The 144,179-nt window shown below is 40.6% G+C and overlaps 4 protein-coding genes, 1 long non-coding RNA gene and 1 pseudogene across 9 annotated transcripts; 4 read left to right on the top strand and 2 right to left on the bottom strand.

Moving 5' to 3' along the window:
- Nucleotides 1-26,103: 26,103 nt before the first annotated feature.
- LOC147313984 (uncharacterized) lies at nucleotides 26,104-27,293 on the top strand (annotated as a pseudogene).
- Nucleotides 27,294-55,557: 28,264 nt separating this feature from the next.
- On the top strand, nucleotides 55,558-111,384 carry ecel1 (endothelin converting enzyme-like 1). 3 transcript variants are annotated; one of them, XM_086260716.1, is made up of 19 exons: nucleotides 55,558-55,719; nucleotides 63,540-63,750; nucleotides 63,873-64,745; nucleotides 65,690-65,758; nucleotides 66,246-66,356; nucleotides 66,486-66,578; nucleotides 70,417-70,541; nucleotides 87,276-87,498; nucleotides 91,043-91,141; nucleotides 91,717-91,791; nucleotides 94,880-94,983; nucleotides 95,960-96,018; nucleotides 100,746-100,797; nucleotides 103,888-103,955; nucleotides 104,471-104,595; nucleotides 105,738-105,803; nucleotides 106,391-106,486; nucleotides 109,543-109,619; nucleotides 109,846-111,384. In XM_086260716.1, exons 3-19 carry the CDS (start codon nucleotides 63,888-63,890, stop codon nucleotides 109,943-109,945), a joined length of 2,400 nt encoding a protein of 799 aa, XP_086116842.1. In that variant the 5' UTR covers nucleotides 55,558-55,719; nucleotides 63,540-63,750; nucleotides 63,873-63,887; the 3' UTR covers nucleotides 109,946-111,384. The 3 variants fall into 3 exon arrangements, with proteins under 3 accessions (XP_086116842.1, XP_086116841.1, XP_086116843.1); XM_086260715.1 differs by having other exon boundaries at nucleotides 63,540-63,774; XM_086260717.1 differs by lacking the exon at nucleotides 63,540-63,750.
- An 11,395-nt stretch (nucleotides 111,385-122,779) lies between these two features.
- xaf1 (XIAP associated factor 1) lies at nucleotides 122,780-128,173 on the top strand. 2 transcript variants are annotated; one of them, XM_086262749.1, is made up of 7 exons: nucleotides 122,780-122,882; nucleotides 123,691-123,826; nucleotides 124,651-124,707; nucleotides 125,229-125,454; nucleotides 125,550-125,614; nucleotides 126,660-126,941; nucleotides 127,032-128,173. In XM_086262749.1, exons 1-7 carry the CDS (start codon nucleotides 122,845-122,847, stop codon nucleotides 127,062-127,064), a joined length of 837 nt encoding a protein of 278 aa, XP_086118875.1. In that variant the 5' UTR covers nucleotides 122,780-122,844; the 3' UTR covers nucleotides 127,065-128,173. The 2 variants fall into 2 exon arrangements, with proteins under 2 accessions (XP_086118875.1, XP_086118874.1); XM_086262748.1 differs by having other exon boundaries at nucleotides 125,547-125,614.
- A 126-nt stretch (nucleotides 128,174-128,299) lies between these two features.
- On the bottom strand, nucleotides 128,300-132,442 carry tekt1 (tektin 1). 2 transcript variants are annotated; one of them, XM_086260714.1, is made up of 8 exons: nucleotides 132,325-132,442; nucleotides 131,422-131,596; nucleotides 131,163-131,328; nucleotides 130,867-130,995; nucleotides 130,613-130,759; nucleotides 130,217-130,442; nucleotides 128,754-128,950; nucleotides 128,300-128,617 (listed from the first exon to the last, which is right to left on the bottom strand). In XM_086260714.1, exons 2-8 carry the CDS (start codon nucleotides 131,585-131,587, stop codon nucleotides 128,458-128,460), a joined length of 1,191 nt encoding a protein of 396 aa, XP_086116840.1. In that variant the 5' UTR covers nucleotides 131,588-131,596; nucleotides 132,325-132,442; the 3' UTR covers nucleotides 128,300-128,457. The 2 variants fall into 2 exon arrangements, with proteins under 2 accessions (XP_086116840.1, XP_086116839.1); XM_086260713.1 differs by having other exon boundaries at nucleotides 132,272-132,427.
- A 2,843-nt stretch (nucleotides 132,443-135,285) lies between these two features.
- LOC147313980 (uncharacterized) lies at nucleotides 135,286-138,841 on the bottom strand. The gene is made up of 3 exons (XR_015124828.1): nucleotides 138,736-138,841; nucleotides 136,806-136,900; nucleotides 135,286-135,446 (listed from the first exon to the last, which is right to left on the bottom strand). It is a non-coding gene; the product is annotated as an uncharacterized LOC147313980 (long non-coding RNA).
- Nucleotides 138,381-140,900, top strand: LOC147313979 (uncharacterized). The gene is made up of 3 exons (XM_086262747.1): nucleotides 138,381-139,170; nucleotides 139,786-139,950; nucleotides 140,450-140,900. The coding sequence occupies exons 1-3, from the start codon at nucleotides 138,597-138,599 to the stop codon at nucleotides 140,632-140,634; spliced, it is 924 nt and encodes a 307-aa protein (XP_086118873.1). The 5' UTR covers nucleotides 138,381-138,596; the 3' UTR covers nucleotides 140,635-140,900.
- Nucleotides 140,901-144,179: the final 3,279 nt, after the last annotated feature.

Below are 144,179 nucleotides of genomic sequence, written 5' to 3'. Positions count from 1 at the left end.
GTTGAATTCAAAATCCTGCTCCTCATATACAAGCTTTTAAATAATCTGGCCCGATCTCATCTTAATGACCTTGTAGTACCATATCTCCCCATTAGAGCACTTCGCTCTCACACAGCAGGCTTACTTGTTGCTCCTAGAGTATTTAAAAGTAGAATGGGAGGGAGAGCCTTCAGTTATCAGGCCCCTCTTCTGTGGAACCAGCTTCCAGTTTGGATTCAGGAGACAGACACTATCTCTACTTTTAAGATTAGGCTTAAAACATTCCTTTTGTTAAAGCATATAGTTAGGGCTGGACCAGGTGACCCTTAGTTATGCATGCTATAGGCATAGGCTACTGGGGGGATTCCCATGATGCATTGAGTTTTTCCTTTTCAGTCACCTTTCTTACTCACTATGTGTTAATAGACCTCTCTGCATTAAATCGTACTTGTTATTAATCTCTGTCTCTCTTCCACAGCATGTCTTTTATCCAGTCTTCCTTCTCTCACCCCAACCGGTCGCAGCAGATGGCCGCCCCTCCCTGAGCCTGGTTCTGCGGGAGGTTTCTTCCTGTTAAAAGGGAGTTTTTCCTTCCCACTGTCGCCAAAGTGCTTGCTCATAGGGGGTCATCTGATTGTTGGGTTTTTCTCTGTATCTATTATTGTAGGATCTACCTTACAATATAAAGCGCCTTGAGGCGACTGTTGTTGTGATTTGGAGCTATATAAATAAAATTGAATTGAATTGAACTTTGTTCTTTGCTTGATCAGCGCTTTTCACTCTTCAGTCTGCCACTGTGTCCCAATAAAGTAGAGTGGCTGGCTTGCCTGCACCGATGTGACAACACATGGGCAGAATCAATCAACACTTCCAATCAGATCTAATGGAAAACAGTGCTTGATCTATATACAACATGAGGGTGTGGCTGCATTGCTTTCTGAGAGTGTGTGCATATTCGTAACAGCCGCAGACACACAATGACCTCCCACAGCGCTAATTAACATGCACAGTAATTATTCTACTGGCAAGTTCTTGTTAACTGATCAATATTTATCTCACATTAATAACCCTAGCCTTAGTTCTTTCTCAAACCTTGGAACTTTTTCAGTTCAGCTGAAAACCTTCAGCATCAAAGCTAATGACGGCCATGGCGTTCATTAACTGGCAACAACACAATGTGAGGGTAATGAACCTAGTTTGTAAACTGACACATAAACAGAGGAAGCCTTTTCCAGTTGCCTCACTAGAGAGAAGATAAAGGGTTTATTCCTCCACGAGAGCAAATGCAGCAGATACAGGTATAGCAAGTAAAAGCACACTGTTGGAAGCACATAAAGCACTTTTTATTATGTTGATATATATTTCACAAATGTTGCTCCACTGACAATGTTCATGTTTTGACAAATTTGTCTCGCAAATGTGTGATTTCGAAATGTTCTATGCAACAGGCAAACCACAGTAAAAGTTAAACCAATGGTTTTTATAATATTTGTGTGCTTTGTGTACCAGTAAGCTCTAAAATCAATAACTACAGTGCTGGGTGGTATAGTACATACTTTTCTGCTTTTGTTAAAGTAATGCGTTGCTTTACTTATTTATTCTCTCTAAAAAGTAATTAATTACACTACTGATTACATCCTTGTAGTGTAGCATTTTGTTTCTCTGCAACGATCGGTTTGCATTGGAATCGTAGATATGGAATGATATTTATGTCATAACTTATGCACAAGAAAAACATAAACCAAGCAAATAATTTCATTTTGTGGGTGCAATTAAATTCCTCGTGCGTAAATTCAACAACCCCGCATGTAGAACTCAGCAGACATGCGCACAAAGACACCATCGCGCAAGCAAGAGCGTCTGCTTTGCACACAAAGGTACAGTTTTACGCTCTCTTGGGTAAACTGTCTGGAAGCGGAGCCCAAAGAAGGATGGGTCCCTGATGTGATTGTTTACTTTGATGGGACACTTCAGGTTACTGTATTAAAATGAGTTACACTGTCACAGCAACCAAAAATTTGAAAAATAAAGTTTGTCTAATTAATTATCACTGATTATTGTTTGCAGTTATTACTTTAATGTTGAAGAAATATTTTAAGGCAAGTACTGAAGCCTCTGCACTGCTGAGTCATAATGACAAGCATGCCTCATTCCTAAGAAAAATGGTAAAATTGTTTCTTAGTCAACTGATTTATAAAATGCGAACAAATATAAAATGCATTTATGTTGCTGCCAGTGAGTGCCACTCAGTGAAACAGCTGTACACACCTGGCTGCAGAGCTCCAGTCACTGTGGGTTCAGACTCCACTGTAATAGTTCATCCAGATAATATTTCAGAATCTCTGAATAGACAGTCTATGGAGTGGACAGTGTTCTCTTAGACAAATAATCTTTCATAGACAAATATTGTATTTATGCAAGTATTTAATATGACAATATGACATGGCATATAGGAAAACATGCATAATAAATGTACACTTTTTTCCTCATTTGTAGAAATCTTTTCATATGGATATTGAGAATGCTACCCCTGCCTTCAATATATTTCCTCATGAATGAAGCACTCTCTTTATGAACCATGTTCCCACAGCTATGATTACATGGACCACATGAAACACAAACAGGTCATTATTTTTTAATTACCATCACGGCATAGCATCTGCCAACACAGCTGCTTTGTGTCAACAACTGTTTGTACTGATGATAACACTTCCGCTGTCAAAGCTGAGGCCTATTTGCCTGTGAGAGAGCTGACATTTAACTATCTCCTGCATTCATTCATTTGGACTTTCATTTTGGATGAAATGTTCATTGAACATCCAGCTCTACAATGCTAACCTGAGCTAGCAAAAATGTAATTTATGGTGTTGTAACCTTTCAGGTTCTCTTCCTCTCCCTCTGTTGGGAGGGCATTTCCTGTGTGTTTGGATATAATTATTGAAGCATACAAAAAAATTTCACACATTTACACCCACAAACACATTGCACCAGGTCTGCAGCTCTCTGCCAGGGCTGGTGTTCGACCTCACAATCGATATGTGTCAGAGATAAACCTCAGCACTGGCCAGAAGGACCTCATTCGTTTTCACTCACTCATATTTACACGTCTTCACTGACTTTGTTTGCATCTTGAAAATTCAAAGGAAGTCATGCTATGCCTATATATATATATGTGTGTGTGTGTGTAGATAGATAGATAGATAGATAGATAGATAGATAGATAGATAGATAGATAGATAGATAGATAGATAGATAGATAGATAGATAGATAGATAGATAGATAGATAGATAGATAGATATTAACCTTCTGAAAATGTTTGGGGTGGGTTTTTCACCATCTTTGACCAGAGGATTAATTTTTTTTTAAGTATGTCCTCAAATGACAACAATGTTTTTGTTGTATTTTTTTGCAATATAACACAAGAAGGTAGTTTTTTCAAGCAGAATGATATATAAGGTGTTAGAAAAGCCTAATGGAATGCCCCCATATGAGGATGTAAGACCAACCAGACACTGTATTGCTGTATAGCTGTCCATAATCACCTCATGAGGTCAACAAAAAAATTATGTTTCAATGATTAAAAAGGGATATACCCTCTAGTTTATTCCATTTCACCTACCAAACACTCTCTGACAAACTTCCCATTAGAGAATATCATACTGTTTTTGTGATTTTGTGGGAAACCACAATGTTTGTTTGTTTTTATCATTTACAGACATACATTTGTCCAAATGAATGTAGCTTCACTGTAAATACATTGGAACAGATGTTTATGAGAGATCTGAGTTTGCTAGAACCAAAAGATGTCGAAAAAGAGACTGATGTAGAATGTAGAGTTTTTAACAACACATGGACTTCTGAGTATATAGTGAAGTAAAAGGTAAAGCCATCTGTTTAGTTCATGGAGAGCAGATCGCTGTGTTTAAGGATTATAGTTTAAATTGCCATTACAACACTAAACACTCAGAGAAATACAAGAACTTGCCTTGCTTTACACATTCAGAGAGGGAGCATCCAATACCAACTTTGTGATTTCCTCAATAATTGCAAAGTAAGCCATTCTCTGAGGGGGAGTTTATCAAAGAGCGTTTGGTGGACACCAACGGTGCTAATATGTAAGGGGCTAGCCCAGCTATATAGGGCTAAAGAGGCGCACAGGCTGCCCTGAACGACTAAAGGGTGGTGGGATCTGAGTCCGTGACCCCCCCCCCCCCTAGCACAGTTGACCCGGAAACTTACTTCTGTAAGAATAGTTTTAGCTATCTGGCTGCTACAGGCACAGAAGAAGGGCTCCGGGGCCCAGACCTGCGAAAGTAACAGTGCCCGGCGCGCTGAATATTAACACAGCCTCGCTTAACTCCGTTTTTTTTCTGTACCTAACCAGACAACTCGGGTGCCCCTACTCCAAGGCAACCTGGGTTGGACAGAAGCATACAACAACGACTTTTTAAACAACGTGGCCCCTTTTATTTGTTCGGATGGCCCTCATGAACCAAGACTGATTACCAATGTTAACAGGGCCCTGGAGAGCAAAGGGCGACAGCAAGGAAACTCCCCAAGACCAAAGAAATAAAATAAATAAAATAAAATAAAATAAATCAAACAGGCCGGTGTGACCCAATGTTGTGAGTTCTCGACCCCGCCCAAACCACACGAGTCACAGGAAAAGGGCACAAAGATCACAATACAGAAGAACAATTAAGGTTAACACAGAAATTCTCTTATCTAGAATGGTTAACACAGTTTCATCACATTACTTGCAATGTCCAAACACACCCAAAAAAAATAGTTCCAGTCTTTACAGTTCGATCCAGTGAATTGTCCCTGGTATGTGGAACCGATAAACAGTTCTAGGGGTAGCTGTCGTGAACCAGAGTTCCAGTCTGTTAGGCTGTCCAGAAATTCCACAGCCGGAGCAGAACATCCAGTCTCAGGTTTGCAAAAACACAAAGAAACAAAGAACACAGAAACTGTACCTTCGCCTCCCGAGAAACGGGGCGCGAAGAATCAACGGGTTAGAGAAGAGCGATGCTCTCACATACGGCCAGCTGGAGCAGGGTGAACGACCAGAACGTCGTCTGAGTGGCAGGGTAATCCAAACACCGCCAACTCCTGAGGTCCTAAACGTCGGGTCCGCGGAATGTATCGGAGCTCCAGCAGTCCCCGGGCAGTGTGAAGTGAAGCCGTCCAACTCCTCTCCCGGAAACACGCTAGCCCTTTGCCAGGCAGCCGGCCATGCTGCCTCACTTTCTATATATGCTCTACAATCAAATTCTACCTGTAGCGATGGGAAACTGAGGTGAGTTGGAGGGGAACGGCTGCTAGCCTTAGCTCTCGATTAGCTCCCCTGCTCACGCTATCTCCGTCAACACTACACCCCAGCGCTGCTAAAGACCCTACATGGCAGTTTTGTACAAGTTATAAGTATATGCCCTCACAAATAGGCCCTGTGAAAAGAGAAGCATTTGATAACGTGCCCCTCTCCAGGTGAAAAAACAACAAGATGGATCAAGAACATTACAGGAAATTTGGTGTTTAGCTGCACTTTTGGAGGAGGATAAGACTGAACATGATGACATAGACTACCAGGTAGTTCAGCCAAGGTAACATGCTAAAAGAATATGGTAAATGGCGTGCATTTGTATAGCGCTTTTCTAGTCCCTAAGGACCCCACAGCGCTTTACACTACATTCAGTCATTCACACACACATTCACACACTGGCGATGGCAAGCTACATTGTAGCCACAGCTGCCCTGGGGCGCACTGTCAGAGGCGAGGCTGCCGGACACTGGCGCCACCGGGCCCTCTGACCACCACCAGTAGGCAAACATGGGGTTAGTATCTTGCCCAAGGATATTTGGCATGCAGCCAGGAGGCAGCCTGGGATCGAACCACCGACCTTCTGATTAGTGGCTGACCTGCTCTGCCACCTGAGCTACAGCCACCCCAATGGTAAATGGCCTGTATTTGTATAGCGCTTTTCTAGTCCCTAAGGACCCCAAAGCGCTTTACACAACCTGTCATCCACCCATTCACACACACATTCACACACTGGTGATGGCAAGCTACAATGTAGCCACAGCCACCCTGGGGCGCACTGACAGAGGCGAGGCTGCCGGACACTGGCGCCACCGGGCCCTCTGACCACCACCAGTAGGCAACGGGTGAAGTGTCTTGCCCAAGGACACAACAACCGAGACTCTCCAAGCCGGGGCTCGAACCGGCAACCTTCCGATTACAAGGCGAACTCCCAACTCTTGAGCCACGATCGCCCCGAATATGGGATAAGGGAGCAGACATTTGAGAGTTTTATGAAATGAAATGCAAGGACTTCTGGAGATGTTAGCAGCAGAATGGAAAGCAAATCTTTTTATTTATTTATTTTTAGAAGGTCCATCTTGCTTTCGATGTGAGTGTCCTTTGCATTTTGTATTAAACTCAACTTTAATGCAGTTGTTCAAGCCCAAGCAGATTCGATTTCTCTTACTGAACAATAGGAAACTGATAAACTGCAGATGAAGTCATTAAATTGCAAACAAAGTGGCAACAAAGTTAAATGTCTTTGAAATTTTCCAAAAACATCCACATTTTGTTAACAGTTGTTTATACAATGCCTATTTAACATTTCCATTGCCTACAAAGATCTATTGTTACTAGTAACCGTTTACATGGAGATAATATAACACTAAGCAGGCTAAACTTTTAGGAACAGTTTCAAAATAAGATCGAAGCAGATAAAATCACTAAGCTGTCAACAGTAAAGCATCATAATTACTGCAGTGAGTGAAAGAGATTACATTTCCAGCTGAGATAGTGTATTTCCACTTAAAAAGGAAAAAAGATCTACACAACAGACAAGTATCGGAATAGTAGAATAACTGCATTACAACCCTGTTAATTGACCACTTGTTTTTTTTCTCTATTAAAGGGTTTGCTGTGGTTTTAAACTACCACACAAATATGTTATGGTTCTTGGTTCAAAGCTTCTGCTGGCTGGGGCCTTTCTGTGTGGAGTACTGTGGGCATGTTCTTGTTGTGCCTGCAGGGGATTCCTCTGGGTGCTCCACCTTCCACACATGCTTTTTACACTAAATAGTTATTCTAAACTCAATGAGGTTTAGATGTCAGAGTGTGTGAATGTCTATCTCCTGTCTGTGTTAGGCTTATGACAACCTGTCCAGGGTTTACCCTGCTTTCTGTCCCGTACCAGCTAGGATAGGCTCCAGTTTCCCTGCGTTGGCCCAGTAGTTAAGAAAATAGATGAAGATATAAAAGACTATTCTAATGGTCAAAAATGGTCTCTACTAGGCTGAAATAGTACAGCATTAAATAAAAGGCAGCTGCAATACTTACATGATACCCCCTACCTGGAGGTTTGAATACTTCCCCATCCGTTAATCAAAGATTGCAGCTCACTAAATTGTTCCTTGTTAAATAAAAGGTTAAATTAAGGGGACAAGGAGGGTTCCTGACCAGGTTTTAAGTAAGAATATCCAGGTCTATATCTCATCAAGCTCTTCCCTGTCGTCTCTGCTGTTCTGAACTAACAAAAGATGAATAAAATCGAACTGAATCAATCACTTGTCCACTACTTCATTAAAGCACTGTTATTAAAAGACGAGTAAGTACCTCATCAATTTGAGTCTTTCATAATTATTGGAAGCATTCTAATGATTTTCACTGGGCATGTTGAGATGTATGCAGTGATTTTATTTCAATGTAAGCTAAATTTGCACTATAGAGCCACAAAATTAAACCTAAACCAAAAAACACACTGCACTGAAATACACCATGCATTGAGTAATGATTTTATTTTGATTATATTTCTGCAGTATGCAAATTATACCAAAACATGTGCACATTCCCACTGATCTGCTGGCAGAAGGAAACTGAAAAACACTTCTTTAGAAAGAAACTGTTAGTGTAAAAACTTTGTCAGCATAATGAAAAATAAAAAAGACACATTTGCAATTTATTACTTTGTCCAAACTTGGACAAAGTAATAAAGTAGTGCTGACAAAACTTTGTCAGCACTACTCCTGGATGATATTTAAATGAATCTTTTCGATTCCCAAACTCGCTTGTTCATGTTTTTTTGCAGCATGTTTCTCCTTGATTTTGTATAAAAACTGCACCAGAATGAAGTTTAAAGGGAACCCGTGGTACTTGTTTCCATATTTTAAATCTGGACATCAATAGAGCAGCTTTGCATGAGTCATAACTTCAAAATAATGTTTATGTATCTTCTACTGGACCTTGGTACAACTCTTCAGTTCATCCTCATGATGTTTTAGTTGTTCTCACTTTAAAAATAATTCCCAATACTCTACCTTTGTTTTCACTGGCTTCCTTACAACCAGAAAATTTGAACTACAGAGGGACATTGTATTGCTGTATTGCTAAAACTTTTAAACATGCAATGAATTCAAAGGTTTGTGTGTTACTTTGGCACAGACAATGGCAATCACTGTTTCGCTATGTACATTTGTGGCAATATCGTCAGAAGTAAACAAGCCAGTTTACAGATTTAAGGCTGTATATTAGGTATATGTTAGCTCATACCTTACATTGGTTTGAATTACGATAATAATTCTCAAAAAATTATTTTTTTAAACAAATGTCACAATAGTTTATGATAATTCTGTGCGATAATGGTCATTTAGGCATGTTAGAGCTGTTTTCTTGGTTAAAGGGAAAATCACAGTGATTGAAAGTTTCTGAATTGAGCAGGTGGAAGTCCACAAATAACTTCAACTCTCTGAACTTTGTTGTATTTAAAAGATGCATTGTAGTGTGAAAGATGCAATTTGTGTTTTACATTAGTGATGAGGAGAGCGGCAGATCAGAACGCAATTCAAGGTTTCTGTCAGTATGCTGGGTTCAATAATACATAATTTGTTTAGGTATCATTTTGAACTCAAAGCATTTAATTTACTTGGCTCTATAGAACACTTTGCTTTTCTTATTGGATGAGGCCTTGTCTGTTTGTGTTGAAAGCTTCATTTATTTCATAAGGTTATTTTAGCAAGAGTTTATCGTGAAAGGGAGACACTGTCTTTGAACACATAGTCAACAAGTGTATAGCCTAGAAGTTATGTTTCTTTCTAAGAGAATCTGACATCATTTATGTGAGTATACACACTGAGGCCTTGAAGGACTATTAAGAACATTACTTTTTCTGTGATTTAAAACCATTTAGTTTCAATCAGGGTTAGGTTCTGCTTCTTTAATTCTGGAAGATTCTGTTAGTTAATTTTAAATCACTCAACGAGAGGTGAATTAGTAGAGAGTTCCTGACTAATGAAAAGAATGCAGTATGTGATGCTTGTCTAGTGCCAACCAATTTTTCTGTATACAGTGCTGTGAAAAAGCATTTTGCCCTTTCCTAATTATAGTTTTGTGCGTATTTGTCACACTTATATGGTTCATATCAAACTTATTTCAATATTATACAAAGATATCAAAAATAAATGTGATTTTTAAAAAACTGCTTTTATTTATTAAGGGGAAACAAATGATCCATAGCCATCACCTCTATGTGAAAAGTAAATGGCCCCTAATCTAATAAGAGGTGTTAGCACCCTCGGCAGCAAGAACTACAATCAAGTGTTTGTGATAAGCAGTGTTGAAAATAGTAGTTAGTTACTTTATTACTTAGTTACTTTTTGAAAACATGATACACAACCTGAATACGTCATAAAGCAATAGACCTTTCAGCCCGATTCTATTTTTTCTGTATAATCCATCATATAAAATTGAATCAAATGAAAAAGTCTCTTTTTAAAACTTTTTTTATTAGTTTTAATCTTTTAACTTTATGCACATTACATATAGCAAAAATTACATTATATGCAACTGTCTTTGACTGGAAGAAATTTGTTTAACATTTAAACCTATTTTCTGCATATTCCAGCATATAAAATAAAATAGTGTTTTCTGTTTACACACACCCTTTCAAATAGATGAAAGTAAAACAGCAAAAAATAAGTACAATCAAAGATTCAGCAGCACTAAGTCCTGTCGCTCTTAAATCTATTTTCAACTGTTTAGCAGGAGTGGATGTTTGCCCGATGGCGCAGCGGTCATGTCAATGGATGGATCCGTGGGTTTCTCTGTGAATTTCACATTCCCGTGGCAGCATGCTAGGTGCTTGTTCAGATTTGAAGTTTAATTTTTTAAACTTCAAATCTGAAGTTTTCTTCCCATGCAGTGTCATTTTCACATATGTGGTGATAAGTGACAATGAGTCTTTCACATCACTGTGCGGATTGTTTGTTTGTTTGTTTGTTTTTTTCAGACATTTAAAAGTGGATTTGTTGGTGTGTTTGGCATCATTGTCCTTCTGAATAACCCAAGTGTGCTTGAACTTCAGGGTATGAACTGTAAACCTCCTGATGGAACCGCAAACTGAGAATTCAAGATTCCCTCATTTACAACAAGTCGTTCAGGTCATGAAGCAGCAATGCCGCACCAGACCATCACACTAACACCACCATGTCTGTGGTATAATAATAAACCATAAATTCATAAATCTTTTTATGAATTGCTATGTTAGTTTTACACCAAATGTAAGCCACAAACCTTCCCAAAAGTTCAGCTTTGATCTCATCAGTCCACAGAATCTTTTCCCAAAAGTATTGCACATCACCAGGATTTATTTTAGTAAACATGAGACAAGACAATGACAGACTTTACCTAATCTGTGGCAAGTTTGTTTGAAAAAGTTTAAAGAAAGGTCTGAATTAACAGATGGATTTTACTTATTTATTGATTTTAACCAAAAGAGTCGTAACACATAACATATAGAAGTAGAATTCATTGGCAAAGGTGACACTAAGCTGAAATATCTAAACAAGTTCAATAGGTTTTTTTTCTTATTGTTAGTTATTGTAGCTGCTCAATTTAACTGCTATAGAGCAGCTTTATCTCACTGGGGCTGATGCTGCAGGCAGGGTTTTACAATGCTAGAGGGTCTCTGTCTTTGATTCCCAATTGTTGTTCTTCACTTTTCATTGTGTGAGCACTTTTATGAGCCAGAATCAAACAGTAAAACATTTTGTAAACTATGTTTGTTTGTTTTGGGGTTTTTTTTCAGATGAAAAAAAAACACTACTTTTCAACAGAGGGACTGTATTTCAATGAAAGAATTTAGGGGATAAAAACAGATGGCACAAAATTCTAAAACGTCTGAATGCTACTATATCAGAGATTATCCTAAAAAATTTAGCCTACCTCTCCAGTGCCTCTAATGTGTCATTCTTCTCCAAAATGTCCATATTAATGTTAATGTCCAGTTAATTTTTTTAGGACTATACTTGGATGCTTAAAGTTAGGGATGTTGTTGTTGTGACTGACTGAAATGTTGGAATAAGATTTGTAGCAGATAGCTGTGCCTGGGCCTCACCTCCTCTAATCTGAGTCACTGAATTGGACGTCTCAACCATATTTGTGCTGTTGATACCTTTTGGAGCAGTTTTAATCTGACAAACAATGTGTTGTGCTGGGTGGTGAAGCCCATTCAAGTGGTTTCTGCTTCAGTTTTGGTGAAAGAACTTGTACTATTTAATAACAGACTAATTAGTCTATTAATCAGTTTTAACTGGTAGACATATGTGTTTGTGCATTGGAGTCTGTGGGATCTATGATTAGCTCATATGTAAATGATCAGAGGTGTGGACTCGAGTCACATGACTTGGACTCGAGTCAGACTCGAGTCATTAATTTTATGACTTTAGACTTGACCTGAAAAAATGTTGTAAGACTTGTGACTTGACTTAGACTTTTACACCAATGACCTGGGACTTGAATTGGACTTGAACCGGTTTACTTGAAAAGACTTGATATTTCACCCCAAATATAAAATGTAACATGCATATAGAGATTGAAAATGTGATGTCATTCTGGGGTAGAACCACAAAGGATTCTGGGAACTCGTGGCAAGAGGTACTAGCGCACGCAGGCTTTTAATTGAAATCAGTTATACAGCGATAAAAAGAAACACAAAAATGTCAAGAAGCTGTTGTATTATTAACTGCAATAGCCGGTCACATGATAGCCACGGGAAGCCGACGGGTAAAGAAATCGGTTGTTATCGGATTACGTCGTTGAAGAGAAATTGTTCGAGCCATGTTTCCGAAGTAACAAAGAGGCGACGGATGGCCTGGATCGCAGCCATTCAAAGACCAAATATAACGTCCCAGAACACTCCAGCTCACAGGTTAGTCTGCTCCAAGCATTTCCACAAAGGTCAGTCTGCTGTTGTAGTTAATGCGTCATTTTTCTTAACATAATTGGTGATATAGGTTACAAGCAAGTCTGGCGCTGAACAGAAATTGTCGCGCTATGCTCCTTTGTTTATTGTGCATAAATAGTGAATTGTCCTGACACAATATTGTGTTTCGCTTCTGTTATTATGGTACATTGACAAAAACATACTTTTATTCACAGGATAAAACAGGTTTTTTGTATCACTAATTGCCCAGTACGATTACAGCATACAATATTATTGTCACTGCTACATTTCTGTAACGCGTACCAGAAATTATTTCCACTACTAATTAATTACCGTTGAGCTCAAAGGTTATATTAATAAACGGTTAATGAATGTGTATTTATGACGATGATTTGTGAGACTGGTAAACTTATGATACGTACGATGGTCTTTCGTTCTACACGGTGCATTTCAAGGTCCTGCACCCATCCGTCGGTAAACTGTACCTGGGCTTGTTGCAGTGACCTGAAGTTACTAAACTTCATGAGTGTATGCACTCACTCCAAGAACCGTATGATTATAAATATGCATATAAATATGCTACGATGAGATAGCTGACTTCATCTAACTAGCAAATGTTGTCCAGGCTACGTTGGTGATACAGTTTTTTTTAATGTGTATGATATTTTTGTCATGCGATTTTAAAGCCGGTCCTACAACCGCATCCAAGAATAACATGCAGCTTATCTCAGAACTGTCGGTGAAAATTATTCTTGGAGCTAGGTTTAATTGAGCTGCATTTTAAAGAGGTGCAATTTCACAATTTGTGTATATTTTCTAAGTTCACTATTTTGTCATGTGTTGAGAAAAACACAGATTTAAAAATTACATGGTCTAATATTTACATTTAGCATAACTGCAACATTATTTTTTCGTTTTTTTTTAAAGACTCGAAAGGACTTGAAATTCAAAATTTCAGACTTGTGACTTTACTTGGACTTTTACACCAGTGACTTGAGACTCGACTCTGACTTGCCTGACATTACTTGAGACTTGACTTGAGACTTGAGGATAAAGACTTGAGACTTACTTGAGACTTGCAAAACAATGACTTGGTCCCACCTCTGTAAATGATACACATTATGCTGGTTACATCCATCTTTTACATACAGTCTGTGGTGTTAGCACCTCTGTCCGGCTCTGTACTAGATTTGAGAAAGTTTACACAAATTTCAAGCTAAGTTGATTAAGTAGGCTAGTGTTACAGATATGGGTAATCCATATCTTCAAACATTGTCTGATGGATAAAAAACAGTGAAGCATGAATCAAACCTACATATTGGGAGTAATTTAAGATTACGTTTATAATTGCTTAAACCTTCACATTATTTTTATTCCTATTTATTCTATTTATCCCCTTCGTATATTTTATTTATATTGTCTCTGTATTTATATATATGTGTGTGTGTATAACTCTGTAACTTCTGTCGGTGCTGTGCTTTTTTGGAAATCGAATTTCCCAGAGGAACCCACCCGAGGGATTAATAAAGTTCTATCTTATCTTATCTTATCTTATCTTATGAAGCACTTCTGAGATATAAAATGCAAGATCTGAAATTCATAACATTTTTCTGTGGTCTCTGTGCTAATTTAGGCAATCATTGGGTCATAAATCATTACGTCATTTACTTTTCCGCAGATTGTGTAATGTTGGAAGGAGGGGCCTGAAGGCCTGAGCAGTAAATATGCAGCACCTTTGTAAGACACTGAAGATGAGGCAAACTCACACTTACTCATAATCCACCTCACCTGCAGTGAAGAGTAGCCTGATGACCTTGTGACCATATATGCTCAGGTTTTGATGATGATGTCACACTCTGGCTGTGGCCACAGTAAGGTAACGCTGCCAAAGCTTTTAAGATGTCTGGAAGGGACACATCTGCCAGAGAGACTTTGGGAAGTTTTTTTTTTTTTTTTACCTCCCTGCTTATAGAATTGTGCTGCCAGCATTAATTTCAAGTTCACAGGAAAGGACAAGTGACTCTAGACGTTTCTCGTGGATTGTATCTAAATCAGCTCAAACATTCTACATAAATGCTGTTATATATGTAAAGTCAGGAATACCTACAGAAAAAGATCTATTTTGATTTAACTGACATGATATCAAATCTTCTTCTGTTTTATTACCTGCATGTATAACCCATAATTGTGGAATGTATCGAGTCCACTGCACCATGGGTTTTATACTTCTTTCTCTCCTTAAACGCAATTTCTTGTCAGAGACAGTAAAGTCTTGAACGTAGGGCACCTAGGCAGAAACTCAAAATTGGAACAATACAGTGCTGTCATGTCCCCTTGACAAATATCTGTCATTTGTTTCCTATTTGAAATTGTGATTTCATATGTCTAAACCATTTACAGACAATTGTATTTAAAAATAATAATTTAAAAAGCTAATTAAAAAAGCATCCTAGATAACACATAATGTGCTGCAGGCATCCACTAAATGATTATAAAATCATTTGTATGGATGTTGTGGTGAGGGTGAAAAAACTAAAAGGTATATTGATGAATTAAAATATGTGTTTAGTTTTTTTCAAATATGTGTTACTTTTTTTTTAATCCAGACAGTGAAAACAATAGACACAAATGTGTTTCCTACATGTCTCAGAACACCTAGAGGTGGGAAAAGAACTGTCACCTTGATGCTGCTGCTAAATTCTCTCATTATCAAAACCCTACACTGAGCAGCACAGGCCACCTCTAAGCTACTGATGGGGGATCTGGAGATAGACTCATGAATATAGCTGGAAAATACTAAAAAGATATCAAAGTGCTGGCTTGCACTTTCCACTGTCTAAAATTTGATCATGGAATGGGAGTCACGAAGAACGAAGACAAGTAGTCTGGAAGACTTGAAGATAAAACCTCATGTCTGCCGGGCAGAGAGACAGAGGAAAACTTCCATGTGACTGTGGAGGAGACGGTTTAGCTGACAGGAGTGGTAGTGCACCATTTAACTGTGCAGTGCTGATGCACAAATAGGGACTACATGCAATAGTCATAAAGAGGAAACCGCAACTAGGTCACAAAAGTCAACAATGAAGTTTACAAAGAAACATCTGGATAAGCTAGAATGCCTCCGGGCTGATTTGAGCTTTTGGGATCACAATTATACAAAATCTGAGCAGCATATCACAAAAAGAACAGCTTGGTAAGTGTTAACCAAGGGTATATACATATTCTGCTTTGCCGTTATGTAGCAGAGTCTGGCAGAAGTAAGCTTGAATAAATATAAATAAGTGCATTCTAGAAAGTATCAGCAAATTGAAAGTTATGGATACAAAGTATATGCAGCTATTTAAGGCGGTGAATGAGAAATAACAATGGGAGACCTCGAAATCCACCTTTAACCTTTATTAATTTTTTAAAATTGTTTATTTTAAATCCTCCCCCCCAAATAAAAGCAAAATGTACTGCGTAGACCAGACTAAAAGATATATCAGGCATGTCAGATATATCTGTTTTATATGTAATGTGTTTTTGATATGAGCTTATAGCTCTGATTCCAAATGTGGAAATTTGGTGCTATATAAATAAAACTGAATTTAACTTGTGTTTCTCTTTTATCTTTATATTCCATCTAAAGGGTGAATTTGAAATTGCAATTTCTGTAAAGTTAAGAGATTAGTTAAAGCAAAGTGGCAACCAGTTGAAAATAGCAAAACACCAGGGTTGCTTAAAGCTAAAGGCACATTAGATCGTTTTAAGACTTTTTGCTAATGGCTCGTGGAATAAACTTCCTGCTTTTGCATGCCAACTCTCCACCAATTGCCTTACGTTGTTATTTCACTTGAGCTCACACACAAATTTAAAGACACTAAGCCCAACCACCAACCCCCCAAATACCACACCTCACATACAAATGCATCAGTCATTTTATCTTCACATTATATTTTCCTCAAATGGAGCAAACACACAGACTCCACAGCAGCTGAATCACCTAAACACTCATTTGCGTCATTCCACTCTCAAATGTAAGCACTCACACTGCTCTGGCAAAAGTTAAAAAAAAAACTCAAAAAAACAAATTCAAACACACACACACTCATACATACATCTATATAGCCTGGACAGCTGTTGAGTCAGTCAGTGGGTCTGGTGGTCCGTGATAATAACAGAGGGGCTGATGGAAGGCAGCTGAATGTTTAGCGGCTGCTGCAGAGTGCAGTCCCAGCATGGTACGTACTGCCAGCAGCCAGACACACACGCACACACACGTGCTATGTGCCATCTTTACGCCAACTCGTCCATTGCTCCCACCCTTCCCAGTCCACAGTGACTGGAACGTGACTGTCCATTCTCATCAGGGGAGGTGGGAGGAGAAGAGACAGCAGCTTGATATACCCCAGAGGGAGAATTCAATAGCGAGATGGAGAAACATGCGGAAATTGAAGATGTGGATAGTAGAAAACAGGAAATGTGATACAGTATGAGACTTCATTCATTCAGGATTAATAGTCTGTTATGGGGATTTTTTCTCCATGAGGTCAGTGTAGGCAACAAGAGCTGCTCTGCAGCTCCACAATGCAAGCAGTAAATCAGTTGGATTACGTCTAATACAAAAGTACCAGCAAACAATAATGTTTATTCCAAACTAAATACGCTACAGTTACTACTCTACAGTAACTCAAAGACCTTGACAGATGTCATCTGTGTGCCTATGTTGGAAGTGCAAAAGGGCAACAAACTGGTTGAATTAATAAGAAAAGGAAGCAGGAAAAAACAGACTTATTTACTGATTGATTCACCTTTCACCGTTTTCGTTTTCTTTTTTGTTTACTGTAAGCCACATTGAGCCATTTAGGGGTAAAATAGGATTCTGCTTCTTACCTAGGGTAATGCTCAATTCTGATTTCTTGATCAGATCCGATTTTTTAGTCTGCTTGTTCACACTACAAATAAAATGTGACAGCAAATGCGCTCTAGTGTGAACCCTCAAAGCAGCCCACATGCGCAAAAGAAGACGTCACACACAACGCGCTCTGTTTAGACCCATACCAATTCAATTCAATTCAATTTTATTTATATAGCGCCAAATCACAACATAAGTTGCCTCAAGGCGCTTCATAGATACAGAGAAAAACCCAACAATCATATGACCCCCTATGAGCAAGCACTTTGGCAACAGTGGGAAGGAAAAACTCCCTTTTAACAGGAAGAAACCTCCGGCAGAACCAGGCTCAGGGAGGGGCGGCCATCTGCTGCGACCGGTTGGGGTGAGAGAAGGAAGACAGGATAAAAGACATGCTGTGGAAGAGAGACAGAGGTTAATAACAGATATGATTCAATGCAGAGAGGTCTGTTAATACATAGTGAGTGAGAAAGGTGACTGGAAAGGAAAAACTCAATGCATCATGGGAATCCCCCGGCAGCCTATGTCTATTGCAGCATAACTAAGGGAGGATTCAGGGTCACCTGGTCCAGCCCTAACTATATGCTTTAGCAAAAAGGAAAGTTTGAAGCCTAATCTTGAAAGTAGAGATAGTGTCTGTCTCCCGAATCCAAACTGGAAGCTGGTTCCACAGAAGAGGGGCCTGAAAACTGAAGGCTCTCCCTCCCATTCTACTTTTAAATACTCTAGAAACAACAAGTAGGCCTGCAGAGCGAGAGCGAAGTGCTCTAATAGGGTGATATGGTACTACAAGGTCATTAAGATAAGATGGGGCCTGATTATTTAAGACCTTGTATGTGAGGAGCAGGATTTTGAATTCAATTCTGGATTTAACAGGAAGCCAATGAAGGGAAGCCAAAACAGGAGAAATATGCTCTCTCTTTCTAGTCCCTGTCAGTACTCTTGCTGCAGCATTTTGGATTAGCTGAAGGCTTTTCAGTGAGTGTTTTGGACATCCTGATAATAATGAATTACAGTCGTCCAGCCTGGAAGTAATAAATGCATGAACTAGTTTTTCAGCTTCACTCTGAGACAGGATATTTCTAAAACAGTATTGTTTGACTGATGGCCGTTAATATAAAGACTTGTTTCAGACTTTACATTTCCCAATTTTGCTTTAAGTTATAAAGTTATTTTGCTATTTACAAATGGCCTAACAATTATCCTTATTGCTGTTTCAGAGAGGAGCGGTGCTTCAAAGGATAGTTGCAGATTTCTGTCAGAATCTGCAGATTATACCGTACAAATAAAATGTTCACGTTTCTCCAACGTCCAACAGTTTCACTGACATCTACACTGGATGGCCAGGAAGCGTTCACGATGTCTTTTCTGGTGCTGATAATCGGCGTCTGTCTTGTGTCAGTGACGTCAAAGACGGATTTAATGCAACATGACCATTCAAACAGCAGTCGCTTTCTAAAACATCAGATATGTATCGGATTCAGTACCACATACAAAAGTGACCCAGGTCGGATTTGAAAATATCAGATTTGTGCCGTTCACACTGTCATACCATGATCGGATATGGGTTGCATAAAGTCAAAAAAGTCAGATTTGATGTGTTTTCACCTCCAGTGTGAACGTAGGCCCTAAGGACAGCTTGACATGCATAGCCAGGATCAAACTTCTAACCTAGACCTGTCATGATCTGTGTGCAGGCAGAAAAAGGACCCAAATGCAGACTCATATGGGGAGGTGACGCTTAAACTCAAAAAGCAAAAATATTGCTAAGAAAAACTTAACTAAACTTGAAGATAAAAAAAATTAACTAGGCAGGCTTGGATAGCAGAACACACAGACAGATATGAGGGAGACGCTGACATAAGTACACATAAGGCTAACAAGGAAATGAGAACACAAGGAACACAGCTGACATGAATAACATTAACGAGACAGGGGAAGTAAAACTAAACATAACACATGAGATGGATACCTTCAAAGTAAGAGGAGCAAAACAACACATGGCACACACAGACAGGGGACTGCCAAAATAAAACAAGAAGTACAGGGAACACACGCACAGAGATGCAGACAGACACCCAGAGAACATGACTGGGGAAACATGGATAACATGACAAGCGAGAGGGGAACTGAAGCAAGACAGAAGAACTCACAACAAAGATAATCACAGCCACACAGAGGGAGACACAGAGAGCAAAGACACAAGGGGGAAATACTAAATAATCAAAATCTAAAACAGGAGCAACCTAGGCACTAGAGAATCAACTTAAGAGTACCAAAGAGAACTTAAACATGAAACACAATACAAAGTGACATCAAAACTCAAAACGCTGGGTCAAATGACCCTGGATTGTGACATGACCACCCACTTTGCCTCTGGAGCCACAGTTGCTATTCTTGGCCTGCACAGTACACAGATCAGTGTCCTCAAAGAAGCCAGCCAGGTAAGCCTCACTGGTCCCCTGCTGAGCCACAGTGGAGTCTGTGATGCTATGAGTCTGTTAATAATATGCTTTTGTTACCTGTTGACAATCCAGCTTTACAGGGAGTGCAGAATTATTAGGCAAGTTGTATTTTTGAGGAATAACTTTATTATTGAACAACAACCATGTTCTCAATGAACCCAAAACACTCATTAATATCAAAGCTGAATGTTTTTGGAAGTAGTTTTTAGTTTGTTTTTAGTTTTAGCTATTTTAGGGGGATATCTGTGTGTGCAGGTGACTATTACTGTGCATAATTATTAGGCAACTTAACAAAAAACAAATATATACCCATTTCAATTATTTATTTTTACCAGTGAAACCAATATAACATCTCCACATTCACAAATATACATTTCTGACATTCAAAAACAAAACAAAAACAAATCAGCGACCAATATAGCCACCTTTCTTTGCAAGGACACTCAAAAGCCTGCCATCCATGGATTCTGTCAGTGTTTTGATCTGTTCACCATCAACATTGCGTGCAGCAGCAACCACAGCCTCCGAGACACTGTTCAGAGAGGTGTACTGTTTTCCCTCCTTGTAAATCTCACATTTGATGATGGACCACAGGTTCTCAATGGGGTTCAGATCAGGTGAACAAGGAGGCCATGTCATTAGTTTTTCTTCTTTTATACCCTTTCTTGCCAGCCACGCTGTGGAGTACTTGGACGCGTGTGATGGAGCATTGTCCTGCATGAAAATCATGTTTTTCTTGAAGGATGCAGACTTCTTCCTGTACCACTGCTTGAAGAAGGTGTCTTCCAGAAACTGGCAGTAGGACTGGGAGTTGAGCTTGACTCCATCCTCAACCCGAAAAGGCCCCACAAGCTCATCTTTGATGATACCAGCCCAAACCAGTACTCCACCTCCACCTTACTGGCGTCTGAGTCGGACTGGAGCTCTCTGCCCTTTACCAATCCAGCCACGGGCCCATCCATCTGGCCCATCAAGACTCACTCTCATTTCATCAGTCCATAAAACCTTAGACAAACCAGTTTTGAGATATTTCTTGGCCCAGTCTTGACGTTTCAGCTTGTGTGTCTTGTTCAGTGGTGGTCGTCTTTCAGCCTTTCTTACCTTGGCCATGTCTCTGAGTATTGCACACCTTGTGCTTTTGGGCACTCCAGTGATGTTGCAGCTCTGAAATATGGCCAAACTGGTGGCAAGTGGCATGTTGGCAGCTGCACGCTTGACTTTTCTCAGTTCATGGGCAGTTATTTTGCGCCTTGGTTTTTCCACACGCTTCTTGCGACCCTGTTGACTATTTTGAATGAAACGCTTGATTGTTCGATGATCACGCTTCAGAAGCTTTGCAATTTTGAGACTGCTGCATCCCTCTGCAAGATATCTCACTATTTTTGACTTTTCTGAGCCTGTCAAGTCCTTCTTTTGACCTATTTTGCCAAAGGAAAGGACGTTGCCTAATAATTATGCACACCTGATATAGGGTGTTGATGTCATTAGACCACACCCCTTCTCATTACAGAGATGCACATGACCTAATATGCTTAAATGGTAGTAGGCTTTCGAGCCTATACAGCTTGGAGTAAGACAACATGCATGAAGAGGATGATGTGGACAAAATACTCATTTGCCTAATAATTCTGCACTCCCTGTAGATGATGATTGAGGTTAGTGTGCACTTACTCTTGCTTTGTCACCACTCTCGGTGTTGGGTCATATCCAGCTTTGGATCAGGACGTTGTAAAAAATGATCATGCTTTAGTCATTCAGTACTGGAGGGTCCTAACCCCAAACCTATTCTGTCATAAGGACCTGTTGGATAACAAGAACGAGCACAAGTGGTAAAGACCAAACTTAAAATGTGTTAAATACACAATGTGGAAGTATACAGTATGTGCAATACACATAAGGTGCATACACAGTTTGATTGTAGACAGTCTCTCTGCAGCCATTTATTTTGGGGAGAATGGCTTTGTTCTGGGACCTCCTTGACCCTTCTACACACGGAGGTAAAAAGCCTAAAGCAAGTGGACCACCCCTTCCTTTCCTTCCCGCTGCATACATGGAAAGCCTGAGGCAGAGAGAGCAACAGTGAATCCTGACAGGCACAGAACAGAGCAGGCATAAATTACAACAGGCATGACATTTATCATAAATTACAACAGACATTTATCAAGTCAGACACAGCGTGGAAAGGAGGAGCGGGGTTGGAGATAAGGTTGCAAAGTGGTTTGAAGAGAAAGGGGCAAGGGTAGGCAGGCTAATGCTACTTAACTGTGGGCTGAATTTGACCAACACCATGCTAGTCTGGTTGTCAGATACTTTATCATCTTAAATTGCCTCAGCTTCTTATTCTTTAATACTTATTGAATAACTTATATAAGCAACCTTTTCAGGGCACAGACTAAAGATAGGACTGATAAAAATGTTTTTCAGTCACATGTCACTGCACCAAAGGTTCAGCCTGTTCACAACAGACCAGGGAAATGTCTTCAGTCTCATAAACTGCTGAATGTGTCACGGTGTACAAGGTGGACTCATGCGCTGGACTCCGGGGATTGATGCACACAAGAGAATTTATTAATGAACAATGTCCAATGAGTGTATATACAAAAGGTGCGGGGCAGTGCTATCTACAAAAGGTGAGAGGGGCAGGGCTCCGGGGGAAATCCAACACTCTCGTCTCTCTCCAAACAATCCAAACACAAATCCACTCAAACACTCGTCACTCAGGGAACACCAGGGAAAACAGTCCAGAGGGTCTGTACACAAAGAAACGCTCGTTAGATTCCAAACACACAACTACATGGAAAAACACTTGCTAGACGCTCGACTTTCACTGACGCGATTCTCACAACGATCCAGCGAAGAACAGCCGTTGCTTCCTGGCTTAAATGCCATCCACACTGATGAGGCACAGGTGTGTCCTCCTCTGAGGGCGTGGTCCAAGGGCGTGAACCCATAATGAGTTCCGCCCTGGCGAGAGAGAGAGAGAGAGAGAGAGAGAGAGAGAGAGAGAGAGAGCGAACTAGAGAGATAGAGAGAAACAGCTGAATGACAGAATGTCTGAAAATAAGGTGGCTGTTTCACCTGAAAGTCTCAGGGATTAATTGAGGCTTACAGAAAGCAGACTTTGGAAATAAGATGCATCAAGAACAAGACAGGTACGTGAGCATTTGGTTGTTTTTTGTGTTTAAGAGAGGAAAGAACTTCAAATAAAGCTGAGGCAAACAGAGATCTAGAAAAAAGGGAACACAGTGTGGAGAACAGCCAGTATGGAATATATTCAGCTGTCAAAATTAAAAGGAGCAAAGAAAAAAAAGAAATCATGGAGGTGTTTGTGTAAATGTGTACGAGTGTTTGGACATGAGTGTGGGTCTGCTTGTGTGTGAAGATGTGTGTAATGAATCATCACGCAACATCAACTGCATCCTCTAGGCGAAGCTGTATTGACAGGTGTCATCAACAGGGGGCCTAATCTTGTTTGGAGTTGTTGCCTGCGGCGTTTCTACGTGTGTGTGTGTGTGTGTGTGTGTGTGTGTGTGTGTGTGTGTGTGAGAGAGAGAGAAAGAGAGAGAGAGAGAGAGAGAGAGAGAAAGGGCAGATGTTTTGTGGTTGAATTGCTTTATCTGAACTTTTCATGGCCATGCAGTTGTTTAACCATGAAGATTTTTTGTCAGTGTGTGTGTGTGTGTGTGTGTGTGTGTGTGGGTGGGTGCGTGTTTGTGTGTAATGGAGATCAGCTTTGACTCCAAAAATGAAAAAGCATAAAAAATCTGAAAGCTCACAAATTTTTTTAATACTGCTTTCAACTTTCTCTTTTTATGCTGATTTTACACCCAATTAGTCTCTCAAAACAATCAAACAGCACCTTAAAAGAGTTATTGACAGGGAAATCATCAAATAATTCAAAATCAACAGGGAGCTGAGTTTATTAATTATTGGTATATTGGGATTAATTAAAGTCTGTGAGGGAGATTTTGATCATCTGCTTTGACAGTTTGGGTGCCCAACAATCCCACCTACTGATGCTCTGTTTGAAGCCACCGGGACTGATGAAGCACGTCAGGAGGAGAGACTGCAGCCCCCCGCAGCTTTGATCGCCTCCTTTCATTTGATGAATGATATACAGTTGCTAGAACAGAACAGTGGAAATAGTGCTTGAACGAAGCGATCCTATTTGGTGAATAGTACTAATACGCAGATTCCATGCTGTGACTAAACTGTGTATTGATTATGCTTCTTCACCTTCAGCCTTGAAAGATTTCAACTCCATCCTTTAGGTGTTTAACACATACTTGGTGTGCTTGTTGTGAACTAACATTTTCTGTAACTTTGCAAAACCAACTATCGGTGGTTGCTGGAGGTTGTTAGCAGTTCCTGTGAAGACACTTACTGAGCCCCATTTATGCAGGTCCAGAAACCAGTCAGTGACCCCCTGGTAAACACCGGTCACAGGGATAACTGTGAATTCCATGACTGGGTAGTGCATGGTTGGTGGAAGTTACTTGTAGTCATAGCATGAAATTGGTCACAAAGAGTGTCATTGTTACTATCAGGTTGCTTCAGTCTCCAGTACTTTGTGTTAAAGATGCCAACTTGTCTCGAAGCACTCACCAGTTATTAACCACTTTGTAATGAAACTGTGAATATTCAAAGTAATCTTTGAATATTGCTGTTAAAATGTGTTTATTGTGTAAGGCACAACTTTATTTTAAAGGCGAAGATGCCATGTTTACTTTTCTACATTTCACCACAGATCAGAGGCTAAATGTCAAGTTTTTGCAGATGAGTCATCCTCCATGCAAACTAGGGCCAACTGCAGCAATCTATTAGTGACAAAGCAATCACAAGGAGATTTTTGGTTCAGTGTTCTCTTTAGAATTGATTTTACAGCGACTACCAACTACCTCAAAAAGCCGCTTACCAACCTTTTTTTCACTAGCGGCCAGCAGTTGCCAAGGGGGTCATTGAGCAGTCTCTAGGCCCATGTGACTGAAGCCTTATTTCCTTAATTTGTCGTGAAAACAACAAGGGAGCAGGCATCACCTAGTAATCAAATTACTTATCAGTCAATTGTGCAACCAATTTTGAGCCTCTTGAAATGGGGGACTGTTCAAAAATAACTATTTTTTTAAAGAGTTGATGCAATGCTTTTGTTAAACCCCTGAAGGTTTGTGCTCACCGTGTTTGTGTTCAGAGGCAAAGTTATAAAAATTCTCCATTCTCCAAATACTAATGGACCTAACTGTACATCCACAGCAAACGTTCAAGACAGGTATTCCTGTATGCATTTATCATAAATGTGTGTTGGGGTCTGTTCCCACACTATTTTCATGCTTTCAGGAAAAGGTGTAATGTCAGGTGATAGGGAATAAGAGGAGCAAGAAAATTGAATACAAATCTTGAAGGTGGCTCTTCATTATCGAAAAGCCAATTCCAGTCCAACACAATTAAGGCTCAACAATGCAATAACTGTCAGCTCATTACGGAGAATAATAAAATTCACATCACAGTGTCAGTCTTACAAATGCCAACTTGAGGTACCAACTATGATCACGCAAGCCAATCCCTCCCTCTTTAACAAAGAAATTACAATGGAGCTTTGGGTGGAGGCCCATCTGCTTAGATTTCTTATCTCCCAATCTTTGCTGTCACTCTTTCAGACTTGGGACTCAGCGAGGGGGATGAGAAGGTGTTAAGTTGGTAGGCTGATTGCAATTAAAGGTTTGACAAAAAACTAATGAAACCCAAGAAAGCAGTTCATGTGCGTTATATGTCTGGATATCACTATCTTACTACTATCATTAGTGAAGAAAATGCTGCCTAGCTCATTTTTTTCTTTTTCAATATGTCTATATTCACTTTTGCTGAGGGGGAACAGATGGAACAGTAAGTATTTAAACCTTTTGGTCACATAATAGGTCTGTTTTATCTTTTTTTTTTTCCTAAGTAATAGAGTTGATCAGATCAAAATATCAATCAGTATTAATACCAATGCTGTTATTGCAATCATCAATACTAGCACAATAGATCATTGCCATACCCTAAGTTCAGTATGTAGCCCCCTGAGTTATTTTTTTTAAATAAATGAAAAAAAAATATACCTCAAAGCATCTGAAGCATTTAATGTCAACTGTCACATCTTTTTCATTTATAGCCTATAAAACATTTAAACAACAGAAGCTGACCAAAAGTGCTTTAGAGACAGGCACGTTTACATTTCACTTCTCAAAGAAATTCATACAATACATGCATAAAAAATACATAAAAAAGCTAAAAAAAAGAGTGTTTTGTTGTGGAAAGTAAAAATCACAGTGATTTAGTGGTAAATGTGTTCAGAATTTGCAAACTGATTATGGGTCATCTTGTGGTGGACCACTAGAGGGCTCCACTCACACCCAGTTCTCAGGAAGTGCTGTTGCTGTATTTTGGAGGGAAAAGTATTCAGTTGTGTGGTGATGAGTAACAAACGAGGAGTGGTAATCAAGAGCTCTCGTGTCGTCTATGTTTACCTCAAGATTGGTGACCCCTGACTCGAACATGCTGCAGTCCGATGGTGGCACCGACTCCGCTCTGGATGCATCAGCAGCCGCCAGCCCTCTGCCTCCTCCTGCAGCTGCGTTTGCTGTGGCGCTCGAGCTGCTGGACTTTTGGCTTCACGATCCCCCGTCGTGGTTCGTGCACGTGGAGGCTCAGTTTGCCCTTCGTGGCATCTCGGCTGACGACACGAAATATCACCATGTGGTGGGTTCTCTCCAACCCATTAGCCACCCGTCGTGCGTTGACTGTCCTCCGGGACCCACCCACCCGAGGGAAATACGCCGCCCTTAAGGAACTGCTTCTTCGGCGCTATGCCCTCTCCAACGCAGAGCGAGCCGAGAAGCTCCTCTCCCTCTCAGGCCTGGGTGGAAGTACGGCTCTCGAACTGATGGAGCACATGCTATCCTTTCTCGGACCAGATGACGGGGGATTCCTCTTCACCCACATCTTCCTCCGACAGCTGCCGGCGGCCATGAGAGCCGGCGTCTCCAACTCTCCACTTCTGGGCGCAAAGGATTATCGCTCCCTGGCTGAGGAAGTGGATCGTATTCTCGTGGCTACCCGCACTTTCCACGATCACGGCCTAGTTCCAGCCTCGCCGGCGGCACCTTCCACTTCCCCGCCGACCTGCCCCAACGTCTCAGATCCTTCGCTGACGGCAAAGATCACGGTACAGCGACACCACGGACGGGACCTCTGTTTCTACCATCAGCATTTTGGTGCTCCAGCTTTGACCTTGCGCTAAGTAAAGCACAAAGTGAAAGCCTTGTGCTTTTCCGACCCTGGGACATGGGCCCCGCCAGCGTGCAGTAGCGGCCGCGACCGCTGGCGACAAAGGAAAACTGCTCTTCATAGAAGACTCGCGCTCCGGGAGACGTTTCCTGGTCGACTCTGGCTCCCAGAAGAGCCTCCTTCCCCCGACCGGCGCCGACAGTTTAGCAGCGGGCTGCGGACCGCAGCTTATTGCAGCTAATGGTTCTCCCATCGCAACGTTCGGGGAAAGGTTCGTGACTGTTTGTTTTTATGGTCGGGATTTCCAATGGACCTTTGTTGTTGCCGCTAGCTCTGTACCTATTTTGGGCGCCGATTTTCTTTGTGCCCATGGACTGCTGGTCAATGTCGCTAACAGACGCTTAATCGATGCCCTGGATTTTTCCGCCCACCTCACCGGCACCTCGATTTTTCTCTAAAATTTACTTGGTGCGGTGATATCACCAGGTTCCCATGCGCGCCGAAGATGTTCCCAGAACTGCCTTTATTACCCCTTTCGGCCTGTTGAGTTTTTGTGCATGCCGTTCGGCCTGAAAGGCGCTGCCCAGACTTTCCAGCGGTTGATGGACTCTGTCTTGCGCGGGCTGCCTTCCGTCTTCGTGTACCTTGACAATATATTGGTGACCAGCTGTTCTGAGAGTCAGCACGCGTCCCATCTGCGTCAGGTTTTCCAGCACTTGGCGGCGCACGGCCTGATCATCAACCCTTCCAAATGCCAGTTCAGGTTGCCGGTTCTGGATTTCTTGGGCCACCGCATTTCGGCTGAAAGTGTGGTTCCGTTGCCGGACAAGGTCCGGGCGGTTTCGGATTTTCCACGTCCCACGTCCGTTAAAGCGCTGCAGGAGTTCTTGGGGATGGTCAATTTCTACAACCGCTTTCTCCCCAGAGCTGCGCACCTGCTGCAGCCTCTCTATGCTGCCTTGAAGGGTAAAACAGCTAAGGAAGGACCCGATTGATTGGCTCCCTGAACACATCCAGGCATTTTCTGGGGCCAAGGCCGTGCTGGCCAACGCCACCCTGCTGGCCAACGCCACCCTGCTGGCCAACGCCACCCTGCTGGCCCACCCGTTTCCGTCGGTAGAGATTGCGTTGACCACCGATGCGTCAGACATGGCGTGGGCGCAAGCAGCGCCAGTTGGCAGCCATTTCCTTTTTTTTTTTTTTTTTTTTTTTTCTGCCGCCTGTCCCATTTGGTTCTTTAGCCATCAGAATTGTTGTCTGAAGACCAACAAGGATACCCAATGGATTTACTTTGCCAAATGGATCATCGTGGCATTGCCGTATTGGTCCATTTGGTCGATCTTTGTTTTTATTATTTATTATATTTTATTTTCAGATGTTACAGACGGGACAGACATGAGTGAGAGATAGGAAAGGGAGAAAGAAAGAGGAAGGAAAGGAAAAACAGAAGGGGAGAGGGACAGTGAGAAAGGGGGGGAGAAAAAAAATAAAAATCTCCTGGATCACCTGTTGAGAGAAGAATAGAAAACAAGCAAAAAAAAGACAAAAAAAACAAAACAAAACAAAGCAACATACTAAACACAACACCATCGCATTAATCTAGCTAAGTGTAAACAGCAGTAAATACTAAATATTCAATGTTGTTGTGCAGCACGCAGGACAGATGTGCTTCGAAGTAGCAGCCAAGAAAGGTGTAATTTGGGTCTACGAGCAGTGAACACCCGTGTGCATACCTGTGTGGATCAGCGCGCTTGTATTCCAAAGGTTTCTCCATGTAACGATCTGCTAGGGAGTGTGGGGGGGCCACAGCCCCGTCCTCCAGGGTGTGAAGCAGGTATGGAGGAGATCAAAACTCCAGACATCCAGAGGCCCCCAGAACACAAGAAACCATGGAAGACCAACAGAGGGGCAGCCGCGCCACTGTTCCAGTAAGAGCTGAGGAGAGTCCCAGATGAGGGTTCACTCAGCAGCCGCGGAGCAGAAGCCAGGGGGAGTTGCAGTGACGCGCCCGTGAGCTCCGCCGGCCGCCAGCTGTGCCTGAGTGACCGAGCCCCAGGCCGAGAGGCCGGGGGCACCCCACCCCCGAAGGGGCCCGAGCGAGCCCCAGGCTCCAGGCCCCGATAAGCGGCCGCCAAGGAGTGAGCCGGTGTGTACCTGGACGCCCACCCCCAGACACAAGGAACCACCAACGCACCGACACCTGAGGGAGTCCGCCACCGGCAGGGGAAGTGGTGGTAGATGGAGATAGGCCTCCAAACCTTGGAGGGCCTGAGGTGTCCCCAGAGAGGTGGCGTCTGATACCCAACCTGACATATAGACACAGACATACAGGCACACACAGACACAAACATCCATTCCCCCCCTCATGCTCTCATATGCACTCACTCCACACTCAACCAACGTGGAGACAGACATAAAGAGACGCTGTACACACGATCACACTCCCCAAGCGTACTCTACAAACCGGGTCTAGGTACCCTTGCCCCTGGAGGGGGGAACTGCACCCAGACCCAGGTGGTGTTACCCTTTTCCCTGCGGTGGGGAGAGGCAGACCACCCCGACTCCGTAGCAGCAGGGAGGCCCCACACTCCAGACCGCAGTCGGACGGCCAACTCCACCTAGCCCTCCCGCTCCAGCAGGCCGCAGAGAATGGGGGTGGGAGAAGACTCCAAACCTCCCTCCACCCGCTCATTGTAGTGTTGATGCATGTGTGTTCTAAGGTGCAATTAAAACCCAGGAGGGCATGGAGCTACCTGCCAAGGAGCAGCAGGTAAGCGCATAGTCCCTCCTGATTTGGCAGCCATTTCCGAGTTCACAACTGACATTCAGCACGTGGCTGGTAAGTCCAACTGCGTGGCTGACTGTCTGTCGCGTGCGCTGGTTTCTCCCGTTTATGTTGGCATAGACTTTGACACTATGGCCGCTGACCAACAGGTCGACCCGGACGTCCTTGCCCTTCGGGCTGCACAAACGGGCCTTGTACTAGAGGACAGACCCGTGTGGAACGGCGGGCCCAGCCTGCTGTGTGTGAATGTGTGCGTGAATGGGTGGATGACTGGATGCGTAAAGCGCTTTGGGGTCCTTAGGGACTAGTAAAGCACTATACAAATACAGGCCATTTACCATTTACCAGGGAGCCGTTTTGATCATGTACATGTGGATCTGGTTGGTCCTCTGCCGCAGTCACAAGGTTTCACGCACCTTTTGACTGTAGTGGACCGCACAACCCACTGGCCCGAGGCAGTGCCTCTGGCATTCACTACAGCAGCAGCGGTGGCCAGGGCATTTTTGTCAACGTGGGTTTCGTGTTTCTGTCCCCCCGCCGATATCACCTAAGAAAGGGGGCCCCCCGGTTCGTTTCCGAGCTTTGGTCTGCCATGGCTGACGGCCTGGGGGTCAAGGTTAAAGAAGACCTCGGGGTTTCCCCAGCTGAACTTGTCCTTGGCCAGCCCCTCCGGGTCCCCGGGGAATTCTTGCCCGAGAGCCCACCCCCATGCTTCGCTCCCTCTGTGCTGTCTCTCTGTCCCCCAAGAGACTCGTTTTCTGTTCCTGGCCCAGTGCACCATTGTCTGCCCGACACCTTTGTTCCGAGGTCGTTGGATTCTTCGCAGTTTGTTTTCGTCAGGCATGACACTCATAGGCCTCTGCTGCGTCCACTTTATGACGGCCCCTTTAGGGTTATTCAACCGGGCCGGAAGCATTTCCTTTTGGACTTTGGGGGTCAGCAGGAGGCTGTTTCTATTGACAGACTTAAACCGGCACATGTGCTTCTGGATGATCAGGTGGTGCCGGCTCAGGCCCCCCGCCGTGGCCGTCCGCCTTCCACTGGACTGGACAACTCTGCTTCTTCCTCTGGGAGCGCCCCCCACCTGGCGGGGCCCGAGCTATCTTCAGCTTTTCCTGACCGCCCATGCCAGCCTGGTCCTCAGGCTCGTTTCCCCTCAGCCAGCTCTCCACCTCCCCAGTTCAGCCGTTCTGGACTGTAAACATACACGGCAGACCCAGTGGCATTTTGATAATTTTTTATTAATCCCTACACGGTTGTTGTACATTCACACTCAGAGCTGCAGCTCTCCCGCTGCCAGCTCAACATAACACCAACAACCCAACCACAGGACCCAGTACAATATTTAATTCGGTGGGGCGTGATTGCGGATGCCGTGCAGGTGCATCCGCCTCCTCTGCACGGCACCGCAGGCCACGCCCCGCCACATGGATGTTTGATTAAAGCAAGGGTTCTGGACTAGGGGATGACCTTACTGGGTATTGGGGGGGGGGGGGGGGGGGGGGGGGGATGTGTGGTGGACCACTAGAGGGCTCCACTCACACCCAATTCTCAGGAAGTCTTGTTGCTGTGTTTTGGAGGGAAAAGTATTTAGTTGTGTGGTGATGAGTAAGCGTTAATCGAGAGCTCTCGTGTCGTCTGTGTTTACCTCCACAATCTCATAAATCATGACACACTGCTCTCCCCTACATAAGATACTTTTATATGTTAAAAGTATCAGTATCTGCAATACTTTCCCTGTATTGGTATTGATATGACAATCTGCAGTATCACACAGCACTACTGAGCGTGTGCTCAGGCATACTGTTCACTTTAATGGAGACGTTTTTAGTTTACTCTGAAAACTTTTATAAAATGAAAGGGTGGATAAAAGGACACATTGTTTGTTTGGGGGTTTTTTGCAGTATAGTCAACAACAGTTTCACAAGTGAAAGGCCAACATGAACAACCTTGGGCTCTACACAGAGGACCCTCAGGGAAATTTTGAAATACAATAAATTTCCTTGTCCCCTTTGCAAGGGCAGCATGAGATTTAAAAACATACATTCGAGAATGAATAACAGCCTCATAACAAAGCATGACTAAACAGTGATGTCTTCAAAAGTATTCTAAAACTTTTCAACAGCATCTTTAACAGTGAAGTCCAAGAATGCTACATTCATCTTTAAACGTCACAAAAATGACTATTTTGAGCTGGATTTAAAGAGTAAATGCCACTTCTGTCCCGGATACAGTCCCACCAGTGGAAATGCTATGAACAAGTATTGTCTACACCTAAAACAGTTGCAGTATTGAACACAACAACATTTTGCACATACTGTAGGTTATTTTCTTAGTATTGCTTCACCACCAACTGTCCATTCAAGTCCAATATCAGGGGCAATATTGGTCCAGGAGATAGAGCTGGTCATCAAGCAGCCCAGCGATGTTAAAGAGTACTTGGGAAAATTTTGAAACCCAAGTTGCTCCCGATACATCGATGTCAGTGCATGTGCAGATATTAGACAATGTGCTTTAGGTATAGAAAGAAATTGTGTGTGTGAATGTGAGTTGGTGAATGAGGCTTGCTGCGAAAAACTGCTTTGAGTGCTCAGTTAGAGTAGAAAAGCACTACATAGAGTAAGCACCAGTCTATTTGTGAATATTTGTATCTCCAACAACATCAATATCTGGGTCTGAATGGTAAACACATTCCTTTTGCCTCCACTGAAGTTGGTATACACTGGGGTTTTAAAGCTGCTCAGTGTGGCAGAAAAGAGCTTTTTGAGAGCAAGGACATAGAACAGTGAACCTGGACAGCTAAACAATGAGCTCAATTGGTGTATAAAGCTCTGTAAATGCCAACGGGAGCGTCAGATTAAGCTGATAATTCTCTCTGGGTTTGTGAACATGAGCAGCACCTCTCACATTATACATTATCATTTGATACATAATTAAGGTATCAGGTATAGATGCTTAAAAATGTAAACTTTGTGGAGATGTAGGTGTTGTTTTGCAGACAACAAATAAAATGGAAAATATCACATGCCTTCATTCTTCACACTTATTTCCAGAGTTTCATTTCCAAAGCAGGAAATCTCACAACTTGACTAGAAAATCCAGAAATGGGCCCTGAATGGTAAGTATGTGGATATTTTTGGATGGCAAACAGCATTATAATCCAATAATAAAGCATATTTTTTGTTTCATTTTTTTTTATTGACTTCCTCTTTTTCAAGCACATAGGCAGAACGGCCATCTCCTGCTCATGTGATAAAGAGGAAGACAGAGAGACTGGATAAGAGACAGAGAGAGAGGTAGACATGATCTCTGGGAGTACATACAATTTAATTATAGCTGCCATCAATGTGATTTGCAGGCACATACACTACAGTGCCCCCCCCCCCAACCACACACACACAAATACATGATTGAATCCAAGTCTCTTTTGCATAATATTGGACTTTCTCACTTTGCCTTTTGTCTCGTTGGAGCTGACACACAAGAAAACAGTGATGTCCTTTTCCTCTGGCTGCATGTCATGAATGCACAAAGTGGAAGCAAAAGCATACATCTACAAACACACATGCACACACACACACATTCCCAAAGGAGAAAGAGAAAATCAAATTTTATGGATTGATTTATTGACACAAACACATATGTGGAGACCAGCACTCACACACACACACACACACACACACACACACACACACACACACACACACACACACACACACACACACACACACACACACAAACTCTCCCACACACATACACAAGTATATTGTTCTCAGCAGTAATGTAATCTTGTCTCAGCTGCTGGCTTCATCAGACTGATGTAATAGGAAACTCGTATTTATGTTTTTTTAGAAAAGATGGATTGAGTGGAAGGAGAGAAAGCAGGGCACACAGAGGTTACATCCCTGAACTGACTCCGCTCTCCCGACCGAGCCTGATGGGGGAGGAGAGGTGGCGACACGCAGAAACACAGAGCCAGAGGTGGAAGATTAGATCAGAGGTGAGATCAGGTAAAGAGTTGTTAAATGAATAGAAGGAGAGCTGGACAGATTATTTATAAAGGGGGCAGCATGAAGAAATTGCATGAGGAGAAATGGAAAGAGGAGAGGCAAAGAGATAGGAGGAGGTGTCGATTAAGCAGATTAGAAAGCGAGGGGCTGTTTTTCCATTTCATTTCATGTTGGTTTAACTTGCAATCAGGCACGACAGTCTTTGTGTGTGTGTTTATGTGTGTTTGTGTGTGTGTCTGCATGCAGTGTGATATGGAGTAAAACTATTACATGCAGAAAATCCCTCCCAGGAGGCAACTGTGATGTGTAAAGGAACTCTGTGGAAACAGGAACACTGTACTGTTTAGTGTTATGCAGACAATGACAATGAACACAAGGAGTGCAAGCTGACACAAGAGCTGTGTGTTTCTGTGTAAAAGAACGTACAAGGGTTCTTTGAGGGTTCTTTGGTTTGGGGATTTTAACAGCAAGCAAGCTTGATGAAATGCTTAATTAGTTGTAATAAAATAAACTAGCAAAGCATGACGCTAAAATGAATGTGCTATAAAGAGTTCCAATATTACAGCTGATTCTTATGCACTGCACTTAAAAAAACAAAGCAGGTTAGTTATTGCATTCGATAAATAACCTGTCTGAATATTTTGATGTCTATCTCAATGCAAAATACTATAGTAATTGGAACAATGAAAGAGAGTTCACTAAGAAATTACAGTATTGTGCAAAAGTCTTGAGCCTCCACTCATATCTTTATGTTTTTTCTTTCTTTCTCCTTTTCTTGTACATAACACCTGACTAGCATAACCTACCTAACTTAAGGGATGAACCAATGTTGTTTTTACACATAAACGAAAACTTAACAAATAGCTCATTTTAAATTGTATCTTTTGGCACTTTGCAGCCCGTTATATATATTGTTTCCATTTCTTTAGTTCAATCTCTGAAAAAGGCCAAAGATAAAGCTGTCTGACAACTAGAAATGAGTATTTTTGCTACAACATTATTCTCAAATAGCCATTAGGCAAAACCTCAGCCTATCTCTGCATAGTGTGTAGTGTGCCTTTTAAGGTTTGAGAAAACTGGACAGTTTGAGAACTAAAGAAGGGCTGAAAAGCAACTTACTACAGAAACAGGAACAAGAACAAATCCAGCAGAGACCTGTCATGACTGTGGGTTTTTTTTGTTTGTTTGTTTTGTTTTTATGTTGTTTTTATTTTTCCAGAAGATTAAACAAAAACAACCGGTTCATAAAGCACTCAATGGTTTGGTCCTATCTGACTCACTGTCTATAACCGGATTAGGCCTCTCAGGTCATCAGCAGCAGACTGTTAAACTGTTCCCAGAACTAGATGTAAGTGGCTTTCAGTTACTGCGTTCCTGTTCTTTGAAAGGACCATCCACTCACCCGAGGTCAATTAGAACTGTGTCTACTTTCAAAAACAAACTTAAAATATTTCATTTTCATTTTCACAGCGTGTGTGTGTGTGTGTGTGTGTGTGTGTGTGTGTGTGTGTGTGTGTGTGTGTGTGTGTGTGTGTGTGTGTGTGTTCTTTCTTTGTAAGGTTTGTTCTGTTGTCTGTATTGGCTTAAAGAATTGTCAACCTCCACAGGTTTTATGTTTTAATATTTTATGAGGGTTTGCTTTCTTACTTAACGTTAACACTGCTGTCTAGCTATTTTGCTCTTTACTAATAATGGAACAGAGAGATTTGCAACACCGATCTTGTGTGGATTTTTAAGAAATCAACAGAAGTTGAGGGACCTCTAAGAAGTTTTTGCTTTCAGGGCTTAATTTACTCACACTGCTGCTGGAAAGTTACTCTGCAGGGTGATTTCATTCTTGTTAATAATCAAAGTTAAAAATGGTCAACTTATTAGCCCAAAAATCTTTTGCGCAAAACTGCTGCAGCAACAATGCTGAGGACAAAATAAAGTTACTATGACTCTTTTAGACAAGAGAAAAAAGCTACCAGTGGAAAATAAGGAACACGATATATAATATACACTCAACTGCTCATTAGCTCAAATAGCAAATCACATGGAAGTGTCTCATAGAAATTGTCAGCAGCTGAAGTGTAATTGGAGCATCAAACAAGAACAAAGTGATTTTAATGTCCATAAAACATCCAGTGAGAGGCCTTCTTTGTGTGAGAGATAAAGATATGCAGAAGGTCATCTCTGATTGGACAACACATTGAATCTTGAAGCACATGGGCTACAGCAGCAGAAGACCACACTTGATTCCAGTCCTGTCTTAAGAATAGAAAACAGTGTCTACAATTGAACAGCAGAAGATTGGAAAAATATTGCCTGGACTTATGTGTCTTGATTTATATGTACAGCTGACAAATCTACAGCAACTGTGTGTTGCTGTCATGTTAATGTAGATCAAAATCTGTAGATTTTTCCAGCACCTTGTTGCTTCCATGCCATTAAGAATGCCAAGATCCAACCTGGTACTAGCAAGGTGTAACTAATGGACTGCATATATAAACACCACCTGTCATTGCTAGTGACAGATTGCGGATTTAACCAGCATTCTATGGGCTCTGGTCATTACTGTTGGTTGTTGCCGGTGCAGACATACCTAAACACTGATAAAATAGGGTTCATTCAATGAGCCACTGAGTAAGAAAGTTAACAGATTTAAGCCACTTTGGTACACTTCAGTAGATCCAGTGTGGACTACAGAGGCATATCTGCAAAGCAACATAGCGTGGCTTTAATTTGAAAAATAAAAAATAGTAGCTGTGCTGCAAATGGTCCTAAAGTCCACTGGAAGCTGATCTTGAATGGAAGATCAGCCACATTTAAATTGGGTTAGACTTTCGATTTCTTTGGACATGTTCTCTGTACTTTGTGTTCACACCTCATAATACATGTGAATAATGTTGGTTTAAAATTGATTCTGCTGTGCTGTCATTCAGGTAATAAGAAAGCCTCATGCCAAAGGCATTCACATTCTCCTTTGTCCTTTCATAAGTTTCCCCTTAAATAAATCAAAGTAAAGCTGAATGGAGTCAGTTGAAATAATTTGCTTCTCTTTCTCATCTCTTCCTTTTCAACAGCTGGGCTCTGGGGCTATTTCTACTTTAGTTGTATCTTTGTTTAACACAGTCAGCATTTTTTCTGTTCGTGTTCCTACCTTTGGAGTGGTGTAGCCCCTGGCCTTGTTTCATATAGTCCGTCCATTACACCATGTACTGTTATCGACTGGCTATCTCGACATTGGCCCATTCAGCAAAACACGGCAGCAGAAGCCAGGTAGGTTGCCATGGACACTGCAACATCCACAGTTAGTCGTGCTTGTGCAAAACCAATGAAAGTAATTTTTCCAGACATGTTTTTGGATTGGGTGGCAGCAAATCTGTTTTTTTGAGATAAAGAGTCTTTAGGGTTTTTACAAACACATTATCTCATTTTTACTGTTTGTTGTTCGACCAGCTTCACTCTCTGTTTCCTCACTTCTCCCTCTTCTGCAATCATAGGAAACAAACATTACATGTTGAAGCCATGATTTATAACACTGAGGGCACAAAATGCCTTTGTGTGTCTACAAGATAGATTCTGTGCTGACATTTTAATTGAAAAACCTGACACATGACTGCAATGTGTTGTTTTGTCACACTGAAACAGGCTCCCTGTAAATGATTGAGCCTTGTTGATTAAATTTTACCTGCAAAAAAAACTCAGTGAATGAGTTATCAGCAATACAGGCCATTACTTTGAGTGAAAATAAGTATGCTTCCATACTAAAAGAGTGGCTATAGGAAACTTTCATTAAAATACATAAAAGTAAGCTAGTTTAAGGTAGAGATGGCACGATACCACTTTTTTATGTCCGATACCGATACCGATATCATAAATTTGGATATCTGCCGATACCGATATGAATCCGATATAGTGTTTTTTAATCAACAAAACTGTTTTTTTTTAAATATCTTGCTGCATTTTGTATAAGTTCATACTCAAGTTTAAAACAACAACTACACTAAAGCTATTCTGTTATACCTATATGCAAAAAAAAAAAATTTCATAGTTCAGCAATACTGATCAATCTGATAAACTTAAACCTACACCATCCTCCCTATTCTGGTATTTTAAAGAGTACTTAGCGTAAATATTAAGCAACCTAACTAATAGGGTTCCAACTCCCAGCAACAACAAAAATAAATAAAAAATAGGGAACCACCCCTCACACTCCACCTCATGATGCTTAATCAACGTAATCAACCTTAATTTGATGCAGTGTGAAAAAAAATGCACAGAAATCAATTATTTTTCAAGAAATATTAAATAGATTCAACATCTTTCTTCAACAAAATTGCAGACTGCACAGATGGTACCTTCTCAAAGGAAAAAGTACTATAGCTTACTAGGGTATATATATTAGACTTAACAGTTACTATATACAGTAATTGACTTCTATTCATTTTACATCAAATTAAAACTTTGGGTGTAAGATTCGGATAATTATTTATTAAAAGCTCGACATTTTAAATGAGAATAAGAAAGAAAAGTATGTCTTTGTGCCCCCTTTTCCCTGTTAATGCCCTATTGGCCCCCCTGGCTAAACTTTGCTAGATCCGCCCCTGCACAGTTACCAGCCGTCAGCTACGTAGAAAAAGATCCTGGAGTAGAAAGTAATAATAAATAAATTCTAACAACAGCTGATCAAGCTTAAACGTGCTGCTGTTGTTCAGCCGCTGGTTTCCTCTTTCTGGTGCAAAGTGGGCCAAAAACAAACCAGAGACACAGACTCGCGACAGAAAAGCCGATCAGCTGATCATTAAGCAGTTTCATGATTGAAGTAGCAGCCGGAGAGCGAGAAGCAGTCGCTTGTTAAGCTTAACGCAGGAATGCTTTACAAACATTCAGAGATGGACTTACACACTTGCTTTACTTCTCTCGGGGATAACTTTGTCGGAGATGAAATGCCAGGTTGCTAGCGAAGCTCCACATGCTATCCAGACCACCGACAGGTCCCGCATGCCACAGCCGCTCTATCACGTGATGCATACTGCTCCGACGTGCTAACGTTCTGAGGTGAGTTACGGCGTGTTGCAAGTTTTGTGAGGTGCTTTCGTGATATTTAATGGATCGGATTACATTTTTTATTTTTCTCCGATATCCGATCCAGTAATTTAGGTCAGTATCGGACCGATACCGATACGTAATATCGGATCGGTCCATCTCTAGTTTAAGGTAACTAATGGGTCAGTTCCATAACTTGTTGTTGTGTGTTGCTTGCCCACTCTGTCTTGTGTGTATTGCTGAGCATTAAAATTCATTCAAGTCATTGGGTAATGCTCATGCTCTTTACGTTGATCTTCAACTATATCTAATTGAATTCAATGTGTTTTCACTTATATAGTTAGGTTGAGTTTAGAACTCTCACAGTTTTGATATTTGACACTAGATTTCAGGAGTTGTCTCATACTCTCAGGGTACCCAATAAGGAAGTCTCACAGCACCTTTTTATATAAGATAAATTATTTTTGATAAAACATAATTTCAGCAGACTTTAATTCAGGTAACAGACAAACATACAGAGTACTCTAAATTCATCTTTCATATCAACTTTTACCTTAGTCACTAAAATTTGGCCCATAATTTATCTATCTGCTTATTACAAATTTTTTAAAAATTGTTTGTTCTTGCAGCCCAGACGTGCCAGCTGTACCGCAAAATCTCACTTTATAAGCTATTGTTGAATTACAGTGTTTGACAACGGCTATTCTGAGGAAGAGCTCTGCTCTCCATTACAACTGTAGGGATACTTCATACTTTTTCAGCAATATTATGCACAGTTATATACATGTTGTGAAAAAATTATTTCACAGGACTCTGTGTAGTCTTTGTGATTCAATAGCTTGTAGAGCCACCTTCAGCAGCAACAACTTGAAGTAATTATTTTTGTTATGACAGATGTTTCCTGCTCAGTTCCATCCATTTACTCATATCAATGAGCCAGCATGCAGAATACCAGGACCCTGACACTATAGCACCCAAATAGAAAGCACTTATTTTTTTTATGAATTTTACAATATTGGAAAAACAATCTGCAGTAAAACTCGTCAATAAATGCAGGTGTACAAAGACGATGAGAATATAACCAGAAAAGGGAAAGACCATCTCTGAATTGAGGAGGGGTACATCTAAGGGTACATCTTTCACCATCTTACAATGCTGTGATTGCAGCCATCCCCCCAACTCTCTGTGAATGGTAGTCATGGCCATTGATCAGTGGGCTTTGATCAGTGGTTTTTGATCAATGGTCATGAGAATTTGCATAATTATGATGAAGGAACTGACTTCCCAGCCCATTGTTCCTTCAGTGGGCTAGTTTCAGTCATTATGCAAATGTACTGTTTATAAGATTGAGGAAACCTGCAGTCAGCTGAGACGAAACGTTTCTCCCAATGAAAACGCTAAGTCCAGATGAACAGAATCAACTTTTGGAGATTTACGTACCTGGATGATTGAGCATGCATCAAGACCCCTTAAAGTTAAAATTTAGCAGATACAGCAGATACAATTGTCCTATTTGGAACAAAGTAAATATTGCCTCTAACTGGACCAAAAATAAAGTGAGAGTTAATGTAGTTTATAATATTACAGAGGGGTGCTGAATGTTCCTAGATAGGCAAAAATGTGAGCCTGTGCAGAGTGAAGCCACTGTTTTGGGGAGTGGAGCAGGTTAAGCACTTGCTCTGGTTCCTACTTGTCCCACTGGGCTCTTTAAGAAGCTCAAGGCTTACACAGCCACGAGCCAGAGAGTAAAATACACACAGATTCACACACATCCACACAAGGCTACACACATTGTCAAGGTGGTGATAAGGAGCTACTTAAGGGTACTTGAGCTTTCCCGCTTGAACACTTGTTTATAGGCTCTAAGCATACCTAGTCCTGCAGCAGAGCATAATGTGTATTCCACACAGTAAACCAAACCAACACATGAGGAAACAGAGCAGTGTAAATAAATACACACATGACTGGCTCTTATCAACACATATGCTGAGACAAGTTTTTTTTAATGGGAAGAAAAATTTATTTCCTGGAAGCACTTTTACCTCCTCCTTGTCTCTGTCCCTTAATGAGGCAGTGAGCAGAGATCTGGTTGGGCTTTTGTCACTGGGTGTCTGGAGCACCACAGACAAATTAAAACCCAATTATGTTTTCATTTCACGCTCTTTTATTGGGCCTGATAATAAAAAATTTGGACAGAAACTCAGGAAGGAAGATAGAGAGAGAAGCAGAGAAGATAGACGAGGCAGAAGGAAGAAAAATACCGAAAGGTTTGTAACTGTTAACTCAACCCTTATGATTTCTTCCATATTATACTATCTGTTATCGCACACTGTGTGTGTGTGTGTGTGTGTGTGTGTGTGTGTGTGTGTGTGTGTGTGTGTGTGTGTGTGTGTGTGTGTGTGTGTGTGTGTGTGTGTGTGTGTCTTTCTGTCTGGAGAATGTGCCATAAAGCCTGGCTGGATATTAAAATGAGATATTAGGCCATACCGTCCAAAACAGCGAGAAAGGAATAATGTATATTTGTACATAGTGTTTGCTGTGCTTGTGTGGTTCCAGCCTATTTTTATATACAGCAAGACATCTAAACTCAGGCATAAAGTCAGCTACATCATGTGTTGCATTTGTGTAAAGCTGTATGTCATTTCACACCGTTAATTACATAAACTTGATTATGTTCTGATATGAATCAACAGTAACAACCTCACAAGGAAAGGACCTGGACATTTTAACCATTTACCCACTACGTTATGCTAATATATTGTACTGGTTTGAAAATATGTCTCTTACTTACTATTTAAGCCAGGTCAACGGTTACTTATTGTTTTAAAAATGTTAGCATTTTGTCAAATATTTTGGCTAAGTAAAATTTTCCTTACTTACAATTTTAGCTACTCACACTTTTCATGTCATGCAGCTATTATTTATTGAAGGCCTGAGCTGTTTCTGATGGCCAAAAATTCACCCTATGGCACGAAATTATGGTTGTGCTTTACAAAAGAAGCAAATCATTATTATTGAAACATTATAGAAATTGACTTCTATTTTAGTAGTCACTGATACATTTAAAGTTTTTTTTTTTTTATCTTAACCTAGCTTTATGCTTTTTTGTCACTGGAGAGTCTATCTATCTATCTATCTATCTATCTATCTATCTATCTATCTATCTAACCCTTAGTTGCAAAATTCTCCCAAAGGTTCAGTGTTTTTGAGCCTCTGTCTTTTAACGTTTCTGGCATTAGACTGACGACATTGACAAATGACGAAAACGAAAACAAGTGTTTTGTTTCCATTGTGATGAACATGCATCTCATGAGAAAAAGCCATCACAGACACACATGCTCCTCTTGGCCTCCACTGCACTATCTGATTGATTGTACAAGAGAGCACAGCAGATACAATTAGTTCACCGTGGTCATCTCGTTAGTAATTCCCTCAGGATCCTGTCAGCATAGTAGACACCCACTCCTTCACAGATACATGCCCATGCAATTTCTTTCCCTTACCAACCCGTAGCTCTGTTTTTCCTCTGCATTCCTTTTCTCCAGTCAAACTCTAAGCTTTGATTTTTGCCCTTACCTTGCCTTTTCAAAACATGCCCTTTCCAACCTAACCAAATCTCAACCTTGCTCCATCCATCAATCAATCATGGCTCAACTCATCCTCCCCCAACACCTACCCATCCTTACCTCCCTCTCACTGCTGTCGCTGTAACACTTTTAATTACGGCGAGTTAAAAATTACGAGCCCGGAACAGCAAGTCGCTTGGCAGGTTGGCTTTAATTGCCTTGTGTTGTAATTCTGGACAGACGAAAGGGGAGAACAGGGAGGGTTGTGGGGTAGGTCACACGTGGGGGCGGTGGAGAGCAAGAGAATGACTTTCAGGTGACCTCCTTAATCAATCGACAGCCAATCGGGAAGTAGATCGTTCCAGTAGTTTCCTCCTTGTGGCTTGGTCTTGCTGGGCAAATTCCCATACTTTACACACTTCATCTGACACACACCTTCTTCCCAAATCAACTCATCTGAATATTAGAAATTTAACATGAGGCCTGCAGAGGACCTGGTAGATTTCTTTCTCCAGCTGATTTAAGAAAGTGTCATTTGGACCTGTCTTGTTGTTAGTTGACAATGCCTTGCAGCTTGAAGCTAAGGTGATCATTATATACTAGTATTTGCCTCCTGCTACCTCTCATGGTGGTTTGCTGGGTAATTAAACTGAAATCTCAATGGCAGGCGCCTTTGGCCACATTCTTTTCTGACTCCAAACACAGAAAAGCAACACAAGCGCACACACAACAGCTTTCTACTCCCAAGCATGAATTCCTAATGATTTGAAATGATTTATGGCCCCACCTCTCCCCCACATGAATGGCCACCACTGGAACCACTTTCTTATATTAAAAAACAACACGCCACTCCACAGTGGCTGCGACCGGTATGGTTATCCAGCCTAAACAACCAATAAAGCTTTTCTCCCTTCAGTAGATCTCAGACCATGGACTATATGCAGCTTCATGACCACTCCATCCAGTTTTCTGCTGACTCCACCCATCTAATAATGCAGACATATTTGTGTCCTTTGCAGCAAATGTGCATTAAGATGTAGGTCGCTTTGAGGCTAAGTGGATGTGTGTGCGCACAGATGGTGACAGTGACAGAGATGTAAGCGATGGTGGCATCTGACCAGAGGATCCATATAGAGATGACATCACCGAAGGAAGGGAAAAAGAGCAAAGAGGAGGAGGGGTTTTTCAGCAAACTATGAGCTCAGAATATCAATGCAGGAGTACAGCTCTAAGCACTCCTGGCACTGAAGCCCTAGCCTTTTCCATCCCTGTACGCTCATCCCCCTCAGTGTCTAGAACTCCACTGCTGCTAGCCTTTTATCATGGGGCCCTGACACCTGTCCTTTTCCCACCCCTCCCACATGCTCATAGGTTCTCTCTGAGAATTCAGGTTGCTGTCTGCTAGCCTGTCCCGCTTCCAATCACAGTGATGCCACTTTCTCCTCAGCACCTTGATTCCTTTTTTAATTTTGGCTTGTTGCAGTCACTGTGTACAACAGGCTGAAACATTTCCTGTTTCATTGTTGCCATTGTTGTCAATGGCATAGGTGCACCTTCGATTCATTAATTATTATACACATCATTGGCTTTATTGACCTCTCCATTGGAAAAGTATTTTTTCACCTTATATTCACAACCCAGAAACTTCATGTCAGTATGAATTATTATAAAAGCTAAACTGAATCAATGCCCAATGTTCTTATAAACCTTGTGCCCAATAAAAAGTGAGATAGCCTTTTTCCCACTTAACTATAAAGCGACAATGACTAAGATCAAATGACAGGACTTAGCAATGCAAGCAGCATTGCACATTTAAGGTCTCAACTGGCATAACCAAACAAGTAGACATATAGTTGAGTTGCTTCTCTAGTTGTTTGGATAACTATAAATAAAGAACTTAATCTTAACATAAACTGCTTGCATTGTCTTTGTTAGGATGTTGGGGTGCTCACATTAGCTTTCTCTTCAAAGCTTTTTCTGATTTTTAGTCAGTTTTTCATAAAAAAAATATGGCAAGGCTAGATGGTAAATACCTCACCTCACCTTCACTACTGGAACTTTAACATTATGCACTCCATACTGTACAGTAATGCCACTGTTTTGCACATGTCTCAACTCTGTATATTTTTATATATTTTATTTATTGTTTACTCTATTTAATTTGTAAAATATGTGTACACACACACACACACACACACACACGCACACACGTGTAGAAAAATATTTAGTATACACATCCAGAAATGCATATACACTTATATATACTGTACATATATTTATTAGTTTCAGATGTAGCCATTCTTGTATTTTGCTTGTTTACATTATTGTATTTTGCACAACTCTGTTGCTTGTGAAGCTCACACACAAGAATTTCACTCACATGTGCTGTACCAATGTACCTGCACATGTGATGTGACAATAAAAGTGATTTGATTTGATTTGATTTGATTAAATAATAAATAAAAAGTACAATGTAGTTATAGTGCTGAGCAACTGTCACAAAACATTCAGTAAAGCAGCAGTACAGCTTTTTTTCTCAGAGCTTTCAACTTCAGCTCATATTTCTTATCAGTAGATGGATTGTGATGACTTGTTTCCATTTATTTATCTTATAAAGCTGTTTGTTTTTGCTCTTCGTTAACTTTATTAAGGTATGACAGTATTTAACACAATATAATACCATTTGCAAATTAACTGTGGGTACCCTTACCAATTCATCTCAAAAAGTTGGAGCGAAACCAAGGCACAGTGAAGACGGGTACATTCTTGTTTTGTGCTATAAAGCCATTGAGCGGTGTTTGGTGTAAAAATGCAGAAGCTGGAGGAGCCTGCCAGTCATCTGGAAAATAATATTGTTTGTTTGTGCTAATTACAGCAGCATCTCCAAGGTAATGTGTTGCTGATTTCTTTAAGTTAGAAAAAACGGCTCCATGTACACCTAAGAGTTACTTGCTGTGATTTTCTTCCCAGTTTACTTTCCTCCTCCACGCTCCTCAATCCACCACTTATTCTCTCCCTCTCCTCATCTCTCCTTAGAGCTGTTGAGCTCTCTCAATCCATCTCTTTCCTTCCCACCATATCTCTCCCCCTCCATGCGTCTCTCGCTCCCTGGCTGTTTGAACGAGAGCTCTTTGAGGGTCCACTGACTTAATTACTGTAATGGGGTTTCTGACACTTGAGACTAAAGAAGTAAAAAAAAGATGGAGAAGAGGGACTGGGGAGGGGGCAAATGAAAGGACATTGTTATTAGTTTTATATAGAAGCCTTGGTCCATGAGCATAACATAAAGCACTCCAGACCTCCACAGAGACACGTTCTTTTTGCAGCAGTTTGCTGCACTCTTCATCAGTCCTTCATTATTGCTGGTCTGTAATTGCATGTTTGCATATGTGTATGTGTGTTTTGTGAACATTTTCATAGAACTTCATCATTGTTCAGAAGAGTTTCTCAGAAAAACTATTAATTAAGCAACTATTCAACATTGCAGCCCTGTCTCACGGGAAATGTGGCAGCAGGTTATTTGAGGTTCTTGGTTTTCAGGTTGATTCTGGCAGCTGTTTTCATAGTTCCTAAAGGTCCTCGTGAAGATCAACTGGGATTTGTGCAAAAAATTTTAAAAAGTTTCTATTTTTTGCTATTATACCAGAAGTTAGCTCAACATTATGGGCATTAATGGGAATACTCCCCACAGAAGTCAACCTTTTAAATATCATATTTGGCTTATATCCTTAGCATAATGACGTTTTACACATCTCTGGTTGATTAACTGAATCAAACACATAGATTTCCTCTGAAATCTGGTTTTATATGTTTGACAGGAAAATGAAAGTGACCCATGTTGTCACCAGCCTCACAATCTGGCTTTCAAACTGAGATGAAGGCAGAAGAAATCGGGGGGGAAGACAGAAGGATCCAGCCAAAAAAAAAAAAACATCAGGAAGAAGAAATGAGGAGGGGGAGGAGGAGGAAATGAGAGCCAACTTCTTGTCCATCTTCATTACGGTTCATTTCATTTTTTATCAGTCACAGAGACATCTCAGACGTCTGGCTCGATATACTGGCACGAACACACAAACAAGGATGAGCACACAGATATTTAGAGGAGGCTCAATTCAGTTTCAGTTTAATTAAATCAGAAAAGGAAATTTCCTCAGGATTTTAAAAAGCACAAAACTTTCACCATGGAAAGCTTATTTGAATTTATAATTCCACAACAAGAAGAATGAATTCTCTGCCAGAAGTCTAAAATGCACATTCAAACTCCATTTTAAATTCAATGAACTCAAGAAACCCACACAAACAGATATTTACGGTCACGTTTTACAAATGCTGCATGTAAATATGCTAACACGTGGGCCCTTTCAAACCCATTTACTGCTCTTTCAAATCCCCCTGGTAGCATGAATGTGCTCTCCAGGTCTCATGGTAAATATCAGATAATGCTGTTATGTGTGATACTGTATGTTATACAACTTTACAATACAACTTTATTTATATAGCACATTTAAAAACCAACGGTATACCAAAGTGCTTCACAATAAAACAGCAGGTTAAAACATGAATAATATAAGATGATTAACAAAGTACTGAATATGCTAACAGGTCAATGGCAATAATTACACAAGAATAAAAGTTATATAGAAGATATATAGAAAGATAAAATTGGAATTGAGTATAAAATACAGGCATTAACTAACCAGGAAAGAAAGATTAAATAAGTGAAATCACATACTGTATGTTATGTGATAAGTGTTACTTTTAGGCCCATCTTATAATACAATTGAATCTGGCGCTCCATGGAACAGCACAAGAACAACCATTTAAATGCAAGGATGCAGTTTTAAAGACATGCTGTCATCTAAAGAACTGCTTAAGTTTCGATAGTGGGCCTCAGAAAGAAAAAGTTACTGGTTCTCCAAAGTCTATCCTCCTCTAGACGATATAGATGTCGATAGGGCTGGGCCATATCAGTTCACTGTAATACCGGTATAATGTTGGGCAACGATAAGAAAATGAAATATCGCGATAGAATATGGGTAAAACACACATGCGCAGTGCCTTTGTTTTCATACGCACATGGCAGCGACAGAGAATGAGAAGGGCGAAAGCGGATCGTTGAATGAAACGGATGAACCAGAATTGGTTTGTAAAAATGCTGCAACTTCAGTGGTGTGGAACTGGTTTAACTTTTGGTCAAAGGAGCTTGCAAAGAAAAGCGTCTGGACTTCTTTAAGTTGCTTGAAGACGTTTCACCTCTCATCCGAGAAGCTTCTTCAGTTCTAAGGTCAAATGGTGGAGAGTCCCAGATATAAACCTAATGGGAGTGACCCCCCACAGAGGGACAAAAGGACCCCCTGATGATCCTCTAATCGCCTGAGCCAAGGTGGGAAACTGGGCGTGGGTCCCAATCAGCCAGAGTTTCGGGTGTGTTCATTGTGAAACCTGGCCCCACCTTATCATGCGAATTCCTGAGGTCAGATGGCCCAGGATGTGAGTGGGCGTTAAGGCGTCTGGGAAGGGATCTCAAAACTGGATTATAGATGGCAGAGACTTGGTGTCGTAAACCCCCGCCTCTGTTCAAAGATGGTCGCTCACAGTGGACATAGATGGCTTCTTTCACTCCTCTTTCAAACCATCTGTCCTCTCTGTCCAAAATGTGAACATTGGCATCCTCGAAAGAGTGTCCTTTATCCTTAAGATGCAGATGGACTGCTGAGTCTTGTCCTGTGGAGGTGGCTCTTCTGTGTTGTGCCATGCGCTTGTGAAGTGGCTGTTTGGTCTCTCCAATGTAGAGGTCTGAGCCACCCGAAAGACAAAACGCCAAAACACAGACTTAACAATGTGGTGTATGCTGTACAGTGCAGCGAGGAATGCTGCACTTTTGCTGCAGGCAACTAGGGCTGCCACGATTAGTCGACTAGTCACGATTACGTCGACTATCAAAATCGTCGACGACTAATTTAATAGTCGATGCGTCGTTTGAAGCTTTGTAAGATCCCAAAAGACGCAGGAATAAGTAGTAGGATTTAAGAGTGTAATAACGGACTGAAACAGAAGATGGCAGCACTGCATGTACAAGGATGTCAGCTGCCGTTAAACCCCGAAGAAGAAGAAGCTGTGTCCCAGAATTCATAGCGCGGCCGTGCTCAGTTTCCAACAATGGCGGCAGCTAGTTAGTTTTAATATGACTCTTATTATTCTTTCTGGGTCACAATAAACATTTAACAAAATTTCAGGCGAAATTGTAGCTGTGTAAACCTCAAATATCTGCTCAGTTTATCAAGACACCACATATTTTCAAAAGCGCTCCGACGTTTTCGGAGATGTCTGTTACCCACCAGCTCAATAGCTAGCCGGGGTTCAAGGCTCACTAGAGCCCGTGAGAACACCAGACTCCCGGCAAATCGTTTTCAAACCCACCGCCGTCTTTCACTGCTCAGGTTAAACATGACATATAAGTCACTTAGATAACTTAAAAATGTTATTGTTTGGCTTTTTTCATATTTTATTTGTTCCTGAGTAAATCGGTTTGGCTGAGATTAAAGTTATAGTTTTTGCACAGCTGAACAAACATCAAGGAGACAACTGATTATCAGAAGTGTGAGATGCTCGAGAATATACTCCAGTGTCCTGTTATATTTTAGATAGCAAGGAGCAGACGGCTGAGTTTATGCCCCCAACTTCAACAAACAATCTGCAAATTTCATTTAAATTCAATAAACTATCATCTTGTCTTTATTTTTAGTTAGCACATACCTTAAACACTTAAAGCTGTAAGCTAATGATAGTTATATATGAGCAGATGCATGCTGGTGCAATAAGCTGTACGTTGTACATCCAATGGATGCATGATGTGATTAGTCGACTAATCACAAAAATAATCGGTGACTAGTCGACTATCAAAATAATCGTTAGTGGCAGCCCTACAGGCAATTGCAAGTGACAAATAAAGGCTTCATCAATCAATTAATCAAGCTTATCTCTACACCGTGACAATGGTATTAATATACTGCATGTGGGAAATAAGTGCAGCAGTTGTTTGAAATATACAAACATACATGGAATTACAAAAAAAAAAGTTGGTGTAATTCTAATGAGCTTCCGAGTCAATATTTGGTATAACCACCTTTTAGACAAGCTCTCTTTTAATTTCAAGTACTCTTCTGGAATATTTCTCCAAGCTTCTTGATCTGCCAGTGCATGAAATTAATTTTGTAGTTTTTCTTTACCAAATTCTATAAAATAATGACCATGAAGATCACAGAAATACCTTATTTATCTGTGTACAGTATCATTGGGTGAATTATTATTTCCTGTCTTTTCACTAGCAAGAAAATATGCCACTACTACTATTCACCACTTCATGTTAATCTGATAATTACTTAGTCTTTTTGCAGTCCCTAAGCATCATCATTTAAAAAAATTAATTAATTAAATAAAAATAACAAGCACATGCAGGACTTTAACCGAATACTTTACAATCAGCCAAGCAAAAAGGTGTAATTATGAAAATGATCATTATTACTTATGAATAAAGTGATTGTTATTCTGTTTCATGGATACTGAAGAACTAATTATAACTTCATGAGTCATTAAAAGAGCTTCTCCAAGTCAACTCCAGTAACTCATCGTTGTTTATTATATAGTCCTTGATTCAGACGAATAAGATTAATAGATTTATTCCTGACCATCATAGTTACTCACTGTGTAACATATTGTAAAGTGGTATCTGAAACTTGTTTCTTATTAGAACAAAAGTACAAAACCACAGATACACACAGACACACTTCTATTTAACTCCAGGGGGTAAAATCGGCCTATAAGACAGCTGAGGTAAGGTGCCACTAGGGGGGTGAGGAATATAAATGGGACTCCCAGCTCCCCATTAGTCTGTCTGAGAGGATGATGTAGGGGGTGGACACATAGGGTGGGGTCAGGCTCAGGTGCTGAGCAGACAGGAGAAAAAACATCCCCTCATCCTCCTCCCGTTTCCTCTTATCTAAGTTGTTGTACCTTTTAGGCAAACTGCCTCCATCCATCTTAAGTCTGCTAAAGCTCTAAGCTACCTGGAGGCTAACTCGCTAATTCTATTACAGGCATCCCAGAAGAGGGTGGAGTATATATCATTGGTCATACAGGCTAATATGGTGTTGTAAAAATCAGCTGACTTTCCACTGTATATTATCATTTGTGTTTCTGACTTACTTTCCTTTGTGAAATGTCTGCTTCATGAGGGACCTTAATGAATCAAGTGAACCAGGACATAAGGGATATTTTTAGTCACTGGAAAAAATAGATTTGCAGTCTGCACCTCTTATAAACTCTTCAATTATTGTCAAGAGGAAGTGTTTGGGGAACACACACAGATGTGTGCATTCACTTGCCATCTTGTTGTTTGTATGTGTGTGAAGTAGAGACAGAAGCGGCTGGGTTTTCTTGCCTATCCCCGTGGCAGCAGGTGTGTAAATAACACCCTAATATAAAATGAGGTTGAATCAAAGTGCTGAGGGACCAGAACGCCGCTCATCCACACACACACACCCTCCCCTCTCCTCCTCAGACTCCTGACACTGATCCCAGCTCATCTGCTCATCATCAGTGTCCCCCGGCTGCACTGCACTACCTCCCTTCCTCTCTAGTCTACTGGGGCACTTGTTATAATTCTGGGTCTGTAGGCCGCGAGTGTTGTGGCATAATTTTGCCAAGTGTTCTGCTTCTGGGCCGACAGCTGAACCCAAATCCACTGCTTCACTAAGCCGAATTATAGGCCAGTTTGCCTCGTTTCCCTCACTGTTGTTACCTGGTATTGAAATGTGCACGGGAACTGGTGGGGACGGTGGGATAAAATGGCCTCGAGCTAAAAGTAATCTGAATTAGAAAATCGCATCAATAAGAGCAAGGAGGGACGCACTGTGTACAAAGTGATTAGCAATTAAGGTAAATGAAAATGTAGGCAAAGCATCAGGGACTGCCTGTCTTTTCTGCAAATGTTAAAATATTATAGAAACTAATTATCTCAGTATCAGCATCTCACATTAAGTGAACATGCAGTCAGTCATCTGTAATTAGCCAGCTCCAAACATATACACACACACATATTTGAATATATATATATATATATATACACACAATCTGATGAAGATGGTTCATCAGACCAGGCTACCTTCTGCCATTGCTTTGTGGTCCAGTTCTGATGCCGTGCCCATTGGTGGTGCTTTCGGTGGTAGATAAGGGTCAGCATGGGCACCCTGACTGGTCTGTAGCTATGCAGATTCATATGATGCAAATTGCAAAGTACTGTGTGTATTCTGACACTTTCCTATCAGAACCAGCATTAACTTTGTCATAAGTTTGAGCTACAGTAGCTTGTCTGTTGGTTGGTCACTCCGCATGTGCATCAATGAGCCTTAGACTCCCATGACCCTGCCACTGGTTCATCACTGTTCCTTCTTTGGACCACTTTTGATACATGCTGACCACTGCAGTTTTGGAGATGCTCTTACCCAGTCGTCTAGCTATCACAGTTTGGTCCATGTCTAACTCGCTCAAATCCTTACCGTTGTCCTTCGTTCCTGCCTCTAACATCAACTTTGAGAATAAACTGTTCACTTTCTCCTTAACAGGTTCCACAATAAAGATAATCAGTGATACATACTTCACCTGTCAGTTGTCATAATGTTTTGCCTCATCACTGTGTTATGTATGTAATAATCCTATAAGTGGTGTTTCATAATAAACCAAAATTTCTATATGGCTGAAATTTTAAGTGCTGTTAATCCTATGAGTTTAAAAGCTCCCTTGTTTAAGGCAGTTTTTTCTACTCTTGGTACTATATGATGTCAACAAGGGGGTCATCTTAGACAGCACAGACAACCCACTTGCTTTTTAAAGCTTTTTATTCCTACAAGGCACAGCCAATCAGAATAAAGAAAGGCAGGCTCCAAAAGAAAGAAGCTTTGAATAATGCAAAGCTACCACTTGTTAGGTTCTTGCTTGTCAAAGTCTTTTTGCTCTCTCATTTCAAAATATTATGTAAGCTTTAAAGTCATTTTGCTTTATTATGTGCTAATGTGTTTGGGTACATACATAGTGCAAAACATCTGGAAAGAGTACCTTGGTCTTCTTATTGGCAGCCACCCCTCTCACACTGCCTCCTTAATGTTGATTTATTCAGTGTTTTCCGTGTCCAGTATTTAATCTGTCAGGTTAAATATTGGACACCTAATGTATATCTTAGAGATGCCTGATGTTTCCTCAAAGATGCAATTCTTGACACCCTGGGAAAACAGGTTCAAATATGTATAAATTTAGCACATTTTATTCATGGCCATCTGTCTTGTATTCTCTCTTTTAAGTCTGTTCATCAGAACTGGTGGAGCAGCTAACTTACACTAGCGTTTTTCTGCTCTCCTGTTGCTGGGTAGGGTACAGTGGCTTTATCAAAGTCTTTTCAAAGGAAATGCCTGCTCTAGATAAGAGAATTTACCAAAGCCACAGACTATGAGTCAAGGTCACAGTGAATAGTCAGTGCCATCTTTTCAGGCTTGAGGAGAGGCTGAAACTTGATCAGCACATAGGCAAGTGCAAGGTATCATATGTATGTGAGCAAAAGACCAAGGTGCATCGTACATGTCCTACTCAAGTCTCAAAATGTATCTAAAGTGCTTTAAAATTGTACATTTTTTGATTAAAAATAAAGAAACAACTGTCATTGCTCAACTTTATTATACTGCTGTGACTCAAATTGTAAATGGCCCTCCTAGCCTGACTCACTAGAACAGCTTGTTAATCACTCCAGATCAGGAATTGCAATCAAGCCAGACACATACCCAAACATACCTGCCTTTCAGACCTATTAACTACTTGATTGCTATAAGAGTGAATTTGAATAATGGTATCATAAGCAGACAAGGAAAAATGAAATGACTCAGTAGCCCAACACCTACTGGCCATCTCCCCTACTGCTCACTAGTTTACTTCCACTGGTTTAAAGTTCAAGACATGGTACTTTAGGTTAATCAAAACAATAACGTTCAGAGCCATAAAACCAAAATGACTTTAATTAAATATTACAATAATATAGAAAATAATATTACAAAAATATTACAAAGAGGGAGATGAAAGGATAGTTTTTTGTCAATTTGTCACCATAAATTAACATTTATATGAAGGCTATCCCTTGGCACATCACTGGCAACTAAATGCTCGTGATGTTTTTAGGATTAATGAAGTTTGCTAGTTGACATCTGATAGTCAGCTACCTCATGGCCGACTAATGTAAACACATTAGCACCAAGAAGATGAAGGAGGAAGATTAGAAATATACTGATGTACCCCAATTGCTAGCATATTAGAGTACAAAGAAACAGACAAAACTTGAGAAATCTTCATCCAAGGTCAGTGATTACATGTTATTAAATGGGTAATGTAAAAAATATGAATTGTGCTAAAAAAAAAAACCCACACACAACAATTAAGAGACTAAATAATTTTGCTACGCTCATGTCTGTTGAAAAAACAAGAGATAAAGCTTTGCAGACCATAAAAAAGACAACTTCTTTTACGTACATGCATTGTCATCACTTAACAAGCAACTATTCAATTTTATTTGTAAAGCATCAAATCACAACAGCAGTCTTTATAGGTACTTTATACTGTAAAGTAAAGCCCCAACAATGCAGAGAAAACCCAACAATCAAACGACCCCCTATGACCAAGCACTTGGTGACAGTGGCAAGGAAAAACTCCAGGAAGAAAACAGGAAGAAACCTCCAGCAGAACCACTCAGGGTTGGACAGCCATCTGCCATGACTGGCTGGTGGTGAGGGGAGTGTAGAGTGGTGCAAAAGGCAAAACGTTCAGCAAAAAGGGAATCAAACTGGGACTTCACTGCTGACTGTGTATGTAAGTAATGCTTATCTTATTGCATAATCTGAGTGTTACTTACAAAGTGTCTGAATGAAAGAAAATTGATTGGTGCACCTTTAAATCTGCCACTAATCAAAAATCAGTCTTTCCAGGATTTGTCATCCCACACCTGCTCAGCAGATGCTTTCAGAGTTTCCACTGTTGGCACACTTGGCTCTCATTAACAATTAATAATAAATAATAAATAATAAAACAGCAATTTCGATTCATGCTGTTCTATAAACTGGCTTTCTGCCCTCTGTTGTTTTTAGGGCTTTCCTGCTTAAGCCTTTTGGATTTCTCTGACTGTTTGGCCTTTCCCTCCATTGGCAAATGTAAATCTGTTCATTTACCTTTGACTTCAGTAGCAATTCTAAACTTCTAAACATAAACTCCTCTGCTTTGGTGTCATTTTTAATTCACATTTAAACCATATCATATTTAGAGTCAAAGCAATTTTTAATACTGTTTTTGCTCATTATTAAAATATATTGAGAATTTTCTCCTGGGTTAATAAGTCAGGGACAAAATAATGAAATTAGGGTTCCAATCTCCAAAATCAACCATAAACCAGTGCTCCTCCCTTCCTCTCGCTGAACAATCACTGCAAGTGAACCGGACACTCAGTTACTCAGCTGATTTACATTATAATATTAGTGGAGCTTTTGGTTTGATTACTTTGGTTAGTGTGACTTTGAGGCCACGTGGAGATGAATGTTTCTGTAGCTCATGGTTTTAGTGGTTGTTTAGACCACAAGATTTATTCAAATAGACTTGGAGGCTCGGCTCAGCCTGATGGTATCAATCAGTGGAATAGGCTCCCTCATTTGGGAATGAGCTGATGTTCCCTCTCTGGGCTGGTAGAATCGGCGATTTTAATTGAAAACTCCTTCAACGCTGTGTGAGGGAAAGTTGAAAAGCGATTAATATTACAGCAAAGTGAACGGGAGGTCTGATGTTGTTTTGAGCAGGTTTCAGGTGATTTTAATGTGCGTGGAACTGCGCGCTACTGCATGAGTCAGCAGTGGCTGCTTTTTCTAATGAAATGAGAATTTTGTGACGCTCACTGAGTCTCAAAAGTCCATCTTCTTACATAAGAGATCAGAATTAACGGTAATTACTGAGCCAGTATATTAAGTTAAAGCATTTGCACCAGCATGAAAATGTACCGAGTGTGCTTCTGGTTTTATAATCACTCACCGGAGTAGTGATTATTTAAAAGTAGCGCCAATTAGAGAAAATGTTAAGTGGACTAAAGGAGGAACATCTGTTTGTGCCTAAGTGTTGATGTGTGTGTCTGTGTGGACCTTTTCTCGTTAATGGACCCCCTCCTCTTTCTCTTCTCTCTCTCCTCTCTCTCTCTCTCTCTTTCCTCCATACATCGGAGGCTGTGAGCTGCAGCGGCAGCAGAACGCGGTGCGGATCCCGGTGTGTGCCGATGTCCGGAGGAGGAGTTGGGGGGGGGAGTCGGATAATCTAGCCAGATCCTTCAGAGGAGTGGATCTCTTCCCTTCACACACACACATGCAGTAGCGTGTTTTTTTTTTTTACACTCCCAGCAGGGATTTTAATTGACTCACCACAGGTAAGATCTTTTCTTGCACAAGTTTCCATCAGTCTGCGGATATCCACACCTCTAATGAGCGTTCTGAAACTGCTCCTCCCTCAAAGAGCCAGCCAGGGCGCACCGTATGTGTATGTGACGGCAGGCTGGGACCAGGGGGCTGGGTGGTTCTTATGATTCCAAATCTGATCATTTTGTGTGTTTTCTGAATTACGGAGAGCGAGGATAGGGCGGGAAAGTGCCACAGATTGACTTGGGAATCACGTCCAAGTAAGACACCCTTTCAGTGAGAAGTCTGCGCTTTCGCCATGCACGTGTGCTCCTAGTTCGCGGTGTGTCTGTGCGAACGTGGCCAGAAGTTTTGGTGGGCAAAAGTAAAAAGAGAGAAATTGATGCGCGAGATGCTGCGCGTGGAAGAGACTTTAATTGGCTGCTGACTGAGTGCGTTATTTTCCGGTCGAACGACGTGCGCTGGTCCGACAGGTCCGCGTGCCTCGCTGGCTCTAAATGCTGCCCGTATTTCCGGCTGAAATTAACAACGTGCACAAACTTACTAAGGAATAAACTTGGGAATAAATGACATGTGTATGCGTTCTCCTCGCGCACTCACAGCAGTTCATTCTGTGTCTTTACGCACTTTTTACTCACTTTTCGCAACGCCAGAAAGTTTTATTTGAATTAGCGCCTCTGTGCCAACAGCCACCCTGCAGACAGAGGTCTAAACATGAGAGAAACTGCTCTGCTCTGGTCAGAATTTTCCATCTAAAATCATAAAAAACATTTTAAAAAAATCGTTTTTCTATAATGAAAATCTGGCACCATGAAGCACGATTTAATTTATTTGTTTATTTATTGTAGTTTAATTCTTTAAAAATATTGGTTCTTGGTTCTTTTCAGCGAAATCCACCAAAACTGCCTAACTAATAAAATAAAGCAGATCAAATAAATGTTTGCCTAGATCAAATTAAAACTGTAATAATCCTGATGTTTGAACTGTAGTTTGGCACAGTGCTGGAAAAGGAGAGCCTGGGGACTCATTAAAGATAATAGAGTTACAGTATGTGAGCACTTCATTCCTGCCAATGTGTATGTGAGAGAGAGAGAGAGAGAGAGAGCAGGGGGTGGGGTGGGGGCTACTTAATTTTTCTTCAGGATGACTCAAACTCATCTGTTTTAATAATAAAATAAGAATAAGGAGCCCAGTGTGTTCCTTAAAAAAAAAAGTTCTCCAGTAAGTCTGATGTGGGACATTTACTCCGTATACACAACACACATAGTTTTTAAAAGCAGCACAAAGGAGGCTTTGCTTGGGTACATGTCTAAGTCCCGTTACACTGCAGGACCCTTGAGCTGTGTGTCCAAATCTGTAGCCCATACAAACGCACCGCAGCACTATACCCTTGCCTCTGGCGACCGGCGATAAGGCTGGCTTCCACGCTGAACCTTCAGAGCACCGTGAAGCTTTTGGGGCAGGCTCTGTGACCACTTTGATTAAGGGATAATAAGTCCATTTATAGAATGCTTTCAGGTGACGTAACTTTCCCGAGCAGAGATAAAAGTGGCGGGGAGGGGAGAGGGTGCCGCTAAGCTGTTATTTCTGGGCAACACTAAATATCCTCACAAACTACAGTGAAGGTGCGGCAGGAAGTTTGTTCTGTGTCAATTTGTATTAATATGAAGGCAAGGTGGGTAAAAAGCAGCATCCGGAGTATGGTTTAGTTTTGTGGAAGACAAGTATCTCAAAATCCTGTGCCAAAAAAAAGTTTTCAGCTAGGAAATGAATATGAGGGTGTAGCTCTTTATGTATTTGTCGGTGGGGTCACTATTTTGCTGCCATTTGTTAATGGGTGAATGCATAACACTGGCAGAGCCGGTATTTATGGTTTTAATCTTGATGGTCTTCCTAGCAATCGTTTAAGCAACTTCGCAGCTCTGATGCCAGCCGATGTTTGCCCCAGGTGACATTCCATCTCGCTAGCAGCAAATCTGTCTGCCTCCTTGGACCACGGGGAACACTTTAGATCTGTTGATGTGTTAGTACAGCTCATGCTGATACACAATGAGCATTTGATATACTCGTTTTAGGAAATGAGGAGTAAATAAATCTACACCAGTAAAATTGCCTGTCCACATTACTGAAATCAGTTAACTCACACCAGTAACTCCACATTCCAAGCCCAGTAGTACTTTGATCCATCTACAGTGGTGTGAACCTGACCCTGATATGATTGGAAGCCTCTGCTTATTGATTATGCATTGAGCTCCTCTCAAGGATTTATTATTAGCGGTGAGAAAAGCAATGGGAAGGTCCATGCAACCTTCTGAGTCTGCAGTTTGCTTAAAGGACAACTTCATAACTTTAAAATTGGCTCCGTGGTCCTGACAGTTCACCCATGAGGGCATTCACGGAACCGCAGTTTTATATGTAAACACTAGCACCTATACAAAAGCAGTTTTTTGTGCACACATCACTGAAGCATCTTTCTTACCAGCAAAACCTGGAATCAGAAACGGATCCACCTAAGTGCCGGGATATACTCAGTCAGAGTTAGTTTGTACAGCATGTTGCCTGGACACAGTGGAAATCAAATGTGTTCACAGCTGGCTCAAATCACCCTCAAAAAGAAGGAATAGACACTTAAAACAGACCTATTATGCTCGATTTAAACACCATGGTTTTATTCCTGGACTGTTAGAATTGCAAGATTCTGTCCTTTCTTATAAAAGACGTGCTTTTTTTTTTTTTTTTGGCCTTTTTTGGCCCCTCAGTTCCCAGTCAGTTACAGTAGGTCGCTGCCCCACCCTTAGCCTCAAAAAGGGATTTCTTCATCCCCACCACTGCAAAGTGCATGCTTCTAGAGGACAACAAGATAGTTGATGTGCTCTCTTTAATGTATCGTCTTTACTTTATATTATGAAGTGCCTTGGGACGAATGCTGTTACCTAAATGGAACTAGATTGAATTAAAGTTCAGATTAATCTTCAGCAATTTCATACTGGGCCTTGGTACATCCCCACAGTTCATCTACTCTCTGAAACACGCCATTTCTCAGACTGCTGGTTTACTTGTGGTTCCTAAGATATTTAAAAGTAGAATGGGAGGCTGTGATTTGCTGTGATTTGGCTCTTTACAAAAACTGAATTGAATTGAATTTTATCCCCTCTATCTTGAAGCTAAGAGTTGGAAGGAAGGTGGGTGTGACTTCTGTGCTCGTAGTTAGAGCTGTGTGCCTTAGATGGCCATATTAAGAAAAACCTCTCTCTGTGATGTCAAAAAGGTCCAAGTGAAGAAAAAACTGCCTGAAATGAGTGTTTTATAGAAAGTTGTAGAAATAGCTGTTTGGCAAATTTTGAAAACTAGAACTATAGTAGTTCTGACAGAATAAGCGTGTGTTAGCTTAATGTCCCCTTAAGTAAGATCCCAGTACTAGAAATGGTACCAGATCACTCTTAGAGAACCACAGCTATCAGAAAACAAAAGGCTATATTTTCCTTATAAGATTTAAGGGAAATATTTGACCAGTGACATGGTGCTATGCATCTGCATGGGTGTGCTTTTGTTACATGGATGGAAAGTGTGTGAGTGAGGAAAAAGAAAGGGTGTGTGTGTGTGTGTGTGTGTGTGTCTGCTGCTGTGTTAGTATACCTCTCAGATATTAGGCCCTGTCATGTTCGATAAATAGCCATTTATCACACATGCCTTTCTCTGCGATGGTACCCGCAAGATCCAATCCATTAGCCATAAGCTGGATGTCCACTCAGTGTGTGATGGTGTGTGTGCACATGTGAGTGTGTGTGTCATAATTTATTATAACGCGTAAGGAATTGTGACACAAAGAAGATGTGTATGTGTGTTCGTGTCTGTAGCTGAAAGAGAGAAGGGGAGAACTTGCAGGAGGAGATTGTGTGGTGTATAATTTTAACAATAATTTGATTTTATTTACATTATAATAAATTATGTGCATGAAGTGCAAGAGGGTAATAGTGATCAGTTACAGTTTTATAGATCCAGCATGTTTATGGTGTGCGTGTGTGTGTGTGACAAAGCAGAAGGTTGATGGATGATAAGTTACATTGATAGTGACACTGCACAGAGACACACAATACTTGGCTTTCACTTTCACCCTGTTTTTTCTCCTCTTTCAGCTCACTCTAGTTTGTTCACATCTCTGTGCACTGCACTAACCACCTGCCAGCTTTGCGCTGCACTAGAAAGATGTAAAGGCTGAGAGGTTGATGATATCCCCTCCAGCCCCCAGACAAGCTTTAGGGGTCATCTTTACCTTAGTAATATTTTCTGGAAATATTAGATTCAATTTCACTGTTATGCAGATGACACACAGCTCTATTTCTCTTCCCACTTCTGCTCACCCATCCACATCCATTTCTGAACATTTAAATGCAAGTAAAGTTTGGTTTACACACAATTTTCTTAAACTTAATGGTAATAAAACTGAACACCAATTTTGCACCGTCTAAGTCTTATAACTTTTTTAAATGTCTATTGATACCTCTGTCGTCATACCTTCCCCTCGGGTTAAGAGTTTGGGTATCATCCTTGACAGTAGTCTTTCCATCACGGCACATAAACAATATCACCTGGTCTGCCTACCTTCATCTTCACAATAATAACCCCTTTGTTCCTCACTTATTCTCCACAGCCATACCTGTCAATGCTCTTGTCACATCTCATCCTGGTTACTGTAATTCTCTTCTCCACAGTCTTTCTCATGAATCTCTCCATAAACTGCAGTTGGTTCAGAATTCAGCTGCCCACATTATATCCCGAACCAGAGTCACTGAACACATAACGTCTGTTCTTAAACAGCTCCATTGGCTTCCAGTTCACCTACACATTAACTTCAAGATCCTCCTTCTCACTTTCAAAGCCCTTCATAACCTTACTCCTCTATACTTATCTGATCTTGCTAATACTTACTCTCTAGCACACTCTGGTCCTCTTCAGCTTCTCTTTTGTCTGTTCCTTCTGCTGCATCTGACTGCCATGAGACTTAGAGCCTTTAGTTGCTCTGCCCCAAGATTTGAAACACACTTCTTCCAGATCTCCAAACCATAAACTGCCTCTATTTTTAAATCTCATCTCAGAACCTGTTCAGACTTGCATAGCCTTCATTGTAGCATGGCCTTTGTTACTGTGATCAGTTTTTTTTTTTTTAAATAATTTTGCTTTGTGATTTTATTTATTTGGTTATTATAATTGTATATATGGCTTTAAATGCTGTATGTATACAAGTTTACCTTGAGATGTTTGAAAGGCACGTACACATGAAATGAATCCTAATTATTAAATTGTTAGAAAACCAAAACATTTATGATTTTAACAAATGTAAAAAAAAACATTTATTTACCATCATGCACGTCAGACCAGCCACCAACCTTACATACAAGCTTTCAGAGTCAGGCTGTGCTGCAGGTAAAGCAGTTATAAAATAGGAAGTGTTCACAGCCACACTCAAAGGCAAAAGAAAAACGCTGTCAATCATAACGAGAGATATCATTGGGCGAATGACGCGCAACAACTCTGCTTCATTTTTCACAGCTTTTCAGCATCAATGTGAAGTGGATGTACACTTGTGCAAAAATTGTTAGACAGAAAAATGCTGGACAGGAGGATATTCACCTATTGAACATTTCTGATAAAGTACAATGTCCAATGTCGACTTTAGACCATCCCAGTAAACATTTTTCAAAACAATGTGTAAAACCAATCACAGGCTTTTGTCGTCACCAGTCAGTAGACAGAGGAGTGTAGCCAGATATTTTCCTCATGAGTTGGTACAGAAAAACAATGCTAAAAGAGAGTACTGGACAAAAGTTCCAAAATATGACTCCAAATAAATTAACCCTTAACTCTGGACACTGTGGACACTATGACCACATGTAAGGCTTTGTTTAGTCTTTGCTTTCCATTTTGCTATTTGGTGCTTGCTCCGATATCTTGCTGCTTCCTGCTACTGTCCCAAAGCATGAATCATACCTTTATTTAGAGTTATCCTGAATGCAGGCATAATCAGAAGTTAAGAGTAGATACCCTTCCAATAAAGATGGCTGTATTTGTTCAAACATGCAATTACTGAGACCGAAAGTCCACATCTCTGCAGTGATAGACAATAATGTTATCCCTGCACCGCGCATGCACACTTTCTACAGTATTGGGTTTTTTTTAGGCTGCCCTTTTCCCACTAAAACTCAACATTTGAACCAACTCATCATCCATCTGCCACAGAATGGGGAAAGCTATACACCTGTTTACCTATAAAGTCTTCTTTAGTTTATTTAAAAAATTTTGTCCTTCTTCCTTTTCTTGCTTTTTCTTTTCTTCTTGTCTACATACAGCATTCTTATAAGGAGAGCTGTTTAAAGTAATCAGTGCTGAAGTTTGCTATCCTCAGTGGAGATAACAGGGATCAATATTTACAGATAGCGTTCACAGCTTTCAGCAGGTCCATTGTGCCTAGCCACTAAAAAACAACCTCTGTCTCACTCTCACTCTCTCTCACACACACACACAGACTTGGGCACGCTTACAAGCTCCGATTGGGACACCATCCAAAAAACAATCAGTCAGTGTATCTTTCTAAAGACCGGTGATATAACTTAAAGGCTACATGTAGAACATAGCCAAAAGTGAAAAAGAATACATTTTAATGTGTTACAGAAATGCATGTTAAGAGCTTTATGAGTGTTTGTGTTAAAATTCAAATGCAGCTGCTCATCGTGTGAGAACTTGGTGTTCTTTTAAGTTCTCTGCAAAGGGTCTACCTTTTTTTCATAAACAGGAAGGCAGATTCAACACAAACATATATGATATCTGAAGTAACATTAAGAAAGAAAAAGACCTTAAAAGAAAATACCCTTCACTTTTACTTAGAATGACAAGAAACACTGGTCCACTCTTTGCTGGCGTATTAGCTCGGTCCACAGCAAGTCAGCTTGGCATGTGTGTGTGTCATCAGGTGATCAACTGTCCTTCTGCAGTAATAAATGTTTTGTGTCAAACTGGACTGACTCACCTATCTTTGTCCATCTGATGCTTAAATCTTTGTTCCAAGTCTTCTCCATTGATGTGTCACAAGTCGGTGGGGGGACATAGTTTCCCTGTGCGTTTACCATCACCAATCAATTCAACAACTTCAGCTGAAAAACCGACAGAGACAAAGTGGGGGAAAGTGTTGCGAAGCAGATGCTGTTTCTGTCATTCTCTGCTTTTGTACTTATAGATTCAATTTTCCGTTTTTCTGTCACCTTGTGTTTTACATTAACAAACAGGGAGTTGGCAGGCGTGTAAGTAAAAAAGTGACATGGAAACTGCATTTCTGCAGCTATATTAAGGAGGAAGGCATTTCCAATTCAGTTTTACTTCTTCAAAATGATCAGAAACATTGGTCTGCTCTTGGCAGGTGTATTATGATGGTCCACTCTTATACGTTCGGCAAAACAGAGGTAGTACATTTTATCTACCCATCTGCAATATAGTAAAATTTTACATCAATTCGGACTGAGATGGGCTACGTTATGGTGATTGCCACACCTATCTTTGCCCAGCTGATGCTCAAGTCTTTGCTCTCACTCGCCATTGATCTGTCCAAAGCCATAATTCAGTTTGGGAGGGGGGGCATCGTCTCCTTGTGGGTTGACTATCACCAATCAATCCAACAGCTTTACCTGACAAACAGACGGAGACAAAGTGGGGGGAAATGTGGCAAAACAGATGCTGTTTTGTCAGCCTGTGCGGCTGTTATCATGGATTCAATTTCCCATCTTTCTGTCGACTTACAGCCCTGCTCTGTCTCATTTATTTTTTATTTTTTTATCGACAGGTGACCTGTAACTGGTTGGAGAGAGAGAGAGAGAGAGCGGGGAGAGGAAAACAAATGGAAAGGGAGCAGAGGGGAGGAGAATGAGCGAGAGAGAGCGGGACCCGAGAGATTCCTTGTTAACAATGGAAGTCTCTTGCTCTGCTGGCTTTTGATTTAAAAAGAATAAAGGGGACTTTTCCTAAAGAAGGCCAACAGGATTATTTTGACATCAGTTGAGTGTTTTGCCCCATACAAGGTATTTATGCTTCTGCCTCGGTAGGAGCGGTCATAAAAGTACTCTGAACACAAAAATAACTCCAATTCCATCCCTTCCTCTTTCTCTTTGTTGACTAGAAACTCTACTTTAAGATGGAGAAGACGTACTCACTAACAGCCCACTATGATGAGTTCCAGGAAATTAAATATGGCGGTCGCTACAGCAGTGATATCCTCAGTAATGGTATGACTCTTCATTTGGGGGGCAGCTTGGACCGTCACATGGGACGAAGTCGGGGAGGGACCTGGTCAGGTGGTCGAAACAAAGATCCAGGGAGCACCGGCAACAGTGGGGGCCTCCCTCGATGGAGCCGGAGGGAAATCTGCCTCCTCTCTGCACTGGTCTTTGCTGCAGGCATGTGTGTCATCCTGGGAAGCATGCTGGCACTCAAGTACATTTCACTGGACGTCCACCAGGACATGCAGTGCCGTCAGGACTGCCAGCGGAAACGCTCCCTCCTGCGGGCTGCTCGTTTTGTTCAGGCCAATATCGACCCAACCATCCAGCCATGCCAGGATTTCTATTCCTTCGCCTGTGGTGGTTGGCTGAGGCGCCATGGCATCCCAGAGGACAAGCTCAGCTACGGCATCATTACTGCCATAGGAGAACATAATGAGGAGAAACTACAGCGCCTTCTGCTGGAGCCAATTCGGAGGCGTGGGCCCAACTCAGCAGAGCGTAAAGTCAAGGAGTTCTATCGATCTTGCATCAACATCCAGGAGATTGACAAGCTGGGGTCTGACCCCATGATGGAGGTAATAGACAGCTGTGGAGGGTGGGACCTGGTGGGGGCTCCCCCTGGTGCTGCAGGGTGGGAAAGGGAGGGTGCACCACAGAGACCGGACTTTAATGAGCTGCTCTATAGGACGCAGGGAGAGTACAGCACTGCTGTCTTCTTCTCCCTCACCGTCAATGTGGATGACAAAAACTCCTCAAGGAATGCTATCAGGGTGAGAACTTATGAGAAAACTCAGTCCATTTGAAAATGCTTGTTGTGTGAGTTTTTAATGGTATTAAAAAAATGTGGGGTTTTTTCCAAATACAGTGCAACAATGGCACAAAAGGTCCAATGGAAGTCTAAATTAGAGCTGAACTTGCCTCTTTACAGACATATTATTATCATTAGTGCTGTCGAAACTGGCCAAAGTCATATTAAATTATTTATTTATTAAAAAAAAAACTCTCATGGAATAAAACAATTTAATATTACATTATGTACACATGAGGGCAAACTAATAGAGCCAGGGATTAAACTACTCTCTTTCTCACCAATGGTGTGTTTTAAGGTAGCTGGATCTCGGCCCACAGCAAACAGCTGTTTCTACTTTGGCGCCCAGTATGGGGTAGATAGAACAGAAATCCAGTTTTACCTGTCAGACAGAGAGCCTCCAGCAGTGCTGCTTTTTTCTTTTCTTTTCTTTGGTTAATAATATTTTTTTTAGTATAATTTATAATTTTCACTTTCAAATGTCTAATTCTTTATTCTATTTGAAGTTTTTGGAAGCCCCTATTTTGACCCAGGATTCATGCATAGGTCACATGTTTAGATTTTAGTCAGAAGACTATAAGTGTGTGGAGAGTTTTGTTTAGTTTTTTTAAAACCAAAACTTCTGGATAGGATTTTCACAAAACCCAGTAATATTAGATGTCAAACATCTGCAGTTTAATAAAAGATGAATTACTCTGTGTGAATTATTCATTAAATGTTATAAATGATTAATGTTTAGCATACAGTGTGGAGAATAGTTTGTAAATGTTACCATTTTTTCAGAGTATCAAATATTAATCAACCCTTTGAATATGTACCAGTGGGGTGCTTAGTAAAACATATGACTACATGGCAGATAAAAACTCTCCTGAGCTTTTGACTGTATGTGTGCATATGTTGGTGCAGATTGATCAGGAAGGGCTCACACTGCCTGAAAGAAGTCTCTATCTGGGCCAGGATGAAGATAGTACAAAGGTGAGCTTTCTCCCTCTATTACCACCCACCAGTATCCCTCCACTTTTCCTCCTCCATTCCTTCTCCCTTCCTCTCATTACTTCCCTGATTCTTCTTCCTTTCACTGGCCTAAATTTCATCTTCATTTCATCCCACCTCCTGTTTGACCCCAACCATTGCCTGCCTTCTCGCTTCTCTCTTCTCTCCTTCCTACATCATCTTTTTCTTTTGCTTTCTTTTCCACTTCTCTTTGCCACCCTCCCTTCCTCTTTCCCCTCTTTCCCCCATCTTCTCTCCCTCAGTCCTTTCCTCCTTCTCTCCTCCTCCCATCTGCCCTATTGACTCTTCATTCGCTCTTCTTCATCCATCCACCTGTTTTCCTTTGTCACCCACTGTGGTGTTGTTGTGCTGTCCACTTTGCCACATGTCACCGCCGTCTCCGGACATTATTGACGATGTCTCAGCAGCACCTCCTGTCTATTAGCGCTGATATCACTCTGCTTCTCAGATCCTGACGGCATACAAGGGTCTGATGGAGCGCTTGCTGAGCATGCTGGGAGCTCACAACGCCACACAGAAGTCCACGGAGATTATACAGCTGGAGACCCGTCTGGCCAATGTAAGCTGATTGTGTGTGTGTGTGTGTGTATGTGTGTGTGTGTGTGCGTGTGTGCGTGTGTGCGTGTATGTGTTTCTTTTTTCACATGAGTGTGTGCGCAGTGCTGAGTAAAATTTCCTCTCTTTCCAGATCACTGTGTCAGAATATGACGACCAAAGAAAGGACATCAGCACCATGTATAACCGCATCACCCTTAGGCAGCTGCAGCGTATTGCTCCCAGCGTGAGTAGTGCACGTGCATGTACAACCAGAACACATACATATACATATATATATGTAGATATGTGTAGATAGATAGATAGAGAGAGATATCTATCTATCTCTCTCTCTCTATATATGTAGCGTAGTGGTTAAACTACACGCCTTTGGAACAGAGGATCGCAAGTTCGATTCCTGCCTGGGGCGTCTGTATCCAGTAAGGGTCCTAAGGCTAGACCCCCTATGCTAAGCAAGCCTACCGCAGACATGAGCGAGACAGATAAATATGAAGGCATGCCGGCTCGGACGTCGCCCGGATCAGCAAGGTCCGCGTCAGGTGTTGAGGAACCAGGGCACCCTGACGAAAAGTGGGCTACTGGAACAAGAAGGCATCGGTGGGCAAGGGACGAAAACAGGGCGTTGTTGGAATGCTACTACGCAAGTAACCCCGGCGGAAGGGGCTACATGAATAGGATGAGGGACCTATGGATATATATATATATATATATATATATATTCTGGGTCGAAGCAGACGTGATGGATTAAGATTTGAACTCCAACTGTGTCACGGGCTGCGACGGCAGACCGTGGAGTTGTAGTGAAAGTAGGGCCCAAACGCGAGACTTTTAGTGAAGGGCAGTGGATTTATTGACAGGGGGTGGAAAACACACAACTATATACAAAATCCAGGCATTGTGGTCCCGTGGCGATTCTCCCTGAATCCCACACAGTGCAGACGTCCGTGAAAGGTGAAAAGTGGCGACTCCAAAAAACTCCTATTCCCACACCGTGACTTCAAAACACACTCCGCTCCAGATTCCTGGTAACACAAACACATTAAGGTTAGCAGGACATCTATTATCTCGAAGGTTTATACAAAAGTCCACGGCTGTACTGACGAGTTCTGACTCAAGGATCCAGCGTCGGCCTCCGCTCCCTTGACGAGCGTAATCTGCTGCAGCTGGCAGAGGAGGGCGAGCGGCAGGTGTAGCTGTCTCTAGAGCAGAAACACTTCCGGGTTCGCAGTCTCCTCAGCGAACCAAAACATCCAGAAGCTCACACGGAGAAACCAGGAGAAAAAAGGAGAGAAAACCAAAACACCACACAGAAAATATAAACATAAACATACACTAAAATACATGAGCCCTGGGTCCCTAGACCCAGGCCATGACAAACTGAGCATTTTAAGTAGTGTGGCGAGTGTGTGACTGTGCAGCCAGAGTGTGTGTGTGTGTGCTTGGGGAGGGTCGGTGCAGTGAAGCACTACATACACACAGATGTACACATACACACTTAGACACACACGTACATAGACACACCGAGGCCTAAGTGACTCACAAAAGCTGTCCCCCCTGCAGGGGTAGACGAGCAGATTGAGGGACACAACGAAAGAAGAAGGTAGAAAGAAAAGGAGAAAACCGGGTGGTGTTTTGGGGTTGAAGTGAGGGAGGGAGGTGAGAGGAAAGGGAAAGACACTGGAGACAGCGGGAAAGATGGAGAAAGAGAAGGAGGAAGCTCTTCTGTGAAGCAGCGTGTACAGTGACAGAGAATCCTCACTATGTTTCATGGCTGAGGGATGGCTGAAGGGGGAAGCTGGAGAGATGGAAACTGGACATATACTGAGAGGGAGATGAGCAGTTTGAGTTTTAGTTTCTCAGCCAAAAAAAAGAAAGAAAGAAACTCCACACACAGTTTGAACTTGAATGTGGATAAAAGGGGTGTGAGAGATGCTGAGGAGAAAAAAGAGGGACACATAGGAAGAAGCATATTAGAGGCTTGAGATTCGATCAGAGGCTGCTGCTAAATCACTTCAGTGTTTTGTAAGAAAAAATATTTGCTTTTGACTGGATCTGGAGTCCAGTCTTATGTTTCTTCAGTTTTGCTGCAGACATGCAATGCAACATTACACATTATTCAACAGCTGACAATAGTGATGGCAAGAAAAAAGTGAATGATGGGCGATGGGGATCCTGCATTTTATCTTCACAATCTTAAATCCCTGGACCGCCAGAGTGCCCCATGTTTTATGTATGTTTTACATCTGTTGCCACAGTAACCTTTTTGGTTAGTGACCTCATCTGTGATGTTGCAATAGTGAATGGAGTCTAGAATTCCATCCGTCCATTCATTTCACCACTCCAAGAAAGGGTCGCAAAGACAGCCAGGCCTCCCTCTGCCTTACTGCCACCTCTAGCTCCTCTGGGATACCACGGCATTCCTGAGCCAGGCAAGAGAAATAATCTCTCCAGGTGTCTAACTGGGGTCTGCTCCCAGCTGGACATGCCTGAAACACCTTAATTTTCAGAGGTGTCCTAGTCAGATTCCTCACCTCAAGTGGCTCTGTGTGATGCAGAGCAGCAGCAGCTCTTCCTTGAGCCCCTTCCAAGTCACTGAGCTCATCACACCACCTCTAAGGGTTTGCATATATCTGCACTGTTTTTCTTTTAGTCACTACTCGCAGCTTCCAGCCATAGGTGAAGGTAGGTATGTATACCGAGCATTGGACCAGGACTAGGTTTTACTTAGAGAACTGTGTTCAGTGTTGGTGTTTGGTTATGTGCTAGGTATGGGCTTCCCAAACTTACATCCTATTAGTATGAACTAAATAAGGTTTTTTTTTTCATATATTTTATTGCCAAAAGTATTCACTCACCCATCCAAATCATTGAATGTGTTCCAATCACTTCCATGGCCACAGGTGTATAAAGTCAAGCACCTAAGCATGCAGACTGCTTCTGCAAACATTTGTGAAAGACTGGGTCAGTCTCAGGAGATCAGTGAATTCCAGCGTGGTACTCTGATAGGATGCCACCTGTACAACAAATCTAGTTGTGAAAATCCCTACCACTGTTATTGGTATAAATAGAAGCAACTGGGAATGACAGCAACTCAAAGTGGTAGGCCATGTAAAATTATAGAGTCAATGACTAGAGACCTCCAAACTTAATGTGGCCTTCAGATTCTCTCAAGAACAGTGCATAGAGAACTTCATGGAATGTGGTTCCATAACTATGGATTAAGAAAAGGATGTCACTCAAGTTTATATGTGTATGAATGCAGACAATCGAATACTTTTCATAGGTATAGTTTAGCAGTTAGCCATTATAAAGTAGTCAAGTGGCCTCTTTTCAATTTGTTTGGTTTGGACATGGTCAGTAATTCCCCAAAACAACACTTAAATTTATTAACAATGTTTCACCATGTTTGAAACATTAGTCAGTGTTTAAAGCACTTGGTTGGAGCAATACTTTATTGCTGTACTTTTACTGTACATTCATGATGGATGCTTGATCGCATTTGACAGTTATACTTCATTTGAAAGAAACTGTTTACAGATAGAGAAGCATTTTCATCTTAGCTTCACTACCTGCACCAGAAGGCCCAGATTCCCTTTGAAATTCCACCTTGTTTGCTTGGTACTGCTCAGTCTGGAGCTTGCTGAACTGGGCGTCAGTTTGGTCAGCTTGGAAATGTTCAGTAACCACCAAAATACATTTCATTGCAATGTTGACCCTGTGCTAACTTGCATATGACAAATAAAACTGAAAACTGAAAACAGTCACCAAGCAACTTCTTTTCTTCTTTTTGCCTAAACCTAAATATTTACCATTAACCATTTACCTACAGCATATATCCAGTTACCAGTATAGGTTCTAAGAATAGGAACAAATTATTTAGATGGTTGTTTAGGTTGACTGGACTGAGTTGCTGATACAGGCCTACTTTGATTTTGAATAGCAATAGTCCCGTAGATCATACTATGTATTTATGCATAGTATGATCCATTTATCCAATTTTTTGTCTCTTAAAAGGTTAAACTGTATGATTACATACAATCTAAACCACCCTCTTGTTATTGCAGCTTCATTGGAAACGTTTGCTGGACAGAATTTTCCATGACAACTTTTCAGAAGATGAAGAGATCGTGGTGCTCGCCACCGATTACATGCAGAAAGTCTCTGAAATCATCAAGACCACTTCGAAGAGGTAAAGAAATCAGAGGCATTGGTGCAGGGTGAAGGTTGAGCGTGTGGAGCAGGTAGAGAAAGATGAAGGTGCTGAAATGTATGGAAAATCAATGAGATTAGACGCATGCATTTTAGAAGTGGTACTTTGAGAGTATGAGTAAGCGTTTTAGTTTGAGGTAGTTCTAAGTGTGTGTGTATATGTGTGTGTGTGTGTGCGTGTGTGTATCTGTGTGTGGGTTGCCTTTATTTGAGTGTTGTCACTATAGTTTGGGCTACAATGCAGTGTCACAAGGTGTATGGATTGGTTTTTGAGTGCTGCTGTGCATGTATTTGTGTACACATTAATGTGTGTGTGTGTGTGTGTGTGTGTGTGTGTGTGTGTGTGTGTGTGTGTGTGTGTGTGTGTGTGTGTGTGTGTGTGTGTGTGTGTGGGGAGAGTCACTGTTGAGTGAACTTCCAGTTCTACTGCAGCTGATTATTATTGATCTACCCCCACACCTTTCTACCTCCTGCAGTCTCAGACAGACGCAGACGCACATGGATGGACACAAACACACATAAGCACACACACACACACATATATATATATACAGAAACACACACTCTTTCCTTTCCCTTCTTCTTCCTGACAGACTCCAGGGGAGGCCTTAGAGGGCTGCTGTACGTCAGGATGTGTGTTACAGCCACTGACAGCTCGCCAATAGTCTCTGTGCTCTACACAAATACACAACAGCCCCCAGCCCTCATGCACAGCTGAATGGCTGGATGACTGGCGGGTGGATTACTTGCTTGTCATTTATGTCTGATACAGGATGCATGTCTGTCTGTCCAGCAACATAAATGTCTGAGTAAGTGGCAACGTAACTTACTCAGACATTTTGGTAATTTAATGACTCACCACTTCATGAAGTTGCGAGGACATTCAGTGCTGCTCCTTTATTACCACTGTTCACTGTTTCAGATTTACAAACTTTGTGACATTGTATTGTGAAACCTTTGATTGATTTTGTGCAAGTCATGGGCTTCACGCTGGTGTAATATTGATCAGTCTCACACAAGATTTGTAATCAATTGAAAAGTCAGACTGTAACATGTCTACTTTATTAGAGGTCATGGAGTGACATTGAAATAGTAACAAAAGTCAGCATTTCCACAGGGGTTGTGTTGGTCACAATGTCATATTGTCATATTGTCATACTATTCATGAAGCTCACAGATCATAATGTGCAATATTGACACTATGGTGGAAATGACTGATTGCTTTTGTTTTCTCAATTACGTCCCACTCAGTGTAGGTTTATTACCCAATTAATAGATTTTCTTTGCTTGTTAATCGGAATGAGAACAATACAATTCAGCATGAGTGTTTTTCAAAGTGAAGACCAAATTTCCTACAAGCCACACTTTGAATATCTGAGTAATTCCTCTGAATAACAGAGAGAGCTTGATCTAGTTGACTGTCCAGCTTTACGTAGATCTGAATTTCTCTGTCACACAAAGCTTTTTAGTTCTAGTCTGTATTAAGGCTCATTTGCTAATGATTGTGTGATTTGTCATTAAAAAAAAGAAATGCTGAAATAACTGACTGTGGTACAGTTTCAACCCACCCAGCTTTGTTACCTTCAACAGAAAACTTTTGCCCCCTGGAAGAATTTATAACAGATCTTAGGATATATTACATAAAAAATTCAACACAAAGTGCAACTCTACAAACAAGTAATTAGCTATCTGACATCCTGCAGCTTGGTATAATTATTAAAGTTTGCAATTACAAATCAGAATTGGTATGTATAAGGGGAATTAACCAATGCAAATTTGTCAGAATGTTATATGATGTTATAATGCCTAAAAGAACTGCTAGTGTTAGTATAGTTACTGAATAATAGTTATTCTTCAGTGACTTCAGCTCTTTAAGTGTTTTTAAACAGCAATATATACCAATCACTCATTTTACTGTAATCTGAAAAAATCACATTTTAATATTCAGACTGTACAGAACATTCTGGACACACCCGGCTGAAGGTACAGATGAAGCGCAGATGTTTGACAGATGGCAACTGCCTACATTAAACAGACTGAAAGGAAAGCCTGAGTTTCACTGTGAGCTTTGTATCACTCAGCACTGGTGATTTTTCAGTGGGCTAAAGCAGTCAGTTAGACGAGTGATGAAACATTTCTCCCACTGAAAACGTGACATCCAGATGAACAGAATCAACTTCCTGGGATTTCCTTACTTGGATGATTGAGCACGTATCAAGACATTTTGCTTCACTTTGGCAAGGACTGCCTAAAGCTGGTACATGAGTATGAGCATACGGCATGTAAGACGGCAGACTATAGCTACCACCTGAGATCCAGTCTCAGATGCAGACAGTGTGGGATTGCTCCTAAAAGTCTACACTGAGATCATCTGTCAAGGGCCACCAAGCTAACAAAGTCCTCCAGAAGGCACAGAGTCAGCTGCTAAATGAGCAGGTGAGACTAACTAATTTCTCCATTGATCAGGTGATGTGTTCAATTGAAAGAGGAACAGATCCATCAAAGACTTATATTACTCTTCAACAGGTGCTCAAATTTACCAGGAAGGGTCATTTAGCACAGAAGGAAAAGTGTAAGACCGGGCAGGATCTAGCTGTTGGGCACCAGAAACATCAGCATAGAGTAGAGAGTTTCCTTAACAACAAGCCACAGGGGTAGTGGACAAGTGGGTGAAGAATTTGTCTGACAGCAACTCACTCAGGTAGAGAAAGACATTATTCCTAAGGGGTCGAACTTTGCTCTCATGTAGAGGCAAATATGCTAGTAGAACTGATCACAGCCACAGAATCAAATATAACAAATAACAACACTGTAGATGCAGATACGAATGTTAAAGTAGAGCGATGGCGACAACTGCAACTGTGGATGAAAGCTTTAGCCTGTCCCAGTTATACAAAGCCTCCAGTGTCCAATATCAGCATCAAGAAGGCACTCACATCACACCAAAACATGGGTGCGCCATGGGTTCCCCAGTATCACACATTGTGGTTAACAGTATATGGAGACAGTGGGGAAAAGGCTCTGTTACCCCACCGAGTGATCGGTTCAGGTATGTTGATGGCACCTGGGTAACAATCAAATCTATGGATTGGGTGTACCACAATTCAAGGTTCACATTAACTTATGAGCAAACACATCAAGTTCACCACAGAAGATATGAAAAATGACAGGCTAGCATTCTTGGACTGTGAAATTTCCATCGGTAATGGGGGACAAACTCAACCTGTAAGATAATGCATTGCATAAACATCAGTATTTACCGTTTAACTCTCACCATCCACTGGAACACAACTGTGTGTCATCAGGACACAAACACCATCCCCACAGACACAGCAGCCATATTAAAAAAGGCCCTGAATTCATGTAGCTAATCCAGCTAAACATTTATCAAAGCTGCGAAGGCACCTAAAGTATGCTCCAGGCAACCCAGAAGAGAATAAGGACAATTGCTGTCTAGGCAAAAACCACTGGTGATCCCTTATGTGTCAGGTGTACAGCTGAGACACTTTTTTTTTTAAAACACTGCATCTCGGTGGCTTTCAAACCCCAAAACACACTGCGCCAAAATTTGGTCCACCTCAAGGATCGAGTCCCCTGGGACAAACAGAGTTGCCTGGAGGATGGCCGTGAATTATACATCAGGGAACCCATACAACCTCTGGGAGCTACAGAAGAGCTACCACAGTGGGCTGGGACTCTGTGGTCTATTTAAACCTCCAGGCCAGTGGCCACTTGTTTAATAATGAGCATGTGCACATCCTGGAGGGGAAGGAACACTGGTTTAAATGAGAAGTCAAGGAGGCCATTTATGTGAAAATAGAATGACCATTCCTGAATCGAAGAAGATCTTACACCATGTTACATTGCTGTGATTGCAGCCATTCCCTAACTCTGTGAGAACAATACTTATGCCCATGGATGGTCGTGACAATTTACATATTAATGATCATGAAGCTGAGCTCACAGCTAATCGTATCCATTATGCAACTGCACCATTTATGAGGCTGGGGAAACCTGCAGCCAGCTGAGGCTGAGTGATGAAATGTTTAACATACCGAAAGCACTACGTCCTGATGAACAGAATCAACTTTCTGGGGTCAGTGTGCTAATGTTTTCCTGTTTTTCACAGCAAAATACAACCATCATTTAAACAAAAATGCAAGTTTGTTTTATTTTGGGGACTTCTTCAATGTAACAGCTACAGAAGAAATCTTCTGATAAGTGATTATCACAGAAGAATTTTACTCAATTCCTAAAGAGTATTTTGGGATCTCCCACTGCATCCAGACATTAGTGTTCTGACATGCACCTAGGTCGGGTGATTTCTAGACAAATACAAACACCATGATGTATTTTTTGCTAGACTGTGCTGCAAAAGCGTAGTGTAGCTTGAGGTAAGACACAGAGTAGAAAAGATGAATGATTGCTGGGCATTTTTTAAATGCTTTTACTTAAGTTATTGCTGGCTTTTAATTCCCTTTTCATCCATTTTAAAGGATTTAAATAAAGGTGATTGTTCACTTTTGTGTTATCCCTGCTTACTTTCATTAGCTTCTGAATGACAGGATGTGTTGCTGTGATTTAGTCCAAGTGCCATCAGTGAAAGCATCTCCTCCATATCACATTTTGTCAATTCATCTGTTTTTGCTCCACTTTTTAAACAGGTTCTTTCCTATTATTTCACAAAGTCTTCTCTTTGTGAAATAATCACAAGACTGTAAGCTTTATATCTTTAAGGGATTCCTAACCCTTACCATTACCATTGCCACCATCACATCCATTAGCACCACCAATTCATGTCTCTTCGGGTTGCAGACTCCAGGTTTGATGCTCTGTCTCTTCCCTTGTTGTTTACCAATCTTCTCTTGTAGTGGTACGTCCATCTATCCCCCCGATGGCTTTAGTAACAGATTCTGCACAATGTTTCAATCATCCTCTCCTTCTGTCTTTTGTTCTCTCCACCAGTGACTATCTGACAGCCTGTGTTTTCTCTCTTTTATCACTCATGCACGCAGTCAGCTATAACAATCGGCAGATATAGGCTTTAGTGTGGAGCTGCACACCTTATACTCAATACATGCAGTATTTATCCCGGTAAACCTGCCTGCAGTTCATCCTCTGCTTGTTAAACTGACTGGTGTTTGGGAACACTGTGTGTAAAGGGACCCATTATGCTCATTTCTTACTGTAGCTTTTTTATTCTCGAACCACATTTGAGAAGCATGGTTCACAGTTCAAAAAAATACTATTTTACGTTACACTGGCTTGTATGTGGCCCGTCAGTATACCCGCTGTCTGACAAGAAGTTTTAGCTCCTCTTTTCTTTAAACTCAGCCTAATACCTAAACCTACTCAGTAACACTGATTTTAAAATGGGGGCATCGTGGTGATATAGTGGTAGCACTACTGCCTCAGTGCTAACCACTCTGGCACCTTCTCACAGCAAAAAGGTCCTGGGATCGAAACTACCTACTGGCTGATTGCTTTCTGTGTGGAGTTTGTATGTTCTCCCTGTATGGTAGATGGGATAGGCTCCAGCCATCCAACAACCCTGAACTGGATAAGAAGAAAAAGACAGAATCTGAAATGTTAACTTTTCAGTTCCATTTGTACGCGTGAAAAGAAATTTTGATATGCTGTTCTCACTTTGCCACAAAGGAGAAACAACCTTCGGATTCAAAGCAGTCTGAACTGCTTCCATTTAAAACCAAAGATTAAAACCTCTCACACATGTGGCCTAGCCCTAGATGACACGCTCACTCCAGTCCTCCACCTCACCACAAGTGCCATTTATTAGACTGCATTGAAGTCAAACTAATATTTCTAAACTGTACTAGTGAATTTTGCCCATTTTGCACACTGATGACCTTTAAAACACTGCAGTCTGTTTCTGATAGGGAAATAGATGTTAGATAAGCATAAAACCTATGAAATAAATATGTATCAATGGGAATTATTCAACTAACTTGGGTTTGTTTTTGTTTTTTAGACATTTGACTTACGAAGGTTTTCGGTTTTAAATAAAAAGCAATAGTAAGATTTCCTAAATCAATCAAACTTTATTGTAACTAGGCAGTTTAGCATTGCTCTTTCACTGAGTTTTATGCTTGATTGCAGCCAATATTTATATTTCATTTGAAAGGTAAAAGCTTCAGTCTCAGATGAAGCAACGTTTTTATCTGTCCAGTAAGTTTAGTGTACCCTATTTAAAAAAACAAATCCTTTTTTTAAATTAATTTCATTAATTTCATTTAATACAATAGCATGGAGCTGCAGATGGACTCAAATATCATAGAGCCATCCTGACGAATTGTCAAAGTTATTGTCACAGATTTTAGAACACCTATTTGAGCATTTATTGACGGGTTTTAACTAAAAGTGTAAAGAGAAGTGTGACGCAATATCCCATATATATATTTCCTTAAACGTAAACGTTTTTCTGTATTTGCGTCATGATACTGGCTTACAAAAGATTTTACTCTTTCCATTCGTAATAGTTGTTTCATATATTCTTTTCTTTTCTTGGCAGATATAGCCTTCCTTGCACCAACAGTGGTAAAAATTTGAACTCTTCCGTTTCCCCCTCTCCCTCATTGTGTCAGATATTCTTCTTGTTTCTTCTCCCTCAACAAACTTGTTTCTTTCTCCCAACTCTCGTCATCTTTCTCCATCTCCTCCTCTCTCACTGTATCTGTCTATCCCACAGCTCAGTTTCAATCCATCAACACCTCTCGCTCTCTTTTCTCTCCATCTGCACGTCATCCATGGTCCTCGAATGATCCTACCTGTACCACCAAGTCTCTCACTATCTTTCTTTCTTTCTTGTCATCTTCCTCCCACCTTCAGTCCATCTCAGGTTCTGTCTCACAGGAAATTCATTATTAGGTTTTAAACAAAGGTGGATGGTGAGCTATTCGATTTCTTGAGGGATGTTGCTCATTAGCATAACTTATGAAGACTTGCTTCCACATCAAGAGGTCTTTCCAGTTTTGCACACATGCTTCAAAATAAAAATTACCGATAACATGAAGGTGAAGCTAAACTTCCAATAATTCAATTCAATTCAATTGAATTTTATTTATATAACGCCAAATCACAACAAAAGTCGCCTCAAGGCGCTTTATATTGTACAGTAGATACAGAGAAAAACCCAACAATCAGATGACCCCCTATGAGCAAGCACTTTGGCGACAGTGAGAAGGAAAAACTCCCTTTTAACAGGAAGAAACCGCCGGCAGAACCAGGCTCAGGGAGGGGCGGGGCCATCTGCTGCAACCGGTTGGGGTGATACCAGTGATGTCACAATAACCAAAGGTGCCTATTAACCAATTAATATAGGAGTCATCGTCCTTGCTAGCAGAGCTATGTAGGTTTACCTTAAATACGCATATTAGCATGTTTTGCAAAATACTATCATAAGAAAACAGCGCTGCTTGACATTGCAAACTGAATACTTCTAAATGATGGAATTTTAACATAAACTATCATACGGCTAGTTTACAGTGTTCTAGAGGAACTTTGTAATGTAATGTTATTAGCTGACCACTGCTAAGTGCTAAGTAACAGGCTAATAAAATGTCCTAATTTTATTCACCTTTCCCGCACAGTCTGTACCAGACAACATGTAATATTTTTGAGATACTTACATTAAATTTCCCATAAATTGATCCAAAAGGTACCAACTGTACTAAGGCTGTCGAGAGGCCCACTTCACTCTCCAGGAATTAACAGAAGCAAGGCCTCAGCTGTCTGGGTCAGCATGTTCCCAGTCAGAGTGACCCTAAATTAAAGCCTTAATAAAGTTGGATCAGCTGCATCATACAGAAGGGCCAGTCTATTCATTAGTGATGGGTCGGTCGCGAACGAAATGGCTCTTAGAGCCGGATCTTTGACGTGAACTAGGCGAGCCGGCTCCTTATCGCGAGCCGGAGGGGGGTTTGTTTTTTTTTTCTTTCTCTCACCCTCTCTCTCTCGCACTTTTTTTCCGCTTCACTCAGCATGCGAGCCTTGTGCTTTACGCTGGGAAGAGGGGGGAGGGGCGGTAGTTACACTCAGTAGCACAGGAACAGAGCAGGAGGGAGAAAGAGAGCCAGGGACAACAGCGTAGAAAGGTATAGTTATCATCCACAACTATTTTCAGTTGCAGATGATAAAGGATGTTCAGTTCATGCTAGAAATGTGTTTTGGAGTTTGTATGTGCTTTTTGGAGTTTGTACGTGTTTTGTCTCTAGGGGCCACCGCATATATTTATATTAGAGATGGCACGATACCACTTTTTTATGTCCGATACCGATACCGATATCACAAATTTGGATATCTGCCGATACCGATATGAATCCGATATAGTGTGTTTTTTAATCAATAAAACGTTTTTTTTAATATGCATTTTGTATAAGTTTATACTCAAGTTTAAATAAATAACAACACTAAAGCTATTCTGTTATACCTGTATGTAAAAAATACACTGCACCCAAAATATTTCATAGTTCAGCAACACTGATCAATCTAATAAACTTAAACCTACTCCATCCTCCCTATTCTGGTATTTTAAAGAGTACTTAGCAGAAATATTAAGCAACCTAACTAATAGGGTTGCAAACTCCCAGCAAAAAAAAATAAGGAACCACCCTCCACCTCCTGATGCTTAATCGATGTAATCAAATTTAATTTGATGCAGGGGGAAAATGCACAGAAATAAATTATTTTTCAAGAATAATTAAATAGATTCAACATCTTTCTTCAACAGAATTGCAGACTGCACAGATGGTACCTTCCTAAAGGAAAAAGTACTATAGCTTACTAGGGTATATTAGACTTAATAGTTACTATGTACAGTAATGGACTTCTATATATCTTACATCAGATTAAAACTTTGGGTGTAAGAGTCAGATAATTATTTATTAAAAGCTCGACATTTTAAATGAGAATAAGAAAGAAAAGTATGTCTTTGTGCCCCCTTTTCCCTGTTCATGCCCTATCGGCCCCCCTGGCTAAACTTTGCTAGATCCGCCCCTGCACAGTTACCAGCCGTCAGCTACGTAGAAAAAGATCCTGGTTTAGAAAGTAATATTAAATAAATTCTAACAACAGCTTATCAAGCTTAAACGTGCTGCTGTTGTTCAGCTGCTGGTTTCCTCTTTCTGGTGAGAAGTGGGCCAAAAACAAAGAAGAGAGACGGACTCACGACAGAAAAGCCGATCAGCTGATCATTAAGCAGTTTCATGATTGAAGTAGCAGCAAGAAGAGGCAGTCGCTCCATATATCGGTTGTTAAGCTTAACGTGGGAATGCTTTACAAACATTCAGAGATGAACTTACACAGTTGCTTTACTTCTCTCTGGGATAACTTCCTCGGAGATGAAATGCTGGTGAGGCTACAAATACACACAGCCGCTCTATCACGTGATGCATACTGCTGCAATGTGCTACGTTTATGAGCCGAGTTACGCCGTGTAGCAAGTTTTGTGAGGTGCTTTTTTGATATTTAATGGATCGGAATACATTTTTTATTTCTCGCCGATATTCGATCCAGTAATTTGGGTCAGTATCAGACCGATACCGATACGTAATATCGGATCGGTCCATCTCTAATTTATATATAAACATATATAAATAAAACCACTTTTTTCTTTACATTAGTAATTCCTTTTGTGCATGATTTTATATTATTGTTAATAATAAATTAATTAAAGCAACAAAACAACCTGAAGAGCCGGTTCGTAGCCGAAAGAGCTGGCTCTTTTTAGTGAGCCGAACCGAAAGAGCCAGTTCTCTAAAAAGAGCCGGAAATCCCATCACTACTATTCATAGAGACCAAATAAACATGCTTTTTATTGCTGTTAATTCTGTGATTTTAACATGTCAGTGGTTGGGGATTGACTTGCTTTTGGAGCCAGCCTTAAGTGGCTGCTCCAGACAGAAACTGCAGTTTTTGGCACCTCTTTGTTGGCTGCATTCTCAGGCAAGAGGGGTGCCTTTTATGTACAACACACATTTTCCACCTGCTTTCTGTGTGAAGTGCTTGATGCAAAAAAAAAAAGAAAAAAGTATAGACTAGTTCTGGATGTGTATTCTTTCTATCAGCATGTATTGACGCTATCCTACAAAATTAAGGTTAAGGTTTGCATGAACAGGGTGATTCCCATTGCAGAATTAGTGTTTCAGTCCATCTCAGAATTCAAATAAGTACCATAATGCATAATGTGGGAAAAGAAAACAGAAATATAACCTTTTTCATCGCAGTTGTAGTAAGAAACTTCTCCCTCCAAACATGTGTTTCCTGTCAACTACCACAGAGTGAAATAGGTTAGCTCCACACAGCAGGAGTAAGAGGTCATGGCGGAGGTGCTGGGCAGTTGTCATCATCCTGTAGAGCAGATGGAGGGCAGGTTTGGTTTCTCGCAAGGCCACTAATGGATCACTTAAAAAAACAGAAACTATTTTGTTCTCTACTGGATTCTATCACTTACTAACACACAGACACACACACAAAGGAAGAGCACAGGCTGACATTCATACAAATACAAAAAAAAACCAAGCAGGATAGTTTGGATTCTTGTTAAAGTCAAGGAACTGAAAAAAATACATTGAGAGGTGAAAAGGTCACAGGCGAAGAAGGAGATGGCACAGACAGGTGCTTGAGCCGCCTGTAGGATGACAGGATGGCTGGTTAAAAATTAATGAGTCACCCTTTCTTCGTTTTAACACCCTGCTTTCTTTTTGTTCCTCGCTCTCTTCCTTCCATTTTATTCCTACTTTCTGTTTCCACCACTGCTTCTTTCCTTCATCAATTATTTTTTATCTCTGACTTTGATTCCTTTTCTTTTGCTTCATTTACTTCCAGACAGTTTCCTTTTTTATACTGTCTCCAAAGTTGTTGTTTTTTTAAGTTGCATCTGCCTGTCACTCTTTACCTTCCTTCCCAGGTGTTTCCATCTTGCATACTTCCTTTATTGCTCTTTTTCCCTTCCTCCTCTTCACCTTAGTGGTTTCAGGTTGCTACTGACAGCTCTCACTCTCTCTTTTTTTTGTCCACTGCCAGTTTTGCAAGCCCTCCATCTTTACAGGCAGCTACAGCCAAGGTCCTTCTCTTTATTCTTCTTCTCTTCCATGTTCTCACATTCAAAGTCTTTCTCATCATACAAATCTACTGACAAGAGCAATCACACTTGCATGTCTCCTCATCCTTCATCCACCCTTCTCTTCTTCTTCATACTCCCTCCATTGCATGTGTGTATGTGGTCCCCACGCACAGTGGCAACTGCAGCCAATCCCATTAGCCAGATGAGCAGGCCTCCAATGAAGGGGAAAGCATAATGACAACACCAGCGTGTCTCTCTCTCACACACACACACACTCCTCCCTTGCGGCTCCCTCTGTCTGCTCCGTCTGTTCATCTGTCACTCTTGAGGGCGTGTGTGTGGGAATCCGGTTTTGTTTGGGATGTGCAATTCGAAGGCGAGCGGGAGAATCTGTCATTTTTTTGTGCGTTTCAGCACACAGAAGTGGGGCAGCAGCAGTGGAGGGTTTACTTCCTGCTGGGTGGGATGCCATTAAAAATGTACAGTACGCTCAGTGTAGCCGTAAAGCATTTTGCGAATAAGTGGTTTACCAAACAGTAGATTTTATGGCGCTATAGCTTTCAGCAGGCATGATTTGAGTCCTAGCTTAGCTGAAATTTATGTGCAGTTAGGCTACACTCAGGTAATTTGGGTAAGTCCCCACTAAAAGGTATAAATATATGTGATTTGTTGTCTCTGTTATGCTTTGGTTTTGCAACCTAAAGCCTTGTGCCCGAATCCCATTATTCCACTTTAATTTTATGATTTAACAAAATAATCAAACGCAAGACGTTTCTCCTGTCAGGCCAAAATTATAGTTTACCTCTAGTGAAGCCTGGAAGAGAGGTGGCCCTCCCTCCTCCATTACCGTCAGGGTCATTACCTGCAGTAATGCGCTGATGCAGTGCAAGGGGACAGTGTCTTTTCATCTCCCTAACTAGCCCCATTAAAATCCATTCAGCTAATGAGCCTTCACTCAGTCCTCTGGTGATTAAGACTTGATCTGTGCAGCGCTCTCACTGACACTGCTTTCATTTAACTCTGTGCAGTAATGGAATCGCAGCAAAGTACACACACATGTGCCTGTCAGTATGGATGAGGGTGCCGAAAACACTCTTATCAAGTGTTACATTTTACGTGTTTGAAAGAGTTTATTAATCATGTGATGCAATGTTTATAAAGTCTGAAGTTTTTATCTCGGGGGGGAAAGTTTGCTGATTTATGCTAAACATTTAATTCAACTTTAACCTTTAAAGTTTCTAAATGTGTTATTTTATGTCCCTGTCTTAATGTGAGAAAGACAGACATGATGTCCATTTTTTATACACAGCCTATGGCTACAATACTAAAATGTTGCTTAGCGCAGTAATATCAGTATTAGTATTTAGTATTTATTTATTTGTTGTCATTGTCAAGAACAATGAAATTGCGTTTGGGGCTTCCATACAACCCAAAAAAAAAAAAAAAAAAAAGAAGAAAATAATAAATACCCCTTAAAACCCAAGTGTACATATTTAACCCAGTGTGACTCCAATGCAATAAGACAATCCTTAGCAATAATGTTCATAGAAATTCAGACAAAGACCTGAGAAACATGACAAAATACAACAATGCAACCCATTCAATATTATTGTACTGTGAGATATGATATCAGATATGATAGTTATCTATTTAAGAAAGAGGGGGGGGGGGGGGGCAGGAGGGGGAAGAGAATAAAGATATGATGCACCAATGCAGACCAGTTCATTGCTATTAAGAAGTTGGATATGGTTATTGTCCGTGAGAGGGGGGCAGAGAGTTCAGGAGCCTCACAGCCTGTGGATACAGGCTGTTGGCCAGTCTGGATGTTCTAATAATCTAATACTGATATTACTCATATAACCAATCTATGATTAGATTGGTTATAGAACCAACTGCTGTTACTTATGATAAAATAAAGTAATTTTTCTGATTAAAAAAAGTACTTTTACTTCAGTGCATTAAAGCAGACTTTCATTTTTAGGCACAGAGTAGGTGGTGTGGATAACAAACAACCTGCTAAGCTAACTAAGACGTTAAAATAAATGGTACTGACAGCATCTAATAGTTTCACACAACATGTAGTGAAGTAGAGGTAAAATTGGCACAACAGAAACACAAGTATAAGAAGTACAAGAACATTAAAACTTTATTTTAATAAAGTACTTGAATAAAGTACCAAGGTACATTACATGTTCTCACCTGATGGTCATGTAAGAGACAATGTAATTAACAGTACTCTAAACCAGTGGTGCCGGGTGGTGCATGTGTTATCCCATTCCTGCAACCTGAACATTCCCCTGGAAAGCAAACAGATACAACTGATATCTACACTAGCACATTAATTAAACTGTACCCTAAAAGTGTCTGTTCTTGTAAATATATGTTTTAGATTCTTTGAGAATTTAAAAAGTTTTTGTGTGATGGATGTGCCTCCCTTTGTTGTTTTTGTTTTGTTACCTACAAAACCTTTTCCAGAAGCCTCCTAAAACAAAATTATGAGCCTGTAAATGAGCAAACTTTAGATGCGAGTTTGGGTTTCAGTAACCGCACTTACTCTTAGAGATTACAGTCATTACTGTTCCTCAAAGATGCCTCGAGTAAAACAGCTCACGCATCGCTCCCACACAAACAGCAGAGACGCTGTACTTTTACTATTATCATATAGATGACTTCCACACATGTGGCTGCCCTGCTGGGCACCCTGTGCCAAACGCACACATACACACACACATACACACACATACACAGATACTCAAATGCATTTAAAAAAATAAACTCACACCTGTCCATGTTCAGTAATGTGGAACAAATATTTGACAACAAAACCAGCTAATGAAACAAAGAAGCCCCACCTGTAACTCGTGCTGATTAGATGATACCACCTGAGTCTCTCCTTTTTTGTTTTTTTTACCCTCCCTCCCTCCACTTCCTGCCTTCCTCTTCCTTTTCCCGTCAATTAAATTCACTTCAGAAGTGCTTTGCTGGCAAGACCTCAGGGTGCTGTTGCCAAGGCGCTTTTGATTTAATATCTGTCACGCAAAGGGAATTTTTTTTTTATGTATAAAAATGAGGAAAACAACAACAATATGCCTCGAGGTTTGCATGGAGCTTCACAGTAGGAGGAGGGGGCATTTGTCCCCGCAGGGCAGAGTAGATGCTTGCTCCCAGTGGGGGCACGAGGACACACCAGCACTTCATCGAAGAAGACACAGCTTGAATACATAAATGAATGATCCATTTTCTTTCCTCCCGCTCGACATTTTCGTCACCCCTCTGCTGTGAGTCAGTCTGGATTGGAGGGAGTTGTTCTTTAACTGTTGGGCCCTCTTGACTCCTCACTATTCACTGCTCACTATTCTCTTCGATCACTGTCTCCCTCTTGTTTTCTCTCTGACTTTTCTGACTCTTAAATGGCTTTGAGGGCAGATGGAAAAACAGCAGTTTGGGCCAGATGGGACTAGATTACTGTTAGATATAGTGGATGTCACTTTACAAAGAGAACACAGGTGTAACTGTGCTAGAAAGCAATGCTATTTAGGTTTTGAAAGTAACACAGCCTTGTTCTTAGAAGTAAAAATCATTATTCAAAAGGAATATGAATACACTCTGGTATAGTTCAGGATTTTCACTGCTACCCGTTAACTAGCAGTTTTTAGTTAAAATTAGCTAATGTTAGGTAATTTGCTTAAAACTGACACAAGGGAGTATTTGACTTTTCTCTTTTTATGCTTTTGTTTTAGTATTTACCAGTATCCTATAAAATACAGTTCAGCTTGTTTGTGTTTGTCATTAAAAGTGTGTCATAGCAACAGGACTGAATTTGGTGGTAGTTATGTGACTGTAATGCTCTTTGGTATTTAAATGTTGTTTTAATAATGTCTCATTAGATCAGAATCAGAATCGTGTTTATTGGCCAAGTATATGTGCAGACACATACAGGGAATTTGGTTCCGGTAGATGGCGGCTCTCAAGCACAGCAATATAAACCACACACACACACACACACACACACACACACACACACACACACACACACACACACACACACACACACACACGTGTCTATATACACACATTACACATGCATACACAAAGCTGTGTAAACCAACTATAAATAACTAATCTAAACTTGTATACATAAAATACAGAAATGAATGAGGTAGAATGAATACTACAGAATGTACATAAGGTGCAGCTGCAGTCTGGCAGTGGGAGCAGTGTGACAGGTCAACTGTTAAGAAGGGAGATGGCAAGGGGAAAGAAACTGTTCCTGTGTCGGGTGGTCCTGGTCTGCAGGCTTCTGTACCGTCTGCCAGAGGGCAGCAGATCAAAAAGTCTGTGTCCAGGGTGTGAGGGGTCTGTGATGATTTTCCCTGCCCGTTTCCTGGTTCTTGAGAGGTACAGATCCTGGATGGAGGGCAGGGGGGCGCCGATGATCCTTTCTGCTGCCCGTACAAGTCCGCTGCAGTCTGCTCCTGTCCTGTTTAGTGGCTGCTCCATACCAGACTGTGATGGAGGAGCACAGGACAGACTCAATGACTGCAGTGTAGAACTGGATCAGCAGCTCCTGTGGAAGACTGTACTTCCCCAGTTGTCTCAGGAAGTACATCCTCTGCTGGGTCTTTTTGAGGATGGAGTTGATGTTGGTCTCCCACTTCAGGTCCTGGGAGATGGTTATACCCATGAACTTGAAGGTCTTCACAGTTGACACAGGGCTGTCTGATATGGTGAGGGGGAGCAGAGTTGAGGGATGTCTCCTGAAGTCCACTGTCATCTCTACAGTTTTAAGAGTGTTCAGCTCCAGATTGTGCTGACTGCACCAGAGTACCAGCCGCTCAACTTCCTGCCGGTATGCAGACTCATCACCATCCTGAATGAGGCCAATGACAGTGGTGTCATCTGCAAACTTTAGGAGTTTAACAGCCGAGTTCTTGGAGGTGCAGTCGTTAGTGTAGAGGGAGAACAGTAGTGGTGAGAGGACACATCCTTGAGGGGCACCAATACTGAGGGACCGAGTTTCAGAGGTGATCTCCCCCAGCCTCACTTGCTGCTCTCTGTCTGTCAGGAAGCTGGTGATCCACTGACAGGTAGCTGGTGACACGCTGAGCTGGGAGAGTTTGGAGGAGAGAAGTTCAGGCACAATGGTGTTAAAAGCCGAACTAAAGTCCACAAACAGGACCCTGGCATACGTTCCCGGGCGGTCAAGGTGTTGCAGGATGTAATGCAGCCGATGGATGGACACCATACTAGTGATTCGCACTTCCTGCTTGTAATGTCAGCTCCACAAACCATCAGTCTGTTATACTGACACTAAAAACATGTTACAACTTTGCTAGATGTCATGGCGGTATGATTCTGTCATTTTTGAGATTTAAAATCTCATCCTTGGCAACAACTTCTAATTACCAGGGGCCACTTGAAGTATTTTATCCTTTTCCTGTAATGTTAAACACAATCACATGACGCTGGAGTCTTATTTATAGAAGTCTGCACTGTTTTCCTTGAGGTCATTTTATATCTAATCTAAGTAAGGTTCTCTGCTAGAAACGTATGTCTCAAAAACATTTTTGCAAAGTATATTTTTTCCTTAAACTACATAATGTAACTAGCTACTTCTTGTGCCCTCTGTCTTAGGGTTCTTCATAACTACATGCTGTGGCGTATTGTGGCAGCACTGAGTGAACATCTGTCCACGGCCTTCCGCAGCACCATCCATGAGTTTTCCCGAGAGATTGACGGCACTGAGCAGCAGCTGGAACTAGGCAGGCTCTGCCTCACCCAGACAAACAAACACTTCGGCATGGCCCTGGGAGCCCTGTTCGTCCAGCAACACTTCTCCTCAGAGAGCCGGGCTAAGGTCTGGAATCTGGGTGGACTGGTGGTAGGGGGCGCTGTAGTGGTAAAGATGGTAAAGTAGTAAAGAGGCTGTTTTCAAAGGAAATCAGCCTCAGACTTGAATCCACTTTTTTAACATTAGAAACTCGACAGATATTACATCAGTTTGAATGTATTAGCAGTTTAGGCTCTTAACAGAGACCCAGCCTTGTTGAACTACGTTTATAAGTTTATTAATTCATACACCCAAAACTGTAATGTTTTAACCAAACTTGGGGTCATTATTTTTCAAGAAAAGAAGTCATAAAATAATCTGGGTGACTCACAAGTGATTGTGAAAAATTACAAAGTTTAATTTTTGCATTCTACTAGAGCCACTGTGCATGATCTTATACAGGGTCAAGGTGCAGCACCTCAGTTCATACACTGTCTGAAATAAACTTCCCAACCCCGTGAACCACGGTCACCCCACTGTGTAGCTATGAGTTTCACCATTGCACCATTTACTCCATGATGCATTATTAGCACAAAACATGAAACCCCTGTTTCTGTTCCTACATGCAATTCCAGTGTTTCCAAATCGCTGTGCTGTGGCACAGAGGTGTGCCGTGGAAGAATGTCTGGTTTCACCTGATTGGTACTCTAAGCAACCGGCAGTGAGTAACGGACAGAACAATTACATTCTCTTCCACTAGAGGGCAGTACAACTTCTTGCTCCAATTAAATGTATTGCTAACTGCTGGTGAAACAGAAGATGAAGAAGAAATTATATAGTCATGCGCGAGTGAGACAACGCAGTGCAAAATAGCAATAGATTAAAAAAAAGAATTTTAAAGTAGTCATTCTAACCTGGGTGCTGGAGAAAATTTCGAGCCAGATTGTTGTTTGATGGTGTGCCATGTGATTTGACATTGTTTTATGGTGTCGGATCTGAAAATCCTGGATTCTAGTCTCTACTTCTCATGCGCTATTTTGCTTTCTGCCTAGGTCAGTCATTACTAAACCCCTCACCTCTGCCCTCTGGTCCCGTTCGCTTTCAGCTTAATCTTTCCCCATACATAGTCTCATCTCAGTCCCATGTCTACTCTGGGACATGGGGATATGGTTCCCAATGGGATTTCTAACCTCTGTAACCCTATGCTCTATCTTTAAGCTCTCCATCATCTCCCTTTCATCATCTTCTTATACTCTCACTGTCCACTGTACATGCTTCATCCCTCATCAGCTATCTGTCTTGCAACCTTTTAAAACTCTACCAAAGCTCTATAACACATAAAGAAAGTTGGCCCAACTGGATAAGTTATGGGTGCTGAATACTTTCTTTACACTTTGCAATTAATTGAAATTTAAATTCCATTCAAGATTCTAATAAGATACTAAGTGTAAATCTCAAAAATGCTTCAAGCTAGTGGAGCCTTTCTGATTAATAAAAGACCAGAGAGGAAGGATTTATATGATCAAGCATACAGTAGGGAAAGTTCTCATCAGATGAAGTGGTGCTAATCCCATGAGCATCTCTAAGTCATTTAAAAAAATCACTCAAAACATCATCTTCCTCTTTCTTGCAGATGTGGAGGGAAGCCTTGAGCGAGGTTATTGCCTTTTGGGTTTTTTTAACCTCACTCTTTTCCACACCGGTCATATCTCACGCTGCTCACAGACGTCGCTGTGTATGATCATGCCACGTCCACACAGGTTGGAGCCCTCATTATCAACACAAGAGCATTACCGGATGCAAAGCCGGTGGCGATGTGCGATGCCTTGACTGACTCACCAATCCTGCTTATCTCAGCACCAACAAGAATTAATGAGTCTCGGGAGCTGACGCTGAAAGACAGAAGACAGAGGGGGAAAGACGAGCCTCCTTGTTATCCTGAATCACCAATGTGGAGCGAACTGAAGGACACAATATGTCCCGGTGTCGTCTAGGAATAGCATTTCTGCTTAGAGCAGTTCCAGAAAGCACAAGTTGTAATCCGGAGAAGTTTTGGACAGTCGATGCCAAAAACGTCAAGATTAGTGTTATATTAGTGGCACTAAGTAGGTACTTGATCTTCAATTACAGGTTAAGATGAAAATGTTTTAGAAGGTTTCTTCTGCGGTATGAAATTTAAAAATAAAAACAAAAGTCTGCAAGTTTTATCACCCTGCGTGCAGAGCTGGGGCTTAAAAGTGTCCAATTTCAGTTGCTTGAGCTGGAAAACGGAGAAAGCGATGTAAGCGCTTGAGTGCTGGTTTGAACACTTTTCAGCAACACAGTTTAGGTAATTACATATCAGACAATAAAGTTTGCTTTCCACTCTTGTGACATTAAAAACTGCACTAATGGAGCTACAAAAACTTGCAGCCTAACGTAATCAAAATCTAATTAGTTATAGACACACCAGCACAAACAACACTACATCTGCAGTTTGTAGCTTGACCTTCCATTTATTTAATTATTTGGATTTGTTGCGTTCTAAATACAAGCCCTTGAAAACAGTTTATCTAACAGAGGTTTAGACACTGGTAGAAGATGGAGGAGGAGGTATGGAAAGAAACACCTGAGGCATGAGAATCTGCATCAGAAATTGCGTCTCTTTTTGGAGTCACAACCCAGTCAACATGGTTGAATCAGCACTGGTATACTATGAATCTGTCAATTATGGCATTTCCATACATCTATATGGTAGTTCAGGCAGTAGGGAGTAAAGACGTTACTGTCACCTCACAGCAAGCAAGTATAGGTTCAAATCTCGGGTTGGCGTCCCCACTGTAGAGGTTTTTACAGTGTTCTCTTACCTTATAGCAGCTGGGGTAGGCTGGTCTAACCCCGAATTGGATAAGAAAGAAAATGGAAGGATGAATGGACACATTTAAATTTCATCTCATTTGTCACATGGTAAACTTCCTTGTCTGGACTGGTCACAGCTGTTGTTTCTCTGCCTGCTGATATCAGCACTATAAACCTGCAGTTCAAGTCCCTTTGGCTTGATCAGTTTGCCCAGTGGGATAAAAAAAACAGCCATTAAATCGAAAGGTCACCAGTCACCAAAAATACTCCAACCTTTTAGAGTTGTTTTAGATTCTTTCTTAATTTAGGACCTTGTAGATCATGTTTATTAGCAGCCTCGCCATGACCAAACAAGTTTTTCACGGCTCGTTTTAGTATTATTTAATTTTTTCATTTGTGTGAAAGACCAAGACATTTTGTAATCAGTTTAGTAGTGGACAGTCCCCTCACAGTTCAGTTGTTTACCTTGCTTCTCCAAGTAGTTTGTCAAACTGTAGTCAGTAACTACAATCCAGCGTGCTACAGATGGAGCACAGGATGACAGGCTCACTGCAGATGCAGCTATTACTTATTTGCCACAAAGTATTTGACAGTGGAAATATATTTAAAGGGAGTGGAGCTAAAACAGTTTATTTCAGATAGGATGACTAAAGGAGCTGCACCAACACCCAGTTGTAAATAAGGATTATTTTTAAATGTGAATCATGCAAAGCTACTCTAGAATAGAGTACAAGAACACTTATGTGGGGCTTAAAATGAACACGTAATGAATTGCGGGATGATCTCTCTACAGGTACAGGAGCTGGTAGAGGACATAAAGCACTCTCTGGACCTCCGGCTGCAGGAACTTGACTGGATGGATGAAGCCACCAAGGATGCTGCTAGAGCAAAGGTTTGGAGCACTAACTGAGCCTCTGCATCACAAACATGACTTCTGCTAGATCCAATTAGTTTTTGAAAAGGATTCAATTATTTCTTTGCGATTCTTTTCTTTCCGGGACTTTGACTGATTGCTTGTTAGATAGAAGTGTGTGATAGAATACATCTAGGGCTTGACATTGAGAAGTGAGGATTGCCTAATCCGGATCTCTCTGTAGTGCTGATTTAGGGTCTGCACTGGAAGATATCCCTTCTAATACTTTTACAATCTGAAGTTATAATCCTTTTAGAGGGCCATGCTGAATATAAAGAGCTTCCCTGTAATCCTATTACATTGGGTTTGCTTGATTAGCAGATGCTTTTGTGTGTGTGTGTGTGTGTGTGTGTGTGTGTGTGTGTGTGTGCGTGCGTGCGTGCGTGCGTGCGTGCGTGCGTGTAGATGTGTGTGTGTGTGCTTGCGTGCTCTGTCAGGGCCTGTGTCCTAAACTAAGTGTGTATGGGTGCTTATTAGTTGCTGTGGGGTGTTTGGTTGTTTGCTCCCCACTTTTTCTTCCCTTCAGCTGTCATTTTCTTTCTCTTCTCACCCAGCTGAAGCACATGATAGTGATGACAGGATACCCAGACTTCCTGCTCGAACCTGAGCTCATTGATCAAGAATATGAAGTGAGTCATCATCATCATCTTTTTCACTCTGCAGCATGCGGTCATCCTTACCACACTTACGCTAATCCAGTTGCCCAGCAGCCTGCTCTACCTCACTCTGTCTTTGTCTTTACAGTTGTTTTTCTATGACACATTATTATGGTATAATTTAGCATAGTAAAGTGCATGTTTATCTTTTTATTTAACATGCAAAATTTCGGTTATTTACTAAATAACAACATAATTTTTAGTTTCAAACAAGTTTTTGACAGGATTCTAAAATATTAACCCTTCTTTTTTTATAACATGCGGTCTGATAAATTTGTTAAGCACTTTGTTAAGCATTATTTTTTATACCAGACTGTAATTATGGATTGTATTGTTGTTTATTTAGATACTTTAACACGGGAGTCTATGGGGACTCGCTCCGTTGAAGTGTCCTTTTAGAGAAACTGCAGTTTTTGGCTTCAGTGTTGGCTTCATTTTTCAGCCCCAGAGTTTTTGAGTTCCTCATCACTTCACATGTGTGAAAGACTTTGTCCACACTATTGTGTGTTCACTTAAAGTAACATCGCTAATGCAAAAATAAAAATAAAAATTAAGCTTTTGAAGAATTCCTTCCTTAAGTAATGTGTTACAATTTAGGATGTCATCAGCAGATAGTGAGCTTAGCATAGGCAACAGCAAGGGGAATAGGAAAGAGCTAGCCTGCTTAATCCAAAGGTAACCAAACTGATTGTCTCCTTTAACGCTCATTAGTATGGTTTATCTTTGTTTTTGTATAGACTAAAACACCAAAATATATGTCAACAATTTCATCCATTATTGAAGTAAGTGAAAGTTCTGTTCCTCAGTCTGCTACCATCATTTTCAACAGATGTGCATTTTTGTCACAAACTCACAGAAGCTCATCTAGCCCTGTGAGACTCAACAAGCAAAAAAAGCAAGCATGAGCAATGGTGTGTTTATTGCCAGTGTAAAGGATGGAGATGTTACAAAGCAAGATACATTACATTTTTTTGCCAAGCGAACAGAATCGGTCTGTGTACAATAAACTACTGCAAGTGCATTTTAATGTCAGGACTGAGGCGCCACTGCAGGAGGAGCAGTACTGCCATGTACTGGAACAAAAATAAGATCCTCCTAGTCAACGCAGACTACCACTATTTATTCATTTTATTTGCCACTATTCGTACAACTTAATTACCCCACAGCATGGCAGACTTTCACAAACAATATAGAAATATTTTACAAATGAAGTTCGGCACAAAGACTGGACTCAGCAAGGAAGAGCACATCTGAAGCTTTAATTAGCAAGTTGCAGTTGAAATGTTTAATCTTTAGAAAACAGCCATTTCCTGGCATCTGGGACATAAAATGGGACTGTGTAATTTTTACGTTTTTGTTGTTGTTTTTTGCCAAATTCAATAATGTAAAACATTTTTATTGACTGAAGTGTTATAGTGTTCGTAGAAAAGCTTGACCTGTTGCATAAAGCTATAGACAGGTGACAAAGGACACGAAGGAAACTGGCCCACAAAATGCTGCCATGTTGGTTCTTTAGAGCTAGAATTGACCATATTTGTGTGCGTATGTGTATGCAAGCTACAACCACAAACTGAATCACAAAAACAAATAAACAAATAGAATTTTATTCACCACAGTGAGAGAACTAATTAATCCCATTAAAATGTTACTAAAGTCTTCAACAGCTTAAAGTGGAGAGGTTTGGGTTTGCAACTGAATAGTTAAATTTGCATGGGACACTTCCTACATAATAATAATAATAACAATAATAATAAAAATAAATAAATAAATAATACATCTTATTCATAGGCACATTTCGGGACACTCAACGACACTTTATAAGTAATGAAATACCAAAAACCAAAATGACAGCTAGAAAACACCTTAGAAATAAAAGTTGATACATCTCAGAATTGAATAGTCAATAATTCATTAAAAAATAGAATACGCAAACTTAAAATGATGTGTTTTAGGAGTGGCTTTAAAGTTAAGGAGAGAATCAATATTGCAAATGTGAGTTCCAAAGACGAGAGGCCACTCGGCTGAAATCTGTTTGGCCCATGGAAGTCAGAAGGAGTCAGGTGGCATAATGAGAGGTTATATAACAGAGGGGGAGGATATCAGAAACATAAAGGAGTGGTGATGATTAGGTCAGATCAGCGAGATACAGAAGTGCAAGATTATGGAAAAACGTGAAGGTAAGGCATGGAATCGCAGCATTAATTTCGGTATTTTATAGGTGAAGCTGTTGGAGGACAGAGGTAATAATGGTCTGTGGAATTGGTTCTGGTAATGACAAAAGCAGCTGAACCAATGTTCATCCTGTTAAAGTATATGTAGAAGTTTGTGTGGCAAACTAGAGAGGATACAATTACAGTAATCAATACAAGATGTAACCAGCACATATACGAAAATAGCAGTACTGTTAGCTATAAGGGATGATACTTGATTAATATTATGCATGTGCTATTGAAAACAACACCTAAACTCTTAACCGATTGAAGAATTTGAACATTTTATTGTCAGTGCTCAACCGGTCCTTCTCTGGATGCACAGCATCTGGACATTTATATGATTTTCAGATCTGTCTCATACTTTTTTGAGCTTGTTATCAGCTGCTAACTCACAAATTTTCCCCTTCTAACGGTACGTTTTGATTGCCACTGGTGAACAGCTGCACAGTCATGACTGTGTTTGATAGACCCTGTATTTCATCATAGAAATACAAGTGATCAGTGGCCATTTTCTCTAAAGAGACGAGATTTCAGCTTTCTTCTTCAGCTATTTGTCTAAAAAGGGCTTAATAGACTAGTGGTTTACACATTCACCTAACACTGCCTGATTCAACCGTGGGAAGAGACACAAATTCTTTAGGGTTTGCATCAGAAAGGGCACCTGGCATTATAGTCAAACCTGTAGCACTGCCCACTGTGGAAACCCAAAAGTAGCTTTGTCTTATGTCACAAATGGTAAAAGATGGAAGAATCTGATGGGCATGTTTCCAAAAATGTGATTTTATTATTGATTCATAATGTAATGAAAGTGTTCTCATTCTGACTCATTTCATATGTTTGCTGTGCAGTTCGACGTGGACGAGAAGGCCTACTTCAAGAACATCCTCAACAGCATCAAGTTCAACATCAAGCTGTCTGTCAGGAAAATTCACGAAAAAGTGGACAAAACAGCGTGAGTGTCACAATTTCACTAGCACAGACACTGAGCTGCACCGGTTCACTGACAAGCACTGCGAGCAATTAAACAAGGCTCTCAGTGGATGCTGCAGTTCACCGACCGAGAGTGTGTTTCCGACATGGCAGACATCCTGTACATGTGTCCCCATGAATCCCTTTCTAGTTGGACACATTTGTTGACGTGCCTGTAAATTAAAGCAACAGATACCAGTCGACGCACACAGCTGCAGAAAATCCATTTGATTTACTTATCTGCAGCAGCCAGGCAGGAGAAAAGTGCTGTGGGACATGCAACTCATTTTTCTAAAATACAGCCCCGTATGCCTGAATTGAATGCCTCTCTGCTATGACAACACATTACAGTCACATTAGTATTCCAAGGTGCTCAAAACAACTGTATCATTAGCCAACACTCAACGCCCTGAAGAGTTAAATCACACACTCCCTCCTCGCCTTATCATCCAAAAAGTGAACCTTTCATCACTCACTCGGTTTTGTCGCGGTGAAATAAAAAAGGAAGAAAGAAAGAAATACTACTTATTTTCATTGTGTTTGTCTCCCCTCAATCTCTGTGCAGTCCACACGCAGCCATCATTCTCTCACTCCTAGAACAAGGGCATCTCACACTTTCAGCGTTAGTCATTTGTGGGATTTCGTGACAATCGATTGGACTGGCTTTAAGTGGATTACCATAAAGGAACTGTCCGTGTTTTCATATGCAGAAAGGAGCTTTAGCCGTGGGACCCCACACACTGAATACTTCTCACCAGGGGGTTTAGAGAGAGACACACACACACAGAGGTGTTTTTGGATTCTGTTCCAGATCTGGGTGTGTTTTCAGTGGTGATTTCAGTGTGTGTGTGTGTGTGTGTGTGTGTGTGTGTGTGTGTGTGTGTGTGTGTGTGAGAGAGAGAGAGAGAGGAATCCCTTCTGTAAAACCCTGTTTGTTTGACTGTTTTTTTTCTCCTCAGGTGGCTTCTCCCCCCACAGGCGCTTAATGCCTACTACCTCCCTAACAAGAACCAAATGGGTGAGTGTGTGCCTTAACAGTGTATGTGCTGATATTTCTGTATTCTCTGTCATCTGTTTCCTCACACACACACACACACACACACACACAGACAAACGCAATCCTTCCTCCATTTCCATTCTGCACCACGACGTGGACTGCGCATTAGTTACACACAATTACACCATGTTGCCGTCTGTTTCCAACAAGCCAAATACGATGGCCGCGAGAAGAAGGGAGGGGGGAAAAAATCCACCTCCTCATATCATATTCCCTCTCATCGCTCACTTTCTACTTCGATCTCCACCTCACATACCTAATACCCCCCTGGAGGAAAAACAAGCAGTAACACCTTCCCGAGTTTTAACAAATCTAGCCTTGCCGTGTCACCCCTCCCTCCCCCTCATTTTCTCCCAAGATTGGCCCGCTGCTGGCGTCTGCCTGCCTGCTGGATTAAATCTCTTGCAGAAAAATCAATGGCCCGCTCGCAAGCTGATGCTGGAGGACAGGAGGATTCAGACAAACACAGTCATCAGGACCTAGACAAATTTTTGATTTCTCTTTCTTATTGCTCCGCTTAATCCAGTCCGCCGTCAGCTCTTCCTCTTCTTCCCCAGTATTTCTTTTCATCCAGTTTGCTCTTCTATCAAAAATAACGTTGGCCTTTTTAATTGCACGTGTGACTCTTTGGCTTCCTTTACGCCGCATGGAGACAGATCAGCGGTTTAATTAAAAGTTCCTATTTAACACTCGTATATACACTGGTGTTCAAAGAAAATTGTAATTGCCATCCTAAGTGTATGCTAATGTTTCTCACAGATTGCATCAGATAAGATTGACATACGTAGGTGATGATGTAATATTGCATCAGCTGCTTCTTTGAGCCACATAAGCTCACAAAGGGTTGCAGTCATCGGCAGTGAACTTTTCATTTTGTTTTCCATTAACCACAGCAGTTTGGGAGCTTCTGACACCACTTCAGTTGTATTGACGTGGAAATGTTATGCTTAGCAAAACTGTTGTGTAAAGGTTGTAAAACTGATTAATTGCAAGATATATTTAAGAACACTGTTTATAGGGCCTGTTATTGAATTCAATAAGTCTTTTGTTTAAAGTACTATTTTGGTGCTAGTCAAAAACGTATAACTTACTCTCCAGAAAGGTGGTGATAGTGTTCCACGCAATCAAGGTTGACTGACCATCGTTTCTTGGTTGATCAAAAGGTCCAAAATGAAAGTTATGCTCATGTACCACCAGCACCTGCTTGATGTCTTTCTTGAACTTTCTGAGCAAAGGATTTTTTTTGATGCAAGAATTGCACATCTTTTTAATGTTTGAACAAAATAAATCAAACAAATGTTATTGCTTAAGAAAAGATTCCACAGCCTACCAGTCTCTACTAGGTCATAAGGATGGCAGTTACTGGATGTAATCATGATAAATAAGATACCAAAAAATTATTCAAATAATGATGATAAACTACATGAAGACTGCTCTGTCTGCACACTGCTGAGAAAGGATATGCAGAGTTGTTTGAATCTGATCCTCATACGGAAATGTGCCTAAAAACCTGAAAGTTCCATTCTGCCTGGTTTTAATTAAATACTAGATTATTATTGAAGAGCAGGGACTAATCCAACCACATCCAACCACCAGCTGAAGAGTTTCAGGACGGACCCAAAGTTTTGGCACAGTTTTGGCTCATCCACCCATCTCAATGACACATTCTTTCAATCCAAATAAATAAATGTTCCAACAATCACAAATCCCACAGCCAAAACACGTTTTTCAGCATTAAATTTAGCATTCAACTTCATAATGCAAACCTTAGCATTTGTAGGACTTTTTTAAATATTCTCCAAAATTTTGTGCTGTGAAAGAGGAACAATACACATCCAATAAGGCCAGCCACAAAAAACATTAATGTCCCCAGCTTTCAGTCTCAAAACTCACACTTTGCCTCTTCATTAAATGCTGACAGTGGCCTTTTCACACTAAAAGAGATTCTGGTTCTGGTGTAGAGCGTTAGTAAATCTGGCCCTTGAACTTTTTTTTCAGTTGACTTCTTTAAATATTTGTAGGGAGCCACCCATGCAGCCAAGACACATGCAGCCAATCAAGATATTTTTAAAGTGAGCCAATAGATTAGCAGCATTTAAGAGTGTTAGCCAAATTATAGAATTGAACACAAGCTGTGGAGCTCCACAAATCACTTTGATGTAGTTTTGCTTTTCCTCTCACAGATTTGTACTGTAAAAAATCCAATCTCTGGCAAAATGCAGCAATTAAACTTTGTAAGTGTGTAAAATTAATGTCTGGCTCTTAAACTGCTATTTATTAATGTTGACTTTAATAAATAGCAAGCAATACATGGTATACAGAAATTTTAAACATGTGACACAGTTATTAAGTTCAATACGCAGATAGGTCAGGCTCTCATGGTAAATAATGTTTTGTGTTATTCTGCTCATAGTACAAGTCAACTGTAACACAGATTTCAGGTTTACACAGTGGAGTAGTTTATAATAACGCAGCCCACCTCGGGAGGAATCCTGCACTCATCCTGAGCTGTCAGATAGATTTGTAGCTCTGACGTTAACTCTGTGAAAAGCTGTAGGAGTCCAGACCAGTGAGTGTGTAAGGGAGAGAGATGGCATCAAAGTTAAAGAAAGAGCAGGAAACTATAGGAAACTATCCTACAGGAAAAAATGAGAAAGAGAGAGAAGACAGTGCCAGGGAGGAGAGAGGTGTAAGCAGTATGTAACTGATGAAGATGGTAAATCGCATTACTTCATGTTCTCAACTAAGTCTGTAATTAAACAAATAGCACTACACCTGTGGCTGTGATATATTAACTGGCATCTGCAGACTACTTGTTTATCTAGGAGAGACAGTTGTCTTTATGCACAAAATAACAATATTGTTGTCGAGAGTAATACTAAAAATAAAATGTTTTGGAATCCAGGGTTCCTGCTGCTTTGTGGGGATTTTGAACAATAAAATTGAGAAAGATATTGTTTATTAGGTGGGCAAACCTAACCTTAAAGTAACCTTGTTAACAAAACAACTTTTCTTAATAGGTTTATATTTAGAAAGGGATCTATTTTTAGCTTATCCTTCTAAAGGACCAATAGCTTATGGTGATTGTGCACCCATCAATAGTTCACAAGAATCGTTACTCCTCCTACAGTATTGGTCAGATTTGCACACAGTGATCACCTGGTCATCACCCAAATTGTCCTCAATGCCAGGGACATATTTTCTCTTCTACAGGTGCTTTTTCATTTTCACAAGAATCAATACTCTTCATACAGTATTGGTCAGATTTTTGTAAAGTCAGATGAAGTAGTCCTGGATATGATTGTTTGCGAGCCTTTGACCACTCAGTGGATTAACGCTCTCTCCAGCCAATGACAACAACGCTTATCACTTTCTTTTTGTACTTTCAGGACCTTTAGAGAACACAGACAACATGACGCTTAACATCCTGTAAACAGCCTGTCAAACACAATCTGATACATCAAGATTTAAGGCTGGATTAAATTCAAAGATTGACAGCTCTAAAGGGCGCCAGGAGCTGCCATTTGAAATCTCTTTTGGACTTCTAGAGATGACAGTGTTTTTAACAAACTGAATGTTTTTTGAAGAGTGTATGAAAATGTGGAAAAGTTCAAGAGATTAGAGACTTTGGTGAATCCAGTTTATTTTCTGGTAGAGGCAACAACTTGCTTCTAATGAGACTGGTTTCTACATTGCTTCTGCGGGTTTGCTCAGATTTTACAGCTGTGGTCAGATGTTTACATGCATTCATCACAGGCATAAATATCCTGTGTCCTCTGTGGATTAGAGAAAATCCTAAATAAATGCAAACTTGTGCATCCAAATCTTGTTTTTTGAAGCCATCTGTGTTCTACAGTTAATAATGATTTTATGCAAACTTATTATCACAGCTGTACATTTGGGCAAATAGAGGTAATTTCTGTAACTGTCCTCTGCAGCAACTGTATTATTAGGTTCTAGATCAGGGCTGTCAAACTCACTTTACATCGTGAGCAACATCTACCTCACTTTGATCTTTAACGGGGCAGATCCATGAAATTGCCCTTTCTGTCAGCGTAAAGAAGTTTAACCACACACTTGGGCCCTGGGATATTTTAATGTAAGAACAAGAAAAAGGCACAAGTCTTTGGGTTTAAATTGTAGAAATAAAGGTGTAAAATTACAAAAAAATCAGATAATTATTGTACACAGTAATTGTTATTGAATTACAATAATAATTTTTTAATTCACAGAAAATATCTTGTTTGTTTTGTTTTATTTTTTTTTACTGTCGACACATTGTTAAAAATAGACATTTCAATAGCAAATTGTGAAAAAAGGAACTCTCAATTGTTCATTTTTTACTCAGTTACTTTAGTGTTGTATGAATGTTCACGGAGGACAAATCAGTATGAAAAGTTGTAAAACTTATGGACATGTATGACTGTCGAGGAAGCTGTTGAGAGTGGCAAATTAGAGTTTCTGCTGTTCTAGATAGTTCTGTGTATTGACATATTTATATTAATACCCTGGGCATGGCAGGTATAAAGGTTCAGTGTTTTCCATTTCCTTCAAACAGTTTTTCTTTCTAAACGAGTCTCTATTCTATCAAGTGGCTAATTAGCACATTTTAGGGTTTAGCTTTTGGTTTTAGCATATCAGAATTTTAAATGACTGCCTTCGTGTTGCTTTTTTTTTATCTCTTACAGTCTTTCCTGCTGGAATCCTTCAACCCACTCTTTACAACCCAGAGTTTCCACAGTAAGTAGCTCTCTTATGCTTTCTGCCTTTTCCCTGCTGCTGTCTGCAGGGAGCCAACAACATCCCCACGGCCACAACAAGGTCATTGAAGCCTGCGTTACTCCGGGAAGCCTCTGCTTCCCCTCCAGTCCCACCACACCTGATTAAACCAATTTAACTACCCACCAAGAGCTCAATTACTGAACAAGGTCCCGCTAATGGAACAGGTGTCATTTAGAGGTCACCTAAATTTGAGCCCATTGAGTAATATGATGGTGCATGAAAGCAGACAGCCTCCCCGTCTCTCTCTATAAGTCCTTTTTTCTCAGTTGTTTTTAAAATTATGAAGTTGCATTTTTCTTAAAGGATCAGGCAGTTTTGTATGTTTTAGACAGTTAAAAATTAATACTGTATATTTAATGATTTTCGGCTTTTCAAATGTATCTTGCTGCAGATAGTTTATCAGAACATACCAAGAGTTCATGGAATACCTCACTTCCTTTCGAGCCACCACTTTTTTTCTACTCTACTGTAGGATAATCTATTTAAAGCTTTAGTCACACAGATGTTAACAGATCGTTCGAAACATAATGAGTTGTTATGGCCACAAGGTAAAGCAGGTTTTCGTGATTTATAGCAGAAATGTTAAGCTTTATTTCCCGTGTACCCTTATACTGTGACACATACTTTTGACCATGCAGGGAATCAAGAAAATCCAAAATAAATTCAGATTTGGTTTCGAAGTTTTATTTTTTGAAGTCACTAAATATGTGTGCTGCATAATAATCATTCCACCTCCACCAAAGAGATCAAAGAAATCATTAAAATCCCCAAATTACATTGATGTCCATGATGAATTTAAACATGTGACCACAACTGTTCTGACCACAACTCTGCGCATATTAAACATGGCCAAAGTATGAAAAAGTAATGTGTGTTTAGGCGTCATACTGCTCTAAATAGTAAGTTTTCGCCCTTTCTTCTATTCTTGGCTCTGTATGATGTCAGACAAAGCAGCTATCATTGACTGTGGTCAGACACACAACTCCTTCTATGAGCATTTAAGCCCCAGCCACCTCCTGGTCTGTCTTTTGTTCAGCCAATCAGAAGAAAATCTATTTTAAAGTTGGAGACACTACAATAGCTTATTACAGTCAGTGGATGGTGTAAAGGCCTGTGGCGGTTTTGAGACAAACAGGAATTACTTTGAACTGCTATTTTAAGCTATTTTACAGACCAAGAATAAAAGCTGAAATGAACATAACAGAATCTAAGTTTGATTTGTTTGGATTAACTAACCAATTAGAAAAAGTTTTGGAATTAAAGAAATATAATTGTTCACGGTGGTGGCAAAGCAGTCAAAAGTAAGCTTTAACTCTCCACAAGTAGTTTTTCATACAGTACTCATGTGAATTAGAACTAAACTATTGCCTGGAAGGAGGGAAATCAATCCAGAGAGTTTCAGTGTGGTCATAAAGAAAGCATTGCAGTGCGGCACTGAGGCAAGAGTGGGTAAACAGCTATTTTTCCACTCAACACTCAACTCTCTTTGTTAACCAAAGCAGCAACTCACTGCCGCCACTACTGAGCAGCATTTCGAGCAGATACATACAATACAGTCCAAGTAGCTACACCTGCTGCATTCATACAGCTCCTCTGAATAAACACACACACACACTCACAAATATGGGCTAATTGGACCTAACGGTTGGTGTGCCCAACATTAGCTAACATTTCTATGTCTTCATTAGGGGTGATCACTACTACTTCCACTACCTGCTCCCATGCATGCTAATCAATATTAATTAATGATTGTAGGAGAGCGAGCGTGTGAGTGTGTGTGCACGTGTCGCCGTGAAGTTATTACTGCAGTAGCCCTAACCTCCCATAAACTCTCCCTATTTCTCTCACACACACACTTACACACACACACACACCGCTCTCCACTATCACGTCAAGTATAATGAAGCTTCAATCAGCCAGTTAGTTTAGCGAGGGAGTTGAGCCCAGTGTGAGGCAGCGTATCGACTAGCTGTCAGAAAGTCATTTTCAGATGTAGCCATGTGAATAGCCCCGAGTCTGCCCTCTCATCGCTCTCCATTTCTGCATGTGCTGCAAAGACACCTCACCCCAGCCAAGGGTGAGGGTGAAGGAGAGGTGAAGCGACCTGCTGCCTTCACAGTGCAGCTAAAGGTCCCAGCGCTTATTGTTTCCTCACGTCAAGCTAAAATTTGATGTTTTCTAATCAATTGAGCAAGGCAAATGTGATAGATAGCAATCTGAACCAAATTAGATAGAGCAGATTTCCTAAGGAGGACAAGGGAACAGAGAGAAAGGGCTAAATAGCTGACTTTAATGAGACTTTAAATCAATCAAAAGGCACAAAGCCTTGTTCTAAAGTCGCGGGAATGTACATACTGTCCAGACTTTGGACATCTGTAATACCAAGTTCAAACTAGAACATTTTCACCTGAACAGATTTCCAGTTGCACGGAGTTCCATGGGTTGTAAATAAATGGATACAGTGGCACAACCCAGCCTTGGTGCCTGTAGTCTAGAAAGGTTTCTCTAGTGACTGAGCTAAGCGGGAACATGGGGTCAGGGCCAGTGAGCAGTGGACTGCACAACCCAACTGTGTCAAATTCAATTTCCAAATGATACAAAATGGTTATAGCATAACAGTAACACTAGTACTTGACCATTAACATATCCAGTCTCCCCCCCCCCCCCCCCCCCCCCCCAAGATTTAGTTTCCAGTAGCTTCACACTAAGCTAGGTTTTTCAGGTTTACCACTTATTTAAAAAACAGATATAAAACTACCATCTTCAGCCAAAACAGTATACTTTCCAAAGGACCCACCAACTTTGGTGAGCACCGTTCTCACAATTCAGCTGGAGAACAATAGTGACTACAAAAACAGTGGATGAAGTCAGCAAAATGACAGCAAATCTTAAGTTTTCTACCATTTATCAGTTTGGATTGTGTTCAGTTGCAAACAGTCCGATAAAGAATGTTTATACATATACAGTGTACAGTGTAATATCCAGGGAGCTGTCAATATCAAGAAAGTTTGAGTTTGTGTAAGGTTCATCTTTCTCCTTCCAACTCAGGTCTCTGAATTATGGAGGAATAGGAGCAATTATCGGTCATGAGCTGACACATGGATACGATGACTGGGGTAAGAATCACAAACCTTTCACCCATTACCCACTGCAATAAGATCTGAACATCTATAGTTTTTTTCCCCATTTGTGTTACCATCATTGCATTGATAAGTTCAGTTTACTGAAAAAGGTTCTGTAATTTATTTTTATATATATAATTTATTACATTTCTATTGGGCAGATGTGCAGCAAAGACTATTTTGAGGCACAATCTTTAACTTTGGTTTCCAGTCAAATGCGCTGCCCTGTGAGATCCACAGAAAAAAAAAGCAAAGCTCCTCTTCCAGATTGTCCACCATCAATTGTAAAAGTACAAATGTAATTTGGCAGGACCGTTTGTTCTGTTGGCTCATGAACAGGATACATCAACCACTATCAACTCCACATCTTTCAGTGTTTTGCCACTAATGGCTTGGGCATGCTGGGCAGATCTTTGGACTGTGAAGGAAAGTTGCAGGTTGTGTTGTCTTCATGCTAACACTCGCCCTTTTGCCCCTCATCTTAGTGATGCAATGGTTCATGTCCCTAGGGGGCCAGTACGACCGCCATGGTAACCTCAAACAGTGGTGGACCGAAGAGTCCTACAAAAAGTTCCAGAAGAAGGCCGAATGTATTGTCAAGCTCTACGATAACTTCACTGTTTATAGTCAGAGGGTGGGCTTTCACACACACACTTTTCGAGTCGCTACTTGTGCATACAATTTTTACAGTAGTACGACATATGTGTTTTTGATTTTAGGTTTATATAGAAAGTTAGTGTCCTTCTGTGATTTGATGCACCTTGATTTGTTAACTCTGATCAATGCTACTTTTGTTGTCTGAGCAGAGCTATGATTACTGTATCTAAAGAAGTGCTCTGCCAATTTTAGAGACAGTATGAATCTGTAACTGACCTAAGTCAGGTCTAAGAAAATAATCTAGAGCCAGTGTATAAGGATTTACAAGTTTTGAATAAAAAAACATCACTAACTATTGAAATGGTAGCAAGACAGTTGACATAAGATTAATGATATCTCAGATGTCAAAAAGTCAAAAACTTGGTTTCTGCTACTTCACTTTTGACCATTTTATTTTTAATCCATGTCTCTCCAGCCTATCAGCTTTAAAGAATACGAACTTTAATGGTCTCGTAACATGTTACTAGGTATATTGCCTTGTGAAACACCTAATATTAATAGCACTTTATTTATGTACTTTTTTCAAATGTAAAGAATCAGACTGACATTTTGAAAACTGCATTTATCCATTTTAACGCGAAGAGTTAAAGATTGATACCACTTTAACATCTGTAATTTAAATATGAAGTTTGGCCTAGCGGATGATTAGCTTACAGTATGTGGCTTAGTTCAAGCTAAGCAAAGGGAAAGAACTGGGTTCATGACTCTCCACACATGTAGGCCACGTAGGAACCAAACAATTATAAAATAACCAAATTAGTGCTCTTTAGAGCTCCTGCATGGGTATTTTTTTTAGTTAGGGATAGCATGACGCTAGCTGCTACCCCACCTTTTTCCAGACATTTGGCTAAGCTTAGCTCAGTTTCCTGGGTTCCTGGAGCCTATAGATACATGCAAAGATATGACAGATAAGATTTATTTTTAATCTCAAGTGATGTAATTGGAACAAAAAATTTACTTCCTAAAAGCAAATATGTTTCTGTGAAATGGTACAAGCTGTAAAAACAAAACCAAAAAAATAAAAAAAAAATACAAAACTGTATTTCTACAGCTGAATAACTGCATCCCTTATGTACATGACATACTGTAAAGTGTTTTACGACTTACCTTTGTGTGTAGGTGAACGGCCGTCTGACACTGGGAGAAAACATAGCAGATATGGGAGGGCTGAAACTGTCATACTATGTAAGTTCCGACTGATACGATCATTCTTCAAATTTGGTCACTGTGTGGCTCCGAGAAATCTAGAAATTAGAATTCACTCTTTTAGTAGGCAACCCATGAGTCTCTGCTCTGTCTCAAAATCCGCCTCTCTTTATTCTTCATAACCACTGTGCTTTGTTTGCATTAAAATAAAGAGCAGAAGTGCCCCTGAATCACGATAAAAGACAAACAATTTGATTTGAATTCCTTTTTACTTGAATACTTGCATGTGTGTTTTCTCAGATAGTGGAAAATCCAGGGTGCGGCATAATTAATTTTCATTTTGAGCAGCCCACATTGAAATAAGGAGTGTTTTGTGCACACAGATACAAAAGTTAAAAGGAAGCACATGAAGGCTTTTAAAATAAGTAAATGGTGATACTGAATGCACCAGTAGGGTCATAATTCCTGTTAGTTGAGTCAGCTGGTTAGACTGATGGAAGTAAACATAATGACTGTTTTATTAGAGGTCCTGTTTGGTTTTGGTTCATATTTAAACTTAAAAATATATACTGTTTAAGACACAAGTTGAGCAGCTACCATCACACTCTCCTTCTCTCTCTGCCCAGGCATATCAGAAGTGGGTGAGGGAACATGGTCCAGAGAGACCCCTGCCTGGCCTCAAATACACCCATGAACAGCTGCTCTTTATTGCCTTTGCACAGGTACACCAAAGTCCTCTCCACAGAATTCACACCAGCGTATTTCATTACATTTACATATTAAATCCTTCCGCTGCCCTCCTCAGCTGGAGCTGCAGATCACAGAGGGCAGGTAGGAGCTAATGCTTCTAACATTAGCTGATGGCAGCATTAACTTTTGGAGGGATCCAAAACAGCAAAAGTGTTGACGACAGTACAGTGTCTCTGAGCGCCATACCACCCATGTTCCTCGTAACTGTTATGACTCATCGTTGAAATTCATGGATTAATGTAACAGAGGCAAAATCTAGACACGCTTAATAACGCAACATGCAGTGTTTTAGGACATTTTTCAAAAGCTCTTGCCACAGGGAAGTGATTTGAAAGTCGTGTTATGGGTTTAGATTTGTTTGAAATGTCGTGTGTGTGTGTGTGTGTCTGTGTGTGTCTGTGTGTGTGTCTGGAGTGAATAACAGGCATAATTTTTCGCCTGAGGCAATTCAACCACCTCAACCAAAATGAATGTGGTCAAGTTTTTGAATCTGCACAGCAGGCCAACAAACAAGCTTTTTCACTTATCAAAGAACTTGTAGCAAATATCAGGCTGCATATAATGTATTTTTAAGGGTTGCTTCTACTTTTTGGTAAACAAAATGACAAAATTATGTTTGTTTCACTCAAAGTGATGTCCTTAAATTGAGTTGCTTAAAAAATTGGATTTGTTTAATTTCATGTGTGTTTAAATAGGACATATAGACCTCACCTCTATACTATCCAGTATTGTCTGATCAGTTCAAATTTTGGCAAGGATTCATTTTATTACCAGTTCTTTGCCAGAAATTGTTAATATTTGACATTACAATATGCTGCCAGATCCCTATAGTAAGTAAAGGATGAATGTAGAACTTCAGTAACCTATTTCATTTAAAGTAAGTATTATAAAATTAACTTGAATTATTGAAAGTTGCTTAGCAGGGTAACGATTCCTCAAGAATCCCACAGGGCCAAATATTTAAAAACATTTCCATGACTATATATTCATTGTATACATTTACGTTTGTATGCATTGCAAAAGCATGAAGATTTGTTAATTTGGGATTCTAAATTGCGATAGGTCTAGTGATGAGTGTTAATCTTTTGTCTGTTTAGCTGTGTTGTCTAACACATGGACTGGCAAGTTGCTCAGGATAGACTAGAGGAAGAAGAGAAGTATTTATGCAGTCGAGCTGGAACTGACTTTAACCACAATGGATACAGCTGAGACATTTAATTTAGAGTTCATAACTTGACACGGAGCTCTGGGTAATTTTACCTCATCTGGGTATTTTAATAAAACTGTCTAAGATGCAATGCTCCCTCTAATTTTTCATGTGTCTGAGTGAACACACAAACTCCCTGAGCGGTCCCTTGGACCACTGTGAGCAACATTAGACGTGTGCACTGTGGTCACGCCAGCATCGAATCCATCCAAGTTACATCGTTTATTAAAATAATCAAATTACAGCATTTATGTTAGACTACTTTTAATTAACTGCTTTAGCCCACTTACAATGAAAATTGAAAAAAAATCCTGTTCATGACCTGTGTAGTATGTTAACACTATTGGAAGTAAAATTAACTTGAACTCCAAATTTGAAAACACAACTTTCTTTCTTTTTTCTTTTTTTTTTATAAAGCTCTGACTTGTATTATGAGTATGAGTCTGTGGTCTGGGAGAGAGTCCTGTAACTCTGTCTGCAAAATACATTATATAATGACCAATGTTGTGCAATTACTTATATATTTACTTCTTCAAAAAAGTAACTGAGTTATGCTAACAACAAAAAAGTAACTGCTTTATGCTAACAACAAAGTATTTTGCAGCTGTTTACCTAAAAATGCAGCCAAGGCGTTTTCTTTTTTGTTTGTTTTTTAAATAAACATTTCAAACTATTTACAGAACAACCAGGTGTTCTGCATCAAATTTGATGCCACACAAATCATTTGTGCCACTCCAAAAATAATTTCTGTCCACTATGAGATAAAGGAGAACATCACAAGCCTGATACCTGCAGGCCTGACAACAGGAGATGTATCACTGCTGTAGCACCTGTAACATTCATTGTTCTGACACACACAACAAAACTATTGACTACACTGCACACTAACTACACAAGATTTGCGCTAAACATCACAAATCCCTCACATCTCAAAACACCACCGTCACTCCTAAAACTTCCCCCTTTCCTAAACAGCTAAATGCCATGTTGCCATATAATTTTTTGATTGGTCGACATGGTACTTTTTTCGACGAATAGGAAAGGGTGGGGTTTTTTGGTTTTGTTAACATAACTCTGGTTTTACGTATAAAGTCCACACTTTTTCTGTCAATTGTTCCGTCTGTCCTGTTCACATCTCCAATGGTTGTACACGCTGTCGTTAACGTGGCTTCGCTCCACATCAGCCACGCCGCTTTGCTAGCTAAAACACCGGCACATAAAGACGCTGTCATAGCCTGTCAGCCCGTTAGCTGCGTATATACGAATGTGAATCGCATTATTGGCTGGACTATGGGATAAGGTGGCATCGTTCTAATCCCATATGGGAGCAGCCAGTCACTTAATGACTAACACTGCAAAACAGAATTGTTAAAGTTTTAATTTTAATTTCATTTCAGGTTAGATTTTTTTTTTGAGCGCAACACAGATTTTCTGTGCGCAGAGACCGTGCCAGCAGTGCACAGTTGCGCGCGCAGCTTAGAGGGAACATTGCTCAGATGTGTTGAAGGGAATTATTCTCGTAAAACTGCTAACAGCTCCAATTAACTACAGGGAGCTCCAGCTGCTTTTTATAAGGGCTCCTGAAAAGATCAGGAAGTAGACGTTCATCTGAAAAGTACCTGCTTTAGCTCTTAAAACAAAAAGCACTGCACTTCCCTCTGAAACGTTTTGTGGTAGAAGTATTTAGTATTTTTTTAAAAAAAGAAATAATAGGTAACTCAAAATAGTATTTAATGCAAGTCACTTCCTCAAATGGGAGAAAGAGAATATATTCAGCACAGGCTGTCCCACTTCAACTAAAGTGCAGTGTTCTCTTTTCAGAATTGGTGTATGAAGAGAAGATCTCAGTCCATCTACTTGCAACTGCTAACTGACAAACATGCACCAGAGCACTACAGGTACTGTGAAACACACCTGGATGCTGGCCACTGACATACCAGAGGGAGAGATGGGGAATGTTGGTGTGGGTAATGTGGGTACGATGCAGTGCAGCTCAACTTGCCAGTTTGAACTACCTCAGAATAGGCACAATGAGGCTGGTTACATTACCTTTCTTAAGCTTTTCTTCATTTTTTTTATTCTCTGCATCACTACTAGCGCTTCCTGTGTTTCCTCCTTCTGTAGAGTGATCGGCAGCGTCTCTCAGTTTGATGAGTTTGCCCGTGTTTTCCACTGTCCGAAGAGTTCCCCGATGAATCCCACACACAAATGCTCCGTTTGGTGACCTCTCCATCTGGCATGGGATGACCTTCATGTTTAAACTCCAATCCAAACACCCACTCCCCTCCTACATCACCAGATCCAAAAGGATGGTACAGCGTTCAGCCCTTTCATGACTATGAAAGACACAGGAAGGAAATATATATTTTCAACATTATCATCATATATGTTGAGTTCTTATATTGATTGTCCATTAATAACTGTACTAATCGAACAAAGCATGGGTCACGTGACCATTTATTGTGTATGTGCGTGTGTGTGTGTGTGAGTGTGCGTGTGAGTGTGTGTATTATATGATTATGTATGTATACACTGTATCATTTGATTACATATATTTTTCTATGTTTACATTTATTTTCAAATCATCTATTTTTGTATTTAGCTCACACACAAAGATCTCCCAGTTATTAGATTTTTAATCAAGCAACATGTTTTCTCACTTGTTTCTCTCCTTTGTAGCATCAACTAGAAAAATTAATGCTCAGTGAAGATTAAAAATTCACAACTCATGTGATTTCAGTCCAGAATGTAAACTGACCGATTTACAAGAAAGCTGAGATGAGTAGCATCCTCGTGCCTGTCAGATCATCAGTGTTCTCTCTGTTTGGTATTGGATTTGTGTCATACTGCTGCACTCTTGTGGCTGCAGAGAGCAATGGTCAGTGTTCAATCGTCATGACTGTATCGTCTGGCATGCATTGGTCTCTTGTTATTGTGAGCGTTTGTAACGTTTTTTAAATTTGTTGATTTTTTTTTCTTTTTAAAAAAAAACCACACAAAAAGAAGAAAGTAGACTCGTGTTTTTCTCAGGATGTGTAGCAAAGTGAAACGCCAAATGGATCTCTCCATTCAGCCTACATCTCAAAGGAGCCAGTATATCAATCAGTCAAACATCAGACAAAAGAAAAAAAAGATTGAGTTCCCTCACCAGAATTGAAAGCACATGGAACAACATGAGCTCTTTCTTTTCTCCTGGAGAACTTCTGCTATTGGACACTTCACATTTCCCATGTTTCCTCATGAACTCTGAGCAATTTCACACAACCTGGGACTCATCATACATTCACAGTAACTGAATGTATGATGAGTACATATAACGCAAGCCAACATACTGTACATTAAAGTGCAGCAATGATAGATGAAGAATCGTGCGTTTGTACAGTGTTACTTTAAAAAAACAACAAAAAAAACTTTTTGTATAAGGAATCTGTTGGTACAAAAAATTGAGACTTTTTGTACAGTAGAGGATTAAATAAGATGTTATGGGTGTACAGTTTGTTTTGAAGAGAGTGCATGTTTCCATACTGATCGACATTCTAACTCTGATCTATAAACATGGAGGACATCGCCCACACACTTCTGACTCTACAGCTGCTAGTTCACACGTGGCTGCTGTCTCTTCCTCTCTGTTGGTTGCTGTTTAATGTCTGAATAAACACAAAGGATCGGTGTGAGGCTGTCTGTGTGGGTCTGTGTGTGTGAGAGAGAAACATTACTCCTCTGTGTGTCAGGCTTTAGCACTGTGAGTGTGTTTACCTTGCGGGCTTGTGTCCTCCTAAGATGAGAGCCAGCTCGCTTGGCCTCCCAGCACTGGCTAGTAGAAGTCCACCTCTGCCACTCTGCCTGCTGTTTGATTAGAACCTGCACAGCCTGGCTGGATTTATGGAAGCATGTGCACAGCAGAGGATAAACAAGCTGAGCAAACCACAAGGCTGTTTCAAGTGAGGAGGTTATCAGAGAAACCTGTGTTTCAATCAGTCTGGTACACTCAAATACCCAGTGCTCTTTCCAGAGTTCCTCCTTTAAGATTTCTCTTTACTGCTGCACTGTAAACAAGAAACTGTGTGCAGCATGGGCTCCACTTTTCGTGCATTTAAGATGTGTGCCCATAAAAAGGACCGGTTAAAGGTTTTTCACTCAATATGAGCAATAAGACTTTTATTAAGAGAATTTCTCTTGCTTCCAACCACTGAGGTGAAAACACCACCTATCACCCATACTGTCCAGTTTTTTGTTCAAATCTTTGCAATTTATCCTACTTAGATGTCATTCTCAATTAAATCTATTTTGTTTGTGTGACATCTCCAAATCTAACAATCCAATATATGAATGCATATATACAAGGCAGTGCTGGCTTCACCTGTGCAAAGCCAAACCACACTAACTTTAAATCTGCCCACTGTCCTCTCTGGACCACTTGTTCACTCTGTAGTAGCTCTGACCACATCTGTGCTCTGTGATTTCCCCACAGATCAAACAGCAAATCCCAAAATTTGTGTGGCAAACTGATCCAACCTTCACTCTGAAGATCATCACTGGTGATAGACACACACAGCAGTTCTCAGTGGAAGAGCGCATATGTCCAAGCCCAAAGGTGGCACATGGGGTTAAATGCACTCAATATTCTTTCCAGCATTGGCTTGTGCACCTTGAATTTGTACCCCAAGCTGATTGTGAGCAGGGAGTACGAGTTTAAAGTCTCGAGGCTTCCGAGTGAGAACATTTGGTGCAAATGATCAGCACCGTGGTGTGTGCTATTGAGCTAAATGAAAAAAACCAAGATCCAAACCAACAAAATCTTTGCTCGGCACCTGCCCTACTTGCCAGTTTCCGCTCCCTGTGATTTTTTTCCTCTTCCCCCAAATGAAATTCAGACACAGCGGAGAACAGGAGTGCTGGAAGCAGCGCAGCACTCCTGACTTGATCTGCCACACTGCATCCAGATGCTGCAGTCGAGCTCCTTGTTGACAGTCTGGCTCTGGGGCACAAATTTATGATGCACAACCTCATTGTTGAATTTGTTGGTTTTTTAACTGTAGAGTGTCCTTATGCTGATACTTGTGACTGGGTGCTCCACCTGTGGGCTTGGAACTGTGGACACTTCCACTGACAACTGCTGTTCGGTCTTTAAGTTCACCAGGCGATGATCCTCAGCATAAAAATTGAGTCATTTTAATGCAGAAGTCGAGGTTTCCTCTGTGTACAAGTTTGAAGTCAGTGGTGAGATCATAGAGAGGGAGCCGTTCAAATGTTGCAGGAACACTGGAAGCGGAGCAGCACTTCCTAATGACTTAAATCAGATACTGTTTTTGATTTCGGTGGGCAGAGAAGCAGAACTTTTTGGCTGGACTTTGTATAAGAGGATAAAACAAAAGGATGTCTCAATGTTTAGACTCAAAACCATTTAGATATTTCTAGACGTATGGATGGGAAGGACGTTTTTCATTTGAAGGGACATTTTTGTCCATTTTAAACAAATCAAGAGACTGTGTTTTTCATGTTGATTGTGACTCTGAAGATTTAAAGAGAACATCACCAAAGACTGAAAATATCCCCCACACATACATCAAAAGGCCCAAACCTTTAGCCAGCAGTGCTTTAAAAGATCAGTGTGGTTCTCTGAAAGACTTTGGGGATTTAATAATGAAAAAGAAGATAAAGACACTTAGAGGCTTATTCCCACACATCAAATCAGGAGTTCCACGTGACTATTTTGCAAAGCACAAGTTGCAGAAGGTTTTGCTAACTAGCCTCAAGGTTTCAGTGGCTTCAAAGAGCAGCATCATTTATTTAAAGGAATAGCTGAAGCTTCACCTTGAACCAACAGGCAGCTGAGACAACAAACCTTTTAATGTCAATAAAAAGAAAATGAAAAAACAGGCTCAGCTGTACACATTTCACATGGAGTTTGCTGTGACCCTCCTCCTCCTCCTCATGCAGCTTCCCAATCCCATATCCTCCTATAAAGATCTCAGTCCAGAAGTGGATACTAATATCTAGTGTGGCTAGAACAAACATCAGTGCTGCAATCTCAATTTAAAAGAAACACCATCAAAAGCTGTTTTGTTCTAATAATAATAATAATAATGGATTGGATTTATATAGCGCTTTACAATGCCACTATTCATTCACTCTCGCATTCATACACTGTTGGAGGCAAGCTACGGTTGTAGCCACAGCTGCCCTGGGGCAGACTGACACTCTATCATAACTCGAGATTGTAACTGTTAATATTCAGTCCAGTGTCTCCTTCAGAGTTTCAATTAGATCAGGTTGGAGACATTTATTTTTATATTAGAAAACAAATTATATCATTTTAGATTATATAATTCATTGTGTTTCATAAGTTGCTTAAAGGCAGCTTGAAAAAAGGGGAGATGCTAACTAAAAATGGCCCTAGCCTAATTCTTTATTCTGTTCAATTCTGTTTTATTTATATGAAGCAACAGTCGCCTCAAGGTGCTTTATATCGTAAGGCAACGATCCTATAATAATATAGATAAACCCCAACTATCAGATAACTCCCTATGAGCAAGCATTTGGCAAAAGTAGGAAGGGAAAACTATCTTTTAACAAGAAGAGGGCTCAGGGAGGGTCCAGCCCTCTGTTGCAAAAAATTGTGAGAGGAGGAAGTCGGGAAAAAGACACACTGTAAAGAGCAGCAGAGATTATTAATAACTAATTATTAAATGCAGAGTGGTGTATAAGCACATAGTGGGTAAAAAAAAAAAAGTGAGTGAAGAAGAAACACTCAGTGCATCATGGGAGCCCCCGGCAGTCTAGTTCTATTTCCCTTTAACTAAGGGAGGATTCAGAGTCACCTGATCCAGCCCTAACTACAAGCTTGATCTAAAAGAAAAGTTTTAAGTTTAATCTTAAAAGTAGAAAAAGGGGTTTTGTGTCACAAATCAAAACTAGCAGTCAACTAGCAGTCTGAGAGCAAAGCGCTCTATAGAGCTGATATGATATTATGAGGCCTTTAAGATAAGACGGGGCCTGATTATTCCAGACCTTGCATGCAAGGAGAAGGATTTTAAATTTGTTTTTGTTTTTAACAGAAGAGAATGAAGAGAAGCCAGTATAGGAGAAATCTGCTCCCTCTTTCTAGTCCCTGTCACTGTAGTGAATCAACTGAAGGCTTTCCAGTTACTTTGTAGGACATCTTGATAATAACAAATGACAGTAATCCTGCCATGAAGTAATAAATGTATGGACTTTTTTGTTTTTAGGTTAGGTTTATCACCTCAGCTTCCTGTAAATCGCTGCTATTGTTGCTGGCTCCTCTGCCCTCTGATACGAGCCCTCTGTCGGGTAACCTGCTGTTTGAGTCTGTGCAGCTCATGGTGTCTCTGGGACAGAACGCCTGACTTTTCTGATAATAAACTGTTATTTTTAGCTAGAAAAGGTTTAAAAGAAAAAGAAAAGCCTGAGGTATAAGAAGAAGGCTCTGTGTTTACTTCTGTTACTTGATTGTTTACTTCTACTACATTGATGACCCATTAGCTACTTTATTTTGAGTGAAGCAGCACTGCAGTCAACAAAACAAAAACGTGATGAGAATTCTGTCAGCCTACACAGTTTAGTGCATCGCATCAAAGCAAAGCGCAGAGTCAGAGGTGAGCGTTTTTAATAAGGATTATGAGGACCCACATATATTTTCATATCCACCTGAATTTATCAGCAGTTTTTCTGTTCTTTTGGTTTTGTTTTTTCGTTTTTTGGGGTTTTTTGGAAGACTGAGATGGTGTTTAATCAGAGGTATGAACGGAGTGCTCATCAGGAGTACCTTGGATCACTTTGGGTCCACACATCAGTCTGATTCACCTGCACACACACTTATAACAGTTCTAGAAGTCATATAGTAAAATAGTCAATCATAGAAAAAGGGAGGAGAGAGGAGAATAAAGTATGCAAATGTTCTGCTTGTTTCATACTGTTCTAGCACATGTTCATGAAGCATAAGTAACAGAGAATGTTTATGTGTGAAGCGGTTTCACATGAGATTTCTCTGGATGTTTGAGTATAAACACCCTGCAGCTATTGTTGTGGGTGTCTGGCCTCTTACATCTGTATGTGCTGGATATGAATGCTGTATTGCTGGTGCACTCATAGAAGCAGTACACAACTGAGTGTACAGATAGGCTAGCTAGTAAGTCCCAAACTGTTGGATTTTTAATCTAAATAACTTTGAGGTGGCATAGTAGTTGCTGTCCCTGTGTTTTACTATTTAAATCTACTATTGATCTTCTAATAATAATAGGCATAATATCACTTATTTCTGTATTTTTACATACAGTTATGGTTACAGACTGCCCAGGCAGTTGTCTTTAAAGTATAAATTTGATAAAAAATAAACAAACCCATAGTTATGGCAGTATTATCAGTGAACATGATTCTTCTGGCCATGACAAATTCAGCAGTCATTTGTTTTGTGATAGTGGTTTAGGACAGAGTCCAAATTCCCTCCCTGTATTACTGCTTCAGTCCATCCCTCCCCAGAGACTTCATAAGCTGTGATCAGTAGCAGTGGAGTACTTTGTACCTGCATATAAATTATAACTGAAAGCACAGTGATTATTTTTGCCAAACAAAATGAAAGGTTTACACTTTACCTCTTTTCAATGCAGCTTCTTCATTACAATTCAAAGTCTCCCTTACAGTGTCGCTTCTCAGCGCTTAGCTCTGCAGACAGATGATGAATCTTTGTCCAAGCTTTACATAACTCACTGTCTCTGCACCATGTAATGACAGCACGCCAGAGTCACTTGGGCTCACATCAGGCTCAGTGTGATGGGAGCAGGTGACTCTGGTCATGAGACTGCTCCAGTTTCCTGTTGCTGATCAACACAGCCTGCTCCAGACTGTGGGCCAGACTACAAATGTCCTCAATGACTGTAACCGAGGCCATTTGTAAGCATTCCAGTTGGAGGATTTACATGCACACGGTATATACACAGCTTTCACTAGACAAATATTTTGTAAACTTAACTGAATTTACTCACTAGAGGGACCCATGGCAAAAAGGACTTGCTACCCTCCCTCTCTTCAGCATCCTGATCATTTTCAGTTCCTATAAGATACATGGGAACCTACATGTTATGGGACTGTTTTGTGTGTGTTTGTTGCGTTTTGTTTTGGGGGGTTTTGCCCAAAGCCCAGTACTCCTAACCTACAAAACAACATGCTCCCAACAACTTCATTAATCTGCAGCTTAGTTAGGAGTGTAAGAGGAATGGGTTTTAAGGAACATAAATAATTCACTTTTGATGCTGAGACTCAGCTGCAGCTAGTAGATAGTGGCCAATAACTGGACTGTTTGAAAGGTGTAGACCAAAGATAAAAATATAGAAGTGATGCTAAATGGATTCTGTTTTTTTCTCTGTGCCACACTAGTTTGTTGCATCTGTTTGCCTTTCCAAAGAAAAGAAAGGCAAAGGAATGAATGAGTGCAAAGGCGACATTACAGCTCTGGTGCGCAGGAGATCCTGGTGTTTCCTGACGTCCCTCTGAACCTGCACCCAGGAAGTTAATTCTGTTCACCACACTGTGTTTTTCATCTTATGTGCTGGTTGTTCATACTCATGTACCAGCTTTGGCAGTTTTTGCCAAAGTGAGTTTGAAGTGTTTCACTCCAGGTAAGGACGAGCATGGTCATCTGGTTTTCAGAGGGAGAAAACTCAACGTCCAAATCAACGCCCTGAAACAACTTTCTGTGATTTCATCACCTGGATGATTGAGCCTCCATCAAGATAACACAAAATATTACCTATTAACTTTAACTGTAACTTAAACAAGCACATTCTTATGTAAAAAATGTCTGTGTGTGAAAATGAATAAATAAATGAAACAAGGTTTAAATTGAAGTCAGTATAAGCCATAATACACAGCTCACACTTTGAAAACACATCAGATCTCAGTGAGAAAAAAAATGCTGTCAACTCAAAAATGTGCTTGTATGCATGCCTGACAACTGATGTTGCTCTGGGGGAATCTTCTGCGTGCATATGCATAATCTGCGTGCGTGCAGAGTCCTGTCTGTGCCCCTCAACAATAATATTTAACTATTAATCACAGTTTTGCTAAATAAAAGGATCTGGCTTGCACCAATCACATGATCACTATTAACCAATGATCGCCCTTTACGGCAGAACGCGCTGGTTACGAGCCGGGAACGAGCTCACAAAGAGCACGCGCATTTTTAGCGGTCCGGAGCTGCAGGAGAAACACAAGTTAACTCAGAGACACAGACTGATGCGACAAAACCAGTAAGTAGGTGTACAGCGCACACTGTAGTGTGTAGCACACAGGAGTATTAGCTTATTACGTACACGTTGGTAAGTTGTCTTGTTGCAACTGACGAACTGTATTTATTTAGTATTTATTTATTTATTGTCATTGTCAAGAACAATGAAATTGCGTTTGGGGCTTCCATACAACCCAAAAAAAGAGAAGAAAATAATAAATACCCCTTAAAACCCAAGTGTACATATTTAACCCAGTGTGACTCCAATGCAATAAGACAATCCTTAGCAATAACGTTCGTAGAAATTCAGACAAAGACCTGAGAAACATGACAAAATACAACAATGCAACCCATTCAATATTATTGTACTGTGAGATATGATATCAGATATTTAAGAAAGAGGGGGGGGGGGGGGGGGGCAGGAGGGGGAAGAGAATAAAGATATGATGCACCAATGCAGACCAGTTCATTGCTATTAAGAAGTTGGATATGGTTATTGTCCGTGAGAGGGGGGCAGAGAGTTCAGGAGACTCACAGCCTGTGGATACAGGCTGTTGGCCAGTCTGGATGTTCTGGCCTGTATAGACCTGTACCTTCTCCCTGAGGGCAGCAGATGGAAAAGGTGGCGCGCAGGGTGATGTTGGTCCCGCAGGATACTGTGCACCCTCCTCAGACAGCGAGTGGGGAAGATATTACTGATCTCTGGCAGACTTGTTCCAATAATTCTGCCAGCTTCTTTCACCACCCGCTGGAGTGCTTGCTGATCGGCCTTGGTGCAGCTGGGGAACCACACTAGAAATCCATACGTCAGAACGCTGCTGATGGCACAGTTGTAGAAGTTCAACATCAGAGATCTGGGAATGTGTGCGCTCCGCAGTCTCCTCAGGTAGTAGAGGCGCTGTTGGGCCTTCCGTACAACTGAGGTGATATGGTTGCCCCAGGACAGGTCCTCGGTCACAGTTACCCCCAAGAATTTAAAACTGCTCACCCTCTCCACCGCCTCACTGCCAATGAAGAGAGGCAGATGGTTGTTATGACCCCTCTTCCGGAAATCTACAATGATCTCCTTGGTCTTTTTGGTGTTTAAGACCAAGTTATTGTCGTGGCACCGTGAGTATCATTTATTAAAATAAGAAGACAACACTGATCTCTACTGAGGGTTTGTGTTTGTGTTCCCTTTCCTCACAGGCCTGCTGGTTCTTGTCAGTCACGTCCTCCATTGTCTGATCCTCCTGCACAAAGAATCTAAATACCTGTGCCCTCTGAACAGCCTCTGAAATACACAGTTTCAATACATTAAATTACTTCTATACATAAAACTGATGAGAATATTGGTGATTGCCTCTTATCTGTTGCTGTTCTCATTCTCCTAGTTTCTCAGGGCAAAGCTCCTGCTGTCTATCACAATGGCCCCAAAACAGAGAGAAGTCAATGCCATGATTAACAGATGAATAAATATGATGAATGAGATGAGTTCCTACCCTGACCTCTTTTAGCTGAGTGTCCAGATCACTCCTTTCACCTGCCGTGTCAGTGAGAACCAGATATAACTGATAATCAGAAAGACAGGAAAACATAGGACTGTTTGAGTTCTTGGTGTAACTTTACCCAACACACAAATTCAAATACTGTTTTGGGAAGCCTCCAGGTCTTTCCTCAGTGCTGTCTCTTCTTTTCCAGCTGTGCTCAGCTCAGCCTGCAGTTTTTCAGCACTTCTCTCCAGCAGCTGCTTCCCTACTGACCGCTCTCCCATGTGTGATGGAGGAGCTCCGCAGGAGGCGACCACAGTCCCCTTTGAGCCTCCACCTGACGAAAGAATTCCAGAATGGCTCATTGGTGTTGAGTGTCAGTGTCATTCAAGTGTGTGGCTAAAGAGTGCAGAGCACAGCCTGAGGACTCACAGCTTTTCCTGCAACTAAAACTTGTCTGTTAGCGTCACCTGCAGCTCACTGCTTCTCTGCACACTCTCAGCCTCAAACACATGGAGAGATGGAAATCATGTGTTTGTGTCTGTGTGCGTGCAGTTCCTGTACATTCTCTTCTGTCAGTCAGCACAGGGCATAAATTACCAGGATCAATGACTTTGCATCTAACACAGGAGGATCAGACTGTTAAATTGTTAGTGTCGGTGCTCCCACACTGATAGTTCAATTTTTTTTTTCACTCAGTCCATCTCTGATCACTCATATTTGGAAAAATGTTCAACTAATTTCCCCCGTTCAAATCTTTTATTTGGGTAAGATACCACACATGCTTACGGATTTTCCTGCTAACTAAATGCAACAGTTGCTACTAAAAAACGCTATCAAAAAAGGTTCCCTGATGGTAAAATGGACTTTCATTTGATCAGTGCTGGAAAGGATGGACTGAGTTTATTAAATTGTTTAAATCAGGCTCCTGGTAAAAGAAACGAATTGCAGAATAAGTACGTCATATCTTGGCTGCACACACTTCCTTGAACTTTGTGTGATTTGTTTTGCTTTGTATCTCATCAGCTTTTTTTCCCCTCCTTTTTGTCTGCTTTGGTGTGAAGTGCTTGGATTTGTACGGTCTAATAGAACTAGTGGAGTGTTGTATGTCTTTTACTGATATGCTTTTTTCTTTAATAACAGGGATAAAAGGAATGGGCTTGGTGTAAATAACTGGTTTTAGTCATAAATCCATCCATGAAGCCAAGCATGGAAAAACTTAATGCAACTTTAAGTTTATTTGAATTTTGAATGTATAAAGTTTTATACAATTATTCCATGAAACATAGATGAAGCCTTGACTCTAACTGTCACTGTGATGGTCATGGCCTGCACTCAGCACCAGCTCCTTTCTGCCCTCTTTCAGCAATTTCAGGTGGACCTATTGTGCTCTCTCTCTCTAATCTCTACTGTTCTGTCAAATATATGGTGTTACAATAGTGGATTGTCAGATTAATTATGACGAAATTCCTGTGATCCATTACTCCAGGCTTCAGACCAATCTAAATAGTCAGTAACCATGTTTTTTTCCTACTTTTGACTCTGTGTAATGACGGAGATTACGGATGTCCTTAATATGGTCATAAAGCTGAAGCTGATATATATATATATATATATATATATATATATATATATATATATATATATATATATATATATATATATATATATATATATATATATATAGATAGATAGATAGATAGATAGATAGATAGATAGATAGATAGATAGATGTGAATACATGAAGGCAAGCTTAAAAGAATATTTTCATTCTGCCGCTTTACTAAAACTCGTACTATAAACTGCTAAATTTGTATATATTTTTTCAAACTTTTGGAAAGAGCACCATTTCTCAAGCAGCACTGGCATCAGTTAATTAGCATTAATTACAAACGTTCAATCAAATGGCCCCATCACCAGTAAAAACACAAACATGAACAGCTTGTCCTGTCATTGCAGTATTGTAGTATTATTGTCCCCAGTGCCCCAACCCTCCCACCCATCCCCTGCACCTCTGTTTGAGCTCGGTCTCTTGTTAAGCCTTCTGGAGCTGGTTCCGGAGCCTAATCACCTCCTCACTGGAGGCCCGCTGCTCTTCTTCTCTCTCTTACATCAGTGCTGCCAGCTGCCACAGCAGAGGAGCTGCACAGGGAAAAACTGAGAGAAGAAAAAAATAAAAACATCTGGTTCAAACAAGAGCCAAATTCCAGCTCTTGTTTCTTTTAGAAAACAGCCATTGTTGTAACAAATCAATAAATTCCACCTTGTCTCATTTAACAGGATTACCTCTATTACCTGAGTGAGAATGACGCCGTTTTCTCTCAGTGTCCAAGTGGAAAATGGTGAGATTTAGGATGTGCAGCAGACTCCGAGTGTCACATACCACACTCACTAAAGAGAGCGATTTTTTCCGCAACATGGTCTCCTCTCAGAAAGCCCAGCACTTCCTCTGGGGGCACTTACAGGTGCTGAGTGGGATTGATCCTCTTTGGGAATCCCTGGGTTTGGTCCCTAGATATGATCAGTTTGGATGTGTTTGTAACAAGAGCTGCAGACTCTTCCTCAGCAAACAACAGGTGCTGCTACAGAAGAACCAGAATCTATGTCTGTGGGCCCAACATCAAGGGACACTGCAAAATATGAATTTAAGATAAGAGATAAGATAAGATAGAACTTTATTAATCCCTCGGGTGGGTTCCTCTGGGAAATTCGACTTCCAAAAAGCACACAGCAACGACCGAAGTTACAGTTACAGAATTGTTATATATATATATATATATATATATATATATATATATACACACACACACACACACACACACACACACACATATATAAATACAGAGACAAATATAAATAAAATATACAAAGGGGATAAATAGAATAAATAGGAATAAAAAATAAAAATACAAGTGAATTGCACATTTCAAGTATTGAGTCTATTGCACTGTTGACTATTTATTTGCTTACTTTAGAACTATGTATCACTTTTTAAAAAAGAGTAAACCGATATGTGAAATTTTGGAGAGAGTATGATCAGATATCATTATGCATGCATATATGGGGGGGGGGGAGAGAGAGAATTTTTCAGTACATGTTTTTAAGGTGGTAAATGTTCAAATATTCATAAAATGTGAACAAAAACACGTCCCTAAATAAGTGAGGAGCAATATCGAAACAAAGCGTTGAAATTCAATACGTTTCCAGTTCAGTCCTGCATTAAACTGAAGAACTGAAACGGCCACTGAAGACGTATTTAGAACTCGCGCTCGCCCCTCTGTGGCAGGTGTCCGCAATAGCAATCTGTACACAACTGCTAGATGTTTTCACTTTCTATTTTGGGGAAGCAGTACCAAAGTTGTGAGAGCAGTCAGGCATTTCAGATTAATCTTCCACACTCGGATCATTTTTATGGAAGACAAGGAGGCAACACGCACCTGCGGCCAGTGGTGAGTTCGTGACATGTGACAGCGTTGTTTGAAGTGAAACTTCGATTTAAAAGTATTTTTAAATGAGTGATTACAGTTAATTTGATAACCGGAAAGTGAACGTGAATAAACCACCACGTAAGGTGAATAGATCGGTCGGAGTCAAAAAACTGAACAGAATGAGTGTCAGAATGGCAATTATGTCTGAAAGAAACAGGCACATTGTCCTAATCTGCTCATATATAAAAGTCTTTGTTAGAAGTTTGCAAACCAAGTATGGTTTCGGTGACTGAAAATTGATATGGAACGGTAAAATGCTTTAAATCTGTTTTCTAAAGAGGCCCAGTCTCAAAAAGCTAGAGTCAGTCCACTCTTTCACTGTGTATTAAGCCCATACTGTGCTCTGCTTCAATTAAGCTGCTGCTTAATGGAAACTGCGTGAGTCTGACAGTTTACGTGAATCAAAAGCAGTCTTAGTTTCGTTTTCAGGAAGGCTCTCCCTAATAAAGATATTTTCGTGTTACTGCTTCACTGAATAAGGTGTGTCTCATCTCTAACTGATTGTTAGCAATAATAAATCTGCAATTTTTCTCCTCTCTCCTCACTGCCTGTGCTTTTACTGTGTTAACACGTAGCAGCACAGTCCAAAAAAGAGAGTCCAGCTGTATTACAGGCAGGGCATACCTGTCACTTCCTATAGTAGCATTCAGTAGGACAGCTGAACAAAAAATGTGGTTCTCGGGTACATACTTTATTTCTGTGTTTGTTTTTGAATGTGACTTCCCTCGCTACAAAATGACATACGTCTTTCCTTCTATTGTTGTTTAAGCCACAAAGAGGTCGCTGAAGCCAACTTTGCTCTACATGAGACGCACTGCAGCCGATTCCTATGTCTCTGTCCGGACTGCAATGAATCAGTTCCCAGGGATCAGCTGAAGGATCACAGAGAGGAACAGCATGCAGAGGTACAAACACGGTGAAGCTGTTTATTCACACAGATCCACTTCATGGAGATCATTTCAGAATTTCAGCACAGGCCACAGAGTGCTGTCATTCCCTGCGCGTTGGTACACCTTTCTACCTTTTGAGTATCAGCATGTGTCTGTGTAGTGAGCAATTTGCATATTTGCCAAACAAGTGACTGCTCCCAGATTCAGTCCTGGGAGGAGATATGAATGCTTTTGGGGGGCATATCAGGAAGATCATCAGGTGTAAAAAAAAAACAAAAAACACCCCATATGGAAAAGAAATAGAAAAAACTTATAAAAGACTTGCATCCGATGTGGCCTACTTCATATAGTGAATCATATAAGGCTTATATGATTTACTCATGAAAGTGGCCAATGTCATATATTGTTTTAGTAAGAATCTAAAACATACAGGTTTCATTTATATAATTTTTCTAGGGATCTTATATCTGTTTTAACTCTTGCATGCTTTTCATACAAGTTTCACACAAGACAGATACAAACTTTATAAGATTTATATATCTTTTCCATATGGGACTCCCTGGAGCTCCCTGCTGTGGTGACCCCTGGTGAATAAAAGGAAGCAGCTGAGAGTAGTTTTGTGTATCAGAATATGATGGATCCCTCAATTATTGGGCAAAATGTAGGTAACAACTCAACATGAAGGCAGTGAGATTTATGAGCTATTCCAGTGTTTACTTTGTTTTACTTTGTTTTAAAAAGAGTTGGTGTTCTCACAATGTGAAAAAGTAAAACACGTACACGACGCACAGACACAGCACAGCACATCTATGTAAATCTGCAAATTTCTTTGTTATCAGGTGAGGTGCTCCAAGTGCAACAAGAAGATGGAACGTTCTCAGCTGATGGATCATGAGGTGAAACCAAAACCACCATTTAGGTAGACATTCAGACACATTAGAACAACATAGTGCAGCTGTGGTCAGAAGGTTACATTCACTCATCATCATGGGCATGGATGTCAAGGTGATTTGGGGCTTTTAATTATTTATTAAATCTATTTTGGATTTTCTCAAAGCCACACAGGATCAAGACATATACAGACTCAAATATATACATGCACCCCAGTAATATTTGATTAAATGTGCCTTAGTAAGTAGCACTTTGCATTCACTTTACTTTACTTTGAGTAAGTGGAGCTGAAGGTTGCACGATGTCCTTTAAATTTGACAAGTTTAAGCTCTAGCTTGCCATGAACTGGAAAGTGCTGGAATACCACCATCACTGTCCCCAGTGAAGACAGTCGCCATAGACTGAGAGGGTTATGACCAAAACAGAATCCACACCTTCATGCTCAAGTTAAACTTGCAGCTGCCCACATGGACGAGCCCTAGTTATCCTAGTTATCAGGCTAACTGTACTTTTCGCTGTCTCACAGGCTGATGAATGTGTGGAACGTCTGCAGGCATGCCAGTTTTGTGACCTAGAAGTGCCATCGAAGGAGCTGGACGGACACAGCTTGGTGTGTGGGAGCCGCACTGAGCTCTGCAGAGACTGCGGCTGTTACGTCAGACTGAGAGACCAGCCCAATCATGGCTTGACCTGCTCAGTCACTGAGAAGTCATCAAGTACCCTACAAGTGACCAGCAGGGCACTCAAAGAGAGTAAGAGAATAATAGATTCAGCGAAAATCTCAGTAAACCTCAGTGTAATTTTATTTCCTGCTATTTAACGCTTGCCGTGCTTCTCTTAACAGCAGAAATGTCAGTAAATTGTACCAGATGTATGGCATCATTTCCAGTTGCTGATATAGAAGAGCACGAGGTATTTAAAAGCATTATTTTACATATAATAATCACAGTTTGTCAAGCTAAGCAGGCTGCTTGTTAGCAGAAAATTGAAAGGATACATGTGGATTAAAGTCACACACATACACACAACAAAAAGACTAAAAATAAACAGATATGACACTGGAGGAAAATATAGGAAGCCAAGTAAAAGATGAAAATGATCAGATAGAAGACATCACGTGTAGCAGAATCACTTAAAAACAAGTCTATAGAAATGAGTTTTAAGAGGTGATCCAAAGGAAGTCGTTGGTTCTTCTGGTCTGATCTCCTCAGGCTTCCTCATGCCCAAGAGAAGGGAGCTGCAAATACAGTAAATATGTGTATGATTGTCTCCAGATCAGAGCATGAAAGTCTAGGTGCTCTAGCCTGTTCTATTTCATAGAGAGGAAGAATGTGAGGCTCAGAGTTAAGGACCAAATCAAACTGAGCTCACAGGTGTTGAGCAACAAGTTTAACATTTGTGTGCAGAGGGTCACATATCTCTCAGTAATGTTTATGTCCTTTGAACAACACCTCATATTACTGTATCACCCCAATAATACACTTTGCTCTCAGACTGCAGGCTTACTTGTGGTTCCTAGGGCATTTAAAAATAGAATGGGACACAGAGCCTTCAGCTTTCAGGCCCCCTTTCTGTGGAACCAGATCCCAGTTTGGATTGTGGAGACAGACACCTTCTTTTAAGATTAGGCTTAAAACTTTTTGATAAAGCTTATAGTTAAGTTAGGATCAAAATCCTCCCTTAGTTATGCTGCCAAAGACCTAGGCTGGTTCTGCCAGAAGTTTTTTCCTGTTAAAAGGGGGATTTTCTTTGCCACTGTCACCAAGTGCTTGCTCATAGGGGGTTGTTTGATTGTTGGGGTTTTCTTTGTATTATTGTTGGGTCTTGACCTTACTAGTGTATTTTTTTTTTTTTGCTCTTTATAAATAAAACTGAATTCAATTGAAGGAAATTATTTTGTTTTTACACTGTAAAGAGTCACTGTATAATATCTTTTTCTGTATTCCCCACAAAACAGATGGCATGTATTACAACAACCAGGTGGGAATATGAAGTGGAAAAGCAGTCAAAGGGAGCATCAGAGGAGGAGTTGGAGGAGGAGTCAGAGGAGGAGTTGGAGGATCAGGTTGATTTCTCAAAAAAGGGGGGCATTCCCCAGCTGATGACCACCAACAAGGAATTAAACTTCTCAGACAGACCCAGCCGTGGCCCCTGGATCAATGGAGGCGACCCAGATCAAATCCGTGCATGCCCACATTGTCATCTGGCTCTGCCCGTCTCCACACTGCAGTGGCACGAGGTAATGTTTCTGAAGCACCAAGGATTTAACTGAAAATCGCTGAAATTTACCAATGATAAGATGTTCCCCTCTCCTCCTGTGTGTCTGTAGGTGAAGTGCAGACGTCACATACGCTTCAACTAGAGGCAGAGCTTCTCAGAATGGAAAAGCTGCCCCCAAGAGCTTTGACCAACACCGTAGGAGAGCATAAAGGCTTAGCAAGTGCACGTTTCAAACAGATCTTTAGGGTTTCTTCTGATGCTTTTATTAATGTTTACATTTTTTGTTTGTTTTTGAATTAAAGTACTTTACTCTGGATCTAAGTAAATTTCACACTCCTGATACTTACAGTCTATTAATTACAAGCATGGCCACTTAACTTTTATGCTAACCACTTATCCATCATATTCACAGTTTCCACTGCTGTGTGTGTAAAACTGGATCAGTTGTTGCAAAAAATTCTCATGATAACTCTAAAATGTTTTTATGCTCATATCATGTTAATATTCCGGCAGTGACGATCACCTCATCTTTTGTTAGATGTGCACAAAGCAGAGGAAGAGGGGACTGATGGGAAACGTGTGCTAGAAGGTGCAGAGTTCTGTATTCATGGCCCATGAATCACTAACATGCTTCCACAGCTACAGTGTGATGTTTTTACTGACCTTTCCACGCCGAAGGATATTTACATGTATGTGAGTCTTAGTCTATCGCTGACACCCAGAGCTCTGTGCACACTTTTGTCTGTTACCCTGTTAAAACTGCAAACCTGAGGACTTTGAGTTGCGTGTTTGAAGTACTTCCATGAATACCAATTGTTGAACTGATATGATATATAATTTTAAAAAAAAACACTTCTTTACAAATGAATATACACTTAATGTGTAACCTACATGATCTTCCACTGTGAGATTTTTAAAGTTTATCCTCACATTTAAACCAAAGGTTTCCTAAACAGGGCTACACCGCTAGTTCTGTTTTGGCAAGTGCAGAGCAGAGTGCCAAGACCTGGAAGCTAAGTATGTTTGACTTCTGGTCATTTAGGCAAACGCTACTGACATATGTGCTAATATGTGCCATTTGGTTCCGTGAGCTTTCGTGTTAATAATGCCCAGATAATGTAGCTGACATTAAAGAGTCATCAGCAAATGCAGTTCATCTGGGGATTCAGGCTATACAAGCTGGTGAAGGTGATCATTAAATCTCTTTTACCTTAAATCAATCTTCTTTAGAGGTTAAATTTAAATATTGCTTTTAGGTCTAATAAATTCAGTTTTTATTATCCTGTGTGTGGGCTTCATTCTTGGAACACTTTGCTGTAAAAAAAAAAGCTATTATATAGTTTGCAAATAAAAATAATCACAAGATTCTATGTGAGGTCAATTTTAATATTTTAGTGAGGGAAAAAAGAGATTCAAACAGTTGTAAAAGAAAAATGATGCCAACCAACTACTTAAAAGACAAACAGGATCACAGTTATTGTAAAGAAAATGTTATATGACTGCATTTTGAAATACATCTGAAGTGCATATAATGGTCAGAATGTATGTATCCTGACAGGCTCCCTCAGCTGAGTGCAGATGACTTCGTCAATGTAAAGAGAGCTGGCCTTCATATCGACATCCTCCTCCATCCTCAGCTTGCAGCGCACTACCGCCCTCTGCTGCTCCTGTGACTGAGTTGTTTCCTCACGCAGTCTGACAACACAGAGACAAAAAGACATTGCATAATGATGTGTGTCCCCTGCAGTAATATCCCCAAATACTGCACACGGTCATGAGGTTTGAGCTGTGCAGCACAAACATTTTACATCTGTTTTGTTGCAGGCCATACTTCTTGATGTGAGAGGTGAGGTGCTGGATTTCAGTGAGGAGCTGAGCCTGGGCTAGATCGTAGCACTGCTCCTTGCCGGGCCTTTGGAGACGCATAGCCAGCCGGGTATTTGCCAGATTCAGGGAATGCTCATTCTCTGTGATGGCCACTTGCAGATCCTCTCTGAGCCTCTCCTGGCTGAATATCTCAGACAGAATCTAGAGGGAATACAGGTGTCACACCAGGGGCAGCCAAGATTCACAATCTGCAGTGAAATTATTTCAAACTAATTCTACTATGAAGTTAACATTCTAACGGTGTGTTCACACCGTAACATTTCATTAGTCTGTTCCTCTGTTGTAACAAGCAGATATATGTGTCTTTGCACTGCACACATAAGGTTAGCTTGCTAATACACTTTGATAGCATTAGCTGTTTACATTGCACTCTATCCTCTCATCAAAATATGGTCACCTCTGGGACCAAAATACTAAGGTACTGTGCAAGGTGCTACTCTTGAGGCCTCAAAAATGCAAATCCAATGATGACACCACAGTTGCTATGTCTGTTTTTTTAATGTACACTCTATAATTCAGTTCCTCTGCACTCTGAATCTTTGATCTACTGGGGACAAAGTTTGATGTGATTCACATCTTTTTGGCACTCTGACTAGAGGAGAGCCCTCTGGTTACATGCAGACACATTTTGCTCTGCACATGTTGATTCTCCTGGAAATGAAAACTAAAGTGAGAGGTTTGTTTAGCAGTGTACCTGCAAATGTGGACTTTCAGCGACACTCTGACTGAAACAGAGTTTTGAAGTCAGGGAGTAACCACAATTATCTGAGGCCAACAATATCAACAATGTATGCATGCTTTTAGTCTACAAGAGGATGGGCCATTATATTTTAATAATCATTTTGCTGATGCAATGACATAAAAAAAAGACTTCATGCTTCTTCATGCTTACACTTACTGCAGGGTCAGTTTGAAAACAATGCATGGCCCCTGAATGCATCATATGAAGTCAATCATACAGTTACTGTTTTGAAACGATATGAGGTATAAGGACACAGTCCATGAGTGTGTATGCACACACAAGGACAGACTGTTGTAGAGAACAGCAGATTGCACAGGCAACTTTCTTGGAAACCACACCTTCAAACTATGTGAGTAATGTGTTACAGGAAACCAAAGACAATAAATAGACAAAATGAAGTAGGAACTTGTGAGGCTATCTATGAAAGAACCAGTAGGAGTTTTAGACCATCAGAGTGACGTTTGGCAGGCCATCATTCTTCCTAACTATATAAATATAAAGGCCTGACTTAGGTCACCACAACACGTGCTAACTTTAAAGCAGAACAGAAAATGATGTGAAACCAGTCGTTAATTTAATACCTGGCAGAATGATAAACACAGCATTACATCTGCTTCCTTGTATATTACAACAAGCATGCAGTCTAACAAACCTCCCTGCCCTACCTCCGGCAGTTTCTCTTCCATCTGGCTCTTGGCAGACTTGATTTCCTGGATATGTGTCTGGAAGGCAGTTGTTGTTGCCTGGAACTGCTTCTGCATGTCAGCAGCTGTCTGCTCCAGGACAGACTGCACCAGGGCCCTCATGGACTCAGAGTTGGTCTTCTGGTGCTCTGCTTTAGCTATGTTGATATCTGAAATGTTCTCCCACTGCTTTGGAGTCACTGTCAAGCTAAGAAAAACCAAATGACGCAACTATCTTTTTAACATTTCTTGACTTTCCTTTTATGCAGAAAACTTAAGGAAATTAATCACAGCATAAGTTTAGACCTCAAGTAGGAAAAAACTAATTCATGTCTGAAAACTGTTTCTACATGTTTCTGTGTTAAACAAGAGGTTCACCTCGGCAGACTGGTGCTCTTGGTTGTGGACAGCTGCAGGTTACTGATGGAATGGGTGGTCATTACAACACAGGAGTTGTCAATGTGCTGAGCCTCAGATTTCTCCTTCAGATCCTTCTCTAAATGGTACTTGGCAGATCGGTTCAGTCTGGAACAAAACAGCAGACTTTCACTTTGGTTGGCTAGGTAGCAAACCCAAAGCCTCTGTGTGCTTTTATGATGCCCTCGAAATCAAATTGAACCCAATTTTCTTACCGAATTTGTTCACTCATCTGCTCCACTGTACGCTCCAGGAGGGAAGCCACTCCTTTGAGAACCTCCTGCTCCTTCAGCAGCTCTCTTTCCACTTCATCCTCCACCCTCTCAGCCGGGAAGCGTTTCATCCTGCAGATCATGAGCCTAATGTTACTAGGAGGTGCATCTTTACACAGAATTAGGGCTCACATTAGCTTCTTTAAAATGTATGCTTCAATCATTTCCTGGACTCTTTGGTACCATTATTATTATAAACTTGTAAACGTTTATAATAATTAAAAAAAATATTGCCTCACCTCTCCTCCAGACAGAGAACAGTGACTCTCAGAGGCTCTTTGGTGCCCTCCAGAGCCTTCACAACACTGCTCTGTAAAGTCATAAGAGCATCAGTCTCCAGAATGACCTCCTCCAGCTTTAGCTGCAATTCTTTTATCAGAAACTGGATATCTCTGACCCGCTGATCTGGACAGCAGAATTTTAAAAAAAAAAAGGAAGAACCATTACAATTCACCTCCATAGTCTTTCATTCTGTGTTAAATATTCATTTTTGCTTACCGAGTCTCTTTTGATCATCATTTTGCATGCGCCGCCATGCTTTGTCAGTCTCCTGGATCAGCCCTTTACACTCTGCCCTGAAGAGCTCAGAGTGATTCAGCATAACTTCAATGTTTTTCAAATCGGGTCCCACACCCAGCAGGGAGCTGTGGTCCGGGAACGACATCGTTCTCCACTTGGTAGTGAGTATGAGCAGGAAGGAGGAACATTAACAAGGAAGTGGAAAGAACTGTGGCTGCTGATTGTTACAGAGAAATTTAAAAATAACACCAGAGGAAAGTGCCCATGACACTCTGCTGGGTCTACTGAACACCAGCTGATCGCCTCTACTGGAATACCAAACACTTAATATCACCCTGTACAACTGCACTGCTGTGAAAAGGAGTCTTGGCCAGCCCTGAGTAATCTAACACTCATCATGTCTGAACCACCAGTGTTCTGCTTCAGAGAAGTCTTGTGTTAATGCAGCCTGAGACTGTGTCCTAAACAATGATGCAAATGCATACAGCCTGTTTTCTGTCCTGTCTCCCTCCCCTCTGCATTAGCAGATGGATTTTCATAGTCAGCCGGCCATTAAAAAGTGAAAGAACAGAAACACAGTCAAAATTAAAATAACAGCTTCCGTTACCCCCCCCCCCCCCTCTCCCAAACACACACACACCCTCCCACCGGACAATTCAAAACATACCAGTAAAAGAGTAAAACGACATGGCAAATTTCCATTTGAAACAACACAGGGTGTATGCCAACCCCAAAATTACTTGCCCGCTGTTCAAACTTCAATCTGATATCACAGTTTCCGACGGGTTAACTTAACAAACGACAGGAGCCTAGCGTTTATGATATATACCTTCTTTGGTACAGCAGAAAACCACCAGAAGAGTACGTTTCAATGTCCTGTACCTTATGCAGGAGTTAGGCGAAACAAGTGGTTACCATAGCAACGGCTAATAAAGCCTCATCAGACGCCGCCACCGGAGTACTGTTACATAACAACACTCAACTATGGAGAACCGGAAGAGTCACACGCATCGAAATAAAGCGTTTTAAAAATGTACTGTGCAATTAAGATTATACATCAGTAAAATAGATTTTAAAATAGATCAGATTCAGTTTCATTTACAAATTCAGTTTTAATTTCGTATTTTTGTTTAGGCATTAACAAAATAAATTATTGTTTAACTAATAAAATATAAGAGTAAATAATATAAATATTTCAAATTTAACGGATGTTATGATTTAATAACGAATTGTGCCATAAAACTAATTGTGCAAAAAAAATCGAAATCCTAATTTTAATAAACATTTTTGAATTCCAATTTTTTTAAAAAAAAATTCAAAATATTTTAAAGATGTAATTTATTAAATAAGTGGACTTAAGGACTTAATTAGGAATACAGATGTTTGTTTGTTTTTCTGACATTTTAAAGGGTGATCCCTATCGATCCCTTTCCTCTTAGCTATCGGATTAACTATCATGATTCAGCTTTAAGATTAACTACAGGACTAGCTCCGTAATTCACTAATAAAACTCATTAAGGCAATGGTGTGTGGTATATGTGGCAAACGTACAGACATTCTTTACTTTAAAATTAGGTCTTTAAAGGATGTGTGTATCAGATACTCACAATAACTTCTGTTGAGAGCTCCAGACGATTTTCTGTGTACAGGCTGTAATCAGCTGACATGTGCTGCTACTCTTCGGAAGTTTCCTGCTCTTTGTGGATTTCCAAAACTGAATTTAACAGAATGTAACCTAAAATTTAACAAGCTAACCTGGCTGATTTCCATTATACTGTTTATCCTAACTTTATACTAGGCACTAAATAGGTACAAAGGTAAAAATCAGTAAATAAAACTAAGCATTATCGGTGTAAATTCAGAATATCTCTGCTATATGTGACAGGTGAGACCTGAGTCTGGGAACTGCCCCTGGTGGGCGGAGCTGGTCTTTGCTCCTTTCATAAGCTCAGGTGTGGGCAGCAAACCTGAAGCTGCCAGTGCTTGGTCCAAGTTGGGCAAGTTGGTGTTTTTAATTTCTTTCCATGAAAGCTTGATGCGGGTCCCCCTAAACTTCTGTCAGAACGGTAGGTTACACAACAATGTACCACTTAAGCTCTGGTTGTTGTGGCCGAGGTTTACAGTTATTTGCACCCTTGTAGGTGGGAAACATTGCGTTCCCGTGAGAACAGTGTAGTGGACTTCACCGCCACTTACCCACATTTATTAGGGTGTGACGTGAACTTGTGGACAGGTAACAAAAACAATAGGCCTACAGCTGAGGAATATTCCTGTGTTTTACTGTCCTGCGTAAGTCACCTCCTGCCTTTTATTTACAGAGTACCGAGTGCTGCTTTGCCAAGTGGATTTCTGGCTGCGGGCAAAGGACCCGACACATCAGAGTGTTTTAATTTGTTTTATACTGGTGTAAGTTGACAGACGGTGACTGCTGCGGCTGTCGATTTTGTCTGTTGTTTTATTTTTCTGTGTCAGTAGGCACCACAGAGATTGGTTCTTTTAGTATTTTTTATTTATTTATTTATTTTTTTTTTTATTTATACATACACGCACGCACGCACACACACACACACACACACACACGTGCGGGGAGGGGCTTGAGCACCCGCCCCTTTCCTGATGTGTGCCCTTCTGTTGAGGCAACTTTAAAAAAAAATGTTTTATGTGTGTGGGCGTGCAGAGTCCTGTCTGTGCCCCTCAACAATAATATATACTATTAATCACAGTTTTGCTAAATAAAAGGATCTGGCTTGCATCAGTCACATGATCACTATTAACCAATGATCGCCCTTTACGGCAGAACGCGCTGGTTACGAGCCGGGAACGAGCTCACGAAGAGCACGCGCATTTTTTGCAGTCCGGAGCTGTAGGAGAAACACAAGTTAACTCAGAGACACAGACTGATGCGACAAAACCAGTAAGTAGGTGTACAGCGTACACTGTAGTGTGTAGCACACAGGAGTATTAGCTTATTACGTACACGTTGGTGAGCTGTCTTGTGGCAACTGACGAACTGAAAGAAATGAGCGTGCTGTGTGTGCAACAGCGCGACAAACATTACCTGTCCTTTTATTAACTGCACAGGTAGTGCTGGTCATAGCTGCTGGCTACCTGGGTAAGGCTGTCATGGGTCTGTAGCTCTGTCACCGTTTTAGGGAACATATTTAGTTTTAAAGTATTTAGAAACGTATTTAGTTTTAAAGTAAGTTTCCGGGCTTTTCCTGCCTTTCTGGGGGGATTATATTTCACTAAAAAACGATCTAATATGCATGTCCACATAATTATGCATTATTATAATATTTAAAAAAAAACACGCTGTATTTTAAAGAACATACATTAAGAAGCAGATTATATTAGATTTATATTTTAAATAAGACAAAATTTGGATTTTACAGCAGTAAAATGATTGTATCTCTACAGTTTAAAAATGTAATAAGCTTTGCCCCTGCACAGAGTGGATAGTGAAACAAATGGAATCATCATAATGACATTATTTCATATTTATTACTTCCCCCTCCTCATTGCTTTATTATTGTAGCTCTAGTAATAAAAAATAATGTAAGGATTCTCGATCAGCACTGTGATGCCCATAATATATACAATATTCTGAAGAAGGTCTAAAATGTCACTGTGTGTGTGTGCATGTGTGTGTTTTATGTATATGGATGGATGGATGGATGGATGGATTTTTTTAAAATTATTACTCATGATATAACATTGTCCAGACATGAGGAGGAAACAGTAGGAGCTGTGTGAGGCTACTAAAGGCAGTGCTATTGTCAGGCTCAGGAGAGACTCGGAGGCAGACCGTCACTTAAGTTCACAATTTATTTACACACAGACACCAGGTGCGGATATATACAGGTGAGGGGGCACAGGAAGAGGGTCTCCGGGGAACACAGGCACGGGGAGGGGACGGCTATGTACACAATCCTTCACTGAAGCTCAGGTAGCTCGACTCCGGCTTTTTAGCTCACCAAACGGCGGTCCTCAGGCTGGCGAGAAATCTGGCACAGGAAGGAAGAACAGGTAAGTTGCGGCGCGAAAGAAACTCGGGAAAAAGCTCAGATTTGCAAGGACACTAACGAGTGTTACACAATAATCCAGCGAAGAAGCACTCTCAGCAGCCGCCTTAAGAAGTGAATGAGATGAGACGATTGTTTGCAGGTGTCCGAGCCAGGGGCTGGAGCCGTCACGAAAGTTGCTATACACTTTGATCCTTAATCCACTCTAACCCTACAGCACTACAGATTGTAGAGGAAATATCTTTTTGCTGCTTTCATTTGTGTGTGTGTGTGTAATAATCACTGGTCACACTATAAGATTGTCATTGGTCACCTCCATTAGATTGATATAAGTTTGTTGTTTAAAGACTGGTAAATAAAGGCTTCCATCTAATGTGTTAAACCCAAAGTAATGAACCCATTTTTAAAATGTAAGGAAATTACAGTAAAAGTACAAATATTTTGTCAAGGGCTGGAAGGAGCCAACACAACACAGATCTCACCCAGAGTTTGGCCATTAGACGGCCTTCTCCTCTCGGACTTCTCCTGCCCAAAAAAGGCTCTCGATCAAAACATAAACAGACCATCCGTAGTAAAGGCAAAAGAAGCTGTCCTCAAAAAAGAAAAATTCCATCTGCTACTCTGGAGTTGTCACCTCTATTGTATACACTGCTCGAACACAGTAAAGCTGCAGGTTGTGGGAATGACCCATCATTTTTTATATAGGAGGTCTAGATTTATGCCAGAAGTGCATTGCCATGCAAATAATTTGTATTTACTCAATATGTACTTACTAAGTACTACTGTTAAAAAGTTTTTAAAAAAAAATGTTTGCCTTTTTTAAAATTAAAACCACTTTATAGAGAATCACAACAGTTACAGTGTAGAATCAATGTCATTTATAGTGACAAATGACAAAATGTTTTGAAAAGAATCTCACTATATATACAGCACAAGACTTTTAAGAGTATTTAACAAAAGCACGTTTAATTTTTCACAGGTTGTACAACCACAATGGGGCACATGTTCACCAAAACGCAGCAAAGCTTCACTATCTTATCCAGAAGGGTCATCTCTTCAACCTCACATGGAAGAAGTAATATGATTGGCATGGTGGTATATTTGAGGCAGGGATTTTGGAGTGCCCCATGTGTAGCGTTGGAATCCAGTCAGAATTTGTATCGTCAATTTCACAGGCTGGTTTGCCTGCAATAATGCCAAATAATTATCAACTCTATAAATAGAACATAGTTCTGCAAAATCACTCACTAGGGTGTTTGTTCTAATTTGCTATGACCTCAGAGTGCATCGAAAATAAAACTAATACACTATAAAGAGTAATATGAACCTTTTAGAACTTACCCGAATGAAAATGTCTAGAACACACCAACAGATATCTGGGGATGGTAGTGAACTTGATATCAGCTCGTCTCACAGCTGCTGTACAGGATGGATGCCTTTTTTCCAGGTGGGAAAACAATGAAAAGATTGAAAGTTTATTCTCTTGCCGATCGTGCAATCTAACATTACAGCCGACCACACAGCAAGTATGAACCATAGCTAATGTTATTCAATTCAATTTTATTTATATAACTATGCATATTTACTACATGAACGCATTTTCATCAAGTCATGGATTGCAGAATGTTCTGCTACTGGAGGGGGAGTTACATTCTAGCTATTAATAAATACAAAGGTGCTTTTTCTCCATTTTCGTTCAGGTCTCTACTGATGAATTCTCAGATTGTACGGATTATGAAGATAAAGACTATGTCCCAGATTCATGTGGCAGTTCCTCTGACACAAGTCTCCATAGTGTGGACATGAAAATCACAGAATCTGTGGTTCCCCAAAATATGTTAAATGACATGGCATTGGAGACGGCTTCAGGACACAGTGGGAAGATCACCAGTTCAGAGAAACCTACAACATTTAGTTCGTCACTGAGAAGTAGCAGTCACAGTACTTTGGTAACAAGCCGCAGTTTTGATTCATCAGGGGTCACATCACCTAAAGACAGCTCCATAAAAGTCACATCTTTGCCAAACACGGAAAGACAAAGCAAGTACAACAAGAAGCAATACTGTCTATATTGTAAAAAGGCCATTGCTAAATTGGCAAGACACCTTGAATCTGCCCACGGTAATGTGCCAGAAGTTGCAAGCGCCTTCAGTTATGATAAAAGATCCCGCGAAAGAAGAGATTTGTTGCGCTCTATTAAGAAGAGGGGAAACTTTAACCATAATACTACTGTGGGAAACTCGGGTGCTGGAGAAATGGTTGCTTGTCGAAGACCCACTACTGCAACAGGATCTGAGGACTACCGTCATTGCAAATTTTGTCAAGAAATTGCCTATATGCAAGAAATTGCCTTTGGAGGCATGTGAGAAGGTGCCCTCAGAGGTTTAATGAGGAAGCTCCCTCTGGGCAAAGACGGATGCATCTGCAATTACCGAAACCTGATCAAGTTCATGAAGCTGTATGGAAGATTGCATGTGAAATGAATCAGGATGACATCTCCTTGGTAGTAACGAGTGAAAGAGAGTGAAAGATTCTTAGCCTTGGTGAGTCACTGTACAATGGCAGGAAACCAAATGAGAGAAGGAATGATTACATACGCCAAAAAATGAGACAGATCGCAAGGTTATTGATAACCGCCAGAGCTATAACACCTTTGAAGAGCACAGAAGACCTTGTTATGCCTAGTAACTTTCCCCATGTCATACAGGCAGTCAGAGCTGTTGCTGGTTATGAGCTGGAGAGCAAATCATATAAAACCCCATCCTTGGCTTTGAAATTGGGACACAGTTTGGCTAAAGTTGCAAGCATTGTGCAGTGTAAAGCCATCATTGCAAATCGCTATGATGTTGCAGAGTCAGCCAAGCAGTTTTGCCACTCTGTATGAAAAAAAGTGGTCAGAGTCCATTTCAGCTGCTGCACTGGGCACACTTCAACAAGCCAAATGGAATAAACCACAGATTTTGCCATTTACACAGGATGTGTCACTGCTGCACAAGTTTCTTGCTACTAAGTCTGCAATGTACATGAAGGACCTTGAGGAAAAACCCAACAGCACAACCTTTGGAAATCTTGCTCAAGTGACTTAACAGGGTAGTGCTATTTAACAGAAAAAGGCAAAGAGAAGTTTCAAAAATGGAGCTCCAGGTTTTTACATCCTGGAATCGCACAGAGTTGCATCCTGATATCATGATCGGCCTAACTGAGTTTGAAAGGAAACTTGCAAAGCACTTTGACAGAGTTGAGATTCGTGGTAAAAGGTCAAGAATGGTACCTGTGCTTCTCACACCTGACATGATCGCTGCAATGGAGCTCCTCGCAAAAGCCAGAAGTGAGTGTCAAGTCCGCACAGAGAATGTGTACTTGTTTGCACGCCCAGGTGTCCTTTCCCATTACAGAGGCTCTGACTGCTTTCGCAAGTATGCAAATAAATGTGGTGCAAAGTACCCAGAGGCCCTTACCTCAACAAGATTGCGGAAACAAGTTGCCACTTTGTCCACAGTACTAAATCTAAAAGAAAATGAAATGGATCAACTTGCCACCTTTCTCGGACACGACATCCGTGTCCATCGAGAATTCTACCGGCTTCCAGAGCCAGAGAGTACCCTGCGGCTTGCAAAAGTCAGCAAACTGTTGATTGCAATGGAGAAAGGAAAACTGTCTGACCTGCAGGGGAAAGGGTTGGATGACATCACAATCAATCCTGATGGTGAATTCTTTTTTTTTTTTAAAACATAGTTAGCTTTGAATATAACATTTGTGAATGTTCAGCAGATTCTAATATAAATATTTTGTCTTGACTATTTTTCCCCAACAAGATGAAGTAGTTACAAGTGATGATGATTCCAGTGGAGAAACCATCACTGGTATCTTGACTTGTCCAGTGTGTGACAATATCTTTAAGTTATGAGACTGGAGACAGCTAATAGGTTCCTGATAGTCATGTTAGATGGGCTTAAGGGACAGCAGTATATACATTAGACAGAATGGTAGACACCATTCATTAATATGGTACTAAAAGATCTGGATACATTGAAGTCTGGCAAAATGCATAAATAAGCAATACAAAGGCAAATATTAAATATAAGGATTAGGAGGTCCACTTCTGTGAGATTAGGCACACAAGTTGAGAGGTAGTGCATGCAAGTAATGTGTTGCTAGGGAGATGCCTGAGTATTGATGAGTATTATTAGTAGATTATGTTCACATGTAAAATATTCATATCAAATGTAAAATTACACACTGCCCAATGCTGACTTTGCCTACAATGCAAACAAACCAATTGCATGCATTAATTCTCATATTTCACTGTTACTTTTCAAAGGCTCAAGGACCAAGAATTCTGGGAACCAAAGCCGCACACTTTACTCAGCTTCCCTGGACAATATGGAGGTTTCTTCTGCCTCAACCACCCTGGACAATATGGAGGGCGCTTCTGCCTCATCCACCCTGGACAGCAAAAACATCAGCAACACTGCACCAAGAAAGGGTAAAGGCACCCATATACAAAATGTTTTAAGTGAATATACTTGTTATCAATGGACATGTTTATTCTTTTCAGGCATGACACTATTAAGAGCTTTTATCATAATCCGTTTCATCTTCTTTGATTCCCAGCAGAACACAGCACTTCAAATGGTTCATCCCAAGCATCCTTAAAGGAGCATTAAGCAATATCTTTTCACTGCTAGGTGTGCCGTTGTGCACTGCCTGCAAACCAAACCAAAGTCTATGGCTGAAGATCAACACAGAGAGAGGGATTGTGACTTCATGCTGTACTCCAGATTAAATTACACCTCTAATTCTTCACATAGCCATTTTTAATTCCTTCAACCTAAGTGTGATGAATTGTGCTTATTGCTCCTTTAAAGTGCTCCAGTAGAAAGCAAGGTTTAAGAACATTTTGTATTCACATTATAAACTAGAATGTTTTCTCTCTTATCTTACATTCGCATTAAGATATTTTATTTTGTTTCCATTTATGACAGCTGGGAAGGCAAGGTGCAAGTGGACAAATGATGTGATGAAGTCAAGCTGCAAAGTACCTGGCAAAAAGGAATGTGACTCCTGCATCCAAGCAGAACCGGCAGCTCTGAAAGGCAGAGACTGGGTTGCCGTAAAGTATTACATTCACAACAGGATCATAACATTGAAAAGAAAGATGAATAAATAAAATTATAAAATGCAGGTTCAGGAATGCTGCATCAGTTACTTTATTTTCATTTTATTTTTTGACTTTATGTCTGTTGGGTTAGCAATGACTAAGTTACTCAGTCCTTTCTCCTGGTTTTTGCCATCATAAGTTCATACTCTGTTTTCAGTTTAAACAAGCAAGGGAGATAGTTTGTTACTCTCACAGTTATTTCAGTATTGCAGGTCTCTGCATTGCATTGTTCTTACCCATAAATCTGTTTATTATGGGTGCATTTTGTAATTAAAAAATAAGAAAGGCAGATAATGTTCCATGTTTTTATTCACATAAACATTCACTGCAAAATGAATTAATGCAATACAATATTAAGACTTAAAAAGTAGACTGACCACATTTTTGAGCTATGTCTCTTTTTAAGTCTCTATACAGCTCAGATTTACTGCGTTGTATTAACACATGAATGTCTGATATTTCTGTCAGAAGTTACCTGACTGGACATCATTACTATTGTACATCTATGCCTATTATATTGTAATTTCAAAAACCTGTAACAAGAGCCAAGCTGAAAATACAGACTCTAGCCTTACCTGGTCCTTATAAGTCATGTATACTTGAAAAAATTATGTGTGTATCCATGGGCTTCACAATTCACCTAAACATGAAATATCAGTGTGTGACCTTACGGTACTCATAAGTCACATAAACCTGACAGTGTCCTCACAAGTAGCAGTAAATTCAGGTTTGACCAAAATGTAGCCCTAGCCAAAATCTCAACAGATGGGCGTGTTCCTGGAAGCATGGGTCAAACTTTCTGTGATTCCCATGCCTGTAGGACCTTTGGAAAGGCACATTCCCATTTGTCAAATTTTTGTCATACGTACTGATATATCACGAAAACACGTATGTGTGTGTGTGTGAGAGAGAGAGAGAGAGAGAGAGAGCTGTGCATGAAGTGTGATTTTATCATGGTGGAAGCAAAACAGCAAAAGTAAGAGGGAATTCATGACGTAGTTTGGATCTTCTTTTGCTGCTGGTTCGGCCAATATTGTTTGGAGAGAGATAAAACTAACAGCTCTAGAATCAGCGCAAAAAGGACGTAAACACAAAGCGCGGACCTGCCGAAACATCAGAATCAGCGAGCTGTCGGCTTTCAGCCCCGAGCGTGTCCGTGCCGTCGGGTGAGAAAGGCGACATCTCACTGATTCTGATCTGTCGGCAGGTCCGCGCTTTGTGTTTACGTCTTTGTGCAGAATCCGTGTTCCTGCTCTCATTTACTGTTTTAGCTGTTTGGTGGTTGTCGAAATTTTGTGAGGTTTAACGAGATTCTGGCGTTTTGGGCAAAATAAATTTATATAAAAAATCGATTCAGGATTTTAATGAATCGATATCACGTTATCCAAGCCAGAATCGATTTTAATCAATATATCGATTATCAAAACCCACCCATACTTGAAAGCCAGAAATTCCACTACCTTTTCTTTCTGCTCCCATATCTTTTAAAGGTAATGTAGGGAGTAAAAGTTAAAATTTGTCAGAAAAAAATAAATACTCATGCAAAATTATTAAAGTTTTCTGATTCTGAAAATACAGATGCCTGAAAATTAAGTACAGTAACTAAGTATTTTTACTTTGGTACTTCCTACCTCTACTCTCTGCTAAGGTATTAGGATCACAGTGGAAAGTTTAGAATTGTTACCTTGTTTTAAGGAATGAATACAATGATCAAAAGTGCTCAAATACAACAACTCAGACTTAATAAACAAAAAGAAAATCAGTTCAGCCCAATAAATTTTATTTGCAAAGTGCCAGTTCATAAGAAGCTGCTTCAAGGCACTTTATATTGTAAGGTAAAGAAACTACAATATTACAGAGAAACCCCAACAGGGGTCAGAAATGTCAGAAATGTCACAGACATACTGCATTAGTATTATTGATCTGAAATCACACAAAGAACGTAAAAGCCCAGTAGTATTTTTTTACTGTAAAAAAAACCCCACAGACATGTTGAGTAAATTTTTATAACTTGAAATGCAAATATCAATTGTACATTTTGTAAACATATACAACTATTTATATAAAAATGCAGCCAGTACACCTGCCGTTTTTTGTTTTTGTTTTTCCATTTTGTACAACCATTAAAAAATATTACTAAAACTAAAATGAGAGGACAATCAGGTGTGGCAATAAGATGCCCCACAAATATTGTGTGCCAGTAAAAAAAAAAGTTTGTCCACCAAAAGACAGAGGAGAACAGCACAGGGATTAACCTGCAGGCCTGACAACAGAAGGTGCATCACTCCGTTGGTTTTCTACTTCTTGACAGAGTTTACATTGCAAATGTGCCTTTGTGATCATTAGTGCCCTCACTGACACACAAAACAAAACGACTACACAACAGAACAACTACACAAGACAACACAACACACTAACTATACACTCCACACTAAACGTCACAAATCTCCCACATCTAAAAGCTCTCTCACTCGCTCACTCTGTCTCGCTGCCGTTACCGTCACCCCTAAACTTTCCCCTCTTCCTAAACAACCAAATACCCACATGTTGACTTTTTTTTAATTGGTCGATATGGTACATTTTTCCACCGATAGGAAAGAGGTGGCTTTTTTTCCCTTTCTTTACTGTTTTCGCGCTGTCCTTAAAAAATGCTTAAAACATACACATACAAAAATGTGGCGACAGTATTTATCATAACTCTGGATTTACTGGCCTGTAATTAAAATTTAAAAACTTTGAAGTCCAAACTTTCAATGTGGGCTGAAATAGAGACTCAGCGTGGCTGCAGCTTGTTGCTATGTCAGCTTAAATTAGTCATGTGATTTGGAGGTGCACCTTCCTTCCATTTCCAGAGTGTAACCACCTGTGTAAAATCCGAAATTCCCATGGTGTTGCTCAAAATATGCTCTGGCACAATCATAAGCATCGCTTGCTACTGAAAACAAGAAAAAAAGCAAATGAAAGCAGGTACACGGATTCCACACAAAGACATAAACACAGAGCGTGGATCCGACGCATCAGAATCATCATAAATGTCGTCATGAATTCCCTTTTTACTTTTGCTGTTTTGCTTTCACCACGATAAAAATCAGACGTCATGCACAGCTCTCTTTCTCTCTCTCTGTACTTCAAGAACAGTTTCCCATCTCAAATCTGTTTTCTGCATTATTCATTCGCTTATGACCCACCAGTCTACCATTTTATACAGCGCTGTCGGCCACTGTCTTTTTCTTTTCTTTTGTTTACGCTTACGCTTTCAGACAAGAAAGCGTAATTTGTGCTGTTCAATACTGAAGAAATTTAAACTTTTTAAAATTGTGCAAAACTGCAGAATATTTTTAAGGTTATCTGCTATAAAAATCCAGGCCAGGAAAATCTCCTTCATGTTTTTCTGTGTTTTACTCTCAGTTACTTTCACGCAAAGGCATCTGCTGTGATGTTCACAATTCTGATGAAGTCTCACATGTATCAGTACTGATAAATGATCAGAATTATACTCAGCCCTAGTGAGTAGCCTAGGCCCGACAGAAGTGGATGTAGCTGTGGGTAATAAG

Source organism: Aulonocara sp. 'chitande type north' Nkhata Bay, linkage group LG14 (genome assembly GCF_057382095.1).
Source record: "Aulonocara sp. 'chitande type north' Nkhata Bay isolate Kocher_YH1m ecotype deep benthic linkage group LG14, A_spYH_male_GT1.1, whole genome shotgun sequence".
NCBI classification, from domain to species: domain Eukaryota; kingdom Metazoa; phylum Chordata; class Actinopteri; order Cichliformes; family Cichlidae; genus Aulonocara; species Aulonocara sp. 'chitande type north' Nkhata Bay.
Note: the sequence above shows the minus strand (reverse complement) of the source record. Positions and strands in the feature narration are given on the sequence as shown.

What these genes read in the sequence shown, in the direction of transcription:
- ecel1 (XM_086260717.1), top strand. Translation starts at nt 63,888, where the DNA reads ATGGAGAAGACGTACTCACTAACAGCCCACTATGATGAGTTCCAGGAA. An exon ending in GAAAAAGTGGACAAAACAGC is followed by an intron (nt 94,984 to 95,959) that starts GTGAGTGTCACA and finishes TTTTCTCCTCAG; the next exon opens with GTGGCTTCTCCCCCCACAGG. An exon ending in TCTTTATTGCCTTTGCACAG is followed by an intron (nt 106,487 to 109,542) that starts GTACACCAAAGT and finishes TTCTCTTTTCAG; the next exon opens with AATTGGTGTATGAAGAGAAG.
- xaf1 (XM_086262748.1), top strand. Translation starts at nt 122,845, where the DNA reads ATGGAAGACAAGGAGGCAACACGCACCTGCGGCCAGTG. An exon ending in ACACGCACCTGCGGCCAGTG is followed by an intron (nt 122,883 to 123,690) that starts GTGAGTTCGTGA and finishes TTGTTGTTTAAG; the next exon opens with CCACAAAGAGGTCGCTGAAG. An exon ending in CAGCAGGGCACTCAAAGAGA is followed by an intron (nt 125,455 to 125,546) that starts GTAAGAGAATAA and finishes TTCTCTTAACAG; the next exon opens with CAGAAATGTCAGTAAATTGT.
- tekt1 (XM_086260714.1), bottom strand. Translation starts at nt 131,587, where the DNA reads ATGTCGTTCCCGGACCACAGCTCCCTGCTGGGTGTGGGACCCGATTTG. An exon ending in AAGAGCACCAGTCTGCCGAG is followed by an intron (nt 130,443 to 130,612) that starts GTGAACCTCTTG and finishes GGTTTTTCTTAG; the next exon opens with CTTGACAGTGACTCCAAAGC. An exon ending in TGGAAGAGAAACTGCCGGAG is followed by an intron (nt 128,951 to 130,216) that starts GTAGGGCAGGGA and finishes TATTCCCTCTAG; the next exon opens with ATTCTGTCTGAGATATTCAG.
- LOC147313979 (XM_086262747.1), top strand. Translation starts at nt 138,597, where the DNA reads ATGGAGCTCCAGGTTTTTACATCCTGGAATCGCACAGAGTTGCATCCT. An exon ending in CATCACAATCAATCCTGATG is followed by an intron (nt 139,171 to 139,785) that starts GTGAATTCTTTT and finishes TACTTTTCAAAG; the next exon opens with GCTCAAGGACCAAGAATTCT. An exon ending in CAACACTGCACCAAGAAAGG is followed by an intron (nt 139,951 to 140,449) that starts GTAAAGGCACCC and finishes CATTTATGACAG; the next exon opens with CTGGGAAGGCAAGGTGCAAG.